At 44.1% G+C, this 144,179-nt stretch overlaps 1 long non-coding RNA gene across 1 annotated transcript; it reads right to left on the reverse strand.

The window, feature by feature from the left end:
- Positions 1 to 5,073: 5,073 nt before the first annotated feature.
- LOC136631473 (uncharacterized) lies at positions 5,074 to 74,340 on the reverse strand. Its single transcript, XR_010793025.1, has 3 exons — positions 74,285 to 74,340; positions 42,489 to 42,543; positions 5,074 to 5,139 (listed from the first exon to the last, which is right to left on the reverse strand). It is a non-coding gene; the product is annotated as an uncharacterized lncRNA (long non-coding RNA).
- Positions 74,341 to 144,179: the final 69,839 nt, after the last annotated feature.

Consider the following 144,179-nt stretch of genomic DNA (forward strand, 5'->3'; position numbering starts at 1 on the left):
CACACTATTCATTCTGTCAAGGTGTTTGCATGCCCCAGTCAGACCGGGGTTTTTTATAAATAGTCACAGGCAGGTACAACTCCGCAATGAGAATTCCGTGTGCACCCACAGCATGGGTGGCTCCCTGGAACCCACCGGCTGTACATAAATAAATCCCATTGCATTGCCCATCACAGCTGAGGTAACGTCAGGTTTAATGCAGGTGGGCTTCGGCCCACACTGCATGCCCCAGTCAGACTCGGGTTCTTTAGAAGTGGACACATGCAGTTACAACTCCGTGTGGACCGACAGCATGAGTGGGTCCCAGGAAGCCACCGGCGGCACATAAATATATCCCATTACAGTGCCCAGCACAGCTGAGGTAACATCAGGTTTAATGCAGGTGGCCTTCGGCCCACAGTGCATGCCCCAGTCTGACCGAGGTTTTTAATACATAGACACTGGCAGGTACAAATGCCTAATGTGAAGTCCCTGTGGACCCACAGCATGGGTGGCAACCTGGAACCCACCGGCGATACATAAATAAATCCCATTGCAGTGCCCATCACAGCTGAGGTAACGTCAGGTTTAATGCAGGTGGGCTTCGGCCCACACTGCATGCCCCAGTCAGACTGGGGTTCTTTAGAAGTGGACACATGCAGTTACAACTCCATGTGGACCGACAGCATGGGTGGCTCCCTGGAACCCACCGGCGGTACATAAATAAATCCCATTGCAGTGCCCTGCTCAGCAGAGCTAACGTCAGGTTTAATGCAGGTGGGCTTCGGCCCACACTGCATGCCCCAGTCAGACTGGGGTTCTTTAGAAGTGGACACATGCAGTTACAACTCCGTGTGGACCGACAGCATGGGTGGGTGCCAGGAAGCCACCGGCGGTACATAAATATATCCCATTGCATTGCCCAGCACAGCTGAGGTAATGTCAACTTTAATGCAGGTGGGCTAAAAATTACTAGGATTACAATGTAGGCGAGGGCCCAAAAAAATTGGTGTACCAACAGTACAAATGTACTTCAGAGAAATTGCCCATGCCCAACCAAGAGGGCAGGTGAAACCAATTAATCGCTTTGGTTAATGTGGCTTAATTTGTAACTAGGCCTGTAGACGGCCCAGTTAAAACAAAAATTGGTTCAGGTGCAAGTTTCAACGCTTTATTGAATTGAGAATTGAAACGTATAAACATTGTTTACAAAAGTTATATGACTGAGCCTTGTGGGCCTCAGAAAAACTGCCCGTTCGCCGTGATTACGTGAGGTTTCAGGAGGAGGAGGAGGAGGAGGAGGATGAATATAATACACAGATTGATGAAGCTAAAAGGTCCCCTTTTTTCATGGTGATAGAGAACGATGCTTCCATCCGCGGGTGAAGCCTACGTATTGTTTAGGTATCGCTGCTGTCCGCTCGTGGAGAAGAGAAGTCTGGGGAAATCCAGGCTTTGTTCATCTTTATGATTGTAAGCCTGTCGGCACTGTCGGTTGACAGGCGGGTACACTGATCCGTGATGATTCCCCCAGCCGCACTAAACAGCCTCTCTGACAAGACGCTAGCCGCAGGACAAGCAAGCACCTCCAGGGCATACAGCGCGAGTTCAGGCCACGTGTCCAGCTTCGACACCCAGTAGTTGTAGGGGGCAGAGGCGTCAGGGAGGACGGTCGTGCGATCGGCTGCGTACTCCCTCACCATCCTTTTACAGTGCTCCCGCCGACTCAGCCTTGACTGGGGGGCGGTGACACAGTCTTGCTGGGGAGCCATAAAGCTGTCAAAGGCCTTGGAGAGTGTTCCACTGCCTGTGCTGTACATACTGCCTAATCTCTGCGCCTTCCCTGCTACCTGGCCCTCGGAACTGCGCCTTCTGCCACTAGCGCTGTCGGATGGGAATTTTACCATCAGTTTGTCCGCCAGGGTCCTGTGGTATAGCATCACTCTCGAACCCCTTTCCTCTTCGGGTATGAGAGTGGAAAGGTTCTCCTTATACCGTGGGTCAAGCAGTGTGTACACCCAGTAATCCGTAGTGGCCAGAATGCGTGTAACGCGAGGGTCACGAGAAAGGCATCCTAACATGAAGTCAGCCATGTGTGCCAGGGTACCTGTACGCAACACATGGCTGTCCTCACTAGGAAGATCACTTTCAGGATCCTCCTTCTCCTCAGGCCATACACGCTGAAAGGATGACAGGCAAGCAGAATGGGTACCCTCAGCAGTGGGCCAAGCTGTCTCTTCCCCCTCCTCCTCATGCTCCTCCCCCTCCTCCTCCTCAACGCGCCAACCAGGCCCACTCTTCTGTAAAGAATTGAGGAGGCTGACTCCCACTGCGCCGCCCATGTTGGAGTTGGTATTCCACTATAGCTCTACGCTGCTCATAGAGCCTGGCCAACATGTGGAGCGTAGAGTTCCACCGTGTGGGCACGTCGTAAAGCAGTCGGTGCACTGGCAGATTAAACCGATGTTGCAGGGAGCGCAGGGTGGCAGCGTCCGTGTTGGACTTGCGGAAATGTGCGCTGAGCTGGCGCACCTTTCCGAACCGGTCTGACAAGCGTGGGTAGCTTTTCAGAAAGCGCGGAACCACCAAATTAAAGACGTGGGCCAGGCATGGCACGTGTGTGAGGCTGCCGAGCTGCAGAGCCGCCACCAGGGTACGGCCGTTGTCACACACGACCATGCCCGGTTGGAGGCTCAGCGGCGCAAGCCAGCGGTCGGTCTGCTCTGTCAGACCCTGCAGCAGTTCGTGGGCCGTGTGCCTCTTCTCTCCTAAGCTGAGTAGTTTCAGCACGGCCTGCTGACGCTTGCCCACCGCTGTGCTGCCACGCCGCGCGACACCGACTGCTGGCGACGTACTGCTGCTGACACATCTTGATTGCAAGACAGAGGTTGCGTAGGAGGAGGGGGAGGAGGAGGGTGGTTTAGTGGAGGAAGCATACACTGCCGCAGATAGCAGCACCGAGCTGGGGCCCGCAATTCTGGGGGTGGGTAGGACGTGAGCGGTCCCAGGCTCTGACTTGGTCCCAGCCTCAACTAAATTCACCCAATGTGCCGTCAGGGAGATATAGTGGCCCTGCCCGCCTATGCTTGTCCACGTGTCCGTTGTTAAGTGGACTTTGGCAGTAACCGCGTTGGTGAGGGCGTGATAGACAACTGTGTCTCATCGTCGTCGTCCTCCTCACCCACTGAAAGCTCAGACAGTTGCCGGAAGTCCCCAGCCTCATCCCCCGGACCCTGGGAACTTTCCAAAGGTTGGGCATCGGTCACGACAAACTCCTCCGGTGGGAGAGGAACCATTGCTGCCCATTCTGGGCAGGGGCCCGAGAACAGTTCCTGGGAGTCTGCCTGCTCCTCAGAATGTGTCATTGTAATGGAGTGAGGAGGCTGGGAGGAAGGAGGAGCAGCAGCCAGAGGATTCAGAGTTGCAGCAGTGAACGGCGTAGAACTTTGGGTGGTCGATAGATTGCTGGATGCACTTTCTGCCATCCACGACAGGACCTGCTCACACTGCTCATTTTCTAATAAAGGTCTACCTCGTGGACCCATTAATTGTGAGATTAATCTGGGGACACCAGAAACGTGCCTCTCTCCTAATCCCGCAGCAGTCGGCTGCAATACACCTGGATCAGGAGCTCGGCCTGTGCCCACACCCTGACTTGGGTCTCCGCATCCTCGCCTGCGTCCACGTCCTCTAGGCCTACCCCTAGCCTTCAGCATGGTGTATTACCAGTAGTGCAGAAACAGAACGCTGTAATTAAATGTGCCGCTTATTGGCCTGTGGTTGGAGGTTGACTTCGCTTACGGAACGCACAGCAGAGCCAGGAAAGAATTTTGCACAAGCCGGTAGTGAGATGTAGGTGCGTATGACTGAGGTAGTGGAATTCACAGCGCAGAAGCAGTCAAGTGTCCAAAGGCCACTAGTAGGCCTTAAGTATTTTGCTTCTATTTTTTTAAATGGTGAGCTGAGACAGCAGACAGATACTGTAGGCAGCGTTTATATGCATACTGTTTCCCTGTGGACGGGATGACGGCGGTGATGTAACGGGCAACGCAGAGCCAGGAAAGAATTTTGCGCAAGCCTTCTGTAACACTTAGCTGCGTATTAATTAGGACTACTACCCCCAGCAGAGACGCAGTACACTCAAGACGGTCACAGGCAGCCCAAAGATAGTATTTTTCCCAAATTTGTTTGAAAAAGCCCACTGCCTATATAGACAGTATATCTCTTTCACCTTTCCCACTGTCCCTGCCTCACGACTACTGGCCCTATACTATGTAAAATTACTGCAGACTGAAGATGCAATGCTCTGCATGCCTGATATCCAAAAAAAAAAAGGTGCAACACTGCTCACAGCAGCCTTAACAGTACTGCACACGGTCAGATGTGGCCCTAAGAAGGACCGTTGGGGTTCTTCAAGCCTAAAATAACTCCTAACGCTCTCCCTATAGCAGCAGCATCAGCAGCACTGTCCCTGATCTCTGTCAGAATGCATCTGTGGCGAGCCGCGGGCGGGGCAGATTTAAATACTTGGGTGACACCTGATCTCCCCAGCCACTCACTGCAGGGGGGTGGTATAGGGCTGGAACATCACAGGAGGAAGTTGTAATGCCTTCCCTGTCTTTCTATTGGCCAGAAAAGCGCACTAATGTCTCAGAGATGAAAGTGAAAGTAACTCGAACATCGCGTGGTACTCGTCTCCAGTAACGAGCATCTCGAACTCCCTAATACTCGAACGAGCATCAGGTTTGGACGAGTACGTTCGCTCATCTCTAATCACTATATTAATATATAGCCAATTCAAAAGACCACAAGGTCTAGTCATTTAGAGAAATAAAGTTTAATAATTATATCAAATTAATTTCACAAACACTAAAAAAGTTTTTAAAAATTGATGAATAAAATGACACTAGCAAAGGTGATGTGTAAACACAAAATTTTAAACCTAAGGAGGACCATACAGTGAGTTTAAGGTGCATATATAGATATCCCCAAAAAAACGTGAAGTTCAGATCCAATCATAAACGCAAAATGTGGTGAAATGTGGTGGAAAATATAGTTCAAGCTGATATCCCAAACATGTAGACCAAAATTCCAAAATATGCGGAAGGGATTTAAAGAAAATATGTAGGCAATCCCGGAACATGAAGAAGATGTCATCACCTGAACAAAAGAAAGAAAAAAAGTAAGTAACAATTAAAATAGAATTAAAACAAAAACGGCATCTATAACCAATGCAGACGGGAAGAATTTAAATGTACGGCATAAAATGGTAATCAATATTGAGTCCTTTAGGGGACAAAGTGTCAAGCTCATATATCCACCTAAGTTCCTTTTCTTGAGTAAACCCTGGCGGTCACCACCCCTCGCTAGGGGGGAACATGGTCAATGACCTGGAACTTCAACTGGCTTATGGAGTAATTCTTCTCCGAAAAATGTTTCGGGACCGTTAGATTAGCAAGTTTGTTTCGGATCGTACCTTTATGATTCACGATACGGGACCGGATTTCTAGTGTAGTCTCACTAACATAACAGAGGCCACATGGGCATGTCAATAGATATACAACAAAATTCGAGGTGCATGTATATCTATGTTTGATCTTGAACCTCCTGCCCGTATAGGGGTGGCAGAAACTGTCGCCCCTTACCATATGGCTACAGCACGAGCAATTATAGCAAGGGTGGTTGCCAGGTTTGAGTGGGGCCAATAATCTCTGCATAGTAGAGGTCCCTGCTTCAACTGAGGGTTTAACCAATCTATCTTTTAGGTTTTTTGCACGTCTGTAAGCCATTACTGGTCGCTCCTTGAATTCCTTGATATTTTCACATCCAGTGGTTAACATCGACCAGTGTTTGTTGAGAATACCGGATATTTTCCTGCTCATAACGCCGTATGTCGAGACAAAGGGAATTCTATTGGATGGTTGCCTCACTTTAGGGGTCAATAATGATTGTCGCTCAATGGATTTCACTTTCATCAATGTGCTGTTAATCAATGAGCCAGGGTAGCCTCTGGCTCTAAATTTCGCAGCCATTTCGTCCAGTCTCTTGTCAACACAGGCCTCGTTGGTAACCCTGTGCACTCTAATCATTTGGCTTAAAGAAAGAGAATTCACCATTGTAGTAGGGTGAAAACTGCTGTAATCAAAAGACTGTTTCTATCTGTGGTTTTGGTATACAAATCCGTTGATAGCCTATTCATGTCCTTTTGTACCAAGACGTCCAAAAATTGGACCTCTTTAGACGACGAGACCAGTTTAAATTGAATTTTAGAGCATACAGAATTCGGGTGTTCCTGAAACTCAATCAGTGAGGCCAAGGAGTCATCCCAAACAAGGAAGACATCATCAATGTAGCGTAACCAGGCCCTAACCTTAGGCCAGAATCGGGAGGAGTATACGTGTTGCTCTTCAAAGTGGCGCATTACCATGTTGACATAGGTTGGGGCAGTGTTGGAGCCCATGGCAGTGTCCTGCCGCTGTCCGTAGTACGCAGCCGCGAAGACAAAATAGTTCTTCGTGAGTATGAACTCGAGCAGCGACAGGACAAAGCCAACACAACCATTAGAGAAACCTGCTTTCCTGAGGTAAAATTCAACCGCTTCAAGCCCCACCGTATGTTCGATCGAAATGTACAATGACACCACGTCAAAAGAGGCTAATATCGTTTCAGGGCCTACTTCTAGATCCTGTATTTTGAGTAGAAAATCACTCGTGTCTTGTATGTGAGATGCAGCTGCATCAGCAAAAGGAGGTAGAACTTTATCAAGGAATCTGGCTGCATTGGTGAATATTGAATTACAGCCAGAGACAATAGGTCTACCAGTAGGGTCAGTCAAGTTCTTGTGAACTTTGGGTAACGTATACAGCGTGGGAGTTCTTGGATGTAAGACATCGATAAATTTAACCACATCATAATCAATCACGTCGTCAAGCAAGGCCTCATTCAGCAGTATTCGCAATTGTATCTGGAGCCTAGGCGTGAGGTCCACTTTCAGGACCTCATACACCTCCCTATTGCTTAATTGATTTGAAATCTGATTTATATATTTCACCGTGTCCATCACGACAATCGCCCCGCCTTTGTCCTCTGCTTTTATCGTGATGGACCTATCATCCATTAATGACCGCAAAACAGAGGACTCATGCTTATTCAAGTTATTCCTATCCCGGTCACAAATTCGGTCCTGGCGTCGCAAATTAGATACATCTCTCTGCACCAGATCAATATATGCCTCAATGTGGTGATTAGAACAAGTAGGCTGATACATACTTTTGTCGCGTAACCCAACGTTAGTAAGGGCAAACCTTTGTTGTTCATTGGGCTGTGCAGCTACCACCCGAGTGTCAACTGCAAACATATTCTTAAGGCCTAGATTGCGGAAAAAGCATTTTAAGTCAAAGTCAAGAAGAAACCAGTCAGTATGGGTGTTCAATGGGCAAAAAGACAAACCTTTAGATAGAACATGCATCTCCACCTCAGACAGAACCTTAGAGGAAATATTGACTACAAGGTTCATTTGTGAGTCATTCGACCCACTGGTGGTCTCTGTGTAGTAGACCTGGTCACAATCTGTGTGGCCTCTCTTCTGTGCCCTCCTGTGCTTGATGCCTCCTCGTTGCTGGCGACCTCTGTATCGTCCTTCTTCCTCGCTTTTTCTCTATTTCCTAATCGATGTCATGTTGATGTAGCGTGGTTTATTACTTGTAAGACTTGAGCAGATTGTCTATTGTTATGATTCAACACGCTGTGTTGGGTCTACTTGGTATTGCTAGTTTATACTTGCGATCCTAGGGGAGTGCGGTCATGTGATCGGGCGGCTGCATGATGACATAGTGACGCGGTGATGCATGTTGCTCCCACGCACGCGTAGCGCCGCCCCCTCCCCAATACATATGATGGACTGATTGTCTGGTTTCACCTATTATGTGGTACGTATTAACTTCATTTTTAACACAGCTCTATTTATGTTGCTGGCACTTATGTGTATGTGTACGTTTTGCTGTGTGATGTACCATTTTTTTAATTGTGTGATATATTTACTGTTTTGTATTGTCTGGCATTTATAAGCTTGAAAAAGACCCTGAGCGGCCGAAATGTTGTCTTGCCATTTTTAAGATGAAAGAATAAAGTTCCTGCTTTTTTATGATATTGTGAAGCACCGCTTACATGCTGCTGCCTCCTCTTTCCATATAATTGGTTATTCCTTGGTTGAGGATCCACAACCTATTTGGTGGCTTTGCATTTTTTTGAACGCGAATTTTTGCTCCCGCCTCAGTTTTGTTAGTCCGACTGGGGAAATTTGGGTGCTGCTGATCTGGTTGCTTGTTTGTCTAGGAACAGGTGGGTGGGACCTGGGGACCGGTAAATAACTGCAACATGCAGGGGCAGCTGGTGGAAGAGTTGCAGGGTGTGGATTTAAAATCCCTGCCTGCTGAATGGGCTGCCTCTGATTGGCTGAGCACTGTGACCAATCAGAGGCAGCTCTCAGCTATTGAATGACAACTGCCTCTGATTGGCCCCTGTGCTCAGCAGAAGATTGTGTCTGAACAGTGCATCTAACACACACAGTTATGCGCAGTATATTATGCGGCTGTACACAGTGCCAAGGCTAGGCTCACAGCTAGAATCCGCTACTGGCCTCTGCAAGTGGATTCAACATACGGCCATGTGAGCCCAGCATTGTTCAGACCGCTACCTGTGATAGGTAATCTAGCCCTGGGAACACTTGCCTTCCTGCAGTTCTAGGAGCAGCTTATTGAGTGCCTTCTGTGTGAGACCGCCGCACCTCCGCAAGCGTATAAAGGCTCACAGAGGGCCACTTTTTATACTCCATCCCTGCGACTGAGGTCAAGAAATGCCCCCCAAAAAAGCATGGGAGAAGGAAGGAGGATTTATTGCCCCATGTGCCCATCCCAACCAGGTCTCCATTATTACACCTGTCTTCGGACATATGACACAGTTTGCATTATTACTTTTATCTAAGATTTAGGGACTGCCAAAAAGGGTGTGGGGAGGGAGGATTATTTTTAGGGACAAATTTTTTTCCGCACAAGTGAGCAATGGGGCCTGGAATTTATTCAGTTGTGCCCTGAAATCCAACGGGTATTCTCTCCATTATAGGCCCAGCCATGTGTCCTACAAGTAGATTGGGGCTAGAATGGGTATGTTTCTGAGGATGGAAGAAACAGGAGGATCCATTTTGGGGTGGAAGTCTTCATTCATATGTATGCTGTACAAAAACAAACTGTTTTTAAAATGACACGATTGCCAAAAAATATAAAAATCGTAATTTTTTTCTTCTGCTTTGCTTAGATTCCTTCAAAAACTGTGGGGTCAAAATACGCAGTACATCACTAGATGAATTTATTTAGGAGTCTAGTTTTCAAAATGGGGTCAATTGTGTGGAGTTCTGTGTCGTTTTTGGCTGCTCAGGGGCTCTACAAGAGGGCAATGGGGCCTAAAATGCCTTCAAGCAAAATGTCTGTTCTGAAAGCCACAGGCTGCTCCTTTCGGTTTGGGCCCTATTGTGCATAAGATTAGTGCCACAATGGGTATGTTTCTGAACACAGGAGAAACTGGGCTATCTATTTTGGGGTGAAAGTCTTTATTCCTATGTATGTTGTATAAAAAACAGCTTTTAAAATGACACAATTGCCAAAAAAATGAAAATTGTAATTTTCTTTTTACTGCTTTGCTTAGATTCATTCAAAACGTGTGGGGTCAAAATATGCAGTACACCCCTAGATGAATTCGTTGAGGGAACTAGTTTTCAAAATGGGGTCATTTGTGGGGGTTCTCCATTGCTTTGGCTGTTCAAGGGCTCTACAAGTGGGCAATGGGGCCTATATCACCATCAAGTAAAATTACTGTTCTGAAAGCCACAAGCTGCTCTTTTCGGTTTAGGGCCCATTGTGCATAGAAACATAATATTAGAGCCACAATGGGTATACCTCCGAATAACGGGCAAACAAAGCTATCCATATTGGGGTGCAAGTCTTCATTCATATATGTGCTATATAAAAAAGCTGTTTTTAAAATGACACAATTTGCAAAAAAAGGAAAATTATAATTTTTTTCCTTTCATTTGTGGGGGTATCTATTATTCTGACACCTATGAGCCTTTCCAATCTTGGCTTGTTGTAAGAAAACAAATTGTTCCTCAAAATGTTGATAAACAATGTTAAATTTGCATGTCTCCTAAATTGTTAAAAAAATGAAAGTTTTTCAAATGTGCATCCGGAATAAAGTAAACAGATGGAAATATACATCTTATCAAAAAGATGTACAGTATGTTTGCACATATTTGAGATATTGCAATTTAAATTGTTTAAAAATTAAGTTTTCAAAATACATAAATTCTCTCAGTCTATTTTTACCACCTAAATGAAGTACAATATGTGACAAAAAAACAGTGTCAGAATCACTTGGATATGCAAAACCTTTTCGGAGTTATTCTATGTTAAAGTGACACATGGCAAATTTCCAAAATTTGGCTCCATCACTAAGGTGCAAACAGGCTTGGTCACTAAGAGGTTAAAAAGAGAATGTAATGATTAATGTTCTATTTTTATTTTCCATATGTGTTATTTGAAACTGGGACTTTATGAAGACTCTAAGCTTGTCTTCTTCCAACTTGCTCGTATCCCTCTCCCTTTCTTTCTCGATCTCTGTTTCTGATCTGATTTATTTCACTTTAACTAACCGTTTTTATCTAGAATGAATCATTATGATTCGAGAGGTCAAGTGAAGTCTTGTTTTTCATATTCATAAAATTAATAAAAATGGAACAGGACAGAGTATGATACATGGGCCATTAGCAATTCATTTCAATTGATACCATAAAATGATATTGACCTTTCATTCAACTTTTGCACCTCCACCTGTGAAATCTTATCTTCTAGGATCTGCTTACTTACATATTTTAACATTGTCTTTTGCATATGACAACTACCCTTCTAGAAGATTAAGGGTTTCTTTATTAGATACAAGCTGACTTTTCTTCAGTTTTACTCAAATAAATAGTTTGAGCAAGTGTTAATGTATCGTTTATATTTAATCCAATGTGGATTACTAAAAAGGTCTTACTTAAATATCACATAGAAATATCCACATTAAGTTAAAATATTTAAGGAACAGAGCCCCTGTCTTCCTTTACATCCACGATCAGCTGCAAAAACATTCAACAACCACCACGTGCAGAATCTCATATGAAGTGGTTGCTGAATTTGGGTGTTTTTCAGCTTCAGTTGCCCCAGGCCCAAACCAATAAGTAGACCGCCTCTATGGGGATTTATTTTCTTCATTTAATATCAGCTCTAGCCAGGAAAATCTTAAAAGGGAATCTGTCACCATTTTTAATGTTGCTCTATCTAAGAGCAGCATAGGCTAGCGAATGTAGTGCCGGGTCAATTACTTTTTTTAGTTGCAGTAATTGTCAGAAAATCGGTGATTAACTGCTGCATTGCAAGCACAGGAAGTAGTCCACGCTCTGTAATTTGGGATATTCATGAGCTGCGGCTGCCCCTCTGTTGCTGACAGCTTTCTTCTTCTACACTAGGCTAACAAGTGATGTCTCAAAAAGACATGGCCACAAATGTCAATTATCTGTAAATGTTTCACTTTTGGCTTTTCCACTTTGATCATCAAGAAATCTGATGATCTACAATATCTACAACAATCCTTGTGGGAATATTGATACATAACGTATGTATGATTCATCTCTTTATAATTTACAATGTGTGCAATGACATAGCTTGTCCTCAATGACATTTACACAATGTCAATACATATTTTCTACATAACACCACTTTTTATGCACAGTTACATAGTTATCATGGTAGGGTAAATATTTGCACTTCTATTTCCGTGAAGATTTCTTTTATGATGGAGGTTGAATATCTCACCTGCTGTGTTTACATTGCATAAAAGACTATGACTTTCCCATCAGTGCTGAAGAATCCTAGCTCTGCTATCAATCTGTGATATTCTATATACTGTAATAAATATTTGGATTCAATAGAAAATTGATTATAGTGTTAATGCCCAGCCTAAGGCCTCAGTCACACGGGCGCATCGGCATCCGTGCACCGACGCCGATGCGCCCGTGTGACTGACAGTTAGAAGACGGCCGTACCTGAAGACGGCCATCTCTCTCCAGCGCTGCTGAAAGAACACATGACCGGCAATGAAGCCAATCACATGTTCTTTCCTCCGGCGCAGCAGAGAGACGTTAGTAATTATAGTCACACTTCCAATTGAATTCAAATCGGCAGCATCTTGTATAGTCCTAATTTTTATAACCCTCTGAGTAATTAGGTAATAACTACAGTATTTGTACTTTGTTTAGCATATCAGATTGGGACGCCCACTGATCACTGTATACATTGTATCTTAGGGACACGTGTGAAAGCAAGAATTTTCAGTGCCCCCATATTGCTCCTTGCCATAATGGCTTTCCTATAACAACCTGACTGTACTTTGCCTGGCCTATGTATACCACTCTACAATATTTTTATCAGTTTTACTTGTAAAGTTACATCTATGCAAATCATAATAAGGTACACACTTACAGCTTATTCAAAGGTCAGTTCACAGATTTTACTGGGGTCCGATCTTTGGTATATCAGTGGAGGTCCAGAGGTCAGCAGTGGTTTAGCAGTGAGGCTCATTCAAATATTTTACACTGCATAGCAGTGTTCCTCGCTACCTTCCATATAGGGAACTGCAATAGGAAAACGGCAACTCTCAGGGGTTCAAACTATATTTTAGAACATACAAATTGTATTTGTTTGAACGAAAAGCATTTCATAATTTGTGGTTAAATTTTTGAGAACATTTTGAATCTTGGATGATTCGAAAAGAACCAAGATTTACAATTAGTGTCTTGAATAAGAACGTAGATTGTCAGACCCTTCTTTCCTAATGTTTCATCAAATTCATTTTGCTTGCAAAATAATTTTACTGTCTACAGAATCCTCGTTTGCCCATCGATCATTTCAGCTAGCTGTTCTTCATTTATAAAATTATCTGCCAATCACCATTATTTTTGAAGCATTCTTCACTTGCTCAAAAATTACTGAAAACTCATTTTGCTGGGGCCCAGTTTTCAATTTACATTATAATTGGTCTAATGATTGAAGTTTTGTTTACATTTTATGTTTTTCCCTTTGCGTTCACTCAATAACTTTACAGACCCATATTCTTCCAATTGTATTTATTGAATCTTACCTTTTTATATTACCATATTTATTTGATTTTTTTTCTTCTTGGTATTGTTAGTGAATAGATTCTTGTAAAAATGAAAATGGTCTTTTATTTTTTAGAATGAAAATAGATTAATTCAATTTGCTTATGTGAATTGCAGAGCAGTATGTAGAAACTAAGGGGGGCCAATAAGATAAAATGAAAGGCTAGGCTGAAGCAATCTTTCCTTGATTTAAAATGACCACATGTTGTTTGGTTGATTTTATGATATATTACTTTAAAATGTATCCTTTAATCATGCAGTATAGTAAGTATTGTTTTTGTAATTGTATTGTTATCCCTGTATTATTTATATGTTTTTTTAATCAGTGTTGTATTGGCATATCCTATATCTTCAACCAAAAGGAGATTATATTACAATTATTTTTAAGAGACCCATGTGTTTAAATATAGAAAATTGGTCCTTTGAATATAGAATTAAATAAAATATCATAGTGATAAAAACAAAATATTAGCGGGTCTGTTGTTGGATTATCCATAAACTTCAGTGCCCCGTTGGAGAACAATTAATATCTAAGTAAAATAAAGCCTAAATACCAGTGTTAAAACCAAACGATTAGTGATATTTATGTGTAGGAGAACAATATATAAATCAAGCACAATAAATATATTTCCTTCTGTATTGAGAATGGTAAAAAACAAAGACAGTAAATATCTGAAGCATTATATAATCGGGATCGTTATTAAAATAATATAAAGTCCACATTAAAATGTAATGGAGTAACAGCACAAAATACATGAGAAAACAGAAAGGCAATGGAGTAGAGTACCATAACATTTGGAAGTTTTAGAAATTAAATTATAAAAAAAAATTCAAATAATGAAATATACCGAAGGCAGGGGATATTGCTAGCTAATGAATATTCTTAGCATTGATTTAAGCACTAGTATGCATAAAGTGATTTACGTCGGAATAGTAATTTGAGCCTGAGCAGGTAGCCTTAAGGCCCTTTTACATGGGACTATTATCGTTCTGGTCATTCAAAAGCCTGCACTCCTGTGTAAAAGCATGCAGAAACTGAATGACTGGACGAGAGTCGTCCAGTCGTTCAGTTTTAAGCATGATTAAAATCTGAATGACACATCGTTCGATGTAAACAGCAGCTGTTCAGTAGTGAACTGCTGGTGCTTACAGCAAATGCAAAGGAGCAGTGGGAAGCGGGGAGAGAACCCTCCTCTAGCCGCACCACCTCCCTGCTGGCCACGCTGTGAGCGACTCAGCGATACTCACTCCAGTATAACAGCATGGGAGCGAAGATACATGCGGATGAGTATTGGGCATCGTTTGCCGGACACTCGTCCCGTGTTAAAGGGCCTTTAATGTTACTTCTATTAGTTCTTGCTGTAGATCGCTGGACAATCTGCAGACTTTAATTGCCAGGCAAGGCTGGTTAGCAGTTAATGCAAAGGAGAAGTAAACAAATGAATAGTTAACGCTATTGTCTTGATTGGTAATGACATCATTGAAGTAATTGTAAGAACACCAGGAGTGTAATCAGGGCTTGTAGATGTAAGCGCTGATAATGATTGCTAGGCAGAGCAGGAGAAAAGAGAAGACAGAACAGGACTTGCCAGGGATGTTACTGGATATTCATGTCCTGTACTCCCAGGAAAGAAGGAATGACAAGTTGTAAGGAAGACGGAAGTTAAAGAGCTTTTAAAGTTTGTGGTGTTGGCAGCACCCTAGTAACTATTCTACAAAAAACTATTCTGAATATTAGGATCACATACTCAATACTCCACCCTTCTCTTCTCTTGACTAATGATGACACACTGCAATTGCCCTGTTATGGCTGGAAAAAAGGTTGAGAAGCCCTGACAATCAACTTGAAATTTCCACTTCGCTTTCTATGTATTGTATAGTTCAGTGATTTGTACTGCTACAGTACTTTCTTCTGTTCACTGAATATGTGTAGAAGACTTAAAGTGGAAGGCTCAACCAATGAGTACTTCCCTGTATGCCGGTCGGTTCTTTATAGGTTTTGGGCTAGAGTGTGTTACCCGGACTCCACTTGATGAGGGCTTAGACAATGACATGTATATAAAAAGTGCCTCAGGGTGTACACTCGGATTATTAACAATAATTAACACCAAATTTGTCAAAAGGGCATGACACCCCCGTTTGAATACCCTCATTAAAATATAACTTTTATTGAACTAAATTAAAATACGAAGAGGCAGAGGAATTACCTATGCCCAGCAACCTGGGAGCGCTAAGCTACTTATAATATTCGCAATATGCTGCATATTGTGCTTTATAGAGTTCTCCTAACTAGCTAGTAGCTATATAAGATATCAAGCAGATCACTCCTGCAGACTAATGATTCTGCCTAAATAATAGCGCCAGGTCTGTATGTTTGAGCTTGAAGAAACATAGAAACACCCCCAACATGTTTTACCAATGTAGTGGCGACCTCAGAATTCTAGGGTTACTAGAATTGACAGCTGTTTTATAATATAAGGGAAAGTTTGTCTAATTTGACTGACCACTGAGCGACATTGCATTCTGAGTGGCCAATGGAGAGAAAGCTAATAATGCAGGAAAGGTTCTTAAGACAATCATGTGGCCAATCGCGGTATGTGATGATGTAATTAGCGCAGCAAATCATTGTTTGTCCTTTCAGAGCATGCTGGGTGTGACGCTTCTAGGACTTTGATATTTTTCCACTTCATTTTGTGGAGCATGCTCAGTACATAAAAGCTTATACTTGGGCCCCCTTCACAGGACTGTATGCATTTTTACTAGAGATGAGCGAGCACCAAAATGCTCGGGTGCTCGTTACTCGAGACAAAATTTTCGCGATGCTCGAGGGTTCGTTTCGAGTAACGAACCCCATTGAAGTCAATACCCGAGCATTTTTGTATATCGCCGATGCTCGCTAAGGTTTTCACTTGTGAAAATCTGGGTAATTCAAGAAAGTGATGGGAACGACACAGCAACGGATAGGGCAGGCGAGGGGCTACATGTTGGGCTGCATCTCAAGTTCCCAGGTCCCACTATTAAGCCACAATAGCGGCAAGAGTGCCCCCCCCCCCCTCCCAACAATTTTTACTTCTGAAAAACCCTCATTAGCAAGGCATACCTTAGGTAAGCACCACACTACCTCCAACAAAGCACAATCACTGCCTGCATGACACTCCGCTGCCACTTCTCCTGGGTTACAGGCTGCCCAACCCCCCCCCCTGCACGACCCAGTGTCCACAGCGCACACCAAAGTGTCCCTGCACAGCCTTCAGCTGCCCTCATGCCACACGCTGGCCTCATAGCCACACCACCCTCAAGTCTATTTATAAGTGCGTCTGCCATGAGGAGGAACCGCTGGCACACACTGCAGAGGGTTGGCACGGCCAGGCAGTGAGCCTCTTTAAAAGGGGCGGGGCGATAGCCCATAATGCTGTACAGAAGCAATGAGAAATCCAATCCTGTGCCACCTCCATCAGGAGCTGCACACGTGGGCATAGCAATGGGGAACCCATGTGCCCCACACTATTCATTCTGTCAAGTTGTCTGCATGCCCCAGTCAGACTGGGGTATTTTATAAATAGTCACAGGCAGGTACAACTCCGCAATGGGAATTCCGTGTGCACCAACAGCATGGGTGGCTCTCTGGAACCCACCGGCTGTACATAAATGTATCCCATTGCAGTGCCCAGCACAGCTGAGGTAACGCCAGGTTTAATGCAGGTGGGCTTTGGCCCACACTGCATGCCCCAGTCAGACTGGGGTTCATTAGAAGTGTACACATGCAGTTACAACTCCGTGTGGACCGACAGCATGGGTGGGTCCCAGGAAGCCACCGGCGGTACATAAATATATCCCATTGCAGTGCCCAGCACAGCTGAGGTAACGTCAGGTTTAATGCAGGTGGGCTTCGGCCCACACTGCATGCCCCAGTCAGACTGGGGTTCTTTAGAATTGGACACATGCAGTTACAACTCCGTGTGGACCGACAACATGGGTGGGTGCCAGGAAGCCACCGGCGGTACATAAATATATCCCATTGCATTGCCCATCACAGCTGAGGTAACGTCAGATTTAATGCAGGTGGGCTTCGGCCCACACTGCATGCCCCAGTCAGACTGGGGTTCTTTAGAAGTGGACACATGCAGTTACAACTCCGTGTGGACCGACAGCATAGGTGAGTCCCAGGAAGCCACCGGCGGTACATAAATATATCCCATTGCATTGCCCATCACAGCTGAGGTAACGTCAGGTTTAATGCAGGTGGGCTTCGGCCCACACTGCATGCCCCAGTCAGACTGGGGTTCTTTAGAAGTGGACACATGCAGTTACAACTCCGTGTGGACCGACAGCATGGGTGGCTCCCTGGAACCCACCGGCGGTACATAAATATATCCCATTGCAGTGCCCAGCACAGCTGAGGTAACGTTAGCTTTAATGCAGGTAGGCTAAAAATTACTAGGATTACAATGTAGGCGAGGGCCCAAAAAAATTGGTGTACCAACAGTACAAATGTACCTCAGAAGAATTGCCCATGCCCAACCAAGAGGGCAGGTGAAACCCATTAATCACTTTGGTTAATGTGGCTTAATTTGTAACTAGGCCTGTAGGCAGCCCAGTTAAAATAAAAATTGGTCTTGGGGGCCTAAGAAAAATTGGCCGTTCGGCGTGATTACGTGAGGTTTCAGGAGGAGGAGCAGGAGGAGGATGAATATAATACACAGATTAATGAAGCTAAAAGGTCCCCGTTTTTTATGGTGATAGAGAACGATGCTTCCATCCGCGGGTGTAGCCTACGTATTGTTTAGGTATCGCTGCTGTCCGCTGGTGGAGATGAGAACTCTGGGGAAATCCAGGCTTTGTTCATCTTTATGATTGTAAACCTGTCGGCACTGTCGGTTGACAGGCAGGTACGCTTATCCGTGATGATTCCCCCAGCCGCACTAAACACCCTCTCTGACAAGACGCTAGCCGCAGGACAAGCAAGCACCTCCAGGACATACAGCGCGAGTTCAGGCCACGTGTCCAGCTTCGACACCCAGTAGTTGTAGGGGGCAGAGGCGTCACGGAGGACAGTCGTGCGATCGGCTACGTACTCCCTCACCATCCTTTTACAGTGCTCCCGCCGACTCAGCCTTGACTGGGGAGCGGTGATACAGTCTTGCTGGGGAGCCATAAAGGTGTCAAAGGCCTTGGATAGTGTTCCACTGCCTGTGCTGTACATGCTACCTGATCTCCGCGCCTCCCCTGCTACCTGGCCCTCGTAACTGTGCCTTCTGCCACTAGCGCTGTCGGATGGGAATTTTACCATCAGTTTGTCCGCCAGGGTCCTGTGGTATAGCATCACTCTCGAACCCCTTTCCTCTTTGGGTATGCGAGTGGAAAGGTTCTCCTTATACCGTGGGTCGAGCAGTGTGTACACCCAGTAATCCGTAGTGGCCAGAATGCGTGTAACGCAAGGGTCAAGAGAAAGGCATCCTAACATGAAGTCAGCCATGTGTGCCAGGGTACCTGTACGCAACACATGACTGTCCTCACTAGGAAGATCACTTTCAGGATCCTCCTCCTCCTCCTCAGGCCATACACGCTGAAAGGATGACAGGCAAGCAGCATGGGTATCCTCAGCAGTGGGCCAAGCTGTCTCTTCCCCCTCCTCCTCATGCTTCTCCCCATCCTCCTCCTCATCCTCAATGCGCTGAGATATAGACAGGAGGGTGCTCTGACTACCCAGCGACATACTGTCTTCCCCCGCCTCCGTTTCTGATTCCAAAGCGTCTGCCTTTATGCTTTGCAGGGAACTTCTCAAGAGGCATAGCAGAGGAATGGTGACGCTAATGATTGCAGCATCGCCGCTCACCATCTGGGTAGACTCCTCAAAGTTTCCAAGGACCTGGCAGATGTCTGCCAACCAGGCCCACTCTTCTGTAAAGAATTGAGGAGGCTGACTCCCACTACACCGCCCATGTTGGAGTTGGTATTCCACTATAGCTCTACGCTGCTCATAGAGCCTGGTCAACATGTGGAGCGTAGAGTTCCACGGTGTGGGCACGTCGCACAGCAGTCGGTGCACTGGCAGATTAAACCGATGTTGCAGGGTGCGCAGGGTGGCAGCGTCTGTCTTGGGCTTGCGGAAATGTGCGCTGACCCGGCGCACCTTTCCGAGCAGGTCTGACAAGCGTGGGTAGCTTTTCAGAAAGCGCTGAACCACCAAATTAAAGACGTGGGCCAGGCATTGCACGGGCGTGAGGCTGCCGAGCTGCAGAGCCGCCACCAGGTTACGGCCGTTGTCACACACGACCATGCCCGGTTGGAGGCTGATCGGCGCAAGCCAGCGGTCGGTCTGCTCTGTCAGACCCTGCAGCAGTTCGTGGGCCGTGTGCCTCTTCTCTCCTAAGCTGAGTAGTTTCAGCACGGCCTGCTGACGCTTGCCCACCGCTGTGCTGCCACGCCGCGCGACACCGACTGCTGGCGACCTGCTGCTGCTGACACATCTTGATTGCGAGATAGAGGTTGCGTAGGAGGAGGAGGAGGAGGGTGGTTTAGTGGAGGAAGCATACACCACCGCAGATATCACCACCGAGCTGGGGCCCGCAATTCTGGGGGTGGGTAGGACGTGAGCGGTCCCAGGCTCTGACTCGGTCCCAGCCTCCACTAAATTCACCCAATGTGCCGTCAGGGAGATATAGTGGCCCTGCCCGCCTGTGATTGTCCACGTGTCCGTTGTTAAGTGGACCTTGGCAGTAACCGCGTTGGTGAGGGCGTGTACAATGTTGCGGGAGACGTGGTCATGCAGGGCTGGGACGGCACATCGGGAAAAGTAGTGGCGACTGGGAACCGAATAGCACGGGGCCTCCACCGCCATCATGCTTTTGAAAGCCTCCGTTTCCACAAGCCTATACGGCAGCATCTCCAGGCTGATCAATTTGACTATGTGCACGTTTAACGCTTGAGCGTGCGGGTGCGTGGCAGCGTACTTGCACTTGCGCTCAAACACTTGCGCTAGCGACGGCTGGACGGTGCGCTGAGAGACATTGCTGGATGGGGCCGAGGACAGCGGAGGTGAGGGTGTGGGTGCAGGCCGGGAGACGGTCGTGTCTGTGTCCTGAGAGGGGGGTTGGATCTCAGTGGCAGGTTGGGGCACAGGGGGAGAGGCACTGGTGCATCCCGGAGGTGGTGAACGGCCTTCGTCCCACCTTGTGGGGTGCTTGGCCATCATAAGCCTGCGCATGCTGGTGGTGGTGAAGCTAGTGGTGGTGGGTCCCCCCCTGATCTTGGTGCGACAAACCTTGCACACCACAGTTCTTCGGTCGTCCGCACTCTCAGTGAAAAACTGCCAGACCTTTGAGCTCCTCAGCCTCTGCAGGGTGGCATGGCGCGAGGGGGCGCTTTGGGAAACAGTTGGTGGATTATTTGGTCTGGCCCTGCCTCTACCCCTGGCCACCGCACTGCCTCTTCCAACCTGCCCTGCTGCTGCACTTGCCTCCCCCTCTGAAGACCTGTCCTCAGTAGGCTTAGCAAACCAGGTGGGGTCAGTCACCCCATCGTTCAGCTGCTCTTCCTCCGAATCCTCTGTGCGCTCCTCCCTCGGACTTACTGCAATTACTACTACCTGAGTGATAGACAACTGTGTCTCATCGTCATCGTCCTCCTCACCCACTGAAAGCTCTTGAGACAGTTGCCGGAAGTCCCCAGCCTCATCCCCCGGACCCCGGGAACTTTCCAAAGATTGGGCATCGGTCACGACAAACTCCTCCGGTGGGAGAGGAACCATTGCTGCCCATTCTGGGCAGGGGCCCGAGAACAGTTCCTGGGAGTCTGCCTGCTCCTCAGAATGTGTCATTGTAATGGAGTGAGGAGGCTGGGAGGAAGGAGGAGCAGCAGCCAGAGGATTCTGAGTTGCAGCAGTGGACGGCGTAGAAGTCTGGGTGGTCGATAGATTGCTGGATGCACTTTCTGCCATCCACTACAGGACCTGCTCACACTGCTCATTTTCTAATAAAGGTCTACCTCGTGGACCCATTAATTGTGAGATGAATCTGGGGACCCCTGAAACTTGCCTCTCTCCTAATCCCGCAGCAGTCGGCTGCGATACACCTGGATCAGGAGCTCGGCCTGTGCCCACACCCTTACTTGGGCCTCCGCGTCCTCGCCCACGTCCACGTCCTCTAGGCCTACCCCTACTCCTCAGCATGGTGTATTACCAGTAGAGCAGAAACAGAACGCTGTAATTATATGTGCCGCTTATTGGCCTGTGGTTGGAGGCTGACTTCGCTTACAGAACGCACAGCAGAGCCAGGAAACAATTTTGCCCACGCCTGTAGTGAGACGTAGGTGCGTAGGACTGAGCTAGTGGAATTCACAGCGCAGAAGCAGTCAAGTCACTAAAGGGCAGTGGTACGCCTTAAGTATTTGGCTTCCCTTTTTTTAAATGGTGAGCTGAAACAGCAGACAGATACTGTATGCAGCGTATATTATGTTTACTGTTTCCCTCTGGCGCTATGACGGCGGTGATGTAACGGGCACAGCAGAGCCAGGAAACAATTTTGCTTAAGCCTGCTGTAACGCTTAGCTGCGTATTATTTAGGACTACTAGCCCCAGCAGACACGCAGTACACTGAAGACGGTCACAGGCAGCCCAAATATAGTATTTTTCCCCAATTTTTTTGAAAAAGCTCACTGCCTATATAGACAGTATATCTCTTTCACCTTTCCCTCTTTCTCTGCCTCACCAGTACTGCCCCTATACTCTGTACAATGACTGCAGACTGAGGACGCAATGGTCTGCACGCCCGATATACAAAAAAAAAAATTGTGCAACACTGCTAAAAGCAGCCTCAACAGTACTGCCCACGGTCAGATGTGGCCCTAAGAAGGACCTTTGGGGTTCTTCAAGCCTAAAATAACACCTAACACTCACCCTATAGCAGCAGCAGCATCACCAGCACTTTCCCTGATCTCTGTCAGAATGCATGTGTGGCGAGCCGCGGCCGGGCAGATTTTAATACTCGGGTGACACCTGATCTCCCCAGCCACTCACTGCAGGGGGGTGGTATAGGGCTGGAACGTCACAGGAGGAAGTTGTGATGCCTTCCCTGTCTTTCTATTGGCCAGAAAAGCGCGCTAATGTCTCAGAGATTAAAGTGAAAGTAACTCGAACATCGTGTGGTGCTCGTCTCGAGTAACGAGCATCTTGAACACCCTAATACTCGAACGAGTATCAAGCTCGGACGAGTACGCTCGCTCATCTCTAGTCTGAACCAAACTTTTCAAAAATTTTCACTAATTAGCTCACCAGTTTTTGATAACAGCAGCATATCTAAAATTAAGCAATATTCACATTAAACAGACATTAAGGAAATTTGTTTTGCTAAATGCTTCAGATTTCTGGCTCAATTTGCCATAAAAACAAAAACTGATGGACTTGCACCACATTTATTTATGTGCATTAGAGGTTCATTTGAAATTGTGTGTGGCTTTTCAGAAACAGTTCATAAAATCAGCATAAGTTGGCATAAAAGGCCTTTAATGGGCATAATGTTGGTTCAAACTTTTGGCATTAATACATGCCATAAATAGGCATGCTTTCAAGAACATTGCTTATTCAGTGTAGGAATATACTGCAGCATTTATGGCCTTGTGATCATTATTAACATGGAAGTAATTGCCTTTCTTTAATGCATTGACTGACCACTTTTATGCTGATTTCACCTCTTGTATTTTGTTTTCCTTTTTTTAATGTATTTTTAACTTACATGAAAACTTTGAAAATTTTGGATGAGCAGATTCCTGTTAGTGTACTTTCCTGAATGCAAATTACTTTGATTTACTGTAAATAGTGAGTCAACTGTACCATCTCTAGTACTAAGAAAGGTCACTGTGATTAGAGAGAGAAACACGCCACAGATAATATTTGAAAATATTAGAATATTTCTTGTAAGAGCAGCACACAAAATAGTTCTATTCATTTAAGCATTTAAGCAAGTTCCATCTGTGGCAATGCAATGTACTGAAGACATCTTTTACCTAAAGCCATTTTTTTCACTGTACAAGATATCAATAACTTCAGATTTTCAAAACCATTATTTCAGTGTTGTAAAGCACAAACATTACAACAATATACTGGCAATTGTAGTTTTTATAGTGTCTATTATAACCAATATTTTTGTATCACTAAAATTCGCTAATGAAATGCATAATTTGTCTTTATTAGTGACCGCTAAAACAATAGTGGGAATTAGCAAGTAATTTGTGCCACTTTTATGGTGTAGAAAAGTTGAACATTATGAAATTATGGGGCATAACATATTTGCACTATAATTTCTGACTTTTTTCACAGTACTGTGAAAAAGGGGCAATGGAAGTGGGTGAGGTTTAGTGTAGGGGCATGGTCAACAGCACACAAAGAAATTATTGTTTTAAGCCAAAAATTGGCGCAAAAAGCAGAAAGTCAAAAATTCCCTATATGACATATTCACCCACATTATGATTATGAAAAATGGTGGCTGAATACTGCACAGAGCCAAGTGCTTTAGTGGGTTTTGGTGATAAGCAGAAGTTACTGTAGTTCACATATTGATACATTTTATAGTTATCATGATTTGGGTAGGTAGGCACTTTGTACCTTGGTTGAACCACTTTGTACCACTGTTGACCACAAACTCCTCCTCAGTATGCTACACTCCATTGGCCTAAAGGACACTGCCCTCTCCTGGTTCTCCTCCTACCTATCTGACCGCTCTTTCAGTGTCTCCTTTGCTGGCTCTACCTCCCCTCCTCTTCCCCTTGCTGTTGGGGTCCCCCAGGGCTCTGTCCTCGGCCCCCTTCTTTTCTCTATCTACACAGCCCCTACTGGACAAACCATCAGGAGATTTGGCCTCCAATACCACCTGTATGCTGATGACACCTAGCTATACACCTCTTCCCGTGACATCTCTGCACCTTTACTCCAAAACATCACTAACTGTCTGTCCGCTGTCTCTAACACCATGTCCTCTCTCTACCTAAACCTAAACCTCTCTAAAACTGACTTACTGGTATTTCCACCCTCCACTAACCAACCTCCTCCTGACATCTCCATCTCAATGTGTGGCGCCACCATAACTCCTAGACAACATGCCCGCTGCCTTGGGGTCATATTTGATTCTGATCTCTCTTTTACCCCCTACATCCAATCTCTGGCCCGAACTTGTCAGCTGCACCTCAAGAACATTGCAAGAATCCGCTCTTTTCTCACTGTAGACACGTTAAAAACTCTTACTGTTGCCCTCATCCACTCCCGGCTCGATTATTGCAACTCGTTGCTGATCGGCCTCCCCTGCACCAGACTCTACCCTCTCCAATCCATCCTGAATGCGGCAGCCAGGCTCACCTTCCTGTCCAGACGCTACTCGAACGCCTCTGCCCTGTGCCAGTCACTGCACTGGCTGCCTGTTAAATACAGAATTCAATTTAAACTCACTACCTTCATCCACAAAGCCCTCCACAGTGCAGCGCCCCCTATATCGCCTCCCTCATCTCAATACATCAACCAGCCCGGGCTCTCCGCTCTGCTAACGAAACCAGACTGAGCGCCCCTCTAATTCGAACTTCTCATTCCCGCCTCCAAGACTTCTCCAGAGCAGCACCGGTCCTCTGGAACGCACTACCAAAGGCTACCCGAGCAATCCAGGACTCGCAGAACTTCAGGCATGCTCTAAAAATGCACCTCTTCAGGGAGGCATACCGCATTCCCTAAATAAACCCCTCTGTACTCCGCCTGATAACATGCTCCCTGATCTACTGACTGCAATTCCTGCTAGCCATCATAAACCGCTCCTGCAGTCATACTGTTTCTGCCGTCACACGGCTAAATGTCTGACCATTGTCTATGTGTATAGCATGCCTCACTTTCCACCTCCCCATACTATGCACATCTCCAGCCCTTTATCTTCTGTATCGCCCCATTACTTGTAGTATGTAAGCTCGTTGGAGCAGGACCCCCACCCCTATTGTTTCCATCAATTGATTACTATGTAACCGTGGTTCTGTAATGTTTGAACTTTTGTCTTTCTGTATCCCCCCTGTCTATGTAAGCGCTGCGGAATATGTTGGCGCTATACAAATAAAGTTTATTATTATTATTATTATTAATTGGGATGGAATACTTTAGGCAAAAATATTTCCATGACATTCAACCAGAATTATTGCAATGAAATCTACAGTATACAATAAAATTTGACCAAATATAAGGGCTCAGTCACATGGGTGTTTTAACGGGTGTCTTTTTGCACGTTAAAAAGATCGCACTATATAGAACCAATGCTTTCCAATGGCAGTGGTCACATGTGTGAATTTTGCATGCGGATAAACGTCTGTGGCAAAAATTTTAGGACACCGTTTTTGAAATCGCAGGTAACTGCGGCATCTGGTTTTTTATTGTGAAACCCCTGGATGCTGTGGCAACCAGGGGTTTCACCTTGTGCTTAATAGGGCCGGCTGCGCTCCAGCAGCTGATTTCAGGACGTACTGCACTCCCTCTCCTTTCCAAAGTCTTCACGCTCTTGGTGCTTCCTTCACCAGGCACCCGGTGGCTTCTAGTGACTACAGCCTTGATTTAGAGTGATATAATGAATGATAAAATTATTATTATTTAAAATAATAAAACCATATTACAAGATTCATGAGACACACATAGGCTATTAGATAAGCAGAAATTGTCTGAAAGATTAGGTACACTTTAAGCTCAGCTAGATCAATCATGTACATCACATTGTTTTTGTAATGCCGCCACTACATCCCCCAACCAAAAGCATACTACCTATAAATTCCAAGTTGTTGCTGAAACTTTGTGTTGTTACCAAGGAGCAGATAAAGTTAATGAAAGCCTAAGGGTGGTTTTACACGAGCGTGTTTTTGTGGGTGCATACGCGCGCACAAAAACACACTTCTATCAGAACAAATGCATTCCCTAGGGTGTGTTTACATGTCCGTGTTTTACAGGTGCATGCTTGTAAAGATAGGACATGCATGCACCATAGTCTGCAAGCATGGTCTGCTGGCACCCTTGAATTGTTTTTCAGGGAAGAGCTTTATATATATATATATATATATATATATATATATATATATATATATATATATATATATAAGCTCTTCCCTGAAAAACAAGAATTTTAGTGTAAAAAATAAAAAAAAATACTTACCTGTCCACCGCTGCCGTGTCCCCGCGGAGATGAAGAACACATCTGCTGCATGCAGCAGATGTTTACTTCATCCCCGCGAGGAAAAAGAATTCCCTGCTGCACTTGCCACATCTGTGACAGATGCAGCAAAGGAGCTCTTCATCCTTGCAGGGAATAAAGAATTCCCTGCCACAGCTGCCACAGATGAATTCATGAATGGGTGATTGCTGCCTCTGATTGGCTGAGCGCATGGACCAATCAGAGGCAGCTGTCATTCAATAGATGAGGACTGCTTCTGACTGGTCACAATCCCCAGACAATCAGAGGCAGCCCATTCAGCTGCTCAGAGCAGTGCACGAGAAGAGTTGGCTGACGCGGCTGAGTCCCGGCAGCTTAAGAAAGGTGAGTATGATTTTTTTTAAAATTTTTATCACCATTTTTTCTTGTTTTTCAGGGAAGGGCTTATATTTAAAGCCCTTCACTGAAAAACAATTACAGGATGCCAGCAGCTGGATCCCCTACCGCAGCTGTCATCTGTGACAGCTGTGGTATGGAATTCTTTATTCCCCGCAGGGATGAAGAATTCCTTTGCTGCATCTGTCACAGATGTGGCAGGTGCAGCAGGGAATCCTTTTTCCTTGCGGGGATGAAGGAAACATCTGCCGCATGTGGCAGATGTGTTCTTCATCCCCGTGTGGATAGGACAGTGGCGGACAGGTACGTTTTGTTTTTTTTTACACTAAAATACTCGTTTTTCAGGGAAGGTCTTATATGTAAAGCCCTTCCCTGAAAAACAATTCGGGGGTGCCCGCAGACCAATGCCTTCAATGGAGCCACCGGCAGCAACCGCAGCTCCATTGAAAGCAATGCACAGACCTTTATACACGTGTGTTTTTGCACGTACATAGATGTGCACCTATGTACGCACAAAAACACGCTCGTGTGAAGCCACCCTAAAGGAAACATTTTTGGTGCAGACTCTCATGCCACTTCTGGTACCTGAACTCCTATCTCATCCACATACAGGAAACCAAGACGAGGGATAGGCAGAATAAGCTGCTGCTCAAGGTGCCATAGAGAAAAGAAGAGAAAAAACTATGGATTAAGAAACCTGCCTTTAAATTTTGTTGTACAACCAAATGGACACTGTCCTAGCTGTCACAGACTTTCACTGTGTGACAACTGCCTAATATAACCAATTAAGGGGTCAATCTATTGAATAATCATGACATAACTTCTCCAGTTTAGCTTTTCTATTTCTTGGTTTGTAAATACCTCACAAATCACAATTTTAGCTAATATATGTATTTGTTTTGATGCTATGGTACGAGCAAGTGCGCATGAATAGTGGGGAATGGTTAAAAATTACTTCAATTCAAGTGAATTCGATTTTTTTAGAATCTAATCTACTCACGTGTCCCATCTGTCACAGCTGTCTTGTGATAATGTTGCATTTTTAGTTATTGACTTGTATGGTGAAAAAAATCCTTCCATGATAAAAACACCAGCAAAAGTTATCCTGTTGATTTCAGAAAATTCATTCCTTTGTGGAATTATCATTCGATTTGATTTTAGAAGGAAAAAAATCAATACAAGTCTGGTTGAACATCTTTCGTTGTTCTAGTCCACCTAGTGCACCCTCACCATATGCTACTTTAACCACAATGTTCAGTGTCAGATTAAACCCTGTGAAGGTCTCTAGGCAGTCGAAATCTTGGGGGTTTATCTTGCAAATTATATACTAATATGCATTTAATTTTACCAACCAACAATTTTAATAAACCAATTTTTAATATACAAGACAAGCATTGGTAGTTCTTTGTTTCAGCCTCCGACTTTCTGTGTCTACAAAAGAGATGCAATAGTCTGAACAAGATTGATTAACTCTGTTATAGTAGAAATTAGACTGTGAAGTTAATCAAACTTCATTATAACTCGGAAAAGCTAACTAACTACCGCAGATGTCAGATATATATACTCATTGGTGCTCTTGAATCTTCTATTCGCGTCTAGACTTGGCAGGAACTCGCAACACACTAACTCACAGAAAAAAATTGTTCCTCAAGGTTTCTTGTGAGCACACTCTAGTGGGATAACACTGAACTAAGATGTGTAGGATGCATGTCAGCCACTAGGTGGAGGTGACCATCACTACTCTACATTATATGTACATACCGGTAGGACGCACCAAAATTTTATACTAACTGATGGAAGATGAGCCTTTAAGAGACACATGTGATTGTGCATACACAACATGAATAGAAGCAATACTCATGTGCCTATCTGGAGACACTGCAAAAAGATACTGCTAATTTTGTAAACAAGAATTGCATTTTTACCCACGCACAAAACGACCTGGCTGGTAGAGCTAATGGAAACATTAAGATATTTTGACAGGGAATAAAAAGAATAGGAGATGCATAGCAAAAGATTTGGATGTCATGCTGTGGTTTAACAGGTGGTGGGTGCACTGTGCGCATGAGCCTCAAGAAGTGGGAGGAGGCCCGATGCATTGCTACTAAGGGTGCAAGAGGCATGCCATAAGCTTCCTCTGCTGCAGCTAAAAAAGGCCTAAGCTCATGGACATTATTTGAATCATGGTGGTGTGTATACCTGTATATGTGTCTGAATTTTGACCAAGAGAAATGAAGAATTATTTGCAAACTGCACAAACAGTACAGTGTTTAATTTTTTGGATTGAAGAAACTGCGATGTGTACCCGGTGTCTATGGTTTATGTACTTTAAGATGTTAATGGACAGGAAATGGAGAAAGTCCAGCATTGGGTTAAAAGCTTTCAGTCTTTATTAGATGATTAAGGAAGACATAAAGGAACAAAAGGACATGTGCCGTCTTACATGTTTCAGGCAAGCATGTTGCATTTAATCATATTTCCCTATAGCGTCTTTAATCTCAATTTTTCATTTCTTTGAGTTGATACCTTTTTTCTATCTTTTTAACACAATTTAAGAAAGCTTGATTGTAATTTTCTTTCAAGCTCAAATCAATAATTATTTTGATCCTTTGTTGCAGAGAGCCTAAAAGATGCAGGGCCTATAGACTGAAGCCTACTCTGCCTATTTGGTAATCGGGCATTGATAATGTTATACTGTAATATGGTTTTGTGAAGTGATTCAGATTTTTGTAAACACAGTCTAAATTGGATAGATTATTTCGCCTAGAAGTTATTAACCAGTATGAAAATACAATGTCTTCAGAGGAGTGTTACTAAAAAGATCACTATTACAGCATTACTTTAACAATAATCATTCTAAGGAAAATAATAATGAAAATAACTTCCATATTAGGTATATTCTTCAATACAGCATACCATATTTTTGTACTAGCATCTCTTAATGCTGGCAGGTTCTGTAATTGCTAGGTGGGTTTCAGCTAGATAGTTGCACCTTGTTATCTTTAAAGTAAACTCCTCTTCAGTTAAACCAAGACCTAGTGGGAGATTCCTTTGGGTTAAAGGACCGCACAATATCTGTCCTTTTTCTTTCAATCTCACACACAAAGCTTCTAAAAATCTCTATAGCTGCAGGGTGGATAACACCTTCACTTAAGAGTAGAGAAATTGAACTGACTTCCAATATAAGTCAATCCTTACACTTTTTTGCAGCTTTGTATTGTTTTCCTTTCTATGGTGAGACGATGTTAAAATCCCTGTTTTTAGAAATTAAAATATTAAGCAGTCTGTATGCTTCTGAGGTTTGTTTGGTTCCATACTGAAGTCTGTTGTGAAATTAAAACTAACAACTGACCATATGCTACTGTAGCTCTGTGCAACCTACAAGTATTGAAATAAATGGGCCTAAGCTTCAATGCCAGACACTGGTTGATTGGTGGCATTTTGATGGCTGCTGATCCCAACCATATTAGTACTGTGTCCACCACCAGTTTTGACTTTAAAATAATAACAATAATTATTTTCAAAAGAACATCAAAAACGAATAAAAAAAATAAATCACTAACAATCATTATAATTGAACGGTGGACAGGATGATTTACTTGTTTGGATCCAAGCATTCTCAGTAGGGACATTATATACCTATGAGGTTTGGCCACCTTACAGCACCCTGGTCAATAACAGATAAGCTCTCTTTCTCCTATCTCTATTAACTTCTTTTTGTAGTCAGAAAAGTCGGCAACTATACAGCCAACTATGATGGTCAGTTGTATCCTGAGCGTGGCTTTAGGTTTCGCTGGGGCAGAAAAAAAGTCTATTAGTATTAAATAGCCCTTTGCAGTATAAACAGTGTTAAAACTAAATTTTATTGATATCGTTAAAAAATAGGGCTTAGGACATAAATGGATACCATGTTAACCCTGTATTTTACTATTAAATATAGGGTTAATGTGATATCCATTTGTGTCCTGAGCCCTATTTTGTGAGCATGGCTTTAGATTTAAAAATAAAAAAAACTTTTCATAGAAATATACTATAGTAAACCACTATTTCGGTTTACTATATGGTATTGTAGTTTAGCCTAAAACATGCCTCCCAACCATCCAAGATTTGGCGGCTTAGTCCCAGATTTTGGGGCCTATCACTCTGTCTTGGAAGGCATGCCATCTATCCTGCTTCTCACCACTTTGGCATGACTAATATGAGTAACTCCATCTAACAAGTAAAATCATCATTACTCAGACAGTAAATGCTACACACTCTATATAACACCTGCTGCAGTGGCCGAGAGCCAGGCCTTCAGCCGGGAAGACGGCGGGGTATAAGATGGTGGTGTTTTATGGTGGCACTACCGTCTCCTCTCTTTTGAGCCAAAGTACAGCCCAGCTCAGCCACTTGCAGATGGATAAGAAATAACAGTCCTTACTATTGAGGATTAGTTCTAGATCGTCTTTGTTATCCCAGTGTCCCTAGATGAGTGACTTGCAGTAAATAAATGAGTCTACAACTACATCTTTCAAAACTGGAGGCACTCGGTTTTCTTTTACTCACGTTTTCAACTCTTGATTTTCCAGTACGTAGGTGCTTTTGCTTTTCAATGAGAAACAAGTGCTCTTGAACAAGTTGAGTATCACGTTTCTTGACACGCTTACTTCCCTTGCACACCTTTTCAGCACACATAAAAAACAAGGAGTCCTTTTTTTTCCCAAGGCACATACATCCTCAGCGTGGGTTCACACGAGAGTGTTTTTGTGTGTACTTAGGTGCGTACATACGTGCGCACCTAGGTACGAACAAAAACACGCGTGAACACAGCTGCGTGCTTGTTGTCAATAGAGCCGCGGCTGCTGCCGGCGGCTCCATTGAAAACAATGCTCTGCCGGCTCCGTGCATTCTTTTCAGGGAAGGGCTTTACATATATGCCCTTCCCTGAAAAAGAAACATTTTAGTGCAAAAAGAAAAATTACTTCTCCACCGCTGCCGTGACCCCTGCGGGCATGAAGAACACATCTGCCGCATGTGGCAGATGTTTCCTTTACCCCCACTAGTTAAAAGAATTCCCTGCTGCTACATCTGCCACATCTGTGGCAGATGCAGCAGAAGAATTCTTCAATTCTCAACCGCAGCTGTCACACATGACAACTGCGGTAGAGAATCCTGCTGCCGGCATCCCCGTCAATGGCTTTTCAGGGAAGGGCTTCATAAGCCCTTCCCTGAAAAGCCATTTAAAATAGTGTCGCTGTCCCTGGCTCTGTAGTTCTCAGCTATCAGCAGCCGGGGATTTAAAATCCCCGCCTGCTGGTAGCTCTGATTGTGATTGGCTGAAGTGCTTCAGCCAATCACAATCAGAGCTACCAGCAGGCCGGGATTTTAAATCCCTGGCTGCTGATAGCTCAGCAGTGCTACAGAGACGGGGACAGCGGCAGAAGTCGCTGCTGAGCCCCAGCAGCCGTAAAGGGCTTTTCAGGGAGGGGCTCGTGTGAACCCACCCTCAGTCATAGTTAGCTAATGGACATTCTCTTGGGACAGCCACTCCTGTCTTAGAAAGAATTTTCTTAAATGCTCTTTCACCTCTCGTACTCCTGTGCACATTGTCCTAGCTGTGGTGGATTTTGTTCCTCCCTTGGCGATGCAGTTCAGTGGGGAAATGTGCGACAACCATACTCCAACTTCTCCCCCAAGTTGTGTTCCCCAAGTCAGGAGTGTCAGCACCACTGACTTCAGCGCACATCACCCCCTCCACCTACTACATCCTACATTCTTCTTCTCCCTCTCCTTTCTCTAGAACCCCTCTCTAGCCCCTCAAACACCAATCACATCACACACAGCAGGTTAGGAGGACCAACAAACAGACTCCAACAAGGTTGATAACACCAACACATACACCAAACACAGATGAACTTGCACATAAAGACGAACAGACCACAATTGCTGGAGGGACCCTAACTCTGGGTGACTACACGGCTCTCTTAGCTGGGGAAGTGGGCATGTGTGTCAGAACCAGCAATTCTCGCGGCCGCCGTGCCCGCACCACCGGTCATGCCACCCAGGTTACAGGAGTGCGGCGTAGGGGAGCCCCGGTTCTAGTAATCTCCCCGGGCCGCTGTAAAACTGGTCACCGCCGGGTTGTTAGGGAGGCAGCAGGTGCTTCTCTAGTTACTTGACTACCTAGCTGGCTTCCCTGGTAACGGTCTGTTCTGCAAGGCTGGGGGCGTGTCCCCAGTACCTCCTTGATTGACCTGCTGCTGTCAGGCTCCCCGCCCCAATCAGCTGCTGGGGCGGGAGCTCTGACAGCAGTTAAAAGTGTGTGTTTTCCTTCCAGCTCTTGCCAGTGTTAGTTTGGTTCTCCAGCTGCACCCGCATTTATTTTGACTGCTCTTGTTACCCTGGCTTTTCTGACTTCTGCTTTTGGACTTTGACTACGTTTTGCCTTCCCCTCTGTACTACGTACCCTCCTGTTGCCGACTCGGATTGTCTGACCATTCTACTGTTTGTTTGTCTTCAGTGTCTGTTTGTCTTCCCGTGTCCCGCTTCCCTAGTTTCCCAAATTTGCTATTAACAACCATGTTAACTCGTCGTCCCAATTGTCACCTTTTTTTTGTAACTATGGGTTCCACTCCCGGTTCTCGCTTTCTACTCCTTTTGTCTCGAACAATCCGGCCGCTGACATATCCTCTGAGGAACTGTGCACAGTTTGGGCCCAGGTTCGTAAGAACCTTCAGGGTTCCCAAGAGAAACTACGTAAATATTCCAAGAAAAGATGTACTATCTCGGCACCTTTTGTGGTCGGGGAGCAAGTTTTATTGTCATCCAAGAATCTGAGACTTAAGGTTCCCTCCCTGAAACTTGCTCCTCGGTTCATTGGCCCATTTACTGTGTCGCAGGTTATCAACCCTCTGTCATATAAGTTGTCACTTCCGGACTCCTGGAAGGTCCACAAGGTTTTTCATAAAAGCTTGCTTAAAAAGTACGTGACTCCAGTTCTACCCACCCAGAACCCGCCCCCTCCTTCTTTGGTACAGGGGGAAATGGAGTATGAAGTAGAAAGGCTTGTTGACGCCCGACGGGTTAGAGGTGTGCTGCAGTACCTGGTCCACTGGAGAGGATTTGGCCCTGAGGATAGGACGTGGGTCCCTGCCAGGGATGTTCATGCGCCACGCCTAGTCCGATTATTCCACAGGGCTTTCCCGCTCAAGCCCGCTCCTGGCCATGGGGGTCCGGTGTCCCCCCGTAGAAGGGGGGGTACTGTCAGAACCAGCAATTCTCGCGGCCGCCATGCCCGCACCACCGGTCATGCCACCCGGGTTACAGGAGTGCGGCGTAGGGGAGCCCCGGTTCTAGTAATCTCCCTGGGCCGCTGTAAAACTGGTCACCGCCGGGTTGCTAGGGAGGCAGCAAGTGCTTCTCTAGTTACTTGACTACCTAGCTGGCTTTCCTGGTAACAGTCTGTTCTGCAAGGCTGGGGGCGTGTCCCCAGCACCTCCTTGATTGCCCTGCTGCTGTCAGGCTCCCCGCCCCAATCAGCTGCTGGGGCGGGAGCTCTGACAGCAGTTAAAAGTGTGTGTTTTCCTTCCAGCTCTTGCCAGTGTTAGTTTGGTTCTCCAGCTACACCCGCGTTTATTTTCACTGCTCTTGTTACCCCAGCTTTTCTGACTTCTGCTTTTGGACTTTGACTACGTTTTGCCTTCCCCTCTGTACTGCGTACCCTCCTGTTGCCGCCTCGGATTGTCTGACCATTCTACAGTTTGTTTGTCTTTAGTGTCTGTTTGTCTTCCCGTGTCCCGCTTCCCTAGTGAGGGTAGGGACCACCGCCCAGTTGTCGCCCTGGGGGTTAGCCCAGGGGGGCAGCCCAGGGGGGCAAGTAGGCAGGGACAGGGGTTGCGGGATTTACCAGGGACCCCCATATCCTGGACACTGTCCTGACAATGTGTGTACAGACTGTGCAGCATCCAACAGTAGCATCTAATTAATGAAAATGATTTTATAGCTGAAACCTGCTGGATGGAAATATTCATGGAGTGATGGAGAGCAGTGAGGAGGGTACTGTAAAAAACTGGGGCCACAGTGGGGGTACCATAGTAAAATGGTTCCATAGAGGAGGCATAATTACTTTGTTGGGGCCAAAAGAGGACTAGTACTATGGGTAAGGCCAGATTAAGCGTATATACAGTAAGACTTGGAATTGTTACTGTATTATTTGCTTTATAAGACGCAAGGGGGATCCTATAAAGCAAACATGCCGAAATTTGGACCTGGCCAGCAGATGAAAAGGTTCACAAGTCCTTCTCACACAGCAGCCGGCCGAGACCTTATCCATAGCAGGAGAGCAGAGTGGCCAGTACAAACAGCTGATTGGTGGAGGCAGGGGAGCAGTAGGGTGTTCAATAATCAGCTGTATGTACAGATGAGCAGCACTCCTGCTATGCCTGCTATGAAGCCCACAGTGTGATGAGGATCACACATTCGATCCATAGCAGCTGCCCATACAAACAGCTGATTAGAACTGCTGATTAGTGAAAGAGAACTGCTCCACATACAAATTACACGTAAGTATTTGTTTTGAAATCTTTATTTTCCTCCATGCTTTGGCTAATGCTGTTTATCATTATGTGTGCAAAGAAATGCTGACACTGTTTAAAGAGAGCTACATGATTCATGCTACCTAAAGTAATGCTGCATAATCGCATATTTAGCTTCTGTCTAATGATTGTAACTTTATATGTACTTACCTTAAATCTAATATTCTAAAATTGGAGACCAATGAAGGCTGCAGCTAGTGTCAGGATTGATTTGTAAAATGTGCAGAGCATATTAATCATAGTGATACCCATTCAGTATTGGTCAGTCATTGGTGTGGGTAGACTGCAATTAACTCAGGGCCCTCCACCAATACCAAGCAAATATTACTCTTATACATTTTAACCCCTTAAGGACCAAGCGCTGCAAATTTACAGTGCTTGGTCCTGGGCTTTAACCCTTTCCAATCCCCTGTCTGATGTCTTCCAACATTCTGATTGAAGCCTGTACAGCTCCAATGTCAGAAGATGTCCGGCAGGGTATTCTTACTGTATATTACTGGCATCTCTGTTGTCGGGGGCCTCTCTAGCATGTCACAAACTGCAGTACTGGCTCTAGCTAGCAGATGGCGTCATTGTAAAATGGCTGAAAAAGAAAGCTCCTTAGTAAACCCTGAAGCCAAAATTGGATTGCAAAGGGTTAATCCTGGTCGAAAGCAAAAAATACAGCGCGGGATTAAAGCCTCTGCTCCTGCAATTAAGTAGGAGCAGGTCAGGTTGTTGAATCCGGAAGAGAAGGGAGAAGCGGTTTTTAATCACTTCTGCCTTTTTTCCCCCCAGGTAATGAGCGCTATATACTAAGAAGTGAAAGTGTTTCTTCCATTACATGACCCGGCGATCACGTGACTGCCAAGAGCCCCTGCTACAACAGAGCTGCAGGGTCCTTCAGAGCCAGATCAGCTCTGTTAGTGACTGATGTCACTGCAGGGTTTCTTATGGATGCCCCAGCTACAGTGGAAAAGTGTGAAGTAAAAAAAAAAGACAAAGTGAATGATCCCCAGAGGTCTTATATGACATCATGGGTGTCATAGATGGTAAAAAAAAATCCTTACAAAAATAAGTTTAAAAAAAGTTACAGAATAAGGGCTCTTTCCTGATGTGCGTATATCGGCTGGGTTTTCACGCCCCGTAAATATACACTGTCTCTCTCTGCAGGGAGAGAAGGCAGGCCGGGAGCAGTGCACTGAGCTCTTGCCCCCTCTCTGCCCTCTCTCCACCCCTCACCGCTATTTGCAATGGGTGGGGGTGGGGCAGAGCAGAACTTAGCTCCACCCCTTTCCTGCCCCTCCCTTTGCAAACAGTGACGAGGGGCGGAGAGGGGGCAGGAGCTCAGTGCACTGCACCCGGCCTGCCTCCTCCCCCTGCAGAGAGGGAGAACATATATCGGCCGGGCATGAAAACCCATATACGCACTTTGGAATAAGCCCTAAAAAAAAAAAAATTATATGCAAAAAAAAGAAAATGATGACCCAAAGTTGACGCCAACCAAAACCGTCGTTGTAATCCAAAACCATACATAATATATATCAGAACATACGAAACAAAATGTAGAGCCCATTCTCATACTTTATTTTGCATAAATCTACTAATTAAAAAAAAAAAAACTATAAATGTTAAAAAAATATTTTTTTTCAGCCTTTCACCCTCAATAAAACTAATTCATGAGTGTGAATACATTTAGGGAATCAAAATGTACTATATTTAGCAGGTCCTGTATCTGATATTAATTAAGGGGTCTGATATAAATATGGGAGGTCTGAATATATTTAGTCCTGTGCTTTTATGTAAGCCACCCACAGGGGCATAACTGCAGAGTCTCCACCCCATATAGCTCTCGAGTAACATTGCCATACTGTGACTGTCTATCAACTGCATACCATGACTAACTAGTACAACTGTACTTGCACTAGGTCACACCACCAAGCCGTAAGTTATAACATTGCCACAACATGACAGTTAACACTACCATAGTGTGACAAGAAAATACTACCATACAGTTGCTGAATAATGCCACCATACTGTGAGTGAATAATATTCAAATATTAAAGGGATTGTCATTCAGTATTAGCAATTTATAAAAAATGAAGGGTGGGCTGGTGAAGGTTTAAAACTCATTCAATTGGCGTGCTCTACCTAGACACAAGATGGCCGCGGCCATCAAGTCACATGATACAACCATAAGAAGATGGTCGCTGTATGTGATCACATGACGTTGAACCTGAAGAAGACGCCTGCCACCAGTGATTGCATACAGAAATGGAATTGTTTGTGAGCTGCCAAAGGAGTTAGCAGCAAGTCTCAAAGTCTCCTAGTGTGCATGCCCATGACGCAGTCCAGTGGGTGGAGCTTAGCTCCACCTACCCTGCCCCCTACCATTGCAAAAAGTGGTGAGGGGCGGAAAGAGGGCGGAGAGGGGGCGGGAGTTCAATGCACTAGCTCACAGCTAGGCCCGCCTCCTCCTCTTGCAGAGAGGGACAGCGTATATCGGTCAGGCATGAAAACCCAATAGATATATGCCTATCTGAATAAGCCCTTAATAAAACATTTTTTCAGAGACAGGGTGACCAAAAATGCACTACTCTGGTGTTGTTTTTTTTTTCTGAAAATGTTCACTGTTAAATAATGCATTAGTTGGATAGATCTGACTTTTATGGATTTAGCGATACCAAATATGTTTTGGCTTTTTTATTATAAAATATGGCAAAGGGTTTTTTCTTTAAACTTTTATTAACTTTTATTTTATTTCAATACCTATTAAAACTTTTTAAAACTGATTTTTACATGTTTTTTAGTCCCCATAGGGGACATGAGAGACCCAGGCTGTCATTGCAACAGAATAGCACCCCATGTTCTTAAAGACTTAACAGCTGCAATCAGCAATGGAGCTGATCGGAGCTGTTGCGGATACTTTTCAGCTATAAAAAGCAGCTGGCACCCACATTGTATAGAGCAGGATTAACCCCCATACAAACCCTGAACGTCCATGACGTAATTGTACATCCTGGAGCGTTAAGGAGTTAAAGTGACTGTCTGGGCCTGGAGAAAGAAAGATGGCCACAGCAGCTTCTCAGAGTGCCTGCTGTACACTGTGCACTGGTATGCATCATTGGTATAAGACACTACACCTGCTCCGATTGACCAGTGCTGCCCATGTGAGAGTTGCCGGTCAGTCTGATCAGCATGTAATGTCTTAGACTACCAATGTATAATATGTACAGTGTGCCTCAGGTAGTCAGAGACGTGGTTTAACCATCTGTGTCTCTCCTGGCCCAGGGGGAGCTCTAAACTTTGTTTAGGAGAGCTGGCATTCCAAGCAACTGGAGCTAAACTTTACATTGGATTTAACTGTTAGTAAAGGTGAGAGGGTGTTTATACAGGGTGTTTATACATGATTCTGCTTGTCCCTTTTCTTGCACCGCAGATGTAGCAGAGCAGAATGTTTTATTTGCTTTGTTTTAGCTGTTAGAATATTGTTTTGAAAAGAAGGTTTCTTCAGAAAATGAAGAAATGAAGAAACCTTCAATGGGAAACTCATATCGCACTCATGTGCAGATCGCACAGTCTGACTGTCCCATTTAAAACAATGGGCGATGCGTTCTGAGGGACACGGAGAAAAAAGGACATGCTGCTTTATTTTTTTGCTTTTCTTTTTTTTAAACCTCGCAGCACTTCTTTGAGAAAATCGCTAATGTGTATGGCATCATTTAAAAGAATGGAGCTCATATTCACGTGAATTTTGTGTGTCTAGCAATGCACGAGATTCGCACTCGTGGGAATGCAGCGTAAGGCTAATAGTGGCTGATAGTAAGTCACGCCTAAAATTGTCATCCATGTGCTGTACGATTTGCGGGACACCGCACATTTGCATCTACTACTCCCGTGCGAGACTCACGCGGAAATAGGAAACGTTGCGATTCCTCTGTTTTGCAGCATAGCTGCATGAGAGAAATCACTCATGTACATAGACCCATTGCAAATAAAGTGTTCTGCATCTTGCAATGCACGAAACTCAGACGATAAAATCAGCCATGCAAATATGGCCTAACATCACAGGCAGGATTACACTGAAAGGTAACACCTATATGTAGATAACACGGGAGTCACCATTCACAAGAGCTATAAACCGTTACTATCTACTCCCCCTCCCTGCAAAATGACCTCTGCGCACGTCACAAAACATGCCTAGAATAGTCTCCCATACAAGTCAATGGGTCCCCTCTAGAGATGAGTGATCTCTCTCATTCTCTCCACCCCCCACCCCCCTCCCGGCTTTTAAATGTAGTTCAGGAAAGATCGCCACCCCCATAGTTATGTACAGACAGCAGAATAAAAAGATTTCTACAATCACAAAATAAAAAAAAGAAAGAAAAATGGAATATGTCACAATTACACTCGTATGCCTGGACACTACTGTAGTTGCATTTCCCCATCATATAACATTAGTAGAAGATATTTTTTTTTATTATACATTACGCAGCTCCTCTTTTATTCTTCCTGGAAATGTAGGAATAACTTGAAAACTATGTGATACCATTCCCCTTGTCAACTGCATGTTTTTTTTGTCCCCATTTGTCACTCTGATCATTAATTGAACAGTAGTAGAATGTGTAAGGAAAATCCGTATTGAAAAGATGAATTGTAGCACTGAATTCATACATTTCCAGGATGATATAACAGAAGGCTAAAATACTGAAAAAAATCAAAGCCTATGTTTACATAACAGAAAGCTCGAAGTTTTAATATGATCCTCCAGAATTCTTTAAGCCTTTCTTTACGTTCACATTACATAATGAGTGAAATCGGCTCATGCGTGATATAACATTATTAAAATAAACAGACAGTACACCTCCATACGTTAAATTATACTTGGAAGCTGTCACAGTGCAATACTGTAGCTTAGATTATGATGAACTACTCAGTTTACGCAACTTCTTCACCTCTAGATTATGCTTCTAGGGAAAGCAAAAAAAGTTGCTTTTAAGACATCTATCTCACCACACTCTCCTGGAGTCTGAATACAAATAGGAATATTCTGTATCAGGCACAGTAAGGTTACGGTCAGTGAGAGATGATAAATGCATCCTGTCAGGCAAGGTACACAAGATGTAGAGTTGTAGGGGAGCATGAGTTTTTTCAGATGCACTCAACATGCTTCTAGTAGACAGAAGAATAGGATATGTGTAGTTACACACATATATATTATTTTATATAGATCTGCTCATTCATATATCTCAATATGTTGCAGTATAATCTACATGGGATGCATAGCCACATTTATGGGATTTATGAGTTGGGCAAAGTTGCTTTGCATTGACTGACGTAAAGTTTGGAACATGCTTTTCAATACTGACTGTGTTGTCAAAAGCTGACATTGCATCAAAGCTATCTGGGATAATCAAGAGAGATGTCCACGAGTGTTTATGGCACTGACCTCTGCTCCAGAGAGTCCCTCTGAAGTCCGCAGCCTTGATTTCTGGGTAGCAGGGGTGGAGGGTAGTGTAGCTGCTATAGAGAGAGGTGGCTCTAAGCAAGGTGTGGAGAAGGGGTGCCGAGGTGTGGAGTAAGGTGTGGAGCAGGAGATTTCTGCTCTTTCCCAGAAGGCAAGGGAGAGCTTGTATTGCTGCAGTGATCAGAGGAAAGTGGGTCTGTGTTTTGGAGCTTAAGCAATCTCCTCTGAAGCTTATGAAGTAGCCTGAGAACTTCCTTCAGTGCCACCTTGCCCGTGCACCTGATGTTAAATAAAAGTCGAGGAGTTTATTTGAATGGGCAGAAGATTTTCTTATTTTAGGTATCTTGAAGGTAGAACCCATGGCTAGATGGGACTTTAGAGTTGTAGCTGAGGGTAGAAGATTCTGCTAATTGGTAGATGGTGCAGGAGCTGAGCTTCTCAGCAGCTAGGCCATGTCCCTACAGGCAGTTTTTCTGGCCCATCTGTGGATCTACTGTACAAAGAAGGACGTATGATGCTGTGAGTTTGGGTCAGTATGTAGTGGCCCAGTACATCATCCTGGTCCTCTCCATAATGGTCATACATGTTTATCTTATGTGGATGCACTGTGCAAAGCTTGTCTTGTCATTTCCCATGTGTGTGTTGCCCAGCTGTGGCACTTGAGGGGTTAACTTTTATAAAATCATAGTCTGCCTGTAAATGTATCAGTCTGTCATGTCATGTGGTATGAGTGAGGTTATAAATAGGAGTGATTGAGAACGGGAAAGGAGTTCCATCTTGTCTGCTGAGAGAGTCTAACACAGAGCCACATGGAAGCACCTTCAGCTTCTTTGTGGTGAAGATGGAAAAGAAGGAGAGATTTCCTGTAGCAACTGTATTCTGGATGTAAGTGGAGTGAGCCCCAGATCAGAGAGTTAACATTCGTGAGTAATCACTTTCCTTGACAAGGCCAGTGCAGAGGTTCTGAATAATTAAGTCTTTACGTTTTCCTATGTGGCTGTCAAGAGCCAGAAACACTGCATAGAAGTGTTTAACTATACAACTTATGCTTGTTAATTGTCACAACCACATATCTCCAGAGCGGGGTGCAAATCCTAAAAGTCAATAATTGCTGCCAGAGTGTCTGCGGAGTGACCCTACCCCCTTTTCCAGGAGCGGTTCCTGACAGATGTAGTGTGTAGGACCGGTGTCATCCTGTGTTTCCTCCCTGACCTCTGATCTCTTGTCTTGCCTGCACTGTATAGACTGTACCTAAATTGCCTTGTAATAATAGTTCACTGCAAGTTTATTCAAGTAAAGTCTATACCAGTCTTTACCCATTCCTGGGGACCAGAGGTACTAAAAGACTGTGCCTGTGATTATTCTCTGTCGTGTATAATACCAATTTGTAGGAATGGTGGCGTCATCCATGACAACTACAACCCCCATCCTGCTGTTTATTGGCATTCCCTATCCTAAGGGTGTCTTTGGTGGCCTGCAGATATACTCTGGCCTTGACTACGTGTTCTCTCTCAGGGAAAGGAGCCTGGTAAGTGCCGCCGTGACAAGCCATCACTTAAACCTCCCAGCTCCCCACATATGCCAGGTGCCCGGGGTGTCTCTATGGAATACTGCAAGTAGATTGTAGGCAGCCTTGTACGTAATATGGGTGCAAAAATGTGCTTGTAATATGCTTATCTGAAACTGGCCTTAGGTGTTATTGAATCCATGCCATGCACCTCCTCTTCCTCCTCCAGTCATGCACTATATATAACAAAGAGAAACAGATTTACTTAAGCGTGTTTATTCATATCGTAATAGAATATTTGATTTTGAACTTTTCTTGTGCCACCTATTTATTGACCTTTCAATAGTTACATACTGTGTGAACAAGTTAATATCAACTTTATTATAGAAATACAATCTATAAAGCATATTTAACCCCTTAGTGACGAAGCCTGTTTGCGCCTTAGTGACGGAGCCAAATTTTGGAAATCTGACATGCGTCGTTCAACGTAGCATAACTCCGTAAAGGCTTTACATATCCCAGTGATTCTGACATTATTTTTTCGCCACATGTTGTACTTCATTTAGGTTGTAAAAAGAGACCGATATAATTTGTGTATATTTATTAAAAGTACCAATATTGGAAAACTTTTGAAAAAATTGTCATTTTTTTACATTTTCTCAAATATGTCCAAACATACTGTACAAATTTTTGATAAGATATGTATTTCCATCTGTTTACTTTATTCTGAATGCACACTTGAAAAACTTTTGTGTTTTTTTTTAACCATTTATAGGACGTACAAATTTAACATTACTTTTCAGCATTTTGAGGAGCACTTTGTTTTCCTGCACCAAGCCAAGTTTGCAAAGGCTCATAAGTGTCAGAATAATAGATACCCCCACAAATAACCCCATTTTAAAAACTACACCCCTTAATGTATTCACTGAGGGGTGTCATGAGTATTTTGATTCCACCAGTTTTTTTTCAGGAATTAATTCAATTTAGGGGAGAAAAAATAAAATTTCATATTTTTGCAAATATGTCATTTTAAAGACATATTTTTTTCCTATAGAGCCCATGAAAATGAGGATTTACACACCAAAATGGATACCCCCATTTCTCCCGTGTTCAGAAACATACCCATTGTGGCCCTAATCTTATGTCTGGATGCACAACGGGAGCCAAAATGAAAGGAGCAGTCGGTGTCTTTCAGAACATAAATTTTGCTTGAAGGCGTTTTAGGCCCCATAGCACTTTTGTAGAGCTCTTGAGTGGCCAAAACCAAAGAGAACCCCCACAGATGACCCCATTTTGAAAACTAGACCCCTTACCAAATTTATCTAGGGGTGTACTGCCCATTTTGATCCGACAGTTTTTTAATGAATTGAAGCAAAGCAAAAGGAAAAAATTGTGATTTTCGTTTTTTTGGCAATTCTGTCATTTTTAAAACTGTTTTTTTGGTACAGCACACACATGAATGAAGACTTGCACCCCAAAGTGGATACCCCTGTTTCTCCCGTGTTCAGAGACATATCCATTGTGGCCCTAATCTTTTGTCTGGATGCACAACGGGGCCCAAAATTAAAGGAGTAGTCGGTGGCTTTCAGAACAGAAATTTAGCATGAAGGTGATTTAGGCCCCATTGCCCACTTGTAGAGCCCTTGAGCAGCCAAAACGACAGAGAACCCCCACAAATGATCCCATTTTGAAAACTAAACCCCCTAACAAATTTATCTAGGGGTGTACTGTGTATTTTTACCCTACAATTTTTGAATAAATCTAAGCAAAGCAGTAGGAAAAAATTTACAATTTTCATTTTTTTGGCAGTTGTATCAATTTAAAAAACTGTTTTTTTTTGTACAGCACACATAGGAATGAAGACTTTCACCCCAAAATGGATACCCCTGTTTGTCCCATGTTCAGAACCATACCCCTTGTGGCCCTAATCTACTTAAAGGACACATGGCTAGGCCTATAATGGAAGGAGCACCCGTTGGATTTTAGGGTACAACGGAATAAATTCCAGGCCCCATTGCCCACTTATAGAGCCATTGAGCGTCCAAAACGATAAAGAACCCCCACAAGTGACCCCATTTTAAAAACTAGACCCCTTAACGAATTCATCTAGGGGTGTATTGCGTATTTTGACCCCACAGTATTTGAATAAATTTAAGCAAAGCAGAAGGAAAAAATTACGATTTTCATTTTTTTTGGCAATTTTGTCAATTTAAAAACTTTTTTTTTTGTACAGCGTACACAGGAATGAAGACGTTCACCCCAAAATGGATACCCCCGTTTGTCCCGTGTTCAAAAACATACCCATTGCGGCCCTAATCTACTTACAGGAAACATGGCAAGGCCTGTAATGGAGGGAACACCCATTGGATTGCAGGGCACAACTGAATAAATTCCAGGCCCCATTGCTCATTTGTACGTAATAAAAATTGACTCCCTAAAAATTCCCCCCCCCCCCCCGCCCCACACACACACTCCGCGCCCTTTTCGGCGTTCCCCAAATCTTAGATAAAAGTAATAATGTGAACTGTGTAGTATTTCCAAAGACGGGTAATTATGGAGGCTGGTTGGGATGGGCACATAGGGCAATAAAACCGTGTATCCCCCCTCCTCTCATGTATTTTGAGGGGCTTTTCTTGACCTCAGTGGCGGGGATGGGGTGTAAAAAGTGGCGTTCCATGAGTCTTCGTAAGCTTGATGAGGTGCGGTGGTCTCACACAGAAGGCGCTCAACATGCTGCTCCTGGAACTGCAGGAAGGCGAACGTTCCTGGGGCTTCTTGTAAATTATGTATTACAGATAGCAGTCTGAATAATGCCGGGCTTACGCAGCCGTAGGTGGAATCTGCTTGCGGAGGCCCGCAGCGGATCCCAGCTGTGAGCCCGGCTGTGACCCTGCGTACGGCCGCGTAATGTACTGCGCATAACTGCCTACTCACACAGGCGGTCATTCGCAGTACACATTTTTTTTTTTTTTGTATTACCCGCACCTTGGCTTAGCGATGACGCGGGTACCCGCAGCCCGTATACAAGGTAGTTGCATATGGGCAGCGGGTATATCTGCGACCATGGAGCACAATGGGCTCTATGTTGTGGATATCCACGGTAAAATAGAACCTGCTGCGCTCTCTTTTCTGCGAGTGGATTACGCAATTCCGACCCACTAATGTCAGCGGAATTGTGTAATTCAATGTGATTGATCTACGTATTACTGCGGATCAGACGCATGCGGAATCCGTAATTCCTATCTGGTCATGTGAGACTGGCCAAAGGTAGATCGCTACCTTTTTTTCACGTGACCGGGGACTGCTCAATGAGGCCACCCGTTACTGCTCCGTTGGTCGCCGAGAGCAAGGAGATTTTAAGTTTCCTGGGCTCCCCGACTCTTGCGCATGTGTCCGGTGTTTTGCCGGAGGTCGCATGTGCAGAATCCGGGTAAGTTCACGGAAGAAGATTGCGTCGGGGTGTAAATACGGAGGCCTCCGGTAAAAAGTTTCATCTCCTCTCACCGATCGCATCAGTGAGGGGAGATGAACCTTCACCTTTTTTTAACTTTTACGAGATTGCCATTATTCTTTGGATAACGGCGAACACGTGACCAGGCATTGCTCACCGCGGCCCCCCGTGAAATCCCCAGGCTCTCGGCTAAGTTTTGTAGCCAGGAGCAGGGAGATTTTAAATTACCACGGCTTTTGCGCATGGCCTGCCATATTGGCGACGGGCGCGTGCGCAGAAACTGGGGTGAGGTCCGCGGATAAATCCGCGGGCCTTAGGTACGTCATTTCATCCTCCCTCACGGATATGATCCGTGGGGGGAGATGAAACGCAAGCTTTTTTTAACTTTTTAAAACTTTTTTTTTTACTTTTTGCACTTTTTTTTTTTTTACTTTTTGCACTTTTTTTTTACATTACATGATCACTGTCATCCATTGGATGACAGTGATCATGTCCCCAGTGACATCCCTCTGCTCTTGGCTACACATGGCAGCCAGGAGCAGAGCAATTTTGAATTTCCCGGGGCTCGAACCCCTCTGTGCACGCGCCCGATGTCAATCATTGGGCGCGCATGCGCAGATGGGGATTTCGGGTCCCGGGACATCGGGACATCGCAGAGGACCGGGGGTGAGTATTTTCACCTCCCCTCATGGATCCGATCCATGAGGGGAGGTGAAACTTTACTTTCCTTTTACTTTTTCAACTTTTTCGCGATCACCGCTATCCAATGGATAGCGGTGATCGCGGGCCCGGGGACCGCTCACAGTGTTCCCCGGTAACACCTCCTGGTTCCCAGCTACCTTCAGGAGCCGGGAGCCAGGAGATTTTAAATTTGCCGGGGACACCCGGGCTTCTGCGCGTGCGCGTGACGTCATCGTCTGGCGCGCATGCGCAGAAGGCCGGCGGCGGCCTTTTTTACACAGGCTTTACTACTTTTTTACACAGTTTTGTTAACTTTTTTGCGATAGGCGCTATCCATTGCATAGCGCCGATCGCAATACCGGGGGGGACTGCCCGCATCCTGGGATGACAGCTCCATGCTGTCGGCTACCTGCGGGCACTGACAGCATGGAGCTGTCACGTCCTCAGGCAAGTGGGCATTAATCCAAAGAGGATGCATAAAACTACGTCCTCTAGGATTAAAGCCCACTTTCTGAGGACGTAGTTTCCCGATGGGGCGGTTGTTAAGGGGTTAACATGCTTAAACACTTAGGCCAGCTTCACACAGCCGATAAAATCGTGCAAGATTTGTGTGTTGCGAGACACACAAATCTTGTAGAAGTATAAACCCCATTCTTTTGAATAGAGGTCAAACACATGCGCGAGGTTTTCCAGCATGGCACCGCAACCATGTGAAGTTAGCCTTAAGACTCATTCAGACAAGCATGTTTATGTGCGTACATAGGTGAGCATAAAACCACATGTCTATTTAGAACCATTGGTTTCTTATGATGTGTTCACATGTCAGTGTCTTACAGGCATGCAAATGCACGCACCTGCAAAAGATAGGGCATGTGCATTTTATAGGTCTGTGGTGCGTGTAAATATTGCCCGTGGGGAGTCCCCTTGTCACTGAACACTGTGACAGCACTGTGGCAGAGGATTGCAATGTTTTCCCATTGCTTTCAATGGGGCCGCCGCTGCTGTCAGCCCCATTGGAAACAATGGGATGCAGGCAACCACTGCAGTAATTTTCGGGAAAGGGCTTTAAATATAAGCCCTTCCCTGAAAATCTTCCCTAGCATGTGTAAAAAAATAAAAAAAAATAAATATATATATATATATATATATATATATATATATATATATATATATATATACTCACCTCTCTGCCGCTGTCGCGGCTCAGGCGTGTCTTCTTTGCTTGGTCCCCCTATGAATTCAATAAATGGCTGAGCGCTGCCTGTGTTTGGCTGAGCACTCAGCCAATCAGACACAGCCCTTTCAGCAGACGGGGATTTTAAATCCTTGTCTGCTGAAAGAGATTCAGTACAGTATCGGGGACCAATCAGAGAAGATGTGCCTGAGCCTCGAGAGTGGCTGAGAGGTGAGTATATATTTTTTAAATTATTTACAAATGTTGGGGATAATTTTCAGAGAATTCAATGAATGGCTGAGCACTGCCTGTGATTGGCCGAGCACTGTGACCAATCACAGGCAGTGCTCAGCTGTTATTCAGCTGAGCACTCAGCCAATCAGACACATCCCTTTTAGTAGGTGGGGATTTAAAATCCCCGCTAAAAAGAGATCCAGAGCAGTGCTAGACAAGCGACTAGACGCGCCTGACCCCCGACAGTGGCGGAGAGGTAAGTATATATATTTTTTACACCAGCTAAGGATGATTTTTCAGGGAAGGGCTTATATTTAAAGCTCTTCCCCGAAAATCACTGCAGGGGTTTCCAGGAGCCTATTGCTTACAATGGGGCCACCGGCAGCAGTGGCGGCTCCATTGAAATCAATGGGCAAGGACCTTCATTCACGTGTGTTTTGGCATGTCTGAAAATGTGCTCTTCTGAATGAGGCCTTAGGGTTCCTACTCACTAGCGTTTTGTTTTACTCTGCGATATTGTTGCAATTTTTTAAACCGAATGTCAATGGGACTTTGTAATGTTAAAAACGCATTGCAAGTTTGTGCTTTGCGATTTTTGTGCGATGCAATTTTTAATATTAGAAAGTTCCATTGACATACGCATTTAAAAAAACGCAAGGGCTTAGGAGCCCTCAAGGACACAGTTTCCTTTAGTCATTGTTTTTACATCCTTTGCCTTCTAAGTGCCATAACTTTTTTAAAGTTCCATAAGCTTAAATGTATGAGACTTGTTTCCTTCAGGTCAATTGTGTTTTTAATTACACTATTTATTGTACCATATAATGTATTGAGAAGCTTTTTAAAAAAAAAAAAAATCTTATGGGGCAAAATGGGAAAAAAAAATTGAGTTTTGGCTTAATTTATTCTGCAGGTCAGTACAATTACAGCAATACCAAATGTATATCTTTCAATACCTGTTTTCTGTTGCCATATTTCAGGACCCACAACCTTTTCATAGTTACGTTTACAGTGCTGTGTGTGGGCTTGTTTTTTGTGGGGTATGTTGTGACTTTTATTGGTACCATTGTGGGGTACATAAGACTTTTTGATCACTTTTTATTCCATGTCGTGAGGTAACTATAAGGCCTTAGTCAGACGGGCGATTTTTCGCGCGATTTGCACATGCGCATGCGTCCGGCGATTTTATAAAACCATTGCTTTGCAATGGTATTGGACACATGAGCGCTTTTTATGCGCTCGTCCGATAAATTATAGAACAAAAAATCGCAGATCGCACCTATCTGCGATCTGCGATTCCTGTTCTCTTCTCTATATGTGCTCAATGGGGCCGGCGGCAGCAGCGCCGACCTCATTGAGAACATATAGAAGACAAATCATTCTTCTCTGCCACAGCTGTAACAGCTGTGACAGAGAAGAACGATGTTTGCCCATTGAATTCAATGGAGCGGCAATACAGCCGCTCCATTGAAAGCAATGGGCTGCCGGCGTGCGCGGGGTGAATTGTCGGGAAGGGGTTAAATATATAAACCCTTCCCTGCAATTCATTCTAAAATGTGTTAAAAAAAAAAAATTGTATACTCACCTTTCCGCTGCAGCCGGAGTCCAGCCACGGCTGCTGTCAGTTCTCCTGAACTGCTTCTTGGCACTATTCAGCCGGCGGGGCTTTAAAATCCCCGCCTGCTGAATGATCTGCCTCTGATTGGTCACAGCCCTGACCAATCAGAGGCTAAAAACACTCACACACCCATTCATGAATTCATGAATGGGTGAGTAACTGCTGCCTCTCAGCGCTGAGCCAATCAGGGGCAGGTCTGACTCACATCCATTCATGAATTCATGAATGGGTATGAGTGAGGCATGCCTCTGATTGGCTCAGCGCTGAGCCAATCAGGGGGCAGGTCTGACACACCCCCTTCACACCCACTGCAGGACTGCCACGCGGAGCTCCAGCTGCTGGGAGAAGGTGAGTATACAATTTTTTTTTATTTTAACACATTTTAGGATGGATTGCAGGGAAGGGCTTATATATTTAAGCCCTTACCGACAATTCATCCCGGGCTCGCCCGCAGCGCATTGCTTTCAATGGAGACGGCTGTACTGCCGTCTCCATTGAATGCAATGCGCTGGACAGCTCCGGCCCGTTTCTAATGAAACGCGGCTAGGAGCAGATTTTCGGGCGATTTGCGGGTGACTTGCGCGCACCGGTCACGCGATTTGCGGATGCGTATCCGTCATGCGATCCGCAAATCGCGTGAAAAATCGCCCGTCTGACTAAGGCCTCAAATAGCAATTCTGACATTGTGTCTTTTGTATGACATTCATTGTGTAGGAAAAGTAACATGATATTTTAATAGGTCTGATTTTTAGTCTGATTTTTTTTTTTTAGACTGAAGTGCAGTGATACCAAAATGTTTATTTTTTGTTTCAATTTGTAAGAGATGAAAAAAGGGTGCCCTTTGAATTTTTAATATTGATTTTAAATATTATTGAACTTTTTTTGTTAGCCTTTTTTTACATTGTTTAGTAGGACCACAAGGGAACTTGAAAATTTGCTTGTACAACACATTATATGTATTACTTGTACAATGCATTGCAATATTTCTGAAGCTTATTAAGCCTGTGGGAGGGCCTAAGAAACTAACTTGCATGGCAGGCCTGGAGACCACTGTTAGGCCCTAAGCTGCTATATAAATAGGCACCACATAATCCCATTGTAGGGGGACTGGTTGTGTGACAGACTGAGCCCCATTTTGGTGCTGTGGTTGTGACTGACCACTGCCTCTAAGGTGTTAACTGGATGGGCCCAGAATTCACTAGGATCCTGCCTATTTATTGAAAGGGTCAGCTGTTTGACACAGCCTGCACCTGCCACATATGGAATGGGTTTAGCTCCTGATCTTGCTACATACATTCCCTGCACATATCCTCTGTATACATAGTCTAGTAAACAGAGACTGGTGGGGAGCATCTGAGTGGCTGCACTGGAAAAATGGGGGATTTAACAGGTACGTAGTGTCTTTTATTATTTTATACAATTTTCCTCCGTACCAATTTTTTTTTTCTATGAAAACACAGAATTACTCTAAATATAAAGGAAAATGAATGAACATTCATAACACAGATCTGCGACTAAAAAGCTGTTTGATTAACCACAAAATGCAAAATTCTCTTCAAATTTAGTCCTTAGTCAGACGGGCGTTTTTTCGCGCGATTTGCGGATCGCATGATGGATGCGCATCCGCAAATCGCGTGACCTGTGCCCAAAAATCGCCCGAAAATCTGATCCTAGCCGCGTTTCATTAGAAACGGGCCGGAGCTGTCCAGCGCATTGCATTCAATGGAGCCGGCAATACAGCCGGCTCCATTGAAAACAATGCGCTGCGGGCGAGTGTGGGATGAATTGTCGGGAAGGGCTTAAATATATAAGCCCTTCCCTGCAATTCATCCAGAAAAGTGTTAAAATAAAAAATATATATATACTCACCTGCTCCCGGCAGCCGGAGTTCCGTGCGGCCGGCCTGCAGTGGGTGTGAAGGAGGTGTGAGTGAGACCTGCCCCCTGATTGGCTCAGCGCTGAGCCAATCAGAGGCAGGTCTCACTCACACTCATTCATGAATTCATAAAATATTTTTTTTATTTTAACACTTTTCTGGATGAATTGCAGGGAAGGGCTTATATATTTAAGCCCTTCCCGACAATTCATCCCACGCACGCCGGCAGCCCATTGCTTTCAATGGAGCCGGCTGTAACAGCTGTGGCAGAGAAGAATGATTTGTCTTCTATATGTTCTCAATGGGGTTGGCGCTGCTGCCGCCGACCCCATTGAGCGCATATAGAGGAGAACAGGAATCATAGATAGGGGCGATCTGCGATTTCTGTTCTATAATTTATCAGACGAGCGCATAAAAAGCGCTCATATGTCCGATACCATTGCAAAGCAATGGTTTTAAAAAATCGCCGGACGCATGCGCATGCGCAAATCGCGCGAAAAAACCCCCGTCTGACTAAGGCCTTAGCAAATTTTCTCCATTTTTGGTATTTTTTTTTCTTAGGGTTTTTAACTAAATTTAAAGTCAAAATTACTATTAATTAAATCACATCAGTGCATTTATAATATACAATGCCAAAAAACATAACTTTCAAAGAAAAGAACTTCCAGAGTGAGCTAATTGAAACCAGCATTAACATGTTGCAAGCTGACCGCGCAGGCTCTGACATGCACGGGCTTCATGCAATTTTTTTTCTTGGTTCTCATCTGTGGTACTACTGTATCTTGACGCCACCAGATGTATGGATGGAAACAAGATACAGGGTGCTTGATAGGGGGGTGATGCCCCCCAATAGCTTATTGGCTGCCATGAGCCAGGTCCTAGCATGCCGCAGCAATCAATATCCCCGGAGCAGCCGTCCCCCTTCCTTCTCCCCGTGGCAAACCGCTAGGTGGCACCTGTGCTGACAATGTGATACTGAAGCCGCTCTAGGAATCCCCCTGCTATGAGGCTGTGCCCTCCCACCTCCCTGGCGAAGCCCTTGTGCTGTGACTTACAGAGCCGCAGAGCATCTCCTCAAGCCATCTGCTCCCTCACAGCTCCCTCAACAGATGTGTCTGTGCCGCTGTGCCACCTCTCAGTTCTGTTCCAGACGCCGGCTTTCTGCTGCTGTGGCCGCTGACAGCTCGCTCCCCTGCTCAGTGTCTGCCACTACTGCCAGTGTCGCCGGCTCACTGCTGCTGTTGCCACTGACAAACGGAAAGAGTAGGAGTAACTCCCACAATCTCTTCGTGTTAGCCCGTCATTCCTAAGCGTGCTCTCTCTGTGAACACTTTTCCTGCAGCGATCTACATAGATTGTGGCAGGGAAAGGGTTAACAGTGCGAGGGGGCATCTCCCATGGACCCCCGGTGTTGAAGTGGGAGGCCGGCTATCAGTGCCGGATAGCTCAAGATCTGTCATGATCTCACGCTATTGATCTAACGCTGAATTGTCAGGAAATGTGATGTCCTATGACAAAACAGAGGTCATTTTCTGATTCAGCGTACCGAAAAATATAAAGATTACGTAGAAAAACCAAAACAGCTCTTAAAAGAAATTTTTTTGCAGGCCTGTGATCCATGAAACATACCTCTGACAAATCCCAATAATCAAAGACATGTCTGTTTTAATACTACAATTAAGAAAAAAAGTAATAGGGACATACAGAATCTGTTAGACATGTTTTTATTATATATCATATATGACTAAATAACAAATTATACTTCTTTGTATTTTTTTGATTTGACGGGATGCAGCTGCACCAAATACCAAAAAAAAAAAAAAAAAAGAAACTAATTCTTTATTAGGATTTAGGCCTTGGGTAACCTTATTTTAAGTTAAAAATCCCAAAAGCTTCTCTATTAAGGAGGTGATGATTCAAGTCACCTCCCTGTAGAGACCTATTTGATTTTATTTATACCAAACCCTCTTGAGGAATTGAGAATAAAGGTGGAGCATGGGGAGATCTCTTCCAGCCGCCTGCCTCCATTCACTGCAATGATGAATGACTGTCTGTTTATACAGGACTATAGTCACTTGGTTTTTAGGTGATTTCTTAGTTAGTGCCCTGCTTTGGCCACGTGTACACGGGACAACTATCACCTGAATTTCTTGTTTCCAGCGATTATAGGGGTGATAATTGCCCCATGTAAAGGTACGTTATTATGACCAAATTAGTGACTGTGTTGGAAATTAATGTGCGTTTAGTTGGCTGCGTGATTCTACATTTGTGGGGTCTTGTCAACAAGTCATCTAAGAGTCTTTGCTGAACCAATTTCTTTTGCATATTTTCACATCCAGGTAGCTTAGGCTATGTGATTCAACCACACAGTGACATCTCTGGAAGCTTTACCTATCAATTTTCTTTGTCCTGAACGATTCCAATGATCACTCCCAGTATGTAGTATTGTGTTCCCTGCCATGAAGTTGCGGAACACGTTAAAGATGTATTCCCATCTCTGCCAAACATAGTCACAATAAAAAAAATACTGTCCCTCTCTCGAATAAGGTGGCTGGAGTGGCTGAGCGGACAGAAAAAGCCAAGTATGACTTACTAGGTTGTTTTCGTTTACTGGACGTTCTTCATCATTCTTCCATGACAAGGAGGAGACAGGACCTCCAAACACTCAAACACAGGAGAAACTAGGGGCCAGGAAGAAGTCTGATTGGACACCCCCTCCTGGTCACAATCCCACCTTGGATAAATACATAGACTCCTTTAGACATGAGCTGCAATTTACTATACTGGACAATCAGAAAAGGGAATCATTAAATATCAATATGCAGCAAAGAAGGGCCATCTATGCACTCAAAAAAAAAACAAGTAGATCACCATTAAGCCTGCAGATAAGGGTGGTGCTATAGTCCTCATAAACACATTGGACTACATGAAAGAAGCAGAAAGACAGATAACAGACACCAGATATTACACCAAACTGGATCAAAACCTGACTCGGAAATATATAAGGGAATTGAGAAGGTGTGATAGACATGATAATTATTTAGTATAAAATGTCTATCGATATTTGTATAAATCAAATATATTTTGCTGTTGTAATGACTTTTAGCTCTGAGGAGTTTAAAGGACACACACACAATCTAATCATGGTATTTGCTAGACAATGGATGTATGATGTAATGTTAGATAAGTACATAGGGATTGCACAAGAGACCTCTAAGAGTTAAGGGCCATAGTGTTATGTGTATATCCTTATATCCTGTGTCCAACACTGAGTGTTGAATTAGCACTTCTTCACCCCTCCCATCCTGAAACTTCTACAACAAAGGAATTGCTTCAGCCTGAGCACATGTTGATAAGACTTGCTTATACACAGACATGACTGGAGCTAGGACAAAAGTCCATGCTACATCAGCACTTGGAAGAGGGTGGGCAGAGAGGTGGGAGATTCTATATGATCCGACAAATGAGAATCTTATATGTTACTGATGTAATCTGTTGCACGCCCATTGAAGGGCGGTTGTCATGTGTTATAATAAAAGGCTTGAGCCTCTATACATTGTAGAGACTCTCCCAGTTTTAGACCAGCATTTGTGCCTGATCTGGTTCGATGATGTGTGCACACGATACAATTCGGAAGCGACAAAATACCCCGAAGCCTGCTGGAGAAAATCATAATCCAGAACAGTGGCGTCCCTGGGTGGGCGAGTGGATCTGTGAGGTCACAGCCTGGAACGTACAGAGATCGGCAGATGGCACGCAGAACTCAGGGGCCCGAAAATCTACAGAACACGGTAAGATTGCTTTATGTAAATCTACCGATGTGATCTGGGTTCTGACTGCTAAATCTGCCTGTATCTAATCCAGACTGGACCTTCACTGAAAGACAGGTCTGTCCACTCGAAAAATCACCATGTTACCTGTCTAGGGGTATTTTGTATGCTGTGGCTGCTATGTCTAAGACGGTTAAAAATTGTGTATACAAGACCAAGAGACAAATTCTGTGAGGGTTAATGTGTCGGAAGGGCGGACTCGGCTGTTTAGGTCTGAGGGAACACGCCAGACACTTGCTCCTAGGTAAACTAGTGTGAGGTTAGGAAAATTTATGATACGTATATCTACCTTTTATGATTGAGCGTGTTATGTTCTCATATGTGAAAAGGTATATACGTGTGAAGTATAGCCGTGCTTTGTGACGGCTGACTCCAGAAACTCTTGGTCATTGAAAATAATCGTCAGTCTCTGTGTATAGCTAAAATGTTCTGTCTAGAACGTGTACAAGAAGTGCTCTTCGGGATTACTAGTAGACGGTGGGTTGTTAAAAAAGGTAAATGAGATATATACCTTGGGTTGATATAAAGGTAGATGAGATATATACCTTGAGCCGTTGTGGGTATTCTCCAGTAATCCCGTCTGTCTGGTATTATAGAAAGAATGTGCAGTGTTTATTATTGGGGGGAGGGCTGCTGGTAAGAGTGAACTGAAAGCTTTTTCCAATTAACCCTTCTGTTTCCTTTGTCTAGTGTTTTGTAGAATTAATGTGCATTGTAATCTGAGTGGGAAAGAGAGGTTATATGGGAAGGATTTGAAGAAAGCAGATTTTACAAGAGAAACACTACTGTGTCCAGAAACTTCGAATAGAATAGAGTTGAGCAGAGTGAGCAAGGACAAAGGCCATAGAGCTTGTGATTTGGTTGCTGAAGGGAAGGCAGCAGAGTTTACTGAACAATGGGAAAGGACCAGGAAAAGTTGCAGAAAGAAATGTCAGGTTATGGACAGATAAGCAGAAATGAATATGGTAAGATAGGTTGTAGAAAGTTTTCAGAAGATGAGCAGGAAGCCTAGCAGAAAGAAAGGTGTTTTTAGATTGCTAGGAGGAGGTATAACGTAGTTAAGAGATTGAAGAGGGGAAAGCATGTAGGGGGGTATGTGTATTGCTTATGAACAATGTAATGCCTTTGTGTTGACTACAGCCCCTCCCTGTAATGGCGGCCGTGCTTGCAATGTTTACAATTCAACATAGTGTGACTCTGCAGTAAATGTAGTGAGGCCTGCCCCCACCCTGAAGTTACTTCCCCCCATGTGCTCACTTTCAGGGTGTGTGATGTTACTTCCGGTCCCTCCCCATCCGGGACAGGACCTGGCCCCGCCCCTTCCTCCTCCAGCGGCCATTTTGCCTCACCTGGAAGTGCTGCTGCCCCTGGCCCCGCCCGTTCCTCCGGCAGCCATCTTGCCTCACCTGGGAGATTTGTAGCCCCGCCCCTTTCTGCCTCTGGCGGCCATTTTGCTGCATTTGGGAGGCCTATATTCCCCAATGCCACTGTATCCAGTGCTAACATCATGATTGTCTGAAGTAAGGTTTTGTTTGACCAGACTTTGTTACGCTCCAAGATGTGGCCACTTTGGATGTGTGATAAGTTCAGGGAAACAAACCTTTGTGAAGATGCAGCTTGGGACATAGTAGACGACTAAGCTGGTTTATAGTGTATGGAAGATTGGAGTTGATGCATGGGGGGCAGAGACCAGGAATGCATGGCAGGGGACGCTCTGTCATGTTCCCAGGGGCTCTGTTTTCCATTGCCCGCTTCTCCAATGGATACTCAGACCGATGATGTTATGGAAGGCTCCTACAGATGAAATAATTTCCCTATAGTCACCCAGCAAACTTTTTCACGCAATTTGATGAAGTAATTTTACTTTTTATGTGAAGAAAGAGGGACTGAATTGCCCAGAGTAGGATGTTAATTCATCCGTATTCTTTAGTTTTTCTTTAAGTCTTTTGTATATTCTAGTGTCAGTCTACACTGAAGCTATAATTATATTCCGACAGGAGAGTAAAAGCTAAACGCTGGCCATACCCTGAAATACTATTACACTGGGTGACGTAAAATTTTACTTGTGTTGCGCCCCCTTGTGTTAAAAAATGCTAACTGCGACCTGAAGGGAAAAAAAAAATTTTTTTTTAAGGAGATTTTCGCTCAGACTTCGCTGCATACAATGTCATCTTGACCTACAAAGTGCTTGTTTTTGTGCCTCTTGGTTTACTAGTTTGAACGCAATTACTCTTTTTTTTCCATTGAGTATTCCGGTTCAAAAGGGGGGAGGCATAGAGGATCTGGGTCATAGATGATCTAGGTGTTGTAGATCAGCTATTGGGCTTTTAAAAAAAATAAATAAATAAATGATTTTGTGCTACAAGATTCCGAGCCATGTGAAATGGAACATCAGCATGATTATTTAGTACTAATACAGTAAGAAACTGCAGGTATGCAAACAGTTACCAGAACCGCTGTTGATAATGCATATGTTGAGCTTTTTGTAGATGGTACCAGGGTGAGGAGTGATGACTCCACATCGGATATGCAGTGGTCACACAACAAGATGTCCTAGAAGCAGAAGCTCTGCCTCCGCATGTCACAGTACAAGAAGCGGAATTAAAGGCCATCACTAAGGCGTGTAGAGTGGCGAGAGGTAAGACGGCAACCCTTTACACTGACTCCTGGTATGCATTTGGCATAGCTCATGATTACGGCCCAATATGGAAGGCCAGACAGTTTTTTACCTTAGCAGGACAACCAATTGAGAATGGTGCAGCGGTACAGAGTCGCATGGAGGCCCTACTTCTACCTGACAAAGTTGAGAGTTCACACCGATTCCTACACTGGAGAGGCGAGGGACGACACCCTCGCTGACAGCATAGCAAAGGCAGCGGCCCTCAAGCCGTGGAAGAAAGAAGAAAGATACTGACAGCATGAGTCAGTGGTAAAAAACTTTGGACATTGATAAAAATTTGGACTTTGATATGCTAAAGACTTTTACAGTTACAAGCCAGCAAGGAAGAAAAGAATAAATGGACTGATATGGGAGCAGCAGAAACAGGACAGCGTGTGGTGAACAGTCAACAGCACTTGCCCACCACAGTTCCTGTATCCCATGATGGCCCAGCTGATGGACGGAAAGACCCACCTAGTAAACCAGCAATGACGACGACGCTTGAAAGACGATGGGCGACTTCTGGGTTCTCTGTAGCTGCTGCATCATTTGTCCGGTTTAGCATGATCTATGCCATGGGTGAGACAGGGCAGAAGTAAATTTGCCACATCACACTTGCCGGGACCACTCTACCCATTTCAGGGATTGCAAATTGACTACGTTCAGCTCCCACTTGTTGGGAAGTATGACTACGTGCTTGTTGTTGTTGATGTCTTTGCAGGTTGGAGGCCAACCCTGTTACCAAGGTAAACAAGTAGGTAGCCGCAAAGAAGCTCATGAACGAGGTAAACAGTGAATATGGGGGTAACAGAAGTGATTCAGAGTCAGACAGAGGTATAAACTTTGCAGGTGAATGTAACATTTCATGTCTGCTCTGGGTGTATCCCAGGCCTTTTATATACTCTACCATTTTTAGTGTAGTGGAAAGGTGGAGAGACGTAGTGGCACGCTAAAAAGTAAGATACTTAAAAATGACGCCACTTTGGAAAGACTGTCATCCAATAGCCTTATACAGTGTTAGATATGAACCCAGGGGGGATTATACATTATCTCCCTACGAGATAGTTTGGGCTAGCCCCAAGGCTAGGTTGTTACTATCCTCAGTAGTCACAATTACAATCTTATGTGTTGACTGAGTATGTGATTTCCGTTGTTAAAGAACTAACCAAAGCCTATGCACAGGTGTTCTCTTCCAGACTCAGAGGCAGACACTGGGACACATATCTTGCAGCCTGGGGATTGGGTGCGCATCAAGAAGTTCCCCAGGAATCCCCGATTTGATGGCCCCTACCAGGTGCTTCTGACTACTGCCACAGCTGTGAAACTAGCCGAAAGACTTACATGGATCCATGCTTCATACTGTAAGAAAGCTTCAGATCCGGGAGACCAGTCTTAGTTGTGCCAAAGACATTACTCTGGTTAGGGCTGGTGAGAGAGGAGGGTGGCAACTGGAATCCTTAGTCGGAAGAATATGAGGGTATGGTTACCTTCTAGTATAACTCGTCCAATGCTCAAGTAGCCGCATATTCCTTCGACTATTGTATTGTGGTCCCTCGTCTAGGCGCAAGATCCCACAGCGGACCAGATTTAGCTCAGTCCAGCTAGTTATATGACTTGCATACCCGGGGAATACAATATGTTTGCACCACTGATAACGTCTGGGGAGAAGACTGCCGTTATTGGGGATTAGTGGGATGGAACGCAGGAACACACTAGTCCTATAAACCGCGAAGTGCCTTAAATAAGAAAGATAAGAGCGGGAAATCCCTAATTAGTCGTATAACCCTCCTCGAAAATAATAAGGACAGCGGGTATTGGAAGGCTGAACTTAGTATGCTGCTTGGTTTTAATGCGGTTGTTACACTAACCATGGGAGATCCAAGCCCGGGGGACGGAGGGACTTATAGTCTGGGGACATACCGGTACGGGAGGATAGATCCCTTAGGGAAGTTTAAAATAAGGGATATGGTAGATGCAGCCGAATGGAAGCCTTCACTTAGTCCCGTGCCCATAATTAACCCCCTCCGCCGTAAGATAAAGACCTTGACGAACATGATGATCATAGCCGACCCTACCTTTTGTGGACACCTTGACAGTAGCGACTGGCTACTCTGACCAGAATCTCTGGTTGGAGTTGATGAGGTACAATGCTAACAGGAGCAACAAGTCTAACTGTTGTGTGTGCGGTAGTGCCCGACTACACTCGGGGATGGTCCCCCTAAATCTCCCTGTAGATGCTGAAGAGTGGTTTATTAGTCTCTTCACGAACATTTCCGCTAATTACACTGCTTGTGAGAAGTGGAAGAAGGTATACTCTATAACTACTTAAGTGTTTGCACCGGAGAGAGTATTACTGACTACCCTGGAAACTACACCTGCCGGGCAAATAGGCAGGGTGGAGGGAGATTTTTGGGGAACTCACCAACGGGTATTGCTCCTCCTACAGTACGATAGGAGGGGAATAGATGCAGAATCAGGTCTAGTCCTTAGGAGATGTTTACTGGCTTTGTGGAGACATGAGGTAGAGGACCCACCTGGAGGGTAATTGGACAGGGGAGTGTGCCTTAGTAAAGCCCTTATGCTCCTCCACATCCTGTCAGACAGCATTGAGGATAATGAGGTTACCCCCAATAGTTAATTTATCTCGATCCAACTCAGTCTGTGTTTTGTGGTTATCCTGTCATGTTGGTCTATCCTTGTTTTCCGCATAGGTACGGCGGTTCCTTCCAGTCTTGTCACTAGGTAGTGTAGGGTCAGGGTGAGGCGACCTGGACGTGTTCACCATTAGGACTATCTCCAGGAGGGACATTGGTGTGGGTGAAGATTAGGGAGTCCCACGCCGTGCGTACCTGTGCACGCTACTAGTATTGTAACATTATGCTAGAGTGACAAGAGAGACCCCTGGTGGTAGTTTTGATCTACACGTGTACATTGACGTCATAGGATAGCCAAGGGGGGTACCTGACAAGTTTTAAAAAAAAATAAAAATTAGAGATCAAGTTAAAACTAGATTCGAGTCCATTTTCCTGATCATTATGGTAAATAAACGTTGATTGGATTAATTATGTTTTATTATAATTAACAGTGGTTTATAAATTATACTAGAGACGCCTTATAGGGACTAGTCGACCAATAGGACCTACTTCGACTATGACTTTTTAAAAATAAAATGGCCTTAGATATGACTTTAGCTAAAAAGGGGAGTGTCTGTAAGATGATAGGGGAGACTTGTTGTACCTACATCCTAGACGACACGTGACCCGCGGGTAAAGACGCAGTTGCCATTAAGAAGCTGACCGCACTAACTGAAAAGAGCTAACTTTTGGGACCAGCACTCGCCATGGATGAGCGGGTGGTAAAGAATCCTGGCACAGACGGGCGTTGCTGTTGTATGTGAACTGATGGTTACCTTTTCTGTTCTAGTCTGCTGTGTTATCCCCTGTGTCAGAGAGACCTGTGAAACTGATGCTGGAAAAGCCACTCCCACCATGAGTTTGCTGGATGCATCCCCAGAAGGAGTGGACAAGTCCTACACCCCCTTGAAGATTCTAAAACGAACCTTCAACGCGCTCCAGTTATAGGCTCATGCGCAGAGAACTGTGAAAATCAGATAGAGAGTTAGAGGATAGACATTTTAAGGGGGGATTGTGATAGACATGATAATTATTTAGTATAAAATGTCTATCGATATTTGTATAAATCAAATATATTTTGCTGTTGTAATGACTTTTAGCTCTGAGGAGTTTAAAGGACACACACACAATCTAATCATGGTATTTGCTAGACAATGGATGTATGATGTAATGTTAGCTAAGTACATAGGGATTGCACAAGAGACCTCTAAGAGTTAAGGGCCATAGTGTTATGTGTATATCCTTATATCCTGTGTCCAACACTGAGTGTTGAATTAGCACTTCTTCACCCCTCCCATCCTGAAACTTCTACAACAAAGGAATTGCTTCAGCCTGAGCACATGTTGATAAGACTTGCTTATACACAGACCTGACTGGAGCTAGGACAAAAGTCCATGCTACATCAGCACTTGGAAGAGGGTGGGCAGAGAGGTGGGAGATTCTATATGATCCGACAAATGAGAATCTTATATGTTACTGATGTAATCTGTTGCACGCCCATTGAAGGGCGGTTGTCATGTGTTATAATAAAAGGCTTGAGCCTCTATACATTGTAGAGACTCTCCCAGTTTTAGACCAGCATTTGTGTCTGATCTGGTTCGATGATGTGTGCACACGATACAATTCGGAAGCGACAAAATACCCCGAAGCCTGCTGGAGAAAATCATAATCCAGAACAAAGGTTCATCAGAAGCCCGTCTGTGGGCTCCACAAAACGTCTGGACTTGATACCGGAGAACCCCAAGGTTAGAGAATTCTACATGCTTCCAAACTACACAAAGCTGACAACCCAGGGAGGCCAATTATCTCCGGTGTGGGAACTCTCACTGAAAGGGTGAGGGGCATCCTGTGGCACTCTGACTTTAGGGTGTGTCCCTAATTTATGATGGGGCTATATATGGCACTGCTATATTCAGTGGGCACAGTGTGCAGTGTTATATTCAGGAATACAGTGTGTAGTGTTGTATGCAGAAATACAGTGTGTGATGTTTTAGTCATGGCGTAAAGTAGAGATGAGCGAACGTACTCGTCCGAGCTTGATGCTCGCTCGAGTATTAGGGTACTCAAGAGGCTCGTTACTCGAGACGAGCACCAAGCGGTACTCGAGTCAATTCAATTTCCTTCCCTGCATGTTTTGCGCCATTTTCTGGCCAATAGACATGCAGGGAAGGCATTACAACTTCCTCCTGTGACATTCCAGCCCTATCCCATCCCCTGCAGTGAGTGACTGGTGAGATCAAGTGACCGCCAAGTATTTAAAGCGGTCCCGCCCGCGGCTAGCCTCAGACACACTCTGGCAGAGATTAGGGAGGGTGCTGCTGGTGCTATAGGGAGAGTGTTAGCGTCTTCAAGAACCCCAACGGTCCTTCTTAGGACCACATCTGACCGTGTGCATTACTGTTGTGGCTGCTGGGAGCAGTTTTGCACCCAAAAAGTTTTTTTTCATCTCGGGCTCTGCAGGCTATTACAGCTATTGCGTTCTCAGTCTGCAGTCAATTATACAGAGTATAGGGAAAGTGCTGCTGAGATACGGAAAGTGGTAGTGTAGGATCCTGTCTACAAGAACCCCAACGGTCCTTCTTAGGGCTACCTCTGACCATGTGCATTACTGTTGTGGCAGCTGGGAGCAGTTTTGCACTTTTTTTTTTCATCTTGGGCTCTGCAGACTATTGCGTTGTCAGTCTGCAACCAATTATACAGAGTATAGGGGCAGTACTGGTCAGGCAGGAACAGTGGTAGTGTAGAATCCTGTCAACAAGTACCCCCAAAAAGCTCCTCCTTAGGGCTACCTGTGAGCATGTGCATTACTGTTGTAGTGGCTCACTATTAGCCAGCTAGGCCTTTCTGCAGCCCAGCGTATCATTTTTTCGGCCTACAGTGTGCGTTACATAACCGCTGTGACCCTCCAAGTGCAGGCCAATAATTGCCTAATTTTTTACACCGCTCTGTGCATCCCGTCAACTTCACGCACAGCGTACGGCCACAGCCGCTGATAGAGGGGAAGACATATACACGCTATCTAGGCTCCTGGTTTTTTTAAAAAACTGAAAAAATACTCCTCCTTAGGGCTACCTGTGAGCGTGTGCATTACTGTTGTAGTGGCTCACTATTAGCCAGCTAGGCCTTCCTGCAGCCCAGCGTATCATTTTTTCGGCCTACAGTGTGCATTACATAACCGCTGTGACCCTCCAAGTGCAGGCCAATAATTGCCTAATTTTTTACACCGCTCTGTTCGTCCCGTCAACTTCACGCACAGCGTACGGCCACAGCCGCTGATAGAGGGGAAGACATATACACGCTATCTAGGCTCCTGTTTTTTTCAAAAGCATCTGAAAAAAAAAATCCTCCTTAGGGCTACCTGTGCGCGTGTGCAGTTTACTGCGTGGCTGCTAGGAGTTGTAGTGGCTCACTATTAGCCAGCTAGGCCTTTCTGCAGCCTAGCGTTTAATTTTTTTGGCCTACAGTGTGCGTAACATAACCGCTGTCAGCCTCCAAGTGCAGGCAAATAATTGCCTAATTTTTTACACCGCTCTGTGTCTGCTGTATTCAAAATACACCATGCTGAGGGGTAGGGGTAGGCCTAGAGGATGTGGCCGTGGATGCGGGCGAGGACGCGGAGGTCCAAGTGAGGGTGTGGGCACAGGCAGAATTCCTGGTCCAGGTGAATCGCAGCCGGCTGCTGCGGGATTAGGAGAGAGGCAAGTTTCTGGGGTCCCCAGCTTCATATCACAATTTATGGGTCCACGTCGTAGACCTTTATTACAAAATGAGCAGTGTGAGCAGGTCCTGTCGTGGATAGCAGAAAATGCATCCAGCAATGTATCGACCACCCAGTCTTCTACGCCGTCCACTGCTGCAACTCTGAATCCTCTGGCTGCTGCTCCTCCTTCCTCCCAGCCTGAGGAGTTTGTCGTGATCGATGCCCAACCTTTGGAAAGCACCCGGGGGCCGGGTGATGAGGCTGGGGACTTCCGGCAACTGTCTCAAGAGCTTTCAGTGGGTGAGGAGGTTGATGATGATGAGACACAGTTGTCTATCTGTGAGGTAGTAGTAAGGGCAGTAAGTCCAAGGGAGGAGTGCACAGAGGATTTGGAGGAAGAGCCTGCTGGACGATGAGGTGACTGACCCCACCTGGTTCGCTAAGCCAACTGAGGACCGGTCTTCAGAGGGGGAGGCAAGTGCAGCAGCAGGACAGGTTGGAAGAGGCAGTGGGGTGGCCAGGGGTAGAGGCAGGGCCAGAGCGAAGACTCCCCCAACTGTTTCCCAAAGCACCCCCTCGTGCCAAGCCACCCTGCAGAGGCCTAGGTCTTCAAAGGTGTGGATGTTTTTCAGTGAGAGTGCGGACGACCAACAAACAGTGGTGTGCAACCTGTGTCGTGCCAAGATTAGCCGGGGAGCCACCAGTACCAGCCTCACCACCACCAGCATGCGCAGGCATATGATGGCCGAGCACCCCACGAGGTGGGACGAAGGCCGTTCACCACCTCCGGGTCGCACCACAGCCTTTCCCCCTGTGCCCCAACCTGCCACTCAGATCCAACCCCCCTATCAGGACACAGGCACGAGCGCCTCCCGGCCTGCACCCACACCCTCACCTTCGCTGTCCTCGGCCCCATCCAGCAATATCTCTCAGCGCAGCGTCCAGCTGTCGCTAGCGCAAGCGCAAATACGCCACCACACACCCGCACGCTCCAGCATTAAATGTGCACATTGCCAAATTGATCAGCCTGAAGATGCTGCCGTACAGGCTTGTGGAAACAGAGACTTTCAAAAACATGATGGCAGCGGCGGTCCCGCGCTACTCGGTCCCCAGTCGCCACTATTTTTCCCGGTGTGCCGTTCCAGCCCTACACCAGCACGTCTCCCGCAACATCAATCGTGCCCTCACTAACGCTGTTACTGGGAAGGTCCACTTAACCACGGACACGTGGACAAGTACTGGCGGGCAGGGCCACTATATCTCCCTGACGGCACATTGGGTGAATTTGGTGGAGGCTGGGACCGAGTCAGAGCCTGGGACCGCACACGTCCTACCCACACCCAGAATTGTGGGTCCTTCCTCGGTGGTGGTATCTGCGGCGGTCTATGCCACCTCCTCTAAACCCTCCCCCTCCTTCTCCTCCAACAATGAAAACATTCTTGGCAAATGCTTTCGCTTTGGTCCGTCTTGCGCCAGTCCAAGAATTTCACCTCTAGCGACACAATTCCATTTCCCCCTGGCCGTCCCTCTTAATCATGGCCCCAGTTCTGCAAACCAACAAAATAAAACCGGGGTCCTTTTTCATTATCCCTAGCTGAAGCATTCAGCCGACCCCCCGGTATAAGGAAAACCTTTCCACTCTCATTTGCGAAGAGGAAAGGAGTTCGAGAGTGATGCAATACCACAGGGCCCTGGTGGACAAACTGATGGTAAACTTCCCATCTGACAGCGCTAGCGGCAGAAGGCGCAGTTCCGAGGGCCAAGTAGCAGGGGAGGCGCGGAGATCAGGCAGCATGTTCGGCGCAGATAAGGGAACACTGTCCAAGGCCTTTGCCAGCTTTATGGCTCCCCAGCAAGACTCCGTCACCACTCCCCAGTCAAGGCTGAGTCGGAAGGAGCACTGTAAAAAGATGGTGAGGAAGTACGCAGCCAATCGTACCACCGTCCTTCGTGATGCCTCTGCTCCATGCAACTATTGGGTGTCAAAGCTGGACACGTGGCATGAACTTGCGCTGTATGCCCTGGAGGTGCTGGCTTGCCCTGCCGCTAGCGTCTTGTCAGAGAGGGTGTTTAGTGCAGCTGGGGGAATCATCACGGACAAGCGTACCCGCCTGTCAACCGACAGTGCCGACATGCTTACGTTCATAAAGATGAACAAAGCTTGGATTTCCCCAGACTCTTCTCCACTGGTGGAGAGCAGCGGAACCTAAAGATTCTTTTCGCTGCAACCACAGATAAAAGCACTCTTCTCTGTCACCAGTAAAACGGGGCATTTCGCTTTGTCAATCTGTCTCTGACATTAGTCCTCCTTCTGCTACTCCTCCTCCAGAAACAACATGTCATCGTGCTGAATGGCCAATTTGTCTGTGGCCCAAAAGGCTCATCTGCATCTACCAATGTTTTTACAATTTTTCTAAGTTTCAAAAGTATTGAGACTGTAACATGAACCAATTTTTTCAACAGGGCTGCCTACAGGCTCTGTTACAAATTAAGCAACAGTGAGCTATATCTTTAAAAAAATGTTTATGGGTTTCACCTGCCCTCTCGGTTGATAAATTTTTCATAGGTACACTTGTACTCTTGGTAGGGCCCACGCCTACACTCTTATCCAACTAATTTTTCCAGCCTTCGCCTACGCTCATGGTATCCCAATGTTTCAGAGGTTGGCCTATACTATTACTACAGAAATTTTACTGGGGTCTGCCTGCCTATACTTCTGCTACAAGAAAGTTACAGGGGTCTTCCTATACTGCTGCCACAAGGATGTTACTGGGGTCTGCCTATACTGCTGCCACGTTAATTTTACAGGGGTTTGCCTATACTGCTGCCACAATGATGTCACTGGGGTCTGCGAATACTGCTGCCACGTTAATGTTACAGGGCTCTGCCTATACTTCTGCTACAGAAATGTTACTGGGATCTGCCTATACTGTTACTACTGAAATGTTACTCGGCTCTGTCTATACCGTTACCAAAGAAATGTTAGTGGGGTCTGTCTATACTTCCGCCACGTTAATGTTACTGGGGTCTGCGTATACTTCTGCTACAAAAATGATACTGGGGTCTGCCTATGCTTCTGCTACATAAATGTTACAGGGGTCTGCTTATACAGCGGCGACAGACATGTTACTGGGGTCTGCCTTTACTTCTACAGAAACGGTACTGGGGTCTGCCTATACTGCTGCTACAAAAATGTTACAGGGGTCTGCATATACTGTTGCTACACAAATGTTACAGGGGTCTGCCAATACTGCTGCTACATAAATGTTACAGGGGTCTGCCTATATTTCTGCTAATGAAATGTTACTGGGGTCTGTCTATACTGTTACTACAGAAATGTTACTGGGGTCTTCCTAGACTTCTGCCACATAACTGTTACTGTGTTCAGCTTATACCTTTGCTACAGGAATATTACAGGGGTCTGTGTATACTATGGGTGCACTGAATCTTCCTATCGCGGTGTTCTACCTATCTGGCCCGAAAAACAACCCAGACTGACTAGGGCATGACGTGTGGGCCGCAGCCAACATGTATTTCCTCTCACGCAACCGCAGCTATCCGGGGCACTGCAATGGGATTTCTTTCTGTACCGTCTGTGTGTTCCTGCTAGCCACCCATGCTGCGGGTGCACACTGACTTGCCATAGCGAAGTTGTACCTGCCTGGCACTTTAAAAAAAAAACTGAATGTATAGGGCATGGCGTGTGGGCCGCAGCCAACATGTATTTCCTCTCATGCAACCGCAGCTATCCGGGGCATTGCAATGGGATTTCTTTCTGTACCGTCTGTGGGTTCCTGCTAGCCACCCATGCTGCAGGTACACACAGACTTGCTATAGCAGAGTTGTACCTGCCTGGCACTTTTAAAGAAAACACGAATGTCTAGGGCATGGCGTGTGGGCCAAAGCCAACATGTATTTTCTATCACGTAACCTTAGCTATGCGGGGAACTGCAATGGGATTTCTTTATGTACTGTCTGTGGGTTCCTGGGGGCCACCCATGCTGTGGGTGCACACAGACTTCCCATAGAGGTGTTTTACCTGTCTGTCCCCAAAACACTGACAAACTTGGGTAGGGTGCAGAGTGCAGATGGTTTACCCCTTGCGTTGTCGATGAGGTATCCGGCACCCAAACAGAATGAGTAGTGTGTGGACACATGGAGTCCCCATTACTATGTCACTCGCAGCACTTTGGGCCACTCAGGGTGTTTGCTGGGACAGAGGCTGACCCAGGGCCCGCTCACATACTTCCCACACCGAGTATTGCTGCATTGTGGAGATGTATAGAAGTGCTGGGCTGGCAGCGGACTCCCCTTTATGCCCACGTTTGCAGCTCCTGACGGAGGTGGCAAAGGATTGGAATGAAGATGGAACGTCAATCTATTATCAATTCTCAACAGCATTGTGGGCTATCACCCACACTTTCAAAGAGGGTTGCTGCCTGGCCCTGCCAACCCTCTGCAGTGTGTGCCTCCGGTTCCTCCTCCTGGCAGACGCACTTATAAATAGACATGAGGGTGGTGTGGCATGAGGGCAGCTGAGGGCTACGCAGGGGCACTTTTGTGTGCGCTGCGGACGCAGGGTCGTGCGGGGGGGGGGGGGGGTTGGGCAGCATGTAACACAGGAGAAGAGGCAGCGGTGTGTCCCGCAGGCAGTGATTGTGCTTGGTTGGGGGTAGTGTGGTGCTTAGCTAAGGTGTGCCTTGCTAATGAGGGTTTGTCAGAAGTAAAAATTGTTAGGGGGGGGCACTCTTGCCGCTATTGTGGCTTAATAGTGAGACCTGGGAACCTGAGATGCAGCCCTGTATGTTGCCCCTCGCCTGCCCTATCAGTTTCTGTGTCGTTTCCATCACTTTCGTAGGTTTTGCAGATTTGCACAAATGAAAACCTTAGCGAGCATTGGTCATATACAAAAATGCTCGAGTCGCCCATTGACTTCAATGGGGTGCTCGCTCATCTCTAGCATAAAGTGTATAGTGCTGTTTTATTCAGGGTCAGAACGTGTAGCACTAATATATTTAGGGGCACTATGCAGATTTTATTTTGGCATAAAATGCGGGGCTATGTGACTAAGAGCACTAGTTGTTCAAAACACATCAGCGGTCTTGCATATGTTTTTTTTATGCATCCATTTGATTAAAGTTTAGTTTTTATTGCAATGAGTGCAGTGCAGGCTTTCCCTTTGTCTTCACTTGTGCTGATTCCTGCATTTCTATGAACCAGCTGCATGGGATCATGATGGTATTGCAGAGCGGTTAATGGTGTGCTCATTTGCACTATGTACTATGTACATTCACCACACCAAGTAGATGAAGATGTCTTTAAAAATTTCTGTCCTACCCCTTGTAATAAATAAAGGGGTAGTTCGCTTGAGGGCATATATGAAAAGTACCAAAAATAAGTCAACTCTTCAAAGTTGTTATTATTGTGTTTTAACTTTGCACTAGCTCAGCCAATGATATACATACACATGTTTTATGGTACTGTGTACTAGCTGCTGATGACAAGACTGGTAAATCTGAAAAAAACTTTAATTAAGCATTAATTGAGATATGCATTTGCACTGTTTATTCAATCAGATAAAGTTTTTTTTTAATCTAAACTTGAGAGTTTGACTAATTAGCTGTCCAGATGAATCGGAGAAGAAAGGCAGTGAAAAAGGTAAATTGTATTTAGGAAGACATCTGTACCAGGAACTGATCACGTTGTCCAATATTGTCCTCCATTGCCTTTGCCCTATGCATTTGATATTACTTGGTACAGTATATGAAGTGTTTAGATGTTAGTATCTTTAATCGTGCTGTCTTACAATTTTTTTTTATTATTTAATAATAAAATTTGGAAAAGTAGAGTAACAGCTAAAATACAAACCATGACAATTTAATAAGCAACCCATCAAGCAAAGAAGGAAAAGAAATGCCACCTCCAAGGAAACACACTCCAAACTCTCTCTAACTCCAACATACACATGTTTTTGTTTGTAACATGCCCAAAACATCTAATAATATATAATATATTCCAAAAGAATGACCTAGTTAATGCTTCTAGTCCATTCAAGAAGTGTGGGGATTCTGTTATACAGTTTCTCACAATTAGGTCCTTGTGACAAAAAAGTGATTTTAAGTATAGCAATCATTTTTTACTTAGAACAGAGGAGACCTAAAATATCAAAAAGCACACATGGATTAACCAATTAAAAATTTTTAAATCTCCTGGGCTAGATGGCTTCTCAAATGAATACTACAAGCTATTTGCCCCCCACCTGACCATACACCTAGAAAAAACACTCAACGACGCAATGACAGATGGTTATTTACCATCAGAAATGCTACAAGCGACAATCACTACAATCCCTAAACCAGGTAAACCCCCCACTGTCCCTTCCCACTTTAGACCAATCTCCCTATTAAATTCAGACACAAAAATCTATTCTAAAATCCTAGCTACAAGACTGTTAGAAGTCCTCCCAGAGGTAATACATAAAGACCAAGTGGGATTCACAAAAGGGAGACAAGCAGCGGATGGCACCAGAAGGGCTTTGAACCTGATCTCAAGTGTGGGGTCGAGTCAGACGCCTTCTCTCCTCCTTGCCTTGGATGCAGAGAAGGCGTTTGATAGACTACATTGGAGATTCGCATTTGAGGTTCTCCAGAAATTTGGAATAGATGGCAGATTTCTGCAAGCCATCCGCGCTTTGTACTCGCTGCCATGTGCAAGGGTGCTAGTGGGAGGAGTCTTATCGTCACCATTTAAAATTACAAATGGTACTCGTCAGGGGTGCCCCCTCTCACCTTTACTTTTTATCATGATAATGGAACGGCTAGCAGAACTAATAAGAATTTCTCCTGAAATTAGAGGAGTATACCTAAGTGACAGACAACATAAAATACGACTGTTTGCCGATGACATCCTTTTATTTATATCAGACCCACTAAACTCTCTGAGAAAAATAATGGAATGCATAGAGATGTTCAGCAAAGTCTCATATTATAAATTAAATGTAGATAAGTCACAAATTTTAAACCTCAATATAGACAAACAGTTGAGGTTGGATATCCAGAGGGAGTTCCATTTCCAATGGCAGTCGGAGATACCATACTTGGGCATAAAACTATGCTACCCCCTATGAAATATGGTATCAATCAATATGGACCCGTTACACCAAACACTTCAAATTGAGCTCAATCGCTTGAAGAAAACGGAACTCTCCTGGATGGGGAAAATTGTTTTATACAAGATGCTTTTATTACCAAAAATATTATATCTATTTCGTACATTAAGCTACCCAATCCCATCAGCAATAATATCAAAATTTCAAACCCAACTCATGAGTTATATTTGGACCAGAAAGAGACCTAGGGTGGTGGCACAAATTCTATACCAACATTGCAAACAGGGGGGAATGGGAGTTCCCAACCTGCACACCTACTCAAGCGACTATTCTAAGCCAATCTATGACTTGGCTACGAGACTCCGACCTACCAGGATGGAGTCTTATGGAAAAACAAACAAATAAAAATAGATCCCTGAGATCTCTTATGGCGATGTGCATGGTGGAAACTCTATACCCGACCGATCACCCTTCAATAAACATCCATGACTTCTCTCCTCCTATGTTAGCAATAGAGATGAGCGAACGTGCTCGGCCACGCCCCTTTTTCGCCCGAATACCGCGATTTCCGAGTAGTTCCGCACTCCGGCGAAAAAATTCGGGGGGCGCCGTGGTGGCACGGGGGGTAGCAGTGGGGAGTGGGGGGGAGAGGGAGAGAGAGAGGGCTCCCCCCTGTTCCCCACTGCTACCCCCCGCACCACCACGCCTCTCCCCGCCCCCCGGCGCCCCCCGAATCTTTTCACCCGAGTACTGAAGTACTCGAAAATGGCGGTACTCGGGCGCGTAAGTACTCGAAACGAGTACGTTCGCTCATCTCTAGTTAGCAACAATGCAGGCCTGGAATACCTATGTCCACAAACTCAATACCCTACCAAAAAATCGGAGGCTTGAGCTACCAATAGAGACCCTATACTTTATATATGTTTTGAAACTCTTAATAAAATAAAAAATATTTTACACCATACATACTGATATTTTAAACAAAAAAAGGAGCATAGATTGAATAACACTAAACCATTTATCTAATCAAGATGCTCTCTGTAAACCACATGTACTAGCTATGTATAAGACAATAAGTTTATCTAGTTTGACTATTGAATATTGTAAATTGTTAAATCTTTGCATATTTTCAATTCAACTGTAAAATGAAACTGTACACATACAAATATCTTGTATTACCTTAAAACCAAATAAAAACTATTTTGAAAAAAAAAAAGCACACATGGGTTTGGATGATTCATTAATGACATACCGACAATATTGTCGGTATGGCCCACTATCTCAGTTCTACAATGTTAATGGGGTCATTCAGTTTAAGAAAAAGTTGCAAAGAAGTTTCTTTGTAGAATTATTGATGTATACACGTCATTCAGTCATCTTGACAATCATCTGCTTTTAACTGATGCTGTTGGCAGTTAGCCAAAGCAGATTTCGATTTCATTCCTGTTTTCTTTTTCTTATGTATTTTTTTCCTACCATACTGTATGGTGTTAATCTGACTTGTTTGTCAACATAACAATTGTGGTAAATACATCAATACTTTTTTTCCAATGTTAAGTGGGTAAATAACATAATCCGACAGCTGCTTTGGCTTAAGATGCAAATCACCAGCTTATTTTTTGCATTCTTTTTTCTTTTGCTTTTCTACTAATCTACAAAGGACTAGATCATCAGAAGTAAAAGCAATCTGTAGAATGCCTCTATTTAAATTGCTTAATTATCTTTTTGCAGTTACTATGAACGATAATTGGAAAACAGGAAGTATAGTAAAGTCTGCTTATAAGCTGAGTATTTTAATTGTGGTACAATATAGCACCATGAATAATTTTTAAATGTTAAGAGAAAGGCACAATATAACAGTGATCTTCAACAGTGAACAAATATATCTCTTACTATTGCACATTTGTCACACTAAATGTCCATTTGTTTGGCAAAATGTGCCTGTAGAGCCCATGCAAATTTAAAAGTCATACACACATATTATGGAGCTGCAGGCTTTCTATTTGACGCCATATAGAGCTTCCATAAAGTACTGTATTCTTCTGGAACTTTAAGGACAGTATACCTTTTTAATACTTCAAGTATGGGAATATGATCAGTAATACATATAGGTACAATATGAGCTCATATCAGTCCTTTGGTGCTGCATAACAGATTTGTACAACAAGGATTCATAATATAGTTATGTGCAGGGATACTTAGAAGAAAGTTATCTAACAACATTATTACACCCGTGAAAATGTAACTGTCAAATTAACCTCAAGGACAAGCATTACCAAACGCTTTCTATAACTTAACATTGGTCTTCCATACCACTAAATTTTATCTTGCAGAACAGCTTTAAGACTAGAAGAGCACACGCCATTTTAGAAATAGTTTTGGATGCAGTTTTTGGGGGATTTTTTATGTTCCTCTGAGTTATCTTGAAAGTTCTTGGACAAGTTGTTGCAAGTCAGAATTTCTTACGAAGATTCATCAGTGTTGTCCATTTGGTCATAATGGCCCCATTAGGGATTAATGGCAGCCAAAAGCCATTGAACTGACTTTAAACAATTTTAGACTGATATGATTGATGTTTTTAGTGTTCTTCACTAATTATCACTTAAAATAGGTTTAGTTCAAAGAGAGATTTAGATGCAAAATGGCTGGCTGGGACTGATTATGTTAGGACTCCATCAGCCAAACTTATTAATTAAAATTGGGGCAATTGTTTGTCTTCACATGGGAGATATAGAGGCTGGTTTGTTTTATTTTGATTTAAAAAATACAATTTAAAGTTCAAATCAATTATATTCAATAAAATGCATAATTTGCAATAGAACAAATAGTTTTTTTTATTTAAATGTAGCTGTATCTAAATCAAAACGCTATAAATCACAATTTTTGTATTACCGAACTAAATCACAGATTTTTGTATTACTCAAGTGTTACTTTTCTACTTGATTTATCTCAAAAGTTCTCTAATCTCTTAAGTTTATGGTAAATTTACTTTTATATGAGGACATATGATACTTACATTGAGTGATTGCACAAAAAATCTGTTTCCTTTGTAGAAAAATATACACTGTCATTGCAAATTATATCTTCTATGTAGAGTACATTTATGTCCTGCAATCATACAGCAAAGGATAATCAGCAAAGAAGGATTTTCAAGTGTCTCTAAAAATATTTAAATTAACAGATTTACATTTTTTACTCGGATAATCTTACATAATGATATTTGTCATTTTGAGCAAAGCATACAGTAATTCTTAAAGCAAAAATAATACTTCCCTTAAATGGCCTATTGTTTAAATTAAGTTTTTATATGAAACATATATTTTTTAAATGTTGTTTTTTTTTCCCATTTTACTACATTGAATAAAAAATGCTGAATATTTCAGTAGTTATTTCATTATCACCTGGGGAAAGAATTGCAACAAATGGTAACTGCTCTGTTATTATCTGGAGACAGATAATCCAGCATAACATCATTGGCAATAGGTGATGGACATAGCTCACCTCCTCCCCTCCCTGCAAAGCGACGTATGCAAATGTTACAAAGCATGCCCAAAACACTCCCATGTGGGATTACCGTATATGGGTCATTTTCTTACTCAGGTTTTCTATGTCCAGATGCCTACTGCAAAGTAGTTATGTAGCTACAGAGGCAGCATAAACAAGGCATTTGCACCCATAATCACCCAGCAGCTGCCATTTGTACCATGGGGAATAAAGGTTTTTACATTTTTCTAAACCTATCTATTGTCTGATGCTGTCACCCTTACGAATTAATTGGATTGCTACTGTGGACCAAGGATCCGGTCCTGTTGAGGCGAGCATCTTCTATTTATCTACTCCGTCAGACTGTGGCATATTGGTGAGTGCTGCTGACTCTCTTCTTTTGGAAAAACTGCTACAAAATGCTGGAATGCTTCTGCTGGTCAGTCATCTTTTATCTACCAGTTTGTTCTTGGGGCAGTTGCTTGCAACTGTCCCACAACTGATCCATTACAGTAGGTCAACTGACCACAGTGCTGCAGCCCAGTCTTGTTTGAAAGAGCAGTTGTCTAGCTTCTCTTGTCCCAATTAAATCTTTACTCATAATTTCTCAATGGCATTTACCTTTGCCACCCCATCCCTCTCCGCTGACTCAAGCATTTCTAAAAGTATGGAAAAAATTCCACGATTTGACAAAATCACAAAGCTCTCTCCTGAAAGAATATATTAGTTTACACCCGTTTCAATATGTCATACCATATCTGAATAATTTAAATTGGAGATCGGGTATCCTTACACTCGCACACTTACTGCAAGAGGAATCCCTTGTCTCATTGGAGCAACTAAAAACTCAGTATCATTTGAATCCTGGGGACCAATACAAATATTTGCAAATACAGTATATCCTACAAGCACATAAACCTCTAATATTTCAGGTATATATATATATATATATATATATATATATATATATATATATATATATATATATATATATATATATATATATATATATATATATCAGATTTTTTAAAGGGATTAAAGCACTAATGGGAGCAAGAGCTGGGTGAGACATTTAGTAACAAAGAATGGAAACAAGCTTTCTGCCTAACTCATAAAGCACTTAAATGTACCACACATAGTGTGATTTTCATTTAAGGGGTTGTCTCACGCCGAAACGGTTTTTTTTTTATTCAATAGGCCCCCCGTTTGGCGCGAGACAAACCCAAGGGATGGGTTAAAAAAAAAAAAGTACTTACCCGAATCCCCGCGCTGCGGCGACTTCTTTCTTCCTTTACCAAGATGGCCACTGGCATCTTCACCCACGATGCACCGCGGGTCTTCTCCCATGGTGCACCGTGGGCTCTGTGCGGTCCATTGCCGATTCCAGCCTCCTGATTGGCTGGAATCGGCACACGTGACGGGGCGGAGCTACGAGGACCAGCTCTCCGGCACGAGCGGCCCCATTCACCAGGGAGAAGACCGGACTGCGCAAGCGCGTCTAAAAACGCCAGAAGACAGCGAATTTAGACGGATCCATGGCGACGGGGACGCTAGCAATGGAACAGGTAAGTGAATAACTTCTGTATGGCTCATAATTAATGCACGATGTATATTACAAAGTGCATTAATATGGCCATACAGAAGTGCTGAACCCCACTTTCTTTCACGAGACAACCCCTTTAATGTTTCTAAGGGCTTCTTCAAGCGAGCGCATACGAAAATACACTTGCTCTGTGGAGCATATTTGTGCATGAACCAGTCAAAAGTCTTTTTTTTTACCGTGCAAACTTTGTGCTATTGCACATGGAAAAAACAAGCAGAAAGATAGGTCCTGCCCTCTTTTCTTGCATGTAAAAAAAAAAACTATGTGCGAGAAAGATTGGGCAAAGCCTATCATTTTTTCTTGCACGTAGTAATATCACGTAAGCATTACGCTAGTGAAAACAAAACCATTGAAATTAATGGCTTCATTGCATCAGTTTTGCAGCGTTATTTTCAAGCCTGGAAATCAATTTTCAAGCCTGCAAACTCGCATACATGGCTGCTGAATGCTTTTTATTATATTTTTACACATTAAGGGCTCAGTCAGACAGACGTTTTTCCGCGTGATTTGCGCATGCGCATGCGTCCGGCGATTTTATAAAACCATTGCTTTGCAATGGTATCGGACACATGAGCGCTTTTTATGCGCTCGTCCGATAAATTATAGAACAGAAATCGCAGATCGCACCTATCTGTTCTCTTCTCTATGTGTAAAAGTAAAAAAAAAAATATATACTCACCTGGTCCCGGCAGACGGACTTCAGCCGCGGCGGCCGGCAGTTCTCCTGAACTGCTCAGAGTAGTATTCAGCAGCCGGGGCTTTAAAATCCCCGCATGCTGAATGAGCTGCCTCTGATTGGTCGCAGCGCAGGGACCAATCAGAGGCAGCACTCACTCACCCATTCATGAATTCATGAATGGGTGTGAGTGAGAGCTGCCTCTGATTGGTGAGGCTGTGACCCCCGGCTGCTGAATACTACTCAGAGCAGTTCAGGAGAACTGCCGGCGGCCGTGGCTGAACTCCGTCTGCCGGGACCAGGTGAGTATATATATTTTTTTTATTTTTACACATTTCTGGATGAATTTCCGGGAAGGGCTTATATTTTTAAGCCCTTCCCGAAAATTCATCGTGAAATCGCCCGCAACCCATTGCTTTCAATGGAGCCAACTGTATTGCCGGCTCCATTGAATTCAATGCGCTGGACAGCTCCGGCCCGTTTCTAATGAAACGCGGCTAGGAGCAGTTTTTTCGGGCGATTTTTCGGCCGCGGTCATGTGTTTTGCGGATGTGCATCCGTCATGCGATCCGCAAATTGCGGGAAAAAACGCCCGTGTGACTAAGGCCTCAGTGATGGTTTATTAATAGAGATGAGCGAGCACCAAAATGCTCGGGTGCTCGTTTCTCGAGTCGAACTTTCAGTGATGCTCGAGAGTTCGTTTCGAGTAACGAACCCCATTGAAGTCAATGGGCGTTGACTTCAGATTCCACTCACACACCCATTCATGAATTTATGAATGGGTGAGTGACTGCTGCCTCTCATCTGATTGGTCCCGCTGAGCCAATCAGAGGCAGCAGTCACACACCCATTCATAAATTCATGAATGGGTGTGTGAGTGGAATCTGCCTCTGATTGGTCAGGCTGTGACCAACTAGAGGCAGCTCATTCAGCAGGCGGGGATTTTAAATACCCGGCTGCTGAATACTACTCACAGCTGTTCAGAGCAGTTCAGGAGGACTGCCGCTGGCCGCGCTAAACTCCGTCTGCCGGGACCAGGTGAGTATATATATATTTTTTTTTTACACATTTCTGGATGAATTGCAGGGAAGGGCTTATATATTTAACCCCTTCCCAACAATTCATCCCGCGATCGCCGGCAGCCCATTGCTTTTAATGGAGCCAGCTGTATTGCCGGCTCCATTGAATTCAATGGGCTAACATCGTTCTGCCGGGACAAGGTGAGTATATATATTTTTTTTTTTACACATTTCTGGATGAATTGCAGGGAAGGGCTTATATATTTAAGCCCTTCCCGACAATTCATCCCGTGCTCGCCGGCAGGCCATTGCTTTCAATGGAGCCGGCTGTATTGCCGGCTCCATTGAATTCAATGGTCAGTGCTCGTTTAATCGAGACGAGTACCGCGTGGTGCTCGTCTCGAGTAACGAGCATCTCGAGCACCCTAATACTCGAACGAGCATCAAGCTCGGATGAGTATGCTCGCTCATCTCTATTTATTAACGTTTGTACTGTACCTTATTTTGTTACGAAAACATTTTCTAAATAATATTGAAACAAACAAACAAACAAAAAAAGATTGGGAATGGATTAAAATGGCTACTGTTGATGCAGCGTGTAAAAACTAGTCCCAGTGCAGAAGAATTCAAATGTGAGTCGAGGGTCAGGGCTGTGCGCATGGCAGAGATATTCCTACACTGTTCAGAACAGAGTAGCATTGGGCTCCCCCTGCAGCCCTGCCCTGGCCCCGCCCTTTCCGCCTATAGGATGCACATGAATTATTCAATCCTAGGACAGTTTTCTGCTAGCTGCAAAAACAGCAGTAATTTTATGGTATTCTTGAGCAACCCTGTAAGTTTCAATTTTCCAGTTTAGTTTTTAATGAAATGTTTGATGCAGTTGTTTACCCCAAAGCCAAAAAGGAAGGAAAAGTACAAAGTGAAAAATTATAGATTTCATCATTTCTTAATGGTCTATATTCAAATTATACTGTATTCCTCCTGTCTTAAAAAGCATGTATTACTTCTGGGTAATCTCATTGCCGAAAAAAGTCTCATTTTCATATAAATTTAATTGATTATACAAAGGATTCTCCAATGTATTCTAGTGTCAAAGATGTGCTCAATATGTAAATGGTGTGACTCTCATGAGGTGATGTCTCGTTATACAGCTTAACCGGTGTCTACAATACAAGAGAACATATTCCAAAATTTCACATGATTGTAAGCTGTACTGTGTAATTAAGAGCTTAGCTGAAACTGGCACCATACCGAGCTGAAGCTTTGGCTATGCTATTTCTGCTGGATAGCAAGATATCTGATTTTAATGAAGGTACAATCGGGCATATTTACTAATAATGATTTACCACATTTTGGGATGTCAGTATGTAATTATAGTGTAGCGTGCACCATAACCACCAAATAGGTGGATTTTGATTGAAAAATGTGATGTACTGTAGATACTGAACTGTATTTTGGTTGTTCTAGCATTTGTGAAACAACATGCTGATTTCAGAATATGTTGAAACTTTAACTTCTACAACATCTGAAGTCAAAGTTTGCAGACCACTGATGTACTGTAAATGGCAAATATGAAATACAAAAGCTTCAAACATGCTTACTCATTGTGACCACTGGCTTACTTCAATGCTCCAATGCCCACTCCAAATTTAGTATCTTACTTTACCACATGCACTTATGAATGAACAACTTAACCCCTCAGTTTCAGTGACTATAATATTTTGGGCCTTAATAACCAAGCAATTTAATTTTATTTTATTTTTCCATTGACAGTCATACAAGGACTTGCTTTTTGTGGTATGAGTTGTATTTTTAAATTGCAGAATTTTGGGGTACATATAACTTTTTTCCCAAGTGTATTATATTTGTCTCGATTAAAAAAATATAAACAGTTAATTATCATTCATTATCCAAATTTTATCCCTGCACCCCTGCTTTATATGCAAAAAAAGGAAAAATAAGATCCCTTCTTTACTGCCTATCTACACATAATAATTGAAAATCCTTTAAGTCTGACCAGATCTAATCAATTTCAGGTAATTTATCCTTACTATTATTCCACCAGAATAATTCAGTACATACTTCTAGCCCCCTCCTCATAATTAGGGACCCTATTTGTGATCCAGTTACACAGAATTGAATTCCTGGTGGAAAATAAAGGTTTACTTTACCAATGTTCTCTGGTATAGAACAATAAAGACTACAGGTACCAACAAACAGACATAGACCTGAGTGATTTACTAATTGAATATTATAAATGTTGCCCTGATGTGCCAAAATGTAAACTTAATATTTTACCACTTTTGGGCAGTGCCACAGGAAATACACCAAAGTACTTCTATCTCTGTGAGACTTGGGGCACCAATCTTCCTATAAGCCATATTTTGTAATCTTGCAAAAGTATAATGCAGTTTGTGCAAAATAAAGAATTGAGAAAGTATTAATGTTATACCACAGTTCCTCATAGAATTAATAATAAAGGACCATTGTACTTCTTATAATTCACCAATCTCACCATTCAATTTGGTTTTGTAATTAGGGATATCTTCCTTAATATCTCCTGCAACTAAGATATGGTAAACATTTGACATTAAACCCTTGTTCTGTAAGGAAATACCTACAACAAAAAGAGTACCTTTCCTAACAAAAATTGTTAGGCTCATAGGATTTCACTGCGCAAATAATTTGGATATAATGAAAAAAATAAAAAAAATTTCCAACCAAAATTCCCTCGGCTTCGGGCTACTATCTCTGTGAAACAGATGGTAAATAGAGATGAGCGAACGTACTCAGTAAGGCCAATTTCGCAATCGAGCACCGCAATTTTCGAGTACTTCACTACTCCGGTGAAAAGTACTCGGGGGCGCTGTGGGTGAGCGGGGGGTTGCAGAGGGGAGTGGGGGGGAGAGAGAGAGAGAGCTCCCACCTGTTCCGCGCTGCTACCCCCGCTCCACCACGCCCCCAAGTACTTTTCACCCAAGTAGTGAAGTACTCGAAAATCGCGGTGCTCGATTGCGAAATCGGCCTTACCGAGTATGTTCGCTCATCTCTAATGGTAAATCCTAATAATCACCTTTGAAATCTAAAAATTACAATCATACATTTTATAGAAATCTCCCATTTTTTCCATATTGATATGAATTGAGTAACTTTATATAGATTTATTATTTTCTTACAGTTCCCCCCATATTGTAAAAATTAACTTGAAGGTGGGCAATAACGCTAGGCAAGAATGTATACTCACATATCCAGCATATCCAACACTAAACAGATTTCCCAGTAATATTTAAGCATGTGCAAGTTTGCCCCCATGTTATCATAGTCTTTATTATTCAGAATATACATCATTTGAGTAGCAATAAAGTTTTTTTTTCAAAATCTGGAATTCCCAACCCTGTTTCAAATATCAGTCCAGTAAGTCTGCAATTTTTAATTTGAGGGGTTTTAAATTCCCAAATACAGCTAGTTTACTTAAGTTTAATTTTAAGGAAGATTGACCAATTAATACTAAACCCAGGGCAAAAAAACTCCTTAAAACAATCTATCAGCTTCTATAAACTCACAGGCTACATACTGTGTTTCCCTGAAAATAGGAACTACTCTGATAATAAGCCCTACCCTAATTTTTAAGGGGGGCTTGAAATATAAGCCCTCCCCTGGAAATAAGCCCTAGCTACACTACATGAAAAAAAACAATACTCACCTAGCAGGCAGCGTCCGGGTCCCTCTCCGGCATTGCGGCAGGCTTCCATGTAGTCCTCAACATTGAAGGAGCATCTCTTGCTGGTAATGGCCCTTGAATACCCCACATCCAGCAAGCGAGTGTTCTGATTGGTTCTTAGCCAATCAGTGCCAGAACCATTATATGGCTATGATTGGTTCATTAAGCACCCATTCTCATTGGCTGAGAAAACACTTCTGAACCGATCAGAGCACCCACTTGTGGGAGGTGGGATATTCAAGGCCCATTACCAGCAAGTTAAGGGCTGTATGCGTATCTTAGATTAGGTGTCCTTTCTGCTTACTCTGTACTAGTCTCATATTATTTTTAGAATCTCCAAGGTGTTGTCAAGAGAGGGTATGCGATGTGATGGTGTCCGAATAATGTCATCAGCATATAACAATATAACAGGAGAATGATCGCCCATCTGTATTCCTTTCATAAAGGAATTTTCTCTAAGAGATTGAGCCAATGGTCCCAGTGACAATACAAACATCCGCAGGGATAGAGGGCAACCCTGTCTAGTGTCATAGATAGTTTTTAAATCATCTGATAAAGCGTGAATATTGGCGCTGAAGGGTTTGAATAGAATGTGCACATTGCATGGACTCTTAAAGCACATTTAGGATGAGATACCAATAATCTCCCAGATTTATTATTTTGAGAATAATATTGGGCCATAGTCATTTTTAATTTCCTCTCATATTTTTGTAGTAAGTGACTTTCAAGTTTGTATATATTAAAAGAGCTCTTCTGCCTGTTGGGTTGTTTGCTTCTGTTTCTTTTGTGATTCGAGATCCTTTATTTTGTAAGTAAATCATTTAAGGTTTTTGTCCTTTTTTTTTTCCCCCGTGGTATCTTATTCTGATAAAAGAACCTTATGTATGCCTTATGAGGGTTCACATCAGAGGATGTATTATGAGTAAGGTAATCCTTTAAATCTCTCTTCAGATTGTTCTGCCTATATGAATAAAAATGTATTACTACACCAGATATATGTTGGTTGCTTTTTGTAGCATTCTGCAAGGGTCAAAGAGATTGCGGTATGATCAGACCAGGTGATTGTTTCAATTGCTGAATCTTGGGAAAGTAATACTAGATTTCTATGTAGCATAAACATGTCGATCCTCAAATAACTGTTGTGAACATTTGAGTAGAAGAAGTAATCACTCTCAGTGCCATGTATTGTTTGCCAAACATCGAAAAGTTCTTCCTTCCACTATATGTCACCTAGAAATTGAGCCTAATTGCGTAGGTTGGAGGTATTAACTCTGTGTGAGACTGCATTGAAATCGCCACAAATAAATAATTTGTCTTGTTTGCATTTTCAAAGAATATGTACGATTTTATGTGGAAAACCTCTTTGCTTTTTCTTAGATAGCATAGATCGAAGTGAAAGTACTTACTGTATTATTTATGGAACTGGCCAATATAACCTTAAATTAGCTGAAATGTTGCAAAGTCCTTTATCACAACTAGAATACCTCTCAATTTAATTTCAAATATTGTATTGAAAACAGAGAACATTCTAAACAGACATAAAGGTTCTGAGACATACAGTTGCGTATATCTATCTGTCCATGATAGTAATAAATATTAAATAAACCTTTTCAATCATATCTATATGCTTAAGGGTGATTCTATTATGTGCCTAGTTGTGACGAGACGAGACATGAAAGATGCTTAGTTAAGGTTCTCCTGTGTACTCAGATTTCTTATATATGTATAACCAATTGTAGGGTAGTCATAATGGTTAATTCATTTAGATTGTGGGCATGCAATTGATGAAAAATCATAATGCATCAGTATATCTCAAAGAAAGAAGGATAATAACAATAGGAAATATTTTAAAAGTAAGAACTGTCTGTCTAGTTAAGCGCCACTGAAACAGTCTGGCCATACTGTTGAGCATAAACTGTTTACTGTTGCAGAATTCCTTTTAAGTGCAAACCAATCACATCCATGTCTGTGACTTGTCATAAGTATGTATGACATAAGTGTGTATAAATATTCATGCCTCTTCAGATCTATTCCATTTTTAGCCTGACGAAGAGCCCGAGAGGTTCGCAAGCTCGCTATTACATCATGTATTTTGTTAGCCATTAAAAGGTATCATATCTACAAGATTACGTGGTTTCTCTTGCTGAGAACAATCACACTTTGCTCTACTGGCTAACACCGTACCAAACCTTTTGTTTTCATTATTACTGATTATATAAGACACATTCCAACACTACAAAGCATCACCACTAGAGATGAGCGAGCATACTCGTCCGAGCTTGATGCTCGTTCGAGTATTAGGGTGCTCGAGATGCTCGTTACTCGAGACGAGCACCACGTGGTACTCGTCTCGATTAAACGAGCACTGACCATTGAATTCAATGGAGCCGGCAATACAGCCGGCTCCATTGAAAGCAATGGGCTGCCGGCAATCGCGGGATAAATTGTTGGGAAGGGCTTAAATATATAAGCCCTTCCCTGCAATTCATCCAGAAATGTGTAAAAATAAAAAAAATATATATACTCACCTGGTCCCGGCAGACGGAGTTCAGTGCGGCCGGCGGCAGTCCTCCTGAACTGCTCTGAACAGCTGTGAGTAGTATTCAGCAGCCGGGGATTTAAAATCCCCGCCTGCTGAATGAGCTGCCTCTAATTGGTCACAGCCTGACCAATCAGAGGCAGATCTCACTCACACACCCATTCATGAATTCATGAATGGGTGAGTGACTGCTGCCTCTCACTGGCTCAGCGCAGGAACCAATCTGATTGGTCCCGCTGGATGAATGTAGCCCCTCGCCTGCCCTATCCGTTTCTGTGTCGTTCCCATCACTTTCTTGAATTTCCCAGGTTTTCACAAATGAAAACCTTAGCGAGCATCGGCGATATACAAAAATGCTCGAGTCGCCCATTGACTTCAATGGGGTTCGTTACTCAAAACGAACTCTCGAGCATCACTGAAAGTTCGACTCGAGTAACGAGCACCCGAGCATTTTGGTGCTCGCTCATCTCTAATCACCACCCTTCCCCTTTCCTATACTGAGTGATTATAGTGCGAAGGAAGAGATTTAGCATGAGTAGCCTGAGAATTGAAGCCACTTCGCTTACCGTATTTTTCGCCTTATAAGACACACGGTCTATAAGACGCACCCCGTTTTAGAGCGGGAAAATAGGGGGAAAAAAATCAGTACTCACCTCCCCCGGCGTTCTGCGGCGCTGCTGCAGGCTGTCGCTCCCTCCTGGTCCCCGGCAGAGCATTGCTTTCTGGACGCAGGGCTTGAAATCCCCACCTCCAGAAAGCTAATACTGTGATTGGCTGAAGGCGCACGTGTGTTAGCCAATCACAGCCATTCAATGATGTCATTGAATGGCTGTAATTGGCTGACGGCGTGTGTTAGTGAATCACAGTATTAGCTTTCTGGAGGAGGGGATTTCAAGCCCTGCATCCAGAAAGCAATGCTCTGCCGGGGACCAGGAGGGAGCGACAGCCTGCAGCAGCGCCGCAGAACGCCGGGGGAGGTGAGTACTGATTTTTTTTTGACAGGAGGAGAGAAATCTTCTAACTGATCGCACATTTGTTCACGCGATTGCGAATTTAACGCGCAATCGCGCCAAATAAATCGCGTTCACGTGGTAAATTCGCAATCGCGCCAAAAATGGCGATCGGAACGAATTTTCGCCACATTTGCTGTATAAGACGCAGGAACTCCACCCCCCCCCACTTTGGATGCGGAAAAAGTGCGTCTTATAAAGCGAAAAATACGGTAATTATTTTTTAACTTTCCCAACTGGTCCAGTCTGGTGGCAATTAGATGTTCCATTACACAACTGTGTTGGACCACTGGGAAAATCTCAGATAAGGAAGGGATAGCGGAGCACTTCCATCTTTTAGAAATAGCTGATCTTGTCGCTGTCAGTACATGGGTGATAGGAGAGCTATACTTGCACTCCAGTTAAGGTTAATTTGTGGGATGGAGTAGAGTAATAGATATATTTGCTCCCATAATGGCTTGAGCAAATCACAAAACCACCAAATATGCATCAACATGCCTATTTGTTTGTTGCATCTCCAACATATGTTAGAATGTTGTGGTGAAATCTTTGCTAAACGATAAGGAGTCAGGTGCCATCTGTACAAAAGCTTCCTATTAATTTCTAAGTGATTTGCAGAATGAGAGGTCTTTAAACTGAGTCGGAATGCTAATGACCACTGATCAGGGTGGAAGGATTTCTGGAAATCTCTTTCCCAATTAATTTGAAAGAGAGGAGTGTTTAGGGATGAGCTAAATGATATTGCCTCATAGGCCTTAGATATGCCTTCACCCTGCTCCTCACATTTGTATAGAAATGACTCATACTTTGTAAGTAAAGTTATAGGAGAGGAGTTAAAGGGGTTGTCCCGAGAAAGCAAGTCGGGGTAAGCACTTCTGTATGGCCATATTAATGCACTTTGTAATATACATCGTGCATTAAATATGAGCCATACAGAAGTTATTCACTTACCTGCTCCGTTGCTGGCGTCCCCGTCTCCATGGTGCCGTCTAATTTCAGCGTCTAATCTCCCGATTAGACGCGCTTGCGCAGAAGGGTCTTCTCCCTTCTCTTGGGTCTCGGCACGAGCGGCATTCTGGCTCCGCCCCTTCTACGCATCATCGCGTAGCTCCGCCCCGTCACGTGTGCCGATTCCAGCCAATTACGAGGCTGGAATCGGCAATGGACCGCACAGAGCCCACGGTGCACCATGGGAGAAGACCCGCGGTGCATCGTGGGTGAAGATCCCGGCGGCCATCTTGGTAAGGTAAGTAAGAAGTCGCCGCAGAGCGGGGATTCGGGTAAGTACTAAACTTTTTTTTTTTTTAACCCATCCCTTGTGTTTGTCTCGCGCCGAACGGGGGGCCTATTGAAAAAAAAAAAGCCGTTTTGGCGCGGGACAACCCCTTTAAGTGATGAAAGGTATTGTTGAATTTGAAGGCACTTGTAAAATTCTTTACGAGGTAGTAGGTAGGTTGTATATAGCTGAGTAAAGGATTTGATAACTTCAAATAAATCCTGTATATCAGCAGTGCACAGATTGAGCTAAATGTCACGTTTCCTATCTGAAATTAGTGATTGGATCACTTCCAGAGGCATCTTTAAAATTTTGGGGGAAAGGAAATCAGTTCAACCATACCTTTCAATTTAATAGTAAAATAAGATCGTAGGATACCTAGGGTGCTTTATACAAAAGGCATCTTTTGATATTATGTGTGTCTATAACATTATCCCACATAAATGCCTGTTTTTCTGGGCAGCTGAGCTTGAACATTTAATGATACTACTTTTCACCATGTTTAACTCCTTCATGACATGGCCTATTTTGGGCTTAAGGACGCTACAATTTTTGGCGGATTTTCTTCTCCGTTTATCAAAAGCCATAACTTTTTTATTTTTCCGTCGACGCGGCCGTGTAAGGGCTTGTTTTATGCGTGGCGAACTGTAGTTTTTATTGGCGTCATTTTTGGGTACATTAACTATATTGTAAAACTTTTATTTTTTTTCTTATGATAGCAGGGAGAGAAAACGCATCAATTCTGCCATAGATTTTTTTTTTTTTTACAGCGTTAATCATGCAGCATAAATGAGACATTCCATTTTTTCTGCGGACCGGAACGGTTACAACGATACCAAAATTCTTACTTTTTTTAGGTTTTTCCAGTTTTCTGCAATAGAAACCCTTTTTTTGGAAATCTTTTTTTTTTCTAAATCGTTGCATTCAAAGTCCTGTAACTTTTTTATTTTTTGATGTATCGAGCTCCGTGATGGCTTATTTTTTGCGAGACTAGATGTAGTTTTCACTGGTACCATTTTGGGGTACATACAGCTTTTTTCATCACTTTTATTACGTTTTTAGTGAGGCAAAATGCTAAAAATTAGCATTTTGCCTCAGTTTTTTAGCTTTTTTTTTTGGCGTTTTTTCCCGTGCACAGTCAAAAGCATGTGCATCTTATTGAATGCATTGTTATGGACGCGACAATACCAAATATGTGAGATTTTTTATTTTTTTTACCTTTTTTTATGCTAATCTGAGAAAAGGCATAAAAAATGGGTTTTTTTACTCTTTTTTTACATTTTTTTAAATTAATTTTTTTAATCTTTGTTTTTTTTACAACATTTGTGTCCCCCTGGGGGACTTTGACCACTGCCCTGATGATCGCTGTCATAAGGCATGGCAGAGCTACTGCTCTGCCATGCCTTATCACTTATACAGCGATCTCAGGCATTGGTAACACAGGACGCCAGTGTCTGGTGTCCTGTTACCATGGCGACAGGCCGGGCTCTCGCGAGAGCCAGCCGGAGACACAGAGGGAGTGCGCTCCCTCTGTGAACTCTTTCCCTGCCGTGATCTACTTAGATCGTGACAGGGAAGGGGTTAACAGCGGGGGGCGCATCTCCGATCATATGTGATCCCGCGCTATCCCCAGGACCAAAGTTTACGCCCTGTTGCGGGAAGTACCCCGCTGCCAGGATGTAAAATTAAGCCTTGCAGCGGGAATGGGTTAACAATGCACAAATCCTTTGCAGTAAAATCTGTGCCACCCATTGGTCATACCTGGTATTTGAGAAAGAAAGAAGAAAAAAAGAGACAGGAAAACACAATAGCAATAAACAGTTCTTCAGAAATTTGGGGATGAGAAGGGAAATGTAGCAGCTCTTTAGGAACTGTAGGTGGGGGGGGGGGTAAAAGTTCTTCAGTGTTTCTGAACTTTAAACTTTCATAATATTATTCTAGCAGAGCAGATTTTGAATTTAGTGATGAACTTGTTTGCGAAGTTTCCTGATGTGCCATTCCTCCTGTAAGAGATGGTTGGGTTGTATAGGATCTCTAATAGGCAAGGAGACATTTAAGGCGTTTAAGTTAACAATAAAGTACAGCTGGCAACCTGTTTCTGTCATTGGGCAAGGGCCGCAAATCGGATGGCTTCCATGGACTTTAATGGAATCCGCACTGGATTAGGACATGCTGCAATTTTCCATCCTTGAGCGGAAAATCGCAATTGATTTCCGCTCGTGGACATGGAAAAGCGATTTTTCCATAGCATGTCTATGGGCAGTATTTGCTGTGGAATTTGGAGCCGGATGCCCACTCTGGATTCCGCAATGCAAATGTGTGCATTGGGCCTTATGCACAGAGCCATGTTACATCCCCATTTTTTAAAGAGAATAAAGATCTCCATAGAGGTTTATGAGGACTCTACTGCACATCTATATTCCTCCAATTTAATACAGAAGCATATGGAAGTTTTTATGTTGGATTTCGTATGACTTTCTATTGGACTCCATATATACAAAGGTATTTTCCTCTAAAAGCATTGCTTCATTCGTTATTGTTACAGTACATTAAAATGTTAGTTTCTGAATAAATTATATACATATAGTAATATGCTTCCTTTTCTTAAAACTGCATTTTTTTTTTTTACATGTAACTAGAATTTTCTTCCATCTGTATTCACACATGTATGGGTTGTTTGTACGTTGCAGTCTGTCTATGTATATCAGTGATCTTGTGTTCTAAACTGTTGCATTAATAAGCACAAGACATGTGCCCTGTTCCTCTTAATGATTGTGCCATGCAGGATATAATTAGCTTTTCAACTCTTCACTAGCCAGGCTGTCTGATTGCTGAGCAGAGCATTTAATTAATTTGATAGTCAGAGTGAGATAACACCTTTAAATAAGTAAAAAAAAAGAAGAATTGGATGTAACTTTTTCAGCAAAGCTATTAGAAGTGTAAACTATTATATGCTGAGTCTAGGAGAGTGATTCTTGACATAGATCAATGGCATCAGGCACATGCTGCGTGCTGTTGTTATACAGTATGTATGAATTACGTTTGTCATCACCATCAGCTATGGAGCAGTTAAAGTAGTAATCACAACATCTTTTAAGATTGCAGAAGCAGTGGAATTGCTGCTTATGGCCATATATGATTTCTTTTTCATCTTTATTGTGGTAACTAAGCCTTCTATTCCGCTACAGATCATTTAGTCAGGTATAAGACGGTATTGAATTGTCCCATGAAAAAAAAAAGAAACTGTCAAGGAAACAAATAAAAAGAGAGGTGGAATGATAAGTTTAATGGTTGGCGGTTTCCTTTACCTTTACCCTTGCAAAGTCAAGATAAAAAAAGCCTTTAAAACATTTTTCTAGAAAAACTCAGAAGAGTGGAGAGTTGTTACTGTACCTAGAGATGGATGAAATTAAACATTTTTTGCTTTGCAAGTGATTCTGTTCACATACCTTGGCACGAAAAATGACATTTGAAATGACAGGTAGTGTAACTATTTTTTTTTTTTTTTCCAAATAATTTTTTATTGAACATTTTCAAATAGTACATACAGATATTTCTCTTTGAATATACCCAAATACAAGTACACATTGTAATCTGAACACTCTTATCCTCTAATGATATAATGTTAACAATCAAAAGAACACAACACCTATTTACTAATGATAGCACTGTGTATAAATATATACTTGTGGTTTAAGTTTTGAGTGGATGAAGTTACGTACTACTAGATAAGTTTGTGATATTGTTAATGTGTTCATTGTTTCATTGGAGAGTTCCAATAATTCAACATCCAGATGAGAAATTTGGATATTTTTGTTAAACATTGTTTCTAGATCACTGTATTTTTCTAAACTTAAAACAACTTTATAACTTGAACTTTTGCCAGTATTTCCAAACATAATTAAATTTATGTAAACAATTATTGTTCTTTGCTTGAATTCTTTCATAATAGTAGTGGTCTGCTATCATGTCTAATACCTCTGCAATAGTGGGGGGAGCCACTGATCTCCACTTCCTTGCAATTAAATTCTTCGCTGCTAAAAGGAAATGACAGATCCATTTTCTATTTTTTTGGGGTATAGATTCACATTCTATGAGTAGGAGAGCCATTTGTGGAGAGCCCGTCAGCTTAACGCCTGTTATGGCTCGTATATTATTAAAGACTTCTCTCCAATATGGTTGAATTATCGGGCACGTCCAAAATAGATGATATAGGGAACCCTCACTTCCGCACCCTCTCCAACAGCCGCTGTCTACTTCTCTAAAACATCTAGCTAGTTTTGCAGGTGAGTAGTACCATCTGGAAATGATTTTTTGGTGAGTCTGGAGTAAGCCGGCCGAAAGGGTGGCTTTATTTGCCCATGCAAAGGAGTTCAGCCACTGAGCCTGGGAAAAGCTTTTATTTAAGTCTCGTTCCCAGTTTATTAGGTGCATTTTCTTACAATTATTCATATTTCCAGAGATACAATCATATATTGTTTTGGTCAGTGAGCCCTGACCAGAATTCACCTTTTGGAGCAATATTTCTAGCTGTGTAGGAATGGAGCATTTCTCTAGTTGAGAGCTATTTAGAAAAGAGACAGCTTTTATAAAAGAATACAGCTCTGAATTCGGTAGATCGAATTTGCTTTGAAGTTTATTAAAAGTGAGTATTTTGTCTCTATCAAAAAGATCTGCTACCCATTTAATTCCCCTCTTTTTCCACTCTTTTATGTTGATATCGTGGATGTAATGTAGGAGAATTTCAATGGGGAGTCGAGTAGTTCTCGATCTAGAATCCGTTTTATAATTATTTGCTAAATGTTTCCAGCATTGCATGGTCTTTTCCATCATAGGAGAGAGGTTTTGCGTTAACGAATGTGTGCTGATATGAGGATACAGTGCTTCTATTATGGAGGCCATGATAAGCAACCCTAGAGGTCTACTATGGTTGATATACTTTTCTATATGTCCGCAGGGGGGGAATGAGGGTTCTCTCATCCATGCCCCCGACTGACCAATAACAATTGCCTGATAGTATGCCCAAAGGTTTGGGACCCCAAGACCCCCCTGACCCCTTCGCAAGTATAGGATCGATGCCGCTACCCTAGGTCTTTTTCCTCCCCAGATATATGATGAAAGTTGTTTTTGGAAGTTAGTGATTGAAGATCTTGGAATAGGGTAGGATAATGTTCGGAAAAGGTAAAGGATTTTCGGGAGGATTAACATTTTGTATAGAATTATTTTGCCGACCCAGGAGAACTCCTTCTTTGCTAAGTTGGCTAATTCCGAATTTAATGAATGAAATAACGGATCTAAGTTGAATGGAATAATGTTTGTTTTAGATTGGCATAATTTAATCCCTAGGTATGGTATTTCCGTAAGCCATTGAAATGGGAATTCTCTCTGGATGTCTAGTTTTAATTTCTTGTCGATGTTTATTCCCAGGATTTGCGACTTATCCGAGTTAAGCTTGTAATAAGAGGCTCTGCTGAAATGTGCAATTCGCTCCCGCACTTCCCTTAATGAGTTTAGGGGGTCCTCCAGGGTCAAAAGAACGTCGTCAGCAAAAAGCCCTATTTTGTGCTGCCTTATGTTGTTGGATATACCTTTAATCATTAGGTTTGCCCTGATTGATTCCGCTAAAGGTTCTATCACCATCACGAACAACAAAGGGGAGAGGGGGCACCCCTGACGAGTGCCATTCGTTATGTAGAAAGGGGAGGACAAGGCACCGTCAACTAATATCCTTGCCGATGGTTTCACATAGAGAGCCCGGACCGCTTGTAGGAAACTCCTCCCCACATCAAACTTCTGAAGAACCGCAAATGCGAATTCCCAGTGGACTCTATCGAACGCCTTCTCTGCATCCAGGGAAAGGAGGAGAGAAGGCGTCCGACTCGAGTCCATTATCTCTATCAGATTTTGGGTTCTACGCGCCCCATCAGCTGCATTTCTGCCTTTTGTGAACCCTGCTTGATCACTATGTATAATCTCTGGTAAAACTTCCAACAATCGCAAAGCCAAAATTTTTGAGTACAACTTAATATCGGTGTTCAAGAGCGAGATGGGTCTGAAGTTCGCTGGGACTGTAGGTTATTTACCTGGTTTTGGTAGCGTTATAATAATTGCTTGTAACATTTCTTCAGGCATCTCGCTTTTAACCATGAAGTCGTTAAATATAGAAGTCAGTCGAGGGGATAGGACAGGAGCGAAGGTCTTATAATATTCATTCGACAGGCCGTCTGGCCCTGGGGACTTGTGACTCTTGGATAAAGATATCGCTTTGTTAATTTCACTAATCGAGATGGGTTTGTTTAGGGCAACGTTTCGTGATCCCAACGAGGGGAAGGATATATTATCCAGGAAATTTTTTATAATTTCGGGAGTAGGTTGGGGAGTCTCCTTACAGTCTTTTAAGTTATATAAATTTGCATAAAATTTTTGAAATTGTTCCGCAATCTGTTGCGGGTGGGATACACGTGATGTAGAGTTATTCGGGCATTTTATGTATGGGATTTTAGCTTTTATTTGTCTCTTCTTTGCCATTTTTGCCATCAATTTCGAAGGTTTATCTATGTTGGTATAATAATTTGCTTTTGAATGTATCTGGCCTTTATTATAATTTTCTAGAAGTTCTTTTCTTAGTTCCTTCCTCAGAGAGGACAACTCCGAGTGAATGTTTTTGGAAGGGGATTGTTGTTCTTTCTCTTCTTGTTTTTGGATTTTTCCTAGTAAGGAGTTTATTTTAGCTTGCCTGTTTTTCCTTTCTATTATTTTTAGTTTAATCAACACTCCCCTGATCACTGCCTTATGGGCATTCCAGATAGTAAAATTGCTCATTTCTGGGTTCTCATTTAGGGCAAAATATTCTAGCAGAGCTTGTTTAACTTGCTCCTGGGTATTGGGTGACTTGAGTAAATTTGTATCATTCCGCCAAATTCTGGTGGGATTAAAGGGGGGGCCTACTTTAAGAATAATGCTGATAGGAGAGTGATCAGACCATGTGGTCATCCCTATAGAAGATTCTGTTATGGAGGTGAGAGTCCACCTGTCAACTACGAATAAATCTATGCGGGAAAATGTTTTATACCTAGGTGAGAAAAAAGTCAACTCTTTGGAAGAAGTGTTGAGGCACCTAAAGGTGTCGTACATGCCTTCTCTGTGTAGCCATGATTGTAAGGTGGGTGCTGTCCTGTGACTGGCTGTTGAGTCTATTTCTTTGTTCGGTATGATATTAAAATCCCCACAAATAATTAATTTCCCTTTTTGGATTTTCCTTATTTTTTTCATTATTTTATTTAGAAATGAGATTTGGGAACTATTGGGGGCATAAATATTGGCTAGAGTGAGGGGGGTTTCATTAAGCGTACCTTGTAAAATGGTGTATCTCCCTTTCAAGTCGATTATTTGGTTTTCCACTGAGAAAGAAAACTTTCTTTAAAGGCTATAACCACACCCGCATGTTTTTTATTTTGGGCCGTAGCCGAGAAAATTTGGGGAAAATTCTTATTTGTGAATTTGGATGATGCAAGTTCGGTAAAATATGTTTCCTGCACACATAGTACATCCACCTTATTTATTCTTGCATCTCTCCAAATCATTGCCCTTTTAAATGGAGTGTTAAGCCCTTTGGCGTTTTGCGAAAGTATTTTAATAGACATGGTGTTTCTTTAGAAAGAGCATAATGTAAGGAATCTTTCTGGCATTATAAAAAACAAACATAACATAAATTGTATAACATAGAAAAACAGTCACGGGTCTTTTTCTAGGTGTTATTTTTCTTAATTGGTCATTGTATGCTAGAATTAAGATCTGTGACACAAAACAGAAGAATTTCTGCAAATTAACAGGGTTAACCTGGTAAATGATGGGGGGTAAAAGTCCGCCTTACAGAGTAAGACTAGAGATGAGCGAACACCAAAATGTTCGGGTGTTCGTTATTCGTAACGAACTTCCCGTGATGCTCGAGGGTTCGTTTCGAACAACGAACCCCATTGAAGTCAATGGGCGACCAGAACATTTTTGTATTTCGCCGATGCTCGCTAAGGTTTTCATGTGTGAAAATCTGGGCAATTCAGGAAAGTGATAGGAATGACACAGTGACGGATAGGGCAGGCGAGGGGCTACATGTTGGGCTGCATCTCAAGTTCCCAGGTCCCACTATTAAGCCACAATACCGGCAAGAGTGGGCCCCCCCCCCTCCCAACAACTTTTACTTCTGAAAAGCCCTCATTAGCATGGCATACCTTTGCTAAGCACCACACTACCTCCAACAAAGCACAATCACTGCCTGCATGACACTCCACTGACACTTCTCCTGGGTTACATGCTGCCCAACCGCCCCCCTCCCCCCCACAGCGCACACCAAAGTGTCCCTGCGCAGCCTTCAGCTGCCCTCATGCCACACCACGCTCATGTCTATTTAGAATTGCGTCTGCCATGACGAGGGACCGCAGGCACACACTGCAGAGGTTGGCACGGCTAGGCAGCGACCCTCTTTAAAAGGGGCGGGGCGATAGCCCACAATGCTGTACAGAAGCAATGAGAAATAGAATCCTGTGCCACCGCCATCAGGAGCTGCACACGTGGGCATAGCAATGGGGAACCTATGTGCCACACACTATTCATTCTGTCAAGGTGTCTGCATGCCCCAGTCAGACCGGGCTTTTTAATTCATAGACACAGGCAGGTACAACTCCCTATTGTGAAGTCCCTGTCGACCCACAGCATGGGTGGCTCCCTGGAACCCACCGGCGGTACACAGAAATATCCCATTGCATTGCCCAACACAGCTGAGGTAGTAATGTCGTGCTTAATGCAGGTGGGCTTCGGCCCACACTGCATGCCCCAGTCTGACTGGGGTTCTTTATAAGTGTACAGATGTAGTAAAAACTCCGTGTGCACCTACAGCATGGGTGGGTGCCAGGAAGCCACCGGCGGTACATAGAAATATCCCATTGCATTGCCCAACACAGCTGAGGTAGTAATGTTGTGCTTAACCCTTTCCAATCCAATTTGTATATGGTTTTCCTAGGGGGCTTACTCTTTTTCTGCCGTTATACAACGGCGCTATATGCTGGCTAAAGCCAGTACTGCATGAGCTGACACGTAGGATAGGCTCCGACAGCAGAGAGGCTGGCAATATACAGTAAGAGAACCCCGACGGACGTCTACCAACAACGGAGCTGTACAGCCTTAAACCCTAATGTCTTCACAGGTCACACAGTGGACTGGAAAGGGTTAATGCAGGTGGGTTTCGGCCCACACTGCATGCCCCAGTCAGACTGGGGTTCTTTACAAGTGGACACATGTAGGTTTAACTCCCTGTGGACCCACTGCCTGGGTAGGTGCCAGGAAGCCACCGGCGGTACATAGAAATATCCCATTGCATTGCCCAACACAGCTGAGGTAGTAATGTCGTGCGTAATACAGGTGGGCTTCGGCCCACACTGCATGCCCCAGTCAGACGGGTTCTTTAGAAGTGTACAGATGTATTAAAAACTCAGTGTGCACCTACAGCATGGGTGGCTCCCTGGAACCCACCGGCGGTACACAAAAATATCCCATTGCATTGCCCAACACAGCTGAGGTAGTAATGTCGTGCGTAATACAGGTGGGCTTCGGCCCACACTGCATGCCCCAGTCAGACTGGGGTTCTTTACAAGTGGACACATGTAGGTTTAACTCCCTGTGGACCCACTGCCTGGGTGGGTGCCAGGAAGCCACCGGCGGTACATAGAAATATCCCATTGCATTGCCCAACACAGCTGAGGTAGTAATGTCGTGCGTAATACAGGTGGGCTTCGGCCCACACTGCATGCCCCAGTCAGACGGGTTCTTTAGAAGTGTACAGATGTATTAAAAACTCAGTGTGCACCTACAGCATGGGTGGCTCCCTGGAACCCACCAGCGGTACACAAAAATATCCCATTGCATTGCCCAACACAGCTGAGGTAGTAATGTCGTGCGTAATACAGGTGGGCTTCGGCCCACACTGCATGCCCCAGTCAGACTGGGGTTCTTTACAAGTGGACACATGTAGGTTTAACTCCCTGTGGACCCACTGCCTGGGTGGGTGCCAGGAAGCCACCGGCGGTACATAGAAATATCCCATTGCATTGCCCAACACAGCTGAGGTAGTAATGTCGTGCGTAATACAGGTGGGCTTCGGCCCACACTGCATGCCCCAGTCAGACGGGTTCTTTAGAAGTGTACAGATGTATTAAAAACTCAGTGTGCACCTACAGCATGGGTGGCTCCCTGGAACCCACCGGCGGTACACAAAAATATCCCATTGCATTGCCCAACACAGCTGAGGTAGTAATGTCGTGCGTAATACAGGTGGGCTTCGGCCCACACTGCATGCCCCAGTCAGACTGGGGTTCTTTACAAGTGGACACATGTAGGTTTAACTCCCTGTGGACCCACTGCCTGGGTGGGTGCCAGGAAGCCACCGGCGGTACATAGAAATATCCCATTGCATTGCCCAACACAGCTGAGGTAGTAATGTCGTGCGTAATACAGGTGGGCTTCGGCCCACACTGCATGCCCCAGTCAGACGGGTTCTTTAGAAGTGTACAGATGTATTAAAAACTCAGTGTGCACCTACAGCATGGGTGGCTCCCTGGAACCCACCGGCGGTACACAAAAATATCCCATTGCATTGCCCAACACAGCTGAGGTAGTAATGTCGTGCGTAATACAGGTGGGCTTCGGCCCACACTGCATGCCCCAGTCAGACTGGGGTTCTTTACAAGTGGACACATGTAGGTTTAACTCCCTGTGGACCCACTGCCTGGGTGGGTGCCAGGAAGCCACCGGCGGTACATAGAAATATCCCATTGCATTGCCCAACACAGCTGAGGTAACGTCAGCTGTAATGCAGGTGGGCTAAAAATTAATTTGATTACACTGTAGGCGAGGGCCCACAAAAATTGCTGTATCAACAGTACTAATGTACATCCCAAAAATTGGCCATGGCCAGCCAAGAGGGCAGGTGAAACCCATTAATCGCTTTGGTTAATGTGGCTTAAGTGGTAACTAGGCCTGGAGGCAGCCCAGTGTAACGAAAAATTGGTTCAAGTTAAAGTTCCAATGCTTTTAAGCGCATTGAAACTTATAAAAATTGTTCTGAAAAATTATTTGAGTGAGCCTTGTGGCCCTAAGAAAAATTGCCCGTTCAGCGTGATTACGTGAGGTTTCAGGAGGAGGAGCAGGAGGAGGAGGAGGAGGAATATTAGACACAGATTGATGAAGCAGAAATGTCCCCGTTTTGGATGGTGAGAGAGAACGTAGCTTCCATCCGCGGGTGCAGCCTACGTATTGCTTACGTATCGCTGCTGTCCGCTGGTGGAGAACAGAAGTCTGGGGAAATCCAGCCTTTGTTCATCTTGATGAGTGTTAGCCTGTCGGCACTGTCGGTTGACAAGCGGCTACGCTTATCTGTGATGATTCCCCCAGCCGCACTAAACACCCTCTCCGACAACACGCTAGCCGCAGGACAAGCAAGCACCTCAAGGGCATACAGGGCTAGTTCAGGCCACGTGTCCAGCTTCGACACCCAGTAGTTGTAGGGGGCAGAGGCGTCACCAAGGATGGTCGTGCGATCCGCTACGTACTCCCTCACCATCCTTTTGCAGTGCTCCCGCCGACTCAGCCGTGACTGGGGAGCGGTGACACAGTCTTGGTGGGGAGCCATAAAGCTGGCCAGGCCCTTAAAGACTGTTGCACTGCCTGGGATGTACATGCTGCTCGATCTACGCACATCCCCTGCAACATGGCCCTCGGAACTGCGCCTTCTGCCACTAGCGCTGTCGGCTGGGAATTTTACCATCAGCTTGTCCGCAAGGGTTCTGTGGTATAGCAACACTCTCGAACCCCTTTCCTCTTCGGGAATCAGAGTGGGCAGGTTCTCCTTATACCGTGGATCGAGCAGTGTGTACACCCAGTAATCCGTAGTGGCCAGAATGCGTGCAACGCGAGGGTCACGAGAAAGGCATCCTAACATGAAGTCAGCCATGTGTGCCAGGGTACCTGTACGCAACACATGGCTGTCTTCACTAGGAAGATCACTTTCAGGATCCTCCTCCTCCTCCTCCTCCTCCTCCTCCTCAGGCCATACACGCTGAAAGGATGACAGGCAATCAGCCGGTGTACCGTCAGCAGCGGCCCAAGCTGTCTCTTCCCCCTCCTCCTCATCCTCCTCATGCTCCTCCTCCTCCTCCTGTACGCGCTGAGAAATAGACAGGAGGGTGCCCTGACTATCCAGCGGCATACTGTCTTCCCCCGCCCCCGTTTCCGAGCGCAAAGCAGCTGCCTTTATGGTTTGCAGGGAATTTCTCAAGATGCATAGCAGAGGAATGGTGACGCTAATGATTGTAGCATCGCCGCTCACCACCTGGGTAGACTCCTCAAAATTACCAAGGACATGGCAGATGTCTGCCAACCAGGCCCACTCTTCTGAAAGGAATTGAGGAGGCTGACTCCCACTGCGCCGCCCATGTTGGAGTTGGTATTCGACTATAGCTCTACGCTGTTCATAGAGCCTGGCCAACATGTGGAGCGTAGAGTTCCACCGTGTGGGCACGTCGCACAGCAGTCGGTGCACTGGCAGCTTAAAGTGATGTTGCAGGGTGCGCAGGGTGGCAGCGTCCGTGTGGGACTTGCGGAAATGTGCGCAGAGCCGGCGCGCCTTTACGAGCAGGTCTGACAAGCGTGGGTAGCTTTTCAGAAAGCGCTGAACCACCAAATTAAAGACGTGGGCCAGGCATGGCACGTGCGTGAGGCTGCCGAGCTGCAGAGCCGCCACCAGGTTACGGCCGTTGTCACACACGACCATGCCCGGTTGGAGGCTCAGCGGCGCAAGCCAGCGGTCGGTCTGCTGTGTCAGACCCTGCAGCAGTTCGTGGGCCGTGTGCCTCTTATCACCTAAGCTGAGTAGTTTCAGCACGGCCTGCTGACGCTTGCCCACCGCTGTGCTGCCACACCGCGCGACACCGACTGCTGGCGACATGCTGCTGCTAACACATCTTGATTGTGAGACAGAGGAGGAGGAGGAGGAGGAGGGTGCTTTAGTGGAGGAAGCATACACCTCCGCAGATACCAGCACCGAGCTGGGGCCCGCAATTCTGGGGGTGGGTAGGACGTGAGCGGTCCCAGGCTCTGACTCTGTCCCAGCCTCCACTAAATTCACCCAATGTGCCATCAGGGAGATGTAGTGGCCCTGCCCGCCTGTGCTTGTCCACGTGTCCGTAGTTAAGTGGACCGTGGCAGTAACCGCGTTGGTGAGGGCGCGCACAATGTTGCGGGAGACGTGGTCGTGCAGGGCTGGGACGGCACATCGGGAAAAGTAGTGGCGACTGGGAACTGAGTAGCGCGGGGCCGCCGCCTCCATGATACTTTTGAAGGACTCCGTTTCCACAACCCTATACGGCAGCATCTCAAGGCTGATGAATTTTGCGATGCGGACGGTTAACGTTTGAGCGTGCGGGTGCGTGGCGGCGTACTTGCGCTTGCGCTCGAACACTTGCGCAAGCGACGGCTGAACGGTGCGCTGAACTACACTGCTGGATGGGGCCGAGGACAGCGGAGATGAGGGTGTGGGTGCAGGCCATGAGGCGGTAGTGCCTGTGTCCTGAGAGGGGGGTTGCATCTCAGTGGCAGGTTGGGGCACAGGGGGAGAGGCAGGGGTGCAAACCGGAGGCGGTGAACGGCCTTTGTCCCACCTTGCGGGGTGCTTGGCCATCATATGTCTGCGCATGGTGGTGGTGGTGAGGCTGTTGGTGTTGGCTCCCCGGCTGAGCTTTGCGCGACAAAGGTTGCACACCACTGTTCGTCGGTCGTCAGGCGTCTCTGTGAAAAACTGCCAGACCTTAGAGCACCTCGGCCTCCGCAGGGTGGCATGGCGCGAGGGGGCGCTTTGGGAAACACTTGGTGGATTATTCGGTCTGGCCCTGCCTCTACCCCTGGCCCTGGACACCGCACTGCCTCTTGCAACCTGCCCTGCTGATGCCCTTGACTCCCCCTCTGAAGACCTGTCCTCCTGAGTAAGCGTTGCACACCAGGTGGGGTCAGTCACCTCATCGTCCTGCTGCTCTTCCTCCGAATCCTCTGTGCGCTGCTCCCTGGGACTTACTGCCCTTACTACTACCTCACTGCAAGACAACTGTGTCTGATCGTCATCGTCCTCCTGACCCACAGAAAGTTGTTGAGACAGTTGGCGGAAGTCCCCAGCCTCTTCCCCCGGACCCCGGGAACTTTCGAAAGGTTGGGCATCAGTGACGATAAACTCCTCTGGTGGGAGAGGAACCGCTGCTGCCCAATCTAAGCAGGGGCCCGAGAACAGTTCCTGGGAGTGCTCCCGCTCCTGAGCAGGTGTTATTGTAGTGGAGTGAGGAGGCTGGGAGGAAGGAGGAGCAGCAGACAGAGGATTCGGATTGGCAGCAGTGGACGGCGCAGAACTGCGGGTAGACGATAGGTTGCTCGAAGCACTTTCTGCCATCCAGGACAGGACCTGCTCACACTGCTCATTTTCTAATAACCGTCTCCCGCGTGGACCCATTAATTGGGCGATGAATGTGGGGACGCCAGAAACGTGCCTCTCTCCTAATCGCGCAGTAGTCGGCTGCGACACACCTGGATCAGGAGCTTGGCCTGTGCCCACACCCTGACTTGGCCCTCCGCGTCCTCGGCCGCGTCCACGTCCTCTAGGCCTACCCCTACCCCTCAGCATGCTGTATTACCAGTGATTTGATTTCACAGGCAGGAAATAAATTGGCGCAAGACTGCAGGCCAAATATAATTTTTGCCCTTTTTGGAAAACGAAAGGCCCCACTGCCTCTAGTGAATGAATTATCTAAGTTTAATAACTGTGCTGTGTCCCTGCTTATGTGTCACAGAACGTGAGGGTAGCAGAGTTATTATAACTCTTGGAGAGCAGGTATTTTTTTCCCAATTAAGGAAAGCAAATGGCGAAGCCAGCAGTAAAGCGTAGCTGGGTGCGTATGATTTAGCAATGTTTTTCACGCAGCTCACACGTCTCCACAGGCGTAAGGACGGACAGAGGCTGGACAAATAGATTTGTTTTCAGTTTTTTCCCACCAACAGGCAGCACTGCGTATATTCAATGAACATGAGAAGTTTAATAACTGTGCTGTGTCCCTGCTTATGTGTCACAGAACGTGAGGGTAGCAGAGTTATTATAACTCTGGCAGAGCAGGTATTTTTTTCCCAATTAAGGAAAGCAAATGGCGAAGCCAGCAGTAAAGCGTAGCTGGGTGCGTATGATTTAGCAATGTTTTTCACGCAGCTCACACGTCTCCACAGGCGTAAGGACGGACAGAGGCTGGACAAATAGATTTGTTTTCAGTTTTTTCCCACCAACAGGCAGCACTGCGTATATTCAATGAACATGAGAAGTTTAATAACTGTGCTGTGTCCCTGCTTATGTGTCACAGAACGTGAGGGTAGCAGAGTTATTATAACTCTGGCAGAGCAGGTATTTTTTTCCCAATTAAGGAAAGCAAATGGCGAAGCCAGCAGTAAAGCGTAGCTGGGTGCGTATGATTTAGCAATGTTTTTCACGCAGCTCACACGTCTCCACAGGCGTAAGGACGGACAGAGGCTGGACAAATAGATTTGTTTTCAGTTTTTTCACACCAACAGGCAGCACTGCGTATATTCAATGAACATGAGAAGTTTAATAACTGTGCTGTGTCCCTGCTTATGTGTCACAGAACGTGAGGGTAGCAGAGTTATTATAACTCTGGCAGAGCAGGTATTTTTTTCCCAATTAAGGAAAGCAAATGGCGAAGCCAGCAGTAAAGCGTAGCTGGGTGCGTATGATTTAGCAATGTTTTTCACGCAGCTCACACGTGTCCACAGGCGTTAGGACGGACAGAGGCTGGACAAATAGATTTGTTTTCAGTTTTTTCCCACCAACAGGCAGCACTGCGTATATTCTATGAATAATAACTGTGTTGTGGCCCTGCCTATACAATTCTTTCCCTGCAGTATCAATGGAGGGTGGAATGCTCTGCAGAGGCGATTTTGAGAAGCCCAAAAAAAATGCAGCACAGCTAACAGCAGCCTGGACAGTACTGCACACGGATAAATATGGCCCTAGAAAGGACCGTTGAGGTTCTTGAAGGCTACACTCACTCCTAACACTCTCCCTGCCTATGCAGCACTTCTGTCCCTAATGCCAGGTGCAACGGTCTGCAGAGGCGATTTTGAGAAAAAAAAAAATCCCACTGCTAACAGCAGCCAACACACAGCTATCAGTGGCCCTAATAAGGACCTTTGGGGGGGTCTTGAAGCCTACACTAACTACCAATTCTTTCCCTACAGCAGCTCCGGTATAAACAGCACTGTCCCTCATCTAACTCACACCGCATCTGAGGCGAGCCGCGGGAGGGGCCGACTTTTATATTAGGCGAACACCTGATCTCGCCAGCCACTCACAGCAGGGGGGTGGTATAGGGCTTAAACGTTGCAGGGGGAAGTTGTAATGCCTTCCCTGTCTTTCAATTGGCCAGAAAAGCGCGCTAACGTCTCAGGGAAGGAAGTGAAAGTAACCAGAACACCGCATGGTGTTCGTTACGAATAACGAACATCCCGAACACCCTAATATTCGCACGAATATCAAGCTCGGACGAACGCGTTCGCTCATCTCTAAGTAAGACCCATCAGTTACTCACGTAATTTTGTGAGCCCAGTCCCTCAGAACGGTGCCTTTTACAGCGGATTGGTAATTTCTTCCCTTGACGGGGTGGACGGCAGCGCCCTTCTCTTGGTTCCTTTGTTGGGATTAGGGTACTTGCTTGATTGCGCTTCGTCCAGTAGCGGGATGTTCCAATGTTTTAAGATCTTTTCTCCTGCTTCCGGGGAGGAAATGACATGCATAGCATTATTTCTATGAATTAGTATCTTTGTTGGGAAACCCCACTTATATGGAATGTTCGCTGCACGTAGGGATGCTGTTATTTGTGAAAGAGCTCTCCTTGCTTTTATTGTGGATTGTGATAAGTCCGCAAATAAACTTATGTTGGCATATGCAGGTGGTAGAGGATGGCTTTGTCTAGCCACCAGCATCAGTTCCTCTTTTATGTGGTAGAAGTGCAGCCTAGCAATTACATCACGTGGTACAGAATCCGGCAGAAAACTTGGCTTAGCTAGCCTATGGATTCTATCAATTATACAGTCCCGGTCATTAGAGTTAGGTAGGGCTGATTTTATTAGCTTGACAAGGAACTGTTTTAATTCTGCTTGAGGGACGCTTTCAGGGATGCCTCTTATCTTTAAATTGTTCCTCCTGCTCCTATCTTCCAAATCAGTCAGCTTGTTTTTGACAGTTTCTAGTTCCTCCTCTAGCGTGTAGTGGGCATCAATCAGGTTATTATGTGATGCTGTAATTTCGCCCATCTTAGTTTCCACGTGGTCAGCGCGGGCTTCTAACTCATGTATAGATTTGTTAGCTGTGGTTGACAGGGCTTGGATATTTTTTTGCAGAGAACTGTGAAGGGCTAGTATCATGTTTTTAATGAAATCTTCTGAGGCTGGAGCGTCAGAAGATGGGACATTCATTATTAGCTCTTCACCAAATTGTAGCCTTTGTTGACATATGCTAGGAGAAGGAGAGAGGCAGGGTCTCTGCTTCTCAGGGCTGGTGGAGGGGGAGGAGTGCTGGGAGATAGATGGAGACTGAGAGCAGCTCAGCGCCATTTTGGATGTACCTGCTTCATTTACATGCCGTGTTTCATTCTCCTCACTCACCCTCTCCTGGAGGAGTTCTTTCGGTTGCCTCCTACGTGCTTTCTCCTTGCTGACAGCCCGCAGGATCGCTCCCTCCGGAAGATGTGTCGGGGATTGCAGCTCCTCTCCGCTAGCTCCGGTGCCTGTGTTCGGAGCGGCGCCATCTTGAGTGCTGCGTTGCAGTCTCGCCGAGCCCCAAGAAGAGAAGAAATCTGACACCTTGGTAAGCGGTGTTTTTGAGTTTCTTCTTTTCGGCATCTCTTCCCCAGGGTGTGATGAATCTCTCTGCACGTTTTGACAGGGCTGGAGTCGCTTAATGTCGCTTTCTGTGGGTCTTTAGAGCGGAGCTTGCCTTCACTCGACTTTCCTCCGCTGCATCAGGCCACCGTAGTGTAACTATTTTGATGTAGTTATAGTAAATTTGATTTATCCAGAGTCAGGGGTTGTACAGCTTGGATTACCTATTATCACAACATAGGTACTGTGTTGCAGCTACAGGTGAATTTAAACATACATAGCACAAATTAAAATGAATGGGCCTGCATAATTAATGTATGACTTGTGTCCTGCAAACTATGATACAAGTTACTCTAGTTAGTTGTCTCATATCGTGTTTCCCCGAAAATAAGACCATTCATTTTTGACACAAAAGAGGCACTGGGTCTTATTTTCAGGGGGTGTCTTATACTCATCTAGCAGGCGCTGTCCGGGTCACTTCGGCAGGCTTCCGTGCAGTCAACAGCGCCAACAGAGCATGCGATACTGTGGTTGATTAATTGAGGACTGGCTCTAATTGGCTGAGCCACGGCGCTCAAGAACCGATCAGAGCAATCGGTAGGGTATTCAAACCCAGTTAGCAGTAAGAGATGCTCTGTTGGTGCTAAAGACTGCACGGAAAACTACCAGAGCATTGGACATCAGCGGGAGGGACCTGGACGGCACATGCTAGGCGAGTATTGCTTTTTTAAAATATAGTGTAGCTAGGGCTTATTTTTGGGGTAGGGCTTATATTTCAAGCCCCCTCACCCCTCAAAACCAGGGAATGGCCTGTTATCAGGGTAGGTCTTATTTTCAGGGAAACGTGGTAGTTTGTCTCATTGTTACACTCTGCTCTGGCTAATAGAGAAACATATAGAGGAATACTTTTTTTCCTTTTATAGGGCATTTGTATTAAGGTAATTAGATGGCATCAAGGAAAGAACAGCCCCAGATCTCATCCAGCACATCATCATCCTTCATGTCAGCACATCTATGAATATAATAAATTATAGGGCACCATTTTTTGTTCACCCCTTGCTACTAAATATGTGGCGCCACTACAAATGCCAGCACTAGCTATTGCATACCATTGCCAATTTTACAGTTGCTACACTCCCTTTCAAGTGGTTGGGGCTGTATATCATCCTAATTATTAATTGTTTCTAACCGTTCTCTATAAGACTCGCCTGGTCTGTTAACATTTTGGCCAAGCATTGGTTCTTCTCTGCCACCTCTTATATCTTTGCTTTATTATCTGCCAGTGTGAAAAGTTGTACTGACACCCTAGAATCTGGAGGAAAGTGGTGACACAACATGAGAAAGTGTATTTTAAGGTGGGAAATACATAGAAGAGACAAGAGGTTACTTGGATGAGATTGCTGGCTTAAGGTGGCAGTCAGTGTTGGAATTGGTTTTTTTCTAAAGTGCCTAAAACCATTGATCTACTTCCTATTTCTAAGGCCAAAAAACTTAAACCATGTTCATAAAACATGAATTTGCAGCAGAAATCCGAGATTGAAATTTGGGTTTCTGCCATGCATTGGTCAGTGAATCAGAATTTGAATTGGCTTAATTGTATTATTTTTATGTGCAGAATCAGATGGAATAATGGACATGCTGAGAATTTTACTACTCAAAACGCAATCATTATTCTAAGGGGAATAATGGTTAAATGGCAGCTGATTCCGTCAGGATTTAGGCATGGAAACCTCAAATAAATCTTGAGAATCCTGAACTTGTACATATTAACCCTTTCCAATCCACTGTCTGATGTCTAAAGACATTCTGATTGAAGGCTGTACAGCTCCGATGTCGGAAGACATCCAGCAGGGTATTTTTACTGTATATTACTGCCCACTCTGTTGTCGGGGGCCTCTCCAGCATGACACATACCGCAGTACTGGCTCTAGCCAGCAGATGGCGCCATTGTAAAATGGCAGAAAGAGAAAGCCCCCTAGGAAACCCTGAATCCAAAATTGGATTGCAAAGGGTTAACTTACAGTTACATCTTAGGGGAAAAAAGGATTGTGCATTATAGAGATGCATTCAAGACACGACCTCCTAGGAACATTTGATAGTGTAATTTCGTGTCATTCAATTTTTGTGTAACAAAATCATCTCTTCTATGAAAGAGACGCTCTGCTCCTGCAACAAAATTTGGCCAGAGACCAGAACACTGGAGTTATATTATCTTGTAAAATAATACAAAGTCCAACAGCACAACCATATATCCATCCAGTGGAGAAGCACAAGGAATGCATGCCTGTTGTCTGGATCCCAACTTCAAGGGACACGCCAGTGATTCAAAACGTAGAAGTAGAACAAGCAACACTCTTGTGCAACGTTTTGACCTACTTGAGGTCTTTGCCAAGCTTGTCAAAGACCTCAGGTAGGTCGAAATGGTGCGTTTATGTGGACTCAATAAAGGCACATCTGATGATGTAATTTTACATGTTGAATATTCCTGAGTGCTGCTTGTTCTACTTCTACGTTTTGGAGTTATATTATCTGGTGCTGTCCTTTAACTACTTTAAGTGTCGATCTGCCTGTTCCTGGGAACCCTTTTCATCCTTCCAACATGTCTGTGGCACTCTTGTAACTATTCGATGCACACTGTGTATTGGTATTCAGACAGTGCATGCTGCTTCCTGATTGGCTAATGCTTCTCACATGAGCAGCATTGGCCAATTAAAGTAAAATCTCTAAGTAGTTGTTACTGGTTTATTTAGTTATAGAACAGGAAATCATACAATTTTCTAAAATATTTATTTAAAATTGTGCTCCCATTATATCACTGCAGTGGGCCCTGTTTGTACAGTAGAATAGTATAGTCCATGGACTGGTCTATCTGTAGTAATGGATTTTAGTCATGTGACCCCTGATGTTCAGCTGACTTTGATCAGGCATCTAGTAGGTAAACAGTAGTTTATAGATGAGCAGAACTCACAGACTTTAACTTCTTTAGGACTAGGCTGTTTTATAGGGCTTTTTTTATATCTTTTTCACAGATTTTTTTTGTTTTTTTTGTTTATTGGGGGTAAAAAACTAAAAAAATTTTTTTTTTTAACATTTATAGTTATATTTTTTTAAATTCATATATTTACACTAAAATTATGGGAATGAGTTCCTTATTTTGTTTTGGGCATTTTGATATATAATATGTATGGTTTGGCATTACAGGGCACATACAGCAACGGTTTTGATTGGTGTCGGCTTTGGGTTATTTTCTTTCTTATGTATATATTTTTATTTTATTCTGCAATTTTGTTTTACTTATTTATGTAATTAATATTATTATTATTTTTTTACTATCTATATCCCCCATGAAGTCATGTAAGACCTCTGGGGGACATTCACATGTTTTTTGTTTTTCTTATTATTTGACACTTTTCCACTGTAGCTGAGGCACCCAGAGGAGCCCCAGTTAGAGGGAAAAACATCCCCTGTAGTGACAGTAGTCACTGGCAGAGCTGATCAGGGTCTACTACGACCCTCTAGTTCTGCTGTAGCAGGAAATCCCAGTGGTCATGTGACTGCCAGCTTGTGTAATGAAAGTTATACTTCCACTTTCACTTTTTAGAACATAGCACTCATTGAGCGCTGTGTACTCAGGGAAAGGAGAAGCCAGAAAGGGTTAAAAACTCCTCCTGCCTTCTCCTCCAGGTTATCAGCTATGACTAACAGCTGACAACCCGACATGCTCCTGCTTGATTGCAGAACAGGGGCTTTAAACCCTTAGGCCTCCTTCCCACGAGCGTGACGGGCTCCGCCGCGTAATATTACGCAGTGAAGCCCGTCACGGCGCCCCCCAGAGCCCCTATACTTACCTGCGGGAGATAGCGTGAAAACGCTTCCCCGCCCACCGCCGTCGCATCGTGTGACACGCCCACTGCGTCACGTGACGCGGCCGGCAGTGTCACGTGACGCGCCGGCCGCGTCAAATGACGCAGCGGCGGTAGGTGGGGAAGCGTTTTTTCACGCTATCTCCCGCTGGTTACAGCGGGAGATAGCGTGAACGGACAGCTTTCATTGACTGCAATGGAAGCCGTCAGCGCGTACAGCCTGTCCTCACCCGCAGAAAATAGAGCATGCTGCGGGTGAGGACGGGAGAAATCGCGGTGCGTAATTCCGCGGTGGAATTACGCATCGTGAGCATTGTGCTATTAGGTTCAATAGAACCTAATAGCAGGGGGCCACGCAGCGGATTTTTGCCACAAATTTACGCGGCGTAAATCCGTTCGTGGGAAGGAGGCCTAAAACTCAATTAAGTCTTTTTTTTTGATAGATTGCTTTAAACCTGCACCATATTTTTACAATTGGTTGGGTTTAAAGCCCAGGACCAAGCATTGTAAATTTACAGCACTTGGTACTAAATGGTTTTTAAAAAATCTGTCACTTATTTTTAGCCCTATAAACTAAGCTTATGTGCTGAAAGTAGGTGACCAATGGAGTCCAAGGAAGGTGAGTGCTGAAAGCCACTGCTCAATGAATTGAGCTGCACTGCTACGTAGTCCTCCAATTGTACAATTGGTAGCTTTCAGAACTCACACCAAGGAAGCAAAGGGAAAGGTAAGTATAAAACTTACAACCCCAGACTCCATGGGTCACCTACTTGATTAGCTTATGGGGTTTTTAACTCTTTTTAAACACATCAATTACCTGAACTCTGACTGATCATTAGTGATGGCATTCACATTATTTATCACTATACAAAATAGTGCATTTTTTCATACAAAAATAAGTATTATAGATTAGACCCCAGAAAATGTTGTTACTGTTGTTTAAACAGTGTATAGTAGTTGCGACTTTTTTTAATTCAAAAATGTAACAAATAGAGATCTGAATGGGAGATTCAGCTGGGTGCCAAATGTCCAAATATTTTGTGAAATATAATAGTTGTGTAGTATTTCCAATGCCGTTTTTTAATGGAAAATTATATTTTTTCCTAAATATTTTCTCAATTAAAGAAGAACACTTAAGAATTTAGTAAGTGATTATTATACAACCAAGTAATATAAAGTAAAAACTCTTTTGTAATCCAACAAGTTGTGCTGTTTGTTTTGCAATATTCATCCAAAAATTGTTGCAGAAAAAGAATTGCGGCATTGTGAATACATGCTAAATTAACATAGCCAAGAAAAGACAGTTTCTTGAAAGACCTATAATATACTAAGCAGTGTATAATGTCCTTAAAATGGACATTACATGGCTTCGGAGATAGAATTGCAGAAGCAGCGGCGTGGAAGAATGCTGCTGCTCCCAGATTATCATACTTTTCTTTAGAAACTGAATGAGAACACTCAGCCTATTAGCTGAATATCAAGACTGTGTCATTAAAAAGTAAAATTTCTTTATATTTCTAACCTATCCTGCCATAGTGTTGCTATGAATTTCTTTTTCCCATTGTACTTCATGTAATATAAATTGAAACATCGAATATGCCGTACTTATAAGACTTGACTTTTATTCCTAAAAATGCCTACTGTTTTATAACAAAACTAGATGTTACCATGACAATCGCTTAAATATTCATTGTATGCCTCAAATAAATACTCTGGTCCATTTCAGATAATAAAAGCTTTGTAAAACACATCTTAATTCATAATTTTGCACACTTTTTTTTTATCACACCAACAGAGTTTTGAGTTGAAACTCCTGGACCTCAAAGCAAAATCTATAATAGGTCCCCCACAGGTACCGCAGCCCAGGTGCAGGTGCTACATCCACACTTCCTATATCTATGTCCCTGAATAAAATTGCTACATCTTTGTTCAGTTATGCAATGCCATATTTCTACATATTCAAATAAACCTTTAAGTATTTTTGCTCAATTTATCTTAGTGGATGAATGAAAGTGGGTTTTTTGCAAAGATTTGGTTATGGTTACCTATTCAGTTGATCCAGTATTGTTATTTTGCCAGCTCTCACAACTTAATCAATTTGTTGGGTCTCAAACCTGGTCATAATAGTCCAATTTTCATGAGTGCCATCCATCACTTAGATAAGGTAGAGAATCAAGTCCAGTGGTTGAATGAGGCCGCCTGCAGACGAGCGGGTCGGATCCGGCAGCGAGAATTCTCGCCGCGCGATCCGACCCGAGCGCCTGCAGGGACGAGCGCGTACTCACCCGCGCCTGGCGGCCCCGGCTCTTTCATGTGCCGGCTGCCGCGCAGCCGGCGCATGCGCAGACCGGAGCCGGCGGCCGGGTGAGTGCGTGCCCCGCAGAAAATTAGGACATGCCGCGGTTTGTTTGCCGCGCGAGATTTCCCGCGGCCAAACCGCGCCCGTCTGCATAGGAGTGCGTATTTTAATGCACTCCTATGCAGACTTTCAGCGGCGGAAATCCCGCGGGAAATCCCGCGGCGGGATTTCCGCTCGTGTGCAGGCGGCCTAAAATAAAGATTAAGTTCCTTTGCATTCACCAAAGAACATCTTGCTAACTGTATATCCTGAAGGTAGAACTTTAGGGTATGTGTGGTAGCCAGAGGTCGTGGAAATATTGTATGTACTATGAAATGGATACTGCTAAATATGAATAAAGAATGTTCCAGTGTCGTTGGAGAAACTGAAGTTGAAAAAAAAATGTTGACTGCTAGAAGACAATGTTCTAAAACCAAGCTGGAGCTACTTCACAATGTGAATGACTAAGATTTTTGAATGATGCTCCGAATTTAAAATGATTGTAGACCAAAGGGTGGAAAGGTACCAATTAATATACTTTGGTGTGCAATACATCCTTGAAAGAAGGTAGTTCTTGCATCTTGCAATAGCAAGGACTAGAGAAACATCTTCATCTAAAGTTTAACCCTTTCCAATCCACTGTCTCACGTCTTCCTACATTGTAATTGAAGCTTGTACAGCTCCAATGTCAGAAGACGTCCAACAGGGTACTCTTACTGTCTATTGCCAGCCACTCCGTTGTCAGAGCCTCTCTGGCGCACACAAACTGGCTTTAGCTAGCAGATGGCACCATTGTATAACAGCAAAAATATAAAGCCTTTTAGGAAACCCTGAATCTAAAATTGGATTGGAAAGGGTTAACCCTTCAACCAATGAGAGCGATGTTGATTGGGCTCTTAAAGGGGTTTTCACAGATAATATATTTATCTCCAATGCACAAGATAACTGATAGATGTATAAGTTATGAACAGCTGGAATTCTCTTGTTGAATTGTCATCTTTTGCCTTGTAATGTTGTTTTTAGGGCAGTTGTTAAGCCATTAGTAGGTTTGCTGACTACACTACTCAGTCCAGCATTGTGTGGGAAGAAGTTCTTCATTGGTTAGCCTTCTGTTAAATAATATTGTTTTGTACAGTGCGGTGCTGATAATAGAGAAGCTATGTGCATTTGGATCTGGTATTCCTTGCATACTTCTAGTTTCTTGTTTTCTTGTCAGTATATTTTGTTCTTCTGATTTTTTTATTCCATTCTTTGCTTGTTGCATTGTACTTTATGTGCTTTTTCCCACTTTGTATCTGCTCTGAGTATTTAAGTTCATGTTTGCTTTTCTAGCCCTTGGTCCTAAGTGCCCTCTCATATTTTTCCAGGCATGATACTGTAGATAGGGTTTATGATCAGGGATAACTGAGGGTCATTGAGAGAAAATGTTGTCTGTTGTTACGGCCATTGTCAGGGATAGATTAATGAGACACTTGGGCAGAGTTAGCATACGGTCAGGTTGCGATATTTGTTTCCATTAACCGTCTAAATTTGTCATTGTCATTCCATTACCATTCCATTCTGTCAATCTGTTGGTGAGTTACTAGTTTTGCATTTGAGTTTTCATGTTAAAGGGGTTGTCCCGCGCCGAAACGGGTTTTTTTTTATTTTTCAACCCCCCCCGTTCGGCGCGAGACAAACCTGATGCAGGGGTTAAAAAAGAACACCGGAGAGTGCTTACCTGAATCCCCGCGCTCCGGTGACTTCTTACTTACCTGATGAAGATGGCCGCAGGGATCTTCTCACTCGGTGGACCGCAGGGCTTCTGTGCGGTCCATTGCCGATTCCAGCCTCCTGATTGGCTGGAATCGGCACGTGACGGGGCGGAGCTACACGGAGCTACACGGAGCCCCATTCAGAAAAGAAGAAGACCCGGACTGCGCAAGCGCGGCTAATTTGGCCATTAGACGGCGAAAATTAGTCGGCTCCATGGAAACGAGGACGCTAGCAACGGAGCAGGTAAGTGAAAAACTTCTTATAACTTCTGTATAGCTCATAATTAATGCACAATGTACATTACAAAGTGCATTAATATGGCCATACAGAAGTGTATAGACCCACTTGCTGCCGCGGGACAACCCCTTTAAGGTTGATATGTGTTTCATATATTTCTTTTTGCAACAGCCCAGTTTAAACAGTATTTGATTCTACAGTAAGTAGGACTATATGAGTAGTGGGATACACCGTGAGGGCTCAGTCACACGGGCGCATCGGCATCTGTACACCGGCGCCGATGCGCCCGTGTGACTGCAGGAAGGAGACGGACATACCTAAAGACAGCCGTCTCTCTGCAGCGCCACAGGAAAGAACATGTGACCGGCTTCATTGCCAGTCATGTGTTCTTTCCTCCAGCGCTGCAGAGAGACGGCCGTCTTCAGGTACGTCCGTCTCCTTCCTGCAGTCACATGGGCGCATCGGCGTCGGTGTACGGATGCCAATGTGCCCGTGTGACTGAGCCCTTACCACCTGGCAAAGACATTTGCTGTAGATGAAGTCACGTTTTGCCAACTAGTGTCTAACTGACATCCTTGCATTGATTGCTAAGATACCTACTATCAGGACCCCCAGTGTTTACTAGAATGGGGTCCCTGACTTCTCTGTACTTTTTATTTACCTGACTGCTGTCATACATATGTCAACCTCATTGTAGATAGGTTGTAAACACTGGCGTAACTAGGAGTTCTTAGGCTCCGATGTGAAATCTGTAACAGTGTCCCCTATCTACCATTTATAATACTGGTGTTTTTGTATGTAACAGGGGGACCTTTGGACCCCCTAATGCTCCTGTGCCCGGTAGTGAGTGCTACTACTGCACCCACTGTTACGCCCCTGATTGTAAATATATTTGGTGGGAAAGTCCTATTTACAAAGGGAAGAAGGTTATTTTGTTGTATAACAGTAAACTCTGACATCGTAGTTGATGGGGTTCATGGTTGTATAGTGACAGCTTGGGGACTATGTAAAACCCCAGGACTATTCTCTTAAAATGCCTTTTAGAACAAACTGGGCACACTTTAACAGATGTTTGTGCATATTGTTAAATGCTGTTCTCAGTAAGAGAAACAAAGTAATCTTGTAGATATGATACCTTTGTAATGGATGACAAAAAGAAATGTTATACACGGGCATAAACTACTGGCATATACTATAATATGAACAGTAATAAGATCAAAAGGTTATGTACCCTAATGGGACTGTTTTAAAATGCAGGTACAAGCATTTCCTTAAGATTGCTCTTTTATTTGGTTCTGTTTAATTTACCTAAAAATGCATTTCGCATTTCCATCCAAGTCAGATATAATCAATTTAACCATGTAATTGATACCACGTTTTTACTATATAACAATTACTGTACATTTATTTCATGTTTGCATGCTGTTTCAGTTTAATCTGTTCTGACTAATGTAGTTCTGTTTCTTTATTGCAATTGCAATGCTCTTTGACCTCTGCCAAGTTGAATTTCCTTCAGATAACACTGACTGGAGCCAAATGTAGCTCAGCCGGGACTATTAAACATGCTCACCAACACTATAGCAGTGGAAAGCACACTGCATTATATTGCTGTTATGGCATAATACTCAGCATGCTTTGTTTGTATTCTTTGTAAATATTTAAACTGAAATTTTGCCTTGATCTTCTCAAGACATGTCTAAATTTGCCATCGGTGGGGTCTATGTATTGAGATCTCATAATTGCTATCAAAAAGGAGATGCGGTGTTCCTTGAGCAGTGAACCTCCTTTATGACTAGGAGAACTTTGCATTTTTAAGTCTATCAGCATGATTTCCCATTAAAGTCAGCGGGAATAAAATATATTTACAGTCCTAGTAATTTAAAACTCAACAACATAATTGGAGACCTGAAGATCCCACAGTCATTCGCTTTATTGATTGGTTTCTTGGTGAATTACGTCTTTAGATAAGTTTTAATGATACGGCAGAAAATGGCCAAAGGTGAACTTTCACCCTAATACAACTTGAAAAACATATTTTAGTTTCTTAAAGAGGTGATTGGATGCTACAATCACCTACCAGTTTAAAATGCTCTACACATTGTTTCACAAATCACCTAGGGTATCCTGTTTATTTTATCAGCTGCTTGTACCCATCTTACACTTACACACAGATATAAAGCTTACCATCCCTCTCAGTCTGAGTAACCCTCAGATATCTATAATGACACTGTGACCCTGACAAAGAATCAAAGGACACTATGACCCAGGGACAGAAAAATCAAACTGAGCAGAACTGAATTAGAAGCCAAACAAGGTAAATGGAAAGAATGAAAACAAATAAGCTATAAAGCTAGAAGCAAGGTCTGAACTAGAAAATCACAGCAGCAAATGTTACAGAAAGCAATCAACATAGACTAGAGAGGGGAAAAAATAGAAGCCTACAAAGAATCAGAAGACTAAAATAGAACAAAATACTAGACACAAACAATGGATAATGGATTTAAACACTGGATAATTGATTTAAACACCTGTAGCAAATGCCATAACCAGAGACTCACTGCAGAAGCCAGGAATATTTAAAGAGAGGCTAGAGTGGGTGGGATGGATACAGTGGTAGGTTTGCGCACAGGCAGTGGAGGAACAGCAAACAAGGCAAGTATGGGTGTCACATACCCCAATTCAGAACTTCAGTACTGCTCTGAGTGTATAACTTTAGTTTATGAGGCTCATAGGAAGTGCCAAATTTCTTTTTATGCAATTTTAATTACCAAAGGCAAAAAATACCCACAGGTCCCCTAAAATATCATCTAAATACTTTATTATTCAAAAAGACCAAAATAACAGTGAAAAATATTTTAAATAAAGGGGCAAATGGTGGTAGCAAAAGAAATGTGAGCAGCAGTCATCATTTAGTATCATGTGTGTAATTGTGTATATACACATTAAAACATCGGCCTGGATGGCCAACTTCAAAAAGCCTATGTAGAGATTAATAAGTCAGCATCACCAACACTCTATTAAAATTCAATCTGTAGCCAAACCAGGGATAGAATTGTGTTTGTATAAACCGGAGTATTCCTAGGGCAATTTTATATTATATTCCAAATTTTTTTTAATGGCCTCTGTTAGAGCACTGATGATTTGAGATGTGTCCTCAGAAAATAATAAAATATCATCATCATATTTTCTCCTCAGGATTCTGGCAGTAGCCTTTTTCTTCTGCACACTTAGAACACGTGTATGGAGGTGTCAGTCAAGAGAGAACTTGTTTGGCCAATAGCCTCTCTAATATATGTATATGACCAGTCTCATAGTCAAGTATCAAAAAAGAAAAGATACAGAAAACACATCATGATTAGAGATGAGCGAACGTACTCGTCCGAGCTTGATATTCGTGCGAATATTAGGGTGTTCGGGATGCTCGTTACTCTTAACGAGCACCACGCGGTGTTCCGGTTACTTTCAGTTTCCTCTCTGAGACGTTAGCGCGCTTTTCTGGCCAATTGAAAGACAGGGAAGGCATTACAACTTCCCCCTGTGACGTTCAAGCCCTATACCACCCCCCTGCTGTGAGTGGCTGGGGCGATCAGATGTCACCCGAGTATAAAAGTCGGCCCCTCCCGCGGCTCGCCTCAGATGCCTTGTGACTGAGTTAGCTGAGGGAAAGTGCTGCTGCTGGTGCTGCTGTAGGGAGAGTGTTAGGAGTGAGTGTAGGCTTCAAGAACCCCAACGGTCCTTCTCAGGGCCACATCTATCCGTGTGCAGTACTGTGGAGGGTGCTGTTAGCAGTGTTGCACAAATTTTTTTTTTTCAAAATCGGCAGTCTGCAGAGCATTGCGCCTTGCAGTAATACTACAGGGACAGAAGTGGTGCTTAGGTAGGGAGAGTGTTAGGAGTGAGTGTAGGCTTCAAGAACCCCAACGGTCCTTCTTAGGGCCACATCTATCCGTGTGCAATACTGTGCAGGCTGCTGTTAGCAGTGTTGCATATTTTTTTCTTTTCAAAATCGGCTGTCTGCAGAGCATTGCGCCTTGCAGTAATACTACAGGGAGAGAATTGTGTAGGCAGGGCCAGAAGACATATATTATTGATTGAATATAGTCAGTGGGCCCTCCGTTTCCAAAAAGGGGAAAAATTGTATTTGTCCTGCAGTCTTGCGCCAATTTATTTCCTGCCTGGGAAAAGTAACCACTGTGCTGCACTTCATATAACTGCATTTCTGTGCAACACATATCTTATCTGATTGAATATAGTCAGTGGGCCCTCCGTTTCCCAAAAAGGGAAACATTCTATTTGTCCTGCAGGCTTGCGCCAATTTATTTGCTGCCTGTGAAAAGTCTCCGCTCTGCTGCACTTCATATAACTGCATTTCTGTGCAACACATATCTTATCTGATTGAATATAGTCAGTGGGCCCTCCGTTTCCCAAAAAGGGAAACATTCTATTTGTCCTGCAGGCTTGCGCCAATTTATTTGCTGCCTGTGAAAAGTCTCCGCTCTGCTGCACTTCATATAACTGCAATTCTGTGCAACACATATCTTATCTGATTGAATATAGTCAGTGGGTCCTCCGTTTCCCAAAAAGGGAAACATTCTATTTGTCCTGCAGGCTTGCGCCAATTTATTTGCTGCCTGTGAAAAGTCTCCGCTCTGCTGCACTTCATATAACTGCATTTCTGTGCAACACATATCTTATCTGATTGAATATAGTCAGTGGGCCCTCCGTTTCCCAAAAAGGGAAACATTCTATTTGTCCTGCAGGCTTGCGCCAATTTATTTGCTGCCTGTGAAAAGTCTCCGCTCTGCTGCACTTCATATAACTGCATTTCTGTGCAACACATATCTTATCTGATTGAATATAGTCAGTGGGCCCTCCGTTTCCCAAAAAGGGAAACATTCTATTTGTCCTGCAGGCTTGCGCCAATTTATTTGCTGCCTGTGAAAAGTCTCCGCTCTGCTGCACTTCATATAACTGCAATTCTGTGCAACACATATCTTATCTGATTGAATATAGTCAGTGGGTCCTCCGTTTCCCAAAAAGGGAAACATTCTATTTGTCCTGCAGGCTTGCGCCAATTTATTTGCTGCCTGTGAAAAGTCTCCGCTCTGCTGCACTTCATATAACTGCATTTCTGTGCAACACATATCTTATCTGATTGAATATAGTCAGTGGGCCCTCCGTTTCCCAAAAAGGGAAACATTCTATTTGTCCTGCAGGCTTGCGCCAATTTATTTGCTGCCTGTGAAAAGTCTCCGCTCTGCTGCACTTCATATAACTGCATTTCTGTGCAACACATATCTTATCTGATTGAATATAGTCAGTGGGCCCTCCGTTTCCCAAAAAGGGAAACATTCTATTTGTCCTGCAGGCTTGCGCCAATTTATTTGCTGCCTGGGAAATCACTGGTAATACAGCATGCTGAGGGGTAGGGGTAGGCCTATAGGACGTGGACGCGGGCGAGGACGCTGAGGCCCAAGTCAGGGTGTGGGCACAGGCCGAGCCAGTGCGGTGGCCAGGGGTAGAGGCAGGGCCAGACCGAATAATCCACCAACTGTTTCCCAAAGCGCCCCCTCGCGCCATGCCACCCTGCAGAGGTCAAGGTGCTCTACGGTGTGGCAGTTTTTCACAGAGACGCCTGACGACCGAAGAACAGTGGTGTGCAACCTTTGTCACGCCAAGATCAGCTGGGGAGGCACCACCAACGGCATGCGCAGGCATATGATGGCCAAGCACCCCACAAGGTGGGACGATGCCCGTTCACCGCCTCCGGTTTGCACCACTGCCTCTCCCCCTGTGCCCCAACCTGCCACTGAGATCCAACCCCCCTCTGAGGACACAGGCACTACCGTCTCCTGGCCTGCACCCACACCCTCACCTCCGCTGTCCTCGGCCCCATCCAGCAATGTCTCTCAGCGTAGCGTCCAGACGTCGCTAGCGCCACAGTTTGAGCGCAAGCGCAAGTACGCCGCCACGCACCCGCATGCTCAAGCGGTAAACGTGCACATTGCAAAATTGATCAGCCTAGAGATGCTGCCGTATAGGCTTGTGGAAACGGAGGCTTTCAAAAGCATGATGGCGGCGGTGGCCCCGCGCTACTCGGTTCCCAGTCGCCACTACTTTTCCCGATGTGCCGTCCCAGGCCTGCACGACCACGTCTCCCGCAACATTGTACGCGCCCTCACCAACGCGGTTACTGCCAAGGTCCACTTAACAACAGACACGTGGACAAGCACAGGCGGGCAGGGCCACTATATCTCCCTGACGGCACATTGGGTGAATTTAGTGGAGGCTGGGACAGAGTCAGAGCCTGGGACCGCTCACGTCCTACCCACCCCCAGAATTGCGGGCCCCAGCTCGTTGGTGGAATCTGCGGGGGTGTATGCTTCCTCCACTAAACCACCCTCCTCCTACGCAACCTCTGTCTCGCAATCAAGATGTGTCAGCAGCAGCACGTCGCCAGCAGTCGGTGTCACGCAGCGTGGCAGCACAGCGGTGGGCAAGCGTCAGCAGGCCGTGCTGAAACTACTCAGCTTAGGAGATAAGAGGCACACGGCCCACGAACTGCTGCAGGGTCTGACAGAGCAGACCGACCGCTGGCTTGCGCCGCTGAGCCTCCAACCTGGCATGGTCATGTGTGACAACGGCCGTAAGCTGGTGGCGGCTCTGCAGCTCGGCAGCCTCACGCACGTGCCATGCCTGGCCCATGTGTTTAATTTGGTGGTTCAGCGCTTTCTGAAAAGCTACCCCCACTTGTCATACCTGCTCGGAAAGGTGCGCCAGCTCTGCGCACATTTCCGCAAATCACACACGCACGCTGCCACCCTGCGGACCCTGCAACATCGGTTTAATCTGCCAGTGCACCGACTGCTGTGCGACGTGCCCTCACAGTGGAACTCTACGCTCCACATGTTGGCCAGACTCTATGAGCAGCGTAGAGCTATAGTGGAATACCAACTCCAACTTGCGCGGCGCAGTGGGAGTCAGCCTCCTCAATTATTTACAGAAGAGTGGGCCTGGTTGGCAGCCATCTGCCAGGTCCTTGGAAAATTTGAGGAGTCTACCCAGATGGTGAGCGGCGATGCTGCAATCATTAGCGTCACCATTCCTCTGCTATGCATCTTGAGAAGTTCCCTGCAAAGCATAAAGGCAGACGCTTTGCGCTCGGAAACAGAGCCGGGGGAAGACAGTATGTCGCTGGATAGTCAGAGCACCCTCCTGTCTATATCTCAGTGCATTCAGGAGGAGGAGGAGGAGCATGAGGAGGATGAGGAGGAGGGGGAAGAGACAGCTTGGCCCACTGCTGACGGTACCCATGCTGCTTGCCTGTCATCCTTTCAGCGTGTATGGCCTGAGGAGGAGGAGGATCCTGAAAGTGATCTTCCTAGTGAAGACAGCCATGTGTTGCATACAGGTACCCTGGCACACATGGCTGACTTCATGTTAGGATGCCTTTCTCGTGACCCTCGCGTTACACGCATTCTGGCCACTACGGATTACTGGGTGTACACACTGCTCGACCCATGGTATAAGGAGAACCTTTGCACTCTCATTCCCGAAGAGGAAAGGGGTTCGAGAATGATGCTATACCACAGGGTGCTGGTGGACAAACTGATGGAAAACTTCCCATCCGACAGCACTAGTGGCAGAAGGCGCAGTTCCGAGGGCCAGGTAGCAGGGGAGGCGCAGAGATCAGGCAGCATGTACAGCGCAGGCAGGGGAACATTCTCCAAGGCCTTTGCCAGCTTTATGGCTCCCCAGCAAGACTGTGTCACCGGTCCCCAGTCAAGGCTGAGTTGGCGGGAGCACTGTAAAAGGATGGTGAGGGAGTACGTAGCCGATTGCAGCACCGTCCTCGGTGACGCCTCTGCCCCCTACAACTACTGGGTGTTGAAGCTGGACACGTGGCCTGAACTCGCGCTGTATGCCCTGGAGGTGCTTGCTTGTCCTGCGGCTAGCGTCTTGTCAGAGAGTGTGTTTAGTGTGGCTGGGGGAATCATCACGGATAAGCGTACCCACCTGTCAACCGACAGTGCCGACAGGCTTACACTCATCAAGATGAACAAAGCCTGGATTTCACCAGACTTTTCTTCTCCACCAGCGGACAGCAGCAATACCTAAGCAATACGTAGGCTGCACCCGCGGATGGAAGCATCGTTCTCTCTCACCATCCAAAACAGGGACATTTCTGCTTCATCAATCTGTGTATAATATTCCTCCTCCTCCTCCTCCTGAAACCTCACGTAATGACGCCGAACGGGCAATTTTTCTTAGGGCCACAAGGCTCACTCATATAATTTAAAAAAAAATTTTTTTTATACGTTTCAATGCTCTTAAAAGTGTTGAAACTTTAACTTGAACCAATTTTTCGTTAAACTGGGCTGCCTCCAGGCCTAGTTACCACTTAAGCCACATTAACCAAAGCGATTAATGGGTTTCACCTGCCCTCTTGGTTGGCCATGGCCAATTTTTCTGATGTACATTAGTACTGTTGATACAGCAATATTTGTGGGCCCTCGCCTACAGTGTAATCCAATAAATTTTTAGCCCACCTGCATTACAGCTGACGTTACATCCGCTGTGTTGGGCAATGCAATGGGATATTTTTATGTACCGCCGGTGGCTTCCTGGCACCCACCCATGCTGTGGGTCCACAGAGAATTATAAATGCATCTGTTTCCACTTCTAAAGAACCCCAGTCTGACTGGGGCATGCAGTGTGGGCCGAAGCCCACCTGCATTAAGCACGACATTACTACCTCAGCTGTGTTGGGCAATGCAATGGGATATTTTTATGTACCGCCGGTGGGTTCCAGGGAGCCACCCATGCTGTCGGTCCACAGGGACTTCACAATAGGGAGTTGTACCTGCCTGTGTCTATGAATTAAAAACCGCGGTCTGACTGGGGCATGCAGACACCTTGACAGAACGAATAGTGTGTGGCACATAGGTTCCCCATTGCTATGCCCACGTGTGCAGTGCAGCTCCTGATAGCGGTGGCACAGGATTATATTTCTCATTGCTTCTGTACAGCATTGTGGGCTATCGCCCCGCCCCTTTTAAAGAGGGTCGCTGCCTAGCCGTGCCAACCCTCTGCAGTGTGTGCCTGCGGTTCCTCGTCATGGCAGACGCACTTATAAATAGACATGAGGGTGGTGTGGCATGAGGGCAGCTGAAGGCTGCGCAGGGACACTTTGGTGTGCGCTGTGGGGGGGGGGGGTTGGGCAGCGTGTAACCCAGGAGAAGTGGCAGCGGAGTGTCATGCAGGCAGTGATTGTGCTTTGTTGGAGGTAGTGTGGTGCTTAGCTAAGGTATGCCATGCTAATGAGGGCTTTTCAGAAGTAAAAGTTGTTGGGAGGGTGGGGCACTCTTGCCGGTATTGTGGCTTAATAGTGGGACCTGTGAACTTGAGATGCAGCCCAACATGTAGCCCCTCGCCTGCCCTATCCGTTGCTGTGTCGTTCCCATCACTTTCTTGAATCGCCCAGATTTTCACACATGAAAACCTTAGCGAGCACCGGCGAAAAACAAAAATGCTCGGGTCGCCCATTGACTTCAATGGGGTTCGTTACTCGAAACGAACCCTCGAGCATCGCGATAATTTCGTCCCGAGTAACGAGCACCCGAGCATTTTGGTGCTCGCTCATCTCTAATCATGATATAATAGTGAATTTAAAATAGCAACTCTACCTCTACTGTATTGACAAACTCTGTTCTATAAATCTGTTATATCAATCAATATCTTCAGGGGCATTAGGAGCATTCTGTGGTTTCACAATAATTATAAACAAATCAGAGCCCCATTATACCTATTAGAAGGCAGCATTCAGCAGTATTCCTGCAAGTCAAAGTCAGACCTTTTAATAAGCAATGTAACAATGACTGGGAATTATGAGTCAAAGCCAGAATTTTCTCCAGAAGGAGAAGACAACCATACACAGACAGCTGTTTTGGGGTGAATGCCCCTCATCAGTGTGCTGTAGGTTTCTAGCTTGGCTAATGAGAGGCCTATAGGAGAAACAATACCCTTCCTGACCAACGTCTATTCACCCCAAAGCAACTGTTTGTGCAGAGTTTTTTTCTGGGGAATATTCTGGCTTTGGCTCATAATTCCCAGTCATTGTTGCAAGGCTTGCTAAAAGGTTTGACAAAGAGTTGCAGGAATGCTGCCTTTCAATAGGTGGTGTCGTAGAGGTATTGTTCCATCTTCCCATCTATGGGATATGTGACTGTGATATGAGACAATCTAAGGGATCTTGGAATGGCGGGTAAACCACAATATGTAAAATGAAATATAGAAAAACAATGTAAAATAGGGGATGGGATAGAGATATTGTAAGGGATCTAATAGAAACAATAAAATGAAACTCGTGTGTCCCTCAAAAAAATCATGAAGAATGAATTGGTTTTGGTGTCATTTTAGGCCTCCCTCACACAGGGCGTTTGCAGAAACGCAGCGTTTTGCAATGCTGCGTTTGCTGCAGATTCCACCCCCGTTTCAGCAGCGCTGGCATACTTTATGCCAGCGTTTTGGCTGCGTTTTCAGCTCGGCTTCAGAATGCTGAAAAGAAAAAAAAAAGCAATACTCACCTAGCCGCTGCAGTACGGGTCGCGGCCGCTGATCTCTACCGCTGATCCGGGCTTCCTCTGCGCTCCCAAGTCTATTGCCGTAGGCCAGGTTTGAGAACCCCGGCTCCGGCAATAGACTGCTGTGATTGGGTATCGGCACGGTCGATGCCCAATCACAGCCCTTCATTGACTGTCTCAGCCAATCAGCGCCGGCAAGCTCTGATTGGCTGAGACAGCCAATGAAGGGCTGTGATTGGGCATCAAGCAAGCGCCGACAACCAATCACAGCACTCTATTGCCGGAGCCGGGGTTCTCAAACCTGGTCTCCGGCAATAGACTAGCGAGTGTTGGAGAAGCCCGGATTAGCGGCAGAGAGCAGCGGCCGTGACCCGGACTGCAGCGGCTAGGTGAGTATTACTTTCTTTTTTTCTACCTAGCCTAGCTGGGACTGATTTTCGGGGTAGGGCTTCTATTGCAAGCCCTCACCCTGAAAATCGGCGAGCGGTTAACGCTGCCAAAAACACGGCACCAAGTGTTGCCGCGTTTTCAGCAGTGCTAAAACCGCTGCCCATTCATTTCAATGGGCGACGCAGGGCTGAAAACGGCCAAAAATAGAACATGCATCGCTGTCAAAGCGCAGCGTTGGTAGGCGCTGCGTTTTCAGCCCTGTGTGAGCAGCCCCATTGAAATGAATGGGAGTGTTATACAGCGTTTAGCGTTGGGCCGAAAAGGCAGCGTTAAATGCTGTACAAAACGCCCTGTGTGAGGGAGGCCTTAGAAGAAATAAAATTTGTAAAATGCAATGTAAGCAATGAAAATGTAAAAATAGAATGAAAGTAATACAATAGAATAATTAAGTTTGCTAATCAAATATAGTGTACAATTAGTTGAAAATATTGCAAAAAACTAAATGGTAGATGTATAAAACAGTATATATCTGGTTTATAGAAGGATTAATGATAATTATGAGATATGTGTTGTGGATTGTGGCCCTAGATGCATGGTGATTGTCAAGTAACATGGCATGAGTTATCAAATACATTTTCAAGACTTACATTTAGGCCAATTGGTGTCAAGGTGTTCAGCTTGAAGATCTAATACATATATTTCTCAGTGCCAATTGGCCATGACCTGCTCTAGAACAGTAATTAAGGAAGACCTAACAGCTCCAATCATGGAAGACAGATGCATAACTGGAAACCATTGGTGGAGTTTGATCTGTTTATTAATACAGCACAATAACGCTTGTGTGGTGTGGCCAACATAATGCTAGTGACAAGGGCGTTCCAGTAGATTTATCACAAAACTAGAAGATCAATTCAGAAAGGTTTTAATCTGGAACCTTTCTTTGGTCACTTTACTAATAAAACTCTGCTTGTTGTTAATGCTGCTGCAACATTTACAGTTCTTTCTTCCACATTGGAAACAACACACTAATTTTGAGAAAAGCTAACGGCAATGCGCCAGATGGGGTTTAGTTGATTTCAATCTACTGGGAGGTAATGGGGTGGTTTTCAAGGTGTAGTTTTGCATCATACCTAAGTGTATATAATTTATACAATTTTTTTTCTACCAGAGTGCATATTTTACATGTATTTGTTTTTTTTCCCCTTTTTTTTCTTCCCAGCTCTTTTTTATCTTATCTCTTTACTGTTCATTGTTGTTTATAGCACTAACTCCTGCTAAACTGATGGAAGGGCTTTCTACCTCAAAACACATTTGTTTCTGGTTATTTCATTGATCAATAAAAGAGAAGTTGGATTTAACCTCATCTCATATTCGGAAGGTTGCATCACAACACCAGTGTTGTTTTCTATATACCTCCACTTCACAAGGTCATATTTTACATCTACATAAATAGTTATTTCCTATTTTAAATTATGAGTCTTCTTTCCCTGGAATCACTAAATGGAGAACAGTAATTCCCTCTGCAGATGTCCCTACACTCCTTAAAGGGGTTGTCTCGAGGAAGCAGTGAATTTTTTTTTTGCCCAGTCCCCCTAATTAAGCATACATTACTAAGCCCCCCTGTAAATGACTTTTCTAGCTGGTTTGTACTTACAGTTCCAGCGTTTCAGCAACTTATAAAAATTTTCCCAAGATGGCCGCTGGCTCTTTTCCCATCGCTTGCTGTAGCCCGACGTGCGCGCTCCCGAGACGCTACCAGCTGTGTCTCCCTGACAACCAGACGCCCCGCAGCCGCCGACCGGACCCCTGGATTGAACGCGGCCGACCATGGCACACAGTCACCCACCGCCAGGCAGCAGGTAACCGGCGCAGCCCCCCCCCGGCACAGCGACAGCCCCCCCATCACAGCAGCAGCCCCCCCCATCACAGCGGCAGCCCCCCGGCACAGCGACAGCCCCCCCATCACAGCGGCAGCCCCCCCCCCATCACAGCGGCAGCCCCCCCCGGCACAGTGACAGCCCCCCCATCACAGCGACAGCCCCCCCATCACAGCGGCAGCCCCCCCATCACAGCGGCAGCCCCCCCCGGCACAGCGACAGCCCCCCCATCACAGCGACAGCCCCCCCATCACAGCGACAGCCCCCCCCGGCACAGCGACAGCCCCCCCATCACAGCGGCAGCCCGCCCCCCGGCACAGCGGCAGCCCCCCCCGGCGCAGCCCCCCCGGCCCATCACTTACCTGGGCGGCAGGACGGCGGGACAGCTGGGCGGCTTCTCTGCTCTAACAGAGGATGGTACAGAATGGCCGCTCCAGCGCGCTCCCGAGCAGTGACAGCTCGTCTGCGCATGCGCAGAAGAGCTGTAGCGGGGAGCACACTGAAGCGGCTCGTACTGAAAGGAGAAGACCGGACTGCGCAAGTGCGTCTAAAAAACCAAGCTGCCAGCGAATTTAGACGGAACCATGGAGACGAGGACGCTAGCAACGGAGCAGGTAAGTGAATAACTTCTGTATGGCTCATATTTAATGCACGATGTATATTACAAAGTGCATTAATATGGCCATACAGAAGTGTATAACCCCACTTGATTTCGCGAGACAACCCCTTTAAGATCTTAGAATATACGTAAAAAGCATTACCTTCGGCTAGGTATCTAAAAATTAGTCTTCAAATGCTACAACAATCATATGTTTCTCCACATAGAGGGTCCCTGATGGGCATCTATACCACTTGTGCTGAAGAAAAAGGTAATATTCCCAGTGCTGATCTTTATCATTGCTTGCAATCATGTCAATAGATTAGAGTTGTAGTGTGATTAGATGAACAGTCTTGCAACCTGAGGCTCTAAAAGGCCCTATAAAAAGGCTCTCAGAGGCAGCTTGTATGCAGTGGATCACTTGTTCCACTTCTGAAAGGTTGTTGACCAGTTCACAACCCTCTACAACACAATCAAAGAGATTTAGCCGAATTAACAGAGTTTTAGAGGGGGCACATTATTGGAATGTGAAAAACTCGATAGTTGCATTGACAAATTGCCTGCCACCTGAGCTGTTCTGACCAAACTGTTAGGAGGTGTATGGACCAGTAGATGCATGAGTGCATACACACAAGGTGACCAGGCTCAGGTGACCAAAAAAGCGCATTTCATGACAATGTTCATCGCGCAGGTTAAATAATGCATTACTTTGATAGATCAGACTTTATGTACGCAGCAATACCATATATGCATTTTTGTTCAATTATTTAGTTTATTTTTATTACAAATATGCAAAAGGGTTTTTTTTTTTTTACTTTTTATTAATTTTTCTCCTTTATAACTAGTAAAACTTTATTGTTTTTATTTTACTGTCTTTTTTTTTAGTCCCCGTAGGGGACAACAACTTACGATGCTTTGATCGCTCCTGCAGTATGATTTTATGCCATAGCATTATTAAACCTTAACAGACTAAAAGCCAAAACCAAGGTCACAACAACGTTTGTTATAGAACTCCAATATGCTGGTAATGTAGTCTGTGCTCATTCAGAAGATGATCTATAAGCTACTTTAAACATCTTTGCAGAAGCATACGAAAGCTTGACCTCTCACAGAACATTGAGAACCAAAGTGCTCTATCAGCAGGCACCAACTAATTCTTCTGCGATGCCAGAAATACAGCTTAAATGGTGTAACGTTGGAAAATGTTGATCATTTCTGCTACCTTGGCAGCCACCTTTTTTCAAATGAAGCAGAGGGTGTTTTAGGACTGGGACATTCATTGGGATACCAAGATGCTTGTTTATAAAGCTATTGTCCTTCCAACCTTGTTATATGCCTGCGAAACATAGACTGTCTACAAACGTCACTCTCAACTTCTGAAACGGTTCCATCAGCGTTGCCTTCCAAAGATCCTGCTAATTTCTTGGGAAGACAGGCGGACAAATGTCAGCATTCTGGAGGAAGCAAAGACCCCCAGCATTAAAGCAATAATCCTTCACCATCAATTTTGCTGGACTGGCCACGTTGGGCGAATGCCTGACTACCGTCTCCCAAAGCAATTACTATACTCAAAACTGAAAAACAGAAAATGGAATGTTGGTGGTCAGCAAAAGAGATTTAAACTTGGGCTTAAAGCTAATCTTAAAAACTGTGGCATAGACATTGAGAACTTGGGAGCCCTGACCCTTGAGTGCTCAATTTGGGGGTCAGCCGTTACCAATAGCACTGTGAATTTTGAAGAGTCACGAATGGATGTCGAAAGAGAGAAACTTATTAAGAGGAAAGAACGTCAAGCCAACCCTTATCGGGACCGTCTTCCACTTGGAAACTGATGTCCCCACTGCGAAAGAACTTGCGGATCAAGAATAAATCTCTATAATCACCTATGGGCCCAACCGCTAAGCCTCTGTATTTGGAAGGCAATCATGCTCGGCCACGAGTGATAGCCTATGATAAATAGGAAAAACAGCTGTCTCTTTTAATAGTACTTTTTTTTTTTTCATTTTCAGTCAAGGGTTGAAAATGATTTGCACAAGTCAAAAATTTGTAATAGACTCGTGACATATAAAGAGCACAAGTTTATTAAGACTATGTTCACACAGTATGGGTATGCTGCGCAATATCCACAGCAGAATTTCCAGTATACAATCCACAGTGTTTTGAAATCCTTGCTAAATGAATGAGTTTTAGTGATTATTTGTCTACACATAGCGGTGAGATCGGAGGAGCCGTGCAGGTGTCATAGCAGCCGGGGGCCTTCTGAAAGGCCCCAGGGCTGCCTTAGGTGACTGCCTATCAAGCCATCCCTGTGGGGTGGCTTGATAGGCTGCCTGTCAAATTGCAGTATGACGTAATGCTGTAGCATAAAATAAAAATACATATTTGGTATCGCCGCGTCCTTAAAAGTCCGATCTATAAAATTAGTGCATTATTTACCCTGCACGGTGAACGTCGTCCAAAAAAAATAAAGAATGCCAGAAATACACTTTTTCAATCAAAAAATCTTATTTATTCCAAATTAGTACTAACGGAAACTACAGGACATCCAGTAAAAAATGAGCCTTCGTACAATTAAGTCGATGGAAAAATAAAAAAGTTATTGCAAGATGACTGCAGGAAATAATTGAAAAAAATTAAATGTATTTGAAAAAAAAGAGTAGTATAGTAAAAAAAAACTATACAAGTTTGGTATTGTAGTAATCGTACTGACGCATAGAATAAAGTAATCATGTCGTTTTTGTTGCAGTTTGTGCGCCGTAGAAACAAAACGCACTAAAAGAATGTCTTTTTTATCCCTTTTCTCTCCAGTTAGAATTTTTTTTAAGCTTTTATACATTATATGTAGAGATGAGCGAACTTACTCGTTTCGAGTAATTACTCGATTGAGCACCACGATTTTCGAGTACTTCACTACTCGGGTGAAAAGATACGGGGGGCGCCGGGGGGAGGGGGGAGGCGTGGTGGAGCGGGGGGTAGCAGCGGGAACAGGGGGGAGCCCTTTCTCTCTCCCTCTCCCCCCCACTCCCCGCTGCAACCCCCCACTCACCCACGGCGCCCCCCAAATCTTTTCGCCCGAGTACGGAAGTACTCGAAAATCGTGGCGCTCGGGCGAAAAAGGGGCGTGGCTGAGTAGGTTCGCTCATCTCTAAATATATGGTACTTTAAATAGCACCATTGAAAAATACAACTCGTCCCGCGAAAAACAAGCCCTCAGGCAGTGACGTCGATGGATAAATAAAGGAGTTATGATTTTTTTAAAGGGGGGAGGAAAAAACGAAAATGGAAAAAAGGGGGGCCGTGTCATTAAGGGGTTAATAAAAAAAATATATAAGTAAGGCACCCTCGCCTCGATGAAATAAGCTTATTCAATGAGTAACTACAATGATATATTATTAAAGCATCTCATACTGACTAAAACTTTTCTAGTAATCTAAGGAAGTGTTTGTGTGTATGTGGTCTAGGGTGATGGAACTAGATTTTGACCCACATATAAAAGCTGGTAAAACAGGCAAGTGCAAGGGACGGTCACAGTGTGTTTTCAACAGTGAGAGTTAGAACCCCAACAACAGGGATTGTCAAAGTTCCTGCATACTACTGGGAACAAAAGTGCTTAACAGTGGAAATCACAGTGCGCCACAGCAGTACCAGCTACAGCATACCTATAATAGTGACAACCGTGGAGTCCCCACAGCCACAGCAGCATACCATATAAAAGTGATATCCATTATGTTCCATAACAATTACAATTCCCTATGGTAATGCTGGCTATAATTATGTGACAGCCTCAAGCCTCCATAAACGTGTCAGCTCATAGTGTCCCCATAACAACAGTATGTTCTAGTGACAGAGTGTAAGAGGCGGCTGCTTAGGTGTTCTGAAGCTACTCCCTGGCATGCACAAGAGAGCCACAATGGTCTCTTTGTGGCGTTTTTGCTTTATATATTTTTTTCTTATTGATAATAATTTGCGACACCACTGCTACATTAGCACAAGAATGTTATATGTGGTGCAATTAAGAAATCGCAAGAACCAGGGTTTAAAACGCAATAACTTTCTTTTCTATTTCTTTGTTGATGTCAGTAGCAATCATACATCTGTGTACACATACAAGCCTTTCATTAAAAGTGGTCATTTTATTTACATGTTAGGAGTATCATTAACAGGTATAATGTACATTGGATTCTTCAGGTTAAAGACAGAGATGATGCTCTGGGTAACATATGACAGTGCTGTTAGTTTTCCTTGGGCCGGTTTAATAGCTCTTCAGTGGTGTAAACTGTGAGCAGTACACACCTTCATTTTGGCCCAGGGTATGAGAGTATTCCATGGCTCTTGTGTCCACAATTATAACTCTGCTCTGTATTTGGGGCCCTCTCCTCATGGTAAAATGAATACTTCTATGTTTTACCTCTTGTGTCTTGGCCACTTCGCAGGGACTCTCCTGTGATAGGCCGCAACTCACCGCTGGATACAACTCTTCTGGCAGCTCCCTGACTGCAATGCTGACAAGGATTTTTCTTCTCCCGGTAATCCTAACTCACTCTCTATACACACTAACACTTTCCCTCTCGCTCTCTCTGATGGACGCCTGAAGATTTTTACTATCTAACTCTCTCACTTGTCTGACTAACTCCTCTCAACTACACGGATGATCACACTGACTAACTATACGGTTCACTTGTTTAACAGCCGATTTACTGACCAACTCTCTGCGCACTTTACTGTTCTGATCTGACTGAAATCTCACTGACTGACAATCTTGTCACTATTACTATGACACAACTCCTCTCCTACCTCTCTCTCTTCTCTCCCCAGACCTGCTCGATCAACTGCCTCCTAACTATCACTCCACTGGCTTGCAGCTAATCCCAGTTCAATCTGCCGGCAACCAATGAGAATCATCTATCCACCTGGCAGATTATTAATAGCTCTGTCGTAGGGCAATTTTAATAGTGGTTAACCTCTGCTGGTCATACATGAACTGAGCACCGTCATTTAAAGGCAAGAGATTTTAGTAGGACCAATTTGGGCCACCACAAGAGTCTCCAAGATCTCGCCAGCCAAAGAAAACCCCATGACTGAGACTCCAGAGTGAACCCACCATAATTGTGTCAACCAAAGAGTTCTAAAACTCTCTCCCCTGATGCATGCTCCTCACTCCAGTTCTATGGCACTACCGTCTATCCATTAACTAAGTCAGAATTCCCCCTGCCTTTCACTAGCACAGTAACAATGGCATTATTAAGGAGTTTTCTGTCACCTGCTACTCCTGTCTCCGCTACTTATCATGGCATCAAGATCTCCATCTTGGGAAATCAGGTCCCCTGCCACTAGCAACCTCTACAAGCACCAATGATACTATAATAGCAACACTAGTGCTATTTGTCCAACAACCAAAGCCAAAACATCAACGCTTTCCCTGTTAAGGACACAGCATCGCTGTGTCAATACCTGCCACCATGCCAACACAGTACCGCAGTGTCAACACCAGCCACCATGCAGCATACAGGCTACAAAGTGCAGGATTACTCAAAGAAAAACTCTCTTAGGTTAATTTTATATGAGCACATTAAGGGCGCAATTATGCATCTGTAAAATGGACAAGTTTCCCAGCCCAACCATGGGTCTCCTACCTCAAACTAAAGCCATTATAAAAATCTATGATGCTCTGAGTTCGAGTCAGTAGACCTGCAGTTGGGCTGGGACATTTATCTATATTATGGTCACATAAATGCTCTCGGAATACCCTTGAGTGAAACTGGTGTTAAACAGATTTACAAGGTGAACATATACAGACTATTTCAGCACCACCACCACTCCCACCACAACATAAAGTTTTTTACATTAGGAGCCCCTTTTGTTTTGCATTAGAATGCCATGAGCTTGGACTATAATCCATATTGTACATCTATTACATACATTATGAATGATGTAAACAATGCACTCTGATTTAATATTAATAGTTAAATGGAATGCAGGAAAAGATTATGTATTAATGCAAAAAAAATGTGATTTCAGGTGATATAATGTTAATCCGAACATGCATCTACAAATCCACCCTGGCGCAAAAGTAAAAAAAAACAACTATTCACGTTTTCCTTAAGCTATTCTCCAAACTGCTCATAAAATATGAAGAAACATTCAGGTTTGTTTACAGTGCACTTCAAAATGAAGGGAACAGCAGTAAAATAGTAATGTGAGAACATTTAAAATCTGGTAGTCCAAAAACTCTACAGAATGAAGGCATTGTAGATTGTAGCATATTTACATATAGTGCACAAACTGAATTCCCTGGGCTTATCCCCTGCGTCTTCGAAAAACGTGTGCCTAAATGTAATTGCATTATAAACTGTGTTTTTATTATGGGTTACAAAGGACAGGTTAATAATTTCTAATAAGAGTATTTCAGAATAAACCCAAAATAACAGACTCTAGTCAGCATATGGAGTATTTTTTGTGTCAGTATCTGAGCCCTGTTCACTGTTACCCAAATTAAAAAAGGTTATCATATCAAGGAATCAAATATTGATCTCCCATGATTAATACAAGACAGTGTTTCAGTACATTCCTTCAAACGTGCACTGGCTAGCCCATACAGGATATGCCTGGTACTATAGCTCAACCTCTTCAATCTTCTGATTGACAGGGTCACAAGGTCTGGACCACCAATGATCAAACATTGATTATCCTAAAGATAAGTCATTTAGGCCTTAGTCACACGGGCGTTTTTTCCCACGATTTGCGGATCGCATGACGGATGCGCAACCGCAAATCGCGTGACCGGGGCCGAAAAATCGCCCGAAAATTTTGCTCCTAGCCGCGTTTCAATAGAAACGGGCCGGAGCTGTCCAGCATTGAAAGCAATGCGCTGCGGGCGATCGTGGGATGAATTTTCGGGAAGGGCTTAAATATATAAGCCCTTCCCTGAAATTCATCCAGAAATGTGTAAAAACAAAAAAATATATACTCACCTTGTCCCGGCAGACGGAGTTCAGCCGCGGCTGGCGGCAGTTCTCCTGAACTGTTCAGGGAATGAGCTGCCTCTGATTGGTCACAGCGCTGATTTAGTCCCTGCGCAGAGCCAATCAGAGGCAGCACTCACTCATTCATGAATGGGTGTGAGTGAGAGCTGCCTCTGATTGGTCAGGCTGTGACCAATCAGAGGCAGCTCATTCAGCAGGCGGGGATTTTAAATCCCCGGCTGCTAAATACTACTCAGAGCAGTTCAGGAGAACTGCCGGCCGGCCGCAGCTGAACTCCGTCTGCCGGGACAAGGTGAGTATATATATTTTTTTGTTTTTACACATTTCTGGATGAATTTCAGGGAAGGGCTTATATATTTAAGCCCTTCCCGACAATTCATCCCGCGATCGCCGGCAGCCCATTGCTTTCAATGGAGCCGGCTGTATTGCCGGCTCCATTGAATTCAATGGGCAAACATCATTCTTCTCTGCCACAGCTGTTACAGCTGTGGCAGAGGAGAATGATTTGTCTACTATATGTTCTCAATGGGGTCGGCGCTGCTGCCGCCGGCCCCATTGAGCGTAAATAGAGAAGAGAACAGGAATCGCAGATCTATAATTTATCGGAAGAGCACATAAAAAGCGCTCATGTGTCCGATACCATTGCAAAGCAATGGTTTTATAAAATCGCCGGACGCATGCGCATGCGCAAATCGTGCGAAAAAACGCCTGTCTGACTGAGCCCTAATATGTAAGTGCCAAAAAACTCTATTTGACATGATTTTCAATTATAAAGTGATGGTGATATTGCAGATGATTATTTTTATTATTTTACAACTTAACTTTTTTCCCAGTTTGTCTGTTTTCAAAAAAATAATAGAAAATAAAAGATAAAGCTAATGAAAAAAGAGAGTGAATCACAATTCATTACAACTGCCTTTTAATAAATTGACCACAGAGAGCTGTACAAGAACGCCATTACAAATAACATGTATCTCAAAGCAAAGGAAGTAATTACAGCTTGTTCTACTTGTGATAAAATGCAACACCTACAAACCGAGAAAATTTATTAGACAATCCCAACCCCGTAGCTTGTTCTCTGCTGCTTTTATATTTGCTTGTTATCTGTGAACTCTGAAAGATTGGTCTCAGGTATAGCTAGAGGGGAAATTGTGCCCAAGCTTGTGCTGTTTTTTCAGCTACGTTCTACAGATATGCTTATTATTAATATTTCTTCTATCTTAAGTGATTAAGAATTCATTTTAGGTTGGTAAACAATGCAATTTTAACAGATCCTGTGGTCACATCTCTTCTACAAGTAAGTGGTGTTAGCGCAAAATTCGCTATTTCAGATATACTGTGTGTTTCAAATTTAGATAATATGCACAGGCCTGGAGAGCCTTTCAAAGATCACATGGCTTACATCATGTGGCCCAAAAGAGTCTGTCTTTATTAACGCGCGTAAAAGTTTAAATAAAATCTCGACACAGGAAGGGAAGTAATTTAGGATACAGTTACATTATTTAGTGAGCTGATAGGTCATTCTCAGAGGGAGGTATTTGTGAGGTAGCTTGTGATGTCATCCATCTGGGAGGAACTTCGGTCAGCACGCTCAGTTCATTCTTCAATTTGGTCTCATGAGAAGAACATCCTGTTTCTCCTCTCTGCTTGACCAAGATAAAGACAAAGACAATCCTAGATAGGTTTTTGCCAGTTAGAACCGGTTTGACCAGTTTATGGACACGGAGCACTGCTCCTCCAATTCTTGTGGAGGTGGGGGGGGGGTGATGTTCCCTTCCCCCAGAGGTTCAGACCAGAAACACAACATAGCATCTTCACAGTTGACAAAAATACAGAAAATACATATACGACATCTCCCACAGTGGTAAATGTGGTAAGTTTAAAGTGTCCATACTCGGTCAACAGATATTTTTCCTGTTGCCTTCATAGTCATAAATGCTTAGTTTTGCCAAGTGTTTTCAATAAGCAGAGAAAAGTAAGTCATTGCCAGACAGCTTTGATGATAGCTTATCTCCAAGGAGAACAAAAGGATTGGGTGTCAAAATTCACCATGTCCAATCCTTCTTTTTCCTGACATAGTCAAGAGGCTCCAAATTGTTTAGTCCTACCGAAATTGTCCAGTTTGGACAACTTTTCCCTAATGTGTATGGAAGCGGTGGTAAAACACTTCCCCTAGAGGTCTCTATTATAATGTTTTAGCAGTAAAAAGGTGGCTCAAGTTGTTAGCGGGCAATTGGTGAAGTTTCGTTAAAGGGAGGTTAATCCCTCAGCATTCAGCTTGGGTAGGACAGGTGGGAACCAAGAAGGTGTGAAGAGAAGCTCTGTGAACTTCAACCCAAGAGTAGGTAAATGGACTGTTTTTATGATGTATAATGAGTTATGGCATTAGTTGATGTATAGTGAATGACCAGGTGGTCAGGGTTTATTTTGTATACCAGGTAATTTACAGCATTGTATACTGTGAACCACTGCTGAGATTAATAAAACTGGCAGATGCCAGAGTTAAAGTGTAAAAGTGTGTTTCTGAGAGTGGCATCAACCACCTTCACTGAAGAAGATGTCATCCTGAGTAATGACAAATCATAATAGCGCTATGTGTCGCAGATCCATAGTGTAGTGCCAATATTCTCATATAAAGCATACTTGGCACAGATGTTCTGGGAGGAGCAAGGGCAGTTCCATTTAAGATTTTATTTTATAAAAATTGACAACACACTTTTACTCTTGCAAACGCAGCAGATTATTCCTTAGACTAGTTTAGCTTAACACATAAGAATAAGCTACTTCCTCTCAGCCATTTTTGCCTTTATAAGGCCCAATGTCCATGGGCGGATTTGATTTGCGGATGCCACACGTGAAAAAGAAATTGTGGCATGCTCCATTTTACCGTGGATTCCGTGTGGATGGGCTCCATTTATCTTTATGGATGTGAGAGATCCACAATGCATCCGCAATTCAATTGTGGATGCATTGCGGATTTGTAGGCCCAAGGCTAATATTGCTGTCACCCTGTCACCCATAGAGCCCATCCTTGTGTAATCACCTCTGGATTCTTCTCACTACACCTTATGTAACCTCTCTTTCCTCATCAATCTCTGAGACATCTGTCTAGTTTCTCTCACTTGAGACACAAAACAACTGCTTCACCCTAAACCTGAAGCTGACGAGCTCATGGGGTATGTTCTATAAGTACACGTACTGTGTTTGTTGATTACTAGGGAAGAAAGACCATGCATGGCTTCAGTGATTTATGCTCACTGTTGTGTAATTTGAAAATTGCATACCTTATGTATTCATATCAGGGTTCTACCAAAAAGTTAATTAAAAAATAACTATAACACCATATGACAAATACCCCAAACTCTAAAACTAATAATTGTTTGAGTCATAAATGCCCACATGTATCCAGTTCCATGTGCCACTATTGTTGGCACATTTTAGTGGATTTAACACAAACCAGATTTATCAAGAATTTGAAAAAGAATTACTGGTTGCACCGCATGTCCTACTTCTTCAATTATTCTAGCCAAGTGGTTCTGCTGATGGGTAGCATTACATTGTAGCCATATTTATGAAATGACCCTTAAAAAAATCACAAAAGTTGTACCTGCACCCTACCAGCAGTCTGGCTTAACCAAAAGCACCACACCTTCTCCTAATCAAATGCAGCAAATTTAACTAATTATGTGCAACATTTAATGTGTTTGTAAAAAGAGTTTAACTACCTGACACTAAATAAAATAAGACAGACACATAATAAGCTAATAGGAAGGGACACTATTAATGTATCAAACAAGCGCCACTGCGGGTAGAGTGGCAAAAAAAGAAAAATAATTCAAGTGGTGGAGGACAGTCACCAGGGACTAAGGAATGTAGGCTGAATGTGTGGCTGCATGCCCTGCTAGAGGACAACTGGGTACCCCAGCGTGTGAGCTAAAAGGGAGTAAATGAAAGGCCTGCTGTGGCTACCATCGTAGCAGGTGAAATGAAGTATGCACACCCTGCAAATCCAGTGCCAGCAGAAGATGGCCATATGTTATAAGGAGAGATGCGGATAAGCTGCTGACCATGCTTAGATGAGTGACTGTCAGAAGGAACGCAGATCATTTTCTAAGGGCAGAGTAAGTGAGTCGCAACCCAGCATTGTAGTGCTATCCCTTCAGAGTGCTGCACCATTCAGCTGTGTGTGAGCCCGAATTCCAGAGTCACGAGTGAGCCAAGTAGACCAAGTACCATTGCCATACGTTGTTGCTGATGGAAAACAAGCAGGAACTTGGCTCTGCATCACAGAGGTCCCCCTTGGGACTAGGAAAAGCAACTAAAACTATATTCAATCAGACAGTAAGTCCTTTGGAAGAGACTGTCTGTTGGTGGGTGCTAGGTCCATGTATGAACACATGTTTTGGTACTGTATTCAGTAGTATCCTGTTTATGCAGTGTTTCAAGTACCAGTGTTGTCCTATGAAGTGAATTGTAAATAAGGTGCTTTAAATACATTTTTTGATTTTACTACAAAAATTCTCTTCTTGCTTCTGTCTGTCCACTTCAATGCCATCGCAACACTTATCCTCTATCTTACAAAATCACAAAGTAAAGGAAGTTAATGTGGTCGCATCGTAGCTCGCCAATTGTTGGAACCACTACCCAACGATTACAAGTAATCCAAACTTGACGGACTTCTTGCGATAAGACAAAAGGAGTTAACGAAGGTACAGAAAAGAGAATATAGTTTTGGAATCTTGATGGAAAATTACTGAGATGCTATTTAATTACAAAAATTAACTGTTATTGATGTCAATGATAATACTTGTGCCTTGTCAGCACTTCCTGAAACAGCTGACCAAACATCTGTTCGAACTGATCTAAACTAATGAATGCAGCATATTATGAGTCACTAAGAGTGTGTGTTATTTCAAAAATTACCTACACCTATCTCTAGGGCATTTTTCTAATGCACATTAAAAATTATAACTGTGAGTGGATTTGATACTTTACATAAAATCTCTTCTTAATTGCGTTAGTTTTGAGACTTATTAACAGATTTGTGGTTCTGGATCTACAGTTCCATCTAGAATAAAGGATCTTGAGCTGTAAAAATTCAATCTTTAAGGCTGGCTTCACTCAAGCATAAGCACAATTGTGTGTGCCTTAACGCAATGTATTTGCACACTAAACTTTTTTGCATGCTTATCAGCGTATTTTACTGTACCTTTTCTGCCCATAAGACATGTTCATTTATGCACAGCAAACAAATGCACCAATGTGTTCTTTTTCCAGTGGAATTCCACCGAACTTCATGCATCTGTGTATTGTGCACTGATTTACACCCCCCCATTGACTTCCAAGTGCATCCCCATTTGGAGAGATCTCGTAAACTGACAGAGTATGGACAACAAAGCCTTGTACGAGCTGTGAAGGCATCATGCATATTGTCTGCTGAAACACTCACTCAGGAGATCTCACAGGTCATTGGAACAGTCATTAGTACCAGAACCATCTATGTGGAACTGCATGTGAAAGGTTACCCTGGACAAGTGGCTGCACACGAGTCCAGCATCACAGCAGTGAATACACAGAGGTGCCTGCAATAGAGCTTCGAAAGTCATTCTTGCACTGTAAATGAGTGGAAACAAATACTGTGGACAGATGAATGATGGTGCATCATTTTCTGTTCATAGGCCGCACTTGGGTGTGGCAGTTACCTGGAGAGTGGTTTCTCCTTGACTGCGTCATCTCAACAGTGAAGTTTGGAGGAGGTTCTATCATAGTATGGGGTGTTTCTGCTGGAAAGGACTAGGGCCATTGGTTATGGTGAAGTCCACTGTCAATGCCAAAGGCTGCAGAGACATTGTGGACAATGTGCCATTATCTACCCTATGGCAATACTTTGGTACGGCTCCATGCCTCTAATAACATGACCAAGCACCATATCTTACAGCATGCAGTGTTAAGAATTGGCTTGATGAGCAGAACATCTGCAAACGTCATTGGTCAACCCACAGTCTGGATCTCAATCCCATAGAGCATCTTTGGGTCAAACTAGAACGCAGTATGTGTGCATGCCCAGCATGACTATCCTCCCTTGCATCACTAGCTCAACCTTTCCTGGAGAAACAAAGGCAAATTCCTCTACATATCTATCAGAATTTGGTGGAAAGCTGCCTAGGAGGGTAACTGCAGTCATTGAGGCCAAAGGCAGCCCAACACCATATTGAAAATGTTAATAAAATCGAACTTCATCGTCTTCTATGTGTGTCCCAATAATTTTGTCAACAGTGTACAATACAATAAAATGCCTATTTAGAGAAGTTTTAGCAGAATATAAAAGAATTCAAGACAGCTAATGGATTAAAGGATTAAATGAACAATAATATTTTTTATGTAAATGAAAAATTGGGCTAAATCCACTAGGTTCAATAGAACATGTCATCTGTCAGAAAAGCAAGCAGCAAGACATCATGGCAGGATTTACTCAGACAAAGGACAAGAAAGAATAAAGAATGTATCATCTATATTGTAAGATAAAGTAGTTTTTTTTTTCAAGAAAGCCCCACAACATTGTAAATCTTCTTACAGAAATTCAAAATTACCATAGAAATATGACAGCTGGACATGTGAATGAACCTACTCAAGAATAAGCTGGGACAGGTGGGTTCTAAGAGCTACAGAAATATTTTGGGGTCAAGTGATTTGCATGGATTTTATCACATACTAGTTCAAAGGAGAATTTCTCTATACAATGAGGCTTATTTACTAATACTGTCTTATAATTAGATAGTGGAAATTTAGGGCCTTTTTACACAGAACAATTGTTGAGTTCTTAAGAGGCTGACAGTTGTCCAAAAGATGATCTCTCTTGTGCTTTCACACAGGGGTGATAATCACTCACAGAATGGAGATATAAAGTGCTGTAGATCTCTTATAGCCACCCACTCCATTCACAGTAAGCATGCAGCCGTTCATAGATGAACAATTGCCTGTTTACACTGGCCGATTATCATCAGGTTTTCATGCCTGTATAAAATGAATGACAAATGAAAAGTGAACCAATTATTATTCGTCATTTAATTGTTGGCCTTGTTCACACTAATGAATCATCATTTGGTCTTGCATAATCTAACTATCACCCAAATGATAATCATTCTGTGTAAAGGAGCCCTTAAATTATAGACAGTCATAAAATGCGCCAGATTTATCAAAGTAGCTCTGATGCTGTATGATAAATCTGCTCAATTTTAAGACTGTTTAGTCTAAAGGCCCTTTTACACACAACAATTATCCATCTTTTGAGCGATAATCATTGTGTGTAAATGTGCGCCCATCGTGCACTTAGTATGCACTTTTCGTCCTTCGCTGACTTCAGGTCCACGTGAAATCTTTGTCCCTTAGTATAATAAGATAAGATGGACTGCAAGCTGTGTTCTCTGTGGACAACGCTGATAAGAGCTGATAATATTCTTTAACAGCTGTTAACAGCCACTGTTCCACTGGAGAACAATAGTGATGTATTTAGAGAACAGACCACCCGCTGTTCTCTAATTACATGCAATGAAGTACTAAAGGGCTGCTTAGCCCATTAGTACCTATGCAAAATTATTGCTCAAAACTTGTTTGGTCTGGCAGACGAAGGCATCGTTCTATGAATCTGTGATTGTTTTTTTTCCAGCACATCCACCCAGCTCCAGGTTGTTTGTCATCTCTTCACCACTATACGGAGGCGTCAAACCTGACAGCCTCTGCCGCAGTGTTGGTGTCCTCTCATGTATGCATGTGCTTCAGTTGCTCCTATTGTTCCTGTGTCTGCAGCTGGTACTTGGTCTTCAACTTGCTCAGTACTTCCAGCTTGGTGCTGAACTTGCTCACTCCTTGGTTCTGCAGATGGCATGGTGTTATCCAACTTCCTGGTGACCAGTCCTAACAAGGTTAATCAGCGCCTAGGTTCCCACACAGTGCCGCCCTTGTCAGGGCAAATTCTCTGCTGTTGATAGGCAGGGACTTTTGATCTCCTGTTTCCAGCAAAGGGCTAGATCCCCTGGTCACCTTTCCATTCGAACCATGCCTCCAACGGTGAGCATTCAGTTTTCCAGAGGCGGCTGTCTGCCCTGCCGGTCTGATCTATCTACTGGTTGAGCGACACAGAGGATCCACATTAAATCCCTAACAAAACTGTCAGTTTCTGATGAATTTTGAGTAATCATCTGTGTGTGTAAATGCACCTTAAGTTTTTAGACAACCTTTTAGTTGGCTTAGTTTATATCGAAAATTGAAAAATCACTGCCACCAGCCCTAATTACTAATATATTAATACACAAGGGAAAGTATACATACCATATCCCCCAGCATGCAGACAAATTGCTATAAGAAGTAGCATTGCACAAGTGCAATATACTGATGAGCAACCACTCACATTCCCACCACATATTGAGGGGAGTGGCTGTTTGGTATTCTACATGCACATAGATAATAGATACAAAGTATATCAGACCCTCTAATATGTGTAGAGCACCATGCAGATTTATAACATATTAATGATGCCACATATGATTCAGTCCAGTGGGTTGTCCTGTACCTCAAAAGTAAAATACACTGGCACTGACACCCTGGGCTCCCTCAACATATAAAGCCAGATTGCTACAAAAATAATAAATACCCATTAATACAAGGTATTGGTTATAATTTTAGCAGAATTCACTTCAATATGGAACAATTTTTGACACAAATTAGACAATATCCTTTTTTTATGAAGACACTTTTTATGCTGTGTCCAACAGTGTCTAAAACACATAATAAATGTGGCGTAAAGCATGTTTGAGAGTTTGTGCCAGAAATCTGTTGGATTTTCTTTAGTAAAAAAGCCTAGTATGTCTTTGATATCTGTGAGACAGTGAAGATATAAACTAGGTTGACAATCCTTCATAAATTCTCAGCAATGCTAGACCACTTCAAAGTATGACATCAAATCTAATTAAAACCAAGGAAAAAGTATACAAGTCATAGAAAGGAATCTCAATATTTGTTAGTTAAAGGAATTGTCCAGAAATACTAAAAGTGGCTGCCATCCTTGCAGCTGATGGAAACACATTCTATGATGGCAGAATGCATGTGCAAAACCAGAGAAGTCAAGACTCTCCCGTAAAAGTCAATGAGTCCTCTCCAGCCTGTGGCCTTGAAGGATTATTCACATGAGCATATATCAGTCTTATTTTCACTGCCGGACGATATACAGGTGAATAAAAATGGTCAGCCAGAAGATATCATTTGGGATTTATCTTTTCAGCCGGAATACGTCGGCCGGTCCCATAGACTTCCATGGGAGCTTCCGGAAAAGAAAGCTGGGGGGAAGTTTAGCAGCGGCTTTGCTAAACTCCCTCCGCCCCTTGTTGGCTGTGGGCAAAGGGAGGGGGTTTGGACAGGATGAGAGATTAGCACACTAGCTCCTGCCCCACCGACTCCCTTTGTTGACAGCTAAACTCTTTCCCTCCTGCCAGATGGTATCCTAGGTTCGGTATATACTCGCCGCACCTGGGCCATCTGAATAGGCGCATAAACGGGAGACGCAGCCGTGACTTGGTCACAGCTGCCTCTTGTATGTGCTATTTTCTTAGTCTTAGTAATCAGAGTGAAAACTGTAAGGGTGTTTTCACCTTTCACCAGCTATGCAGAATCCGCTAATGTGCGGATTTTGATGTGAAATTGAAAATGGGAGAATTCTGTCGGCTATTCCATATCAAAATCTAGTTAGTCGTGTGGATTTTGTTGCAGAATTCCAGGCCAGAATACTCCACAATGCTGTTGCAGACTATTCCCTCCCACATGAAAACACCCTAGGATGTCAAAATTTTTTTCAAATCACCAAAAATTATGTTTAACATAAAAAACGTGAGTTAACCCTTTGCAATCCAATTTTGGATTCAGGGTTTCCTAGGCGGCTTTCTCTTTCTGCATTATACAATGGCACCATCTGCTGGCTAGAACCAGTAATGCGGTGTGGAACTTGCTGGAGAGGCCCCCGACAACAGAGCAGCCAGTAATATACAGTAAGAATACCCTGACGGACGTCTTCTGACATCGGATCTGTACAGCCTTCAATCAGAATGTCTTCAGACGTCAGACAGTGGATTGGAAAGGGTTAAAGACATTCTGATGATGCATTCTCTTCAATATCAATCAACATGTATATAGAATTAATCAAGGACTGACAACTGCACTCTCCCTGGTGATTGACCTCATGCTTTTCTAAAATATTCTACAAATACTGGTATTTTCCTTTATACATTTGGAAGACATATGTTCTATTTTCAAAGCTGATAATATTAAGCAACCACAGGATTTTATTTCTACCCAGCTGAAGAAGCCTCCATCTCCCCACCTATATAGTGAAAAAGATATTAGGTACAAGGGTCACAATAATAATAGACAAGGGCAGGAGGTCAATCAGCAAAGATTCCAATACTGTAATAATTTATTTCCTTCTATCTGCTTTAACTTCAATTTAATTACAAACTTGATAAGCTGAAAATGAGCAGATGGCTGTCTGAAGATGCTATCTATGATGGCTAATTGGAGTTTATCGCTGCTGATAATGATATTGATTTGAGTTTATCATATGCATTTTTTTGAACATGGAATTAACAAAGCCCTCACTTTTATTGATCTTCTGTTCAGAAATGGGTATTTTGAAATATTTGATGTGCCGTGAAATGTCTCACAAGAGAGCAGACTTTCTCATTTTGAAGAAGACAAAGAAAAGCACGCATTAGTCACAGAAGTTAATTAACATGAGTATGGCATTCATTTTAGTAGAAAAACAATTAGGCATGTACCCCGACAAATACAGGGAACAAGGCCTTTTACAACTGGAAAATGCTGCTATTGAACAGCCTTTACATTGTATTAGGAGAATATTTTTAATGGATTTCTAATGTAAATTTAACAGTGATGGTCATAGATTTTATGTTCCTGTACTATGCAGATGTAAGCAGACCTGTTT

This window comes from Eleutherodactylus coqui, chromosome 6, assembly GCF_035609145.1.
Source record: "Eleutherodactylus coqui strain aEleCoq1 chromosome 6, aEleCoq1.hap1, whole genome shotgun sequence".
In the NCBI taxonomy this organism is placed as follows: Eukaryota; Metazoa; Chordata; class Amphibia; order Anura; family Eleutherodactylidae; genus Eleutherodactylus; species Eleutherodactylus coqui.